We start from the raw sequence: 121,896 nt of genomic DNA on the forward strand, positions 1-121,896 counted from the left end.
CTGCACAGCTAAACTTTCACTGTGTTATAAAGTTGTAATGAGCCTCTCTGAGTCGGCCTCTCCCTTTCAGGAGCTTAGTGGGTGGAGTTGGGTCATCGGGGACATTCACCTGGTCTGGCTGCAGCTGGTGGCAGTCGCTGGTTCTTTCTCTCCCCTGCTCCACCCTGCTCGGTTATGTTGCATCTGGTTTAGCGTTACATTCATTTCCCTTTAGTGATGCAAATGTGTGGTTGCCCCTCCTTTGTCTGACCTTAAACGTTGATTCCTCTGTCACTGAATATGACAGGGAATACACTTTTCTACATTTTCTGTTCTGCCGGATATTGAAGGTTTTCTTATCAGGTACACAGGAGGTAAATATCTGCATGGCTTACTGTATAAATGTGTTCCCTCAAGCTATGTGTCTTCAAGTCATGTTGTTTTTAGTATTGCACAAGAAAATCTCCATAGACACACAAACACAAACACATTCACCCCCATGCGACTTTTGAAGGAACCCTTCAAAGCTATTTTCTGTGTGGAAAAGGTCTCATTTAATGTAAACTATTGACCTACTTCTTATTTGAAATCAACATTCAGAATGGGAAAAGCCTTTATAGGGTCTGTCCCCTACAATCCCTACAAGAGGGCCACTCATGTTTATTGTCTCTGTCATCTTTGCTTTTCAGGGAACAGCAGGTGGTCATTGAACATTGACCATTATCTCACAAACCCGATCATCTCAAAACAAATCAAATGTCAAAGATCACTGATGACCAGGTGAATTTAGAGGGAACAGACAGATGCCCAGATACTTATGACTTCCTGTTTTTCTGCTCTTCCTCTTTTATTTGGCACCATCACTGTGGATGTCCAACCTCTTTCAGAAAACAGACACGGCGTTTATATCAAGATTAAAAACAAACTTTATAATAGCACCGTAATATGTCGGGGGACATGTACACTGAGCCTGGCATCATCAATCATGTTTACTGCGATCCGGACGACAAAGTGAACATCTACGTCAGTGCAGAAAGCCTGAAAGTTTATGACAACCCCTGGGTGGAGGGCACGAATAGACCAGGACCTGCAGAGGCTCAGCACCCGGGTACAGACAAGAACAAGCTCACGTAGACATAAGATTTTATTTCCTTTCTTTTTTTTTATGTTTGAATTTCAATTTATGTTCAGTTTTCTGTGTTGACTCTGAAGAGGTGTTTGTGTCTGACTTTTATTTTCTTCTATCTTATCATTTGCAGCTTAAAATAATAGAGAAGCAAACAGTATTTCATTCATTGAATGTGTTTTTATTGATGGCAGTAATCTTAAAAACTCTAAACCTGATGTTGATGATTTATTTTTGTCAGTAATCCATGGAAACTCAGGAAAGAGGAAACATGTCAGAACCGATTCAGTGTTTCTGGGTGTGGTGTGTCTTCTCCTCCTGGCCGGGATCATTTACATCGGGGTTAAAAGTGAGTTTTTCCAAATTCAGTTTGCTGTTTAAAAACACTTCACATATTGTTGATTATATGATGATTGTACTGATATGGGAATACCCAGTTACTGTTTTGTTGTTCCTCTTGCGACAATAGTGAATAAAGACAAAACCAGCTGGACAAGAGAGAGAAACCAGTTACAGAAAGATTACGCCAGTCTCAAGAAAACAAGTGAAGAGTTAAAAGCCAATTACACGGATATCAGCAGAGAAAGAGATTTCTTCAGGGAGAAGTTTTGCAGTAAGTAAAAATACATTTCATCATCTTTGTTCATTGGTCAGGTATTTTGTACTGTAGATGTGTGTTAATTGTGATGCACCAGCTGCAAAAAACGCCACAGTTGATACTTGGCTGTTGTGATCTCAAGATGGTCTCGAGGTTTGTATTTGGCTTTAGTATAAAAACAGCATTTTGTGTTTAAAGGTAAAAAATGAAGCAAGTCGGTTTGCCTCTTTGAATTAGTGGTTAGGGAAATTGACGCATTGTTGTAGAGAGTGAGCCAAATGTATTAATTCAGAGAATGAATAGGGAAGATATTTGGGCTGATGCAAATGACCATCTCTTTGAAACACAGGACAGAAGCCTAAGAGATGTAAAAAGATCCTGGACGGCCTGGATAATCCCTGACAGAGAAAGGAACAATGGGACACTGCTGACCACAGAGAAGTATGTGCTGAAATGTTTATTCTAGAACAATTTAGAGTGATTTCTGGGTTGTATCATGAACAGAGTAGTTCTTTAACATCTTTAAGTTAAGCAAATGACTTTGGAAAGTAACCATTGCTAACATTTTCATTCCTGTCTCTGAATATAAATGTGATTCAACTTATTTTTAGGCTGCATTTTCTGTTCTGAATGCCTGGTACTTGAGGGTTTCAGGTGCACAGGAGGTACCGCCTTACTCTAACTCTGCATCTGCATGACTCAGTGTATAAACGTGTCCTCATTTTAGTCATGGTGTTTTTCTGGTATACAATTTGCAGAAAAAGGGGGGCTGTGAACAGCCAGAGAACATTGTAGGATTTTCAATGACATGATTATCACCTCATATGTGGCCATTTTATTAAAGTGTAATTTCCGGCGCAAAATCCTCCCATGGTCTTTTTGGGCACTTACATACATCAAATAAGCCATCAAGACAGTTTTTTTTCGTGTAACAACTGATAACGGAGAAATCTGAGAGAAAAGGACATGGCTTACATTGATTAGCTCAGGGCAGTACGTCGAAGGCATTAAACCGGCTTTTTTAACCAGTAATACTTCTTAAAATAACACCAACCCTCTGCAGTAGCATGATAAGCGTCCCTACACATAAAATGAAGCATCAACAACGTAGTTAGTGAACCCAGAGTTTATTAAAAGAGTGTTTTAAAGACTTACCAACTGGCCTCGGTACCAGCTCCTCTCGTAGTAAAGTTAATTCAAGTGAATTACTTAAGTCAATCTTAATCAGTGTTAGTGACTCTCTGGGTTTTTTCTGTTAACAGTTGTCACATGAAAAACGTCTCGATGGCTTATTTGATGCATGTAAGTGCCGAAAAAGACCATGGGATGTATTTTAGAAGTCCTTTATCCTGAAGTGCCATCGGTATTCTTAACTCAGCAAAGTAACTGATGATATTGAAGCCACATACATGAATGGTTTTAATGTTAAATATGACTTTATTGTGTTTGTTTTACTCACTTGTCTTCTTTTTTGTTGTTGACGTTTTCTTTCTTTTGTTTTGTGTGCCAGAGATAAATGTTTACATAATATTACAGTTTGTTACTACGATCACCTGACTGAACTTTGTCGTGTTGCTTTGTTCTTTCATCTCAGCAAATAGGTTTAATAACATTATTTGTGAGTATTCACAGTGCCTTATCTCCTACAAAGTATGTTTGTTAACTACAGATTTGTTTTGTCAGACAACATTTGCTGCCTGGGCTACATTCACTAGCAATGTTTTTTTTTCCCAGATCAAGGACGTCTGCTGTAGTTATACAAGTCATATTAAACACAGACGCCACAAAGGTTTCGATGCATACAGTATTTTCAGTTTGAATATAATGCAAATACCCCATGTTACATAAAATTAAACTAACACAAACTGTATTGTGATACATTAATACATTTGCCTTTTTCTCTCAGGACATCACATGAATCTTTTTTTTTCTAAATCATACTAATTTTTTTGTTGTCATTGTTAATGAATGTCTATCTTATCAATCATCTCATTTCACCAATAAAGAAAAAAATGTTTCTCCTCTCAATCTGGCTAATTGTCACAACATTATCTAGATCGATAATGTTCTGATGGTATTCAAAGACAAACTATTAAAAGGTTCATCGCACTCAGAAACCCACCGATGCAACACTATACTTTACTAATACACTTAAACTTTTGTTCAGGAAGACTGTGTTAAAAGGAACATTGCTGTGGCAAAACCCGACGGAAACAGGTCAAAAGGTTAAGAAATATTTAATATTTAATGGGATTTCAATGTTAAAGAATGTAAATGTTGAAGCCCTTGGTTTTTAAAGTGTGTTTTGTGTGAAAAGCCTCTGGATTGTAGCTCTCAGACTCTGGCAAACTGTGACAGTAACCACAAAAATAAATCAGCATGCAGCCGTGACTCATGTTTGCAAAATGCCAAATGTTTGGGACACAAAGGATAAAGACTAGTGGCCACTGTGGTATTCTCATGTTTCTTTTGAGACATCTGTGCACTGAATACCACAACATGTTGCAAGATTTCCCAGTGGTGATCTTTATTTGTTTTTTGTTTTTTTGGTGTTCACATCTAGAAGAATGTGTCATCCCCTTAGAGTAGAATATGAATATGTCAATGACTGTAATTTGAATGGCTTGGTTTGTATGCACTATAAAAAAAACTATGAGATATTAAATATTAAAAAACAAACAAAACAAATACTATTTTTTTCAGTCTTGTCCCTTTTATTTTGTTCCTTGGCTATGACCTAATTTTCCTTTAAATCACACTGTAATGTGTTCAGTAGGTTTTGAGATGTTCATCTGGAAACTGAGAAACAAGTGAACAAATGGGAACAAAATCATAACTTCAAAGAAGATGACTCAGTGACTGAGAAATAGCATCCCTTTGATGGCAAATAATAATAATAATAATATTAATATTATTAATAATAATAATAATAATAGTTATAATAATAGTAATAATAATAAAATGATGATTATAATAATAATAATAATAATAGCACAACATTAATAATAATAATATATTTATTAAGGATGTTAAAAACATTTAATACAACTATTGTAATATTAAGCCAACTGTATAGAGCTGACAGATAGGCATCTATTAAACTGTCTTATTTTAAATCACTTTTATTTCCATTCAAACATAAATAAGGAGGTTCAGGTGTATGGAGCTTAAATTGGATTTGACACTTTGGGGGCGGAGCCACTGGACTTTGATTGACCGCTCTCAGGGAGCCCGGGGCGCTTTGAATCTGTTGCGCATCTATTCCTGAACCTACGGTACGGGTGCCAGAAGTTACCAAAATGGTGTTGAAAGCAGTTTTTAGAGACAGTAAAGTAAAGAGTCACTCTTTATATCTATGGTTTTTATACCCTGTGCAAAGATTAAACATGAGGAAATTATAGTTTTTTTGTTTGTTTTTTTCAACTTTATTAACAAAATCATGTACATGGCTTACATCAGTTTGACATTCAAAGGGAGCAGGTGCAAAGAGGCACGCAGACTAAAGATTTTACATAAGAGCATAAAATATTCATGAAATAAAATAAAATAAAAATAAAAAACATAGCAGATCAGCTTGGGCTTTTCTTCCAGAGCATATTTTTCAAATGAACTGAAAAGTTTAATTGCATATTTACTTTTCATTCTGTTAAGGGCTTTGGTGAAAGAGAGAAGCTCGTTATGAAACACATTGAACTTAGGTTTCACTTTCATCCATTTACATTTGTGTATTTGAAACTTTCCCAGGATGAGTATATTGTTTACCAAAGAGTCCCATTCATTATTGTCCATAACAACTCCATAAATAATATTTTTTTGAGAAAAGGGTTCAAGTCGGATCTTTGTGTGCAGCCAGTCCAGAGTGATTCAGAAACAAAAAAATCTTTATAATGTGGCTGCTGCAGGCCGGAAAAGATCACCTGCATCTTAGCTGTGTAATGATAGTGCCTGGTGATAGGGACACAATATCTACAGCTAATTATATTAACATCAAAAAGTAGATGTAGATATAGAAAATAACCTAGCTTTAGTAGCATTAGTTAGTAGTAGTAGTATTTGTAGTATTATATTATGAAAGTCAACCTTTCATATAAAAGACATAACTCTAGGGTTTAAAAGCTGCTGGACACTCAGCATCAGTGTTTACTTAAGATGAACATGGTCTATAAACTGTGGCAGCTGAAAGAAGTAAATAGAGTAATACAGTAAATGATTTCTCTCTCAGTCAGCCTCTGTCTACAGCACCAATAATGCACTAATTAATGCTAGATAACACTGATAACAATCACATGCACATTTGTTTGTGTTATTGGTAAGTATTAAAACTCCTTTCTATGCTATTATTACAACAATATTTTATTTAATGCCTGCTGTAACGAGAATGTTTTGATAACGGCCAGTATCATATTTTCTTGCCGGTATCATAAGCGTGAAACTCACCAACCTGGCAACCCCGGGCTCCCTGACAGCTGTCAAAGTCCAGTGGCTCCGCCCCCAAAGTGTCAACATCTACTCCACTCGAGCTCCAAGCACTCCACGAGCGAGCGGAAGCGGCCTCTCCCGCGAGCGAGAGCAGGTCCTGTTGAGCTCAATGGAGTCAAATCTGCTCGCGATGGTTAATATCTTTGCGCGTGAAATCAAATACAACGCTCGTGAGTCATTGTTTCGTGCGCTGGAATTTTGAACCAACCTAAGCTCCAACAAAATAGTACCATAGGTGCGCCCGGGTGTGCCACTGTATGACGCGCATTGATACATAGTTGTCCGCCCCGTCTGACCTCACATCCGTCTCTCCCTCCAGACAGACTTTTATCTGCCGGCATTTTCTTTTTGTTTTGCCTGTGCCGACTCTAGCTCTTAGATTAAGCTTCTGTGTTGTGAACCGCGTAAAGGATTTCAAACGAAGTCTGCTTGTACCACTTTAGCCTGCTACACCATGCCTGGGTTTTCAGACAGAGACCGTGGCAGAGATAGAGGGTAAGTCAAGTGTTTCCTAACGTCAACTGTCAAGACGAACAGCTTTGGCCAACGGTTGCTAACGGCGCCGCTGTCATGGTTGTCTCCCCCAAAATAAGACACTTGTCAGTTGTGGTTTAATGTCTTGGCGCGTTGTTATTCAGCTATATTCATGTACTAAAATGTGAAGAACCGTTTTTGTATGAGGTTAAGCGTCCCCGCACCACCGTAGCTGTATGTTTTCTCAGTTTATCTGTCTTTTAAAGGTAAAATGGCAGCTAACGGCGGCTGACAGTCTGCCCGGCTCACTGTTATCATGTGACGCAGTGTTGTATCTCCCTGAAGATGCAGATGCGAGACGAACATTTGTGTCTCAAAGGTTCAATTAATTTTTTTAACGTTTTAATGGTGTCACCGAGAATTTATCCTATTTTAGGTAAAGTTGTTGACTTCGGTTATTCGGTGGATATAAGTCGCAATTCTGTAATCTTTAATTTGATTAATTGATTTGCACAGAATCAATCAAATACGTAACAATACACCATTAAACACAATACATATATATCTCACATGCAAAGGGTATAGCTTGTGTTGGAAAGGTCAGAAAACCGGGGAAGGGTTTATAGTGAAACCTCACCAGGTCGCTAAAATGTAATTATGATACAATTCTCATAATTAAATAATCTGACAGTGCTGTGTATTTATATAGGAGTACGGCAATTTCCAAGTGCTATTTTGTCTTATACTTTGTAGCATACTATTAAGCAACCATTGTTATGGAAAAACACCTGAGATGCTCAGTGTTTGGAAAGCATTCACACTAACGAATGATCTGCCAATTATTTTCTGCATGTCAGTAAACAGGAAAATCTCCAAATATTAGAGGCTGAAAACATTTTTTGCCATTTATGCAAAATTATCAAAATAGTTGGTGATTATTTTCCTGCCGATTGATGTTGACACAAATGTTGACCGAATCGTCTCGAAGCTGTTCACTACGTCAAAGCCCCTGTCCCTTAGTTTGTGTAATTTATGTATGTGGTGGTAGGAAACATAGCATAGTACGTCCATAAAATTGGGGATCCAAAAATAGCTTTGACATAAACGTTGCTTTCCTAACTTTTAAAAACAAAATGTAACAAATAAATACATTGATATCATTTCAAATTATTAAAACAAAGAATGGAATTGAATAGACCGGATCCAGCTATTTGAGTCAGTATCAGCCTGATACCAATAACGGTAGTTTTGCATCCCTACTTCTCTAAGAGCAGGCCACTCATATTCTTGTCTTCGAAACCATATTAAGGCCGCCAAGACGAGTTCAAAAACCCCTGATGATGCAAAATGATGATAAGGAGTCTTTGAACTTGACAACTGTTTTTACAGGCTGAGTAATAATAACCACAACTAGATAATTGACTTATCAATTTGTAGGAAGACCCTTTAATAAGCACCATGTCTGGCTGGGCTTAATGTTTCCCACTCTTTTACACAAGGTATGGTGGAGGACCCCCTCGTTTTGGTGGTGGTGGTGGTGGAGGAGGCAATAGGGGCGGACCTCCTCCAGGAAAATTTGGAAACCCAGGTGAGAGGCTGCGAAAGAAACACTGGAACCTCGACGAGCTTCCAAAGTTTCAGAAGAACTTCTACCAAGAACATCCAGATGCCACTCGCAGACCACTTGTAAGACCTGTTTTTAGCTGTTTCTCTGTTCTAAGTTTCAATGAATGTGGCTTGTGAGTATGTGCATTGACAGTGGTCGTTATTACATTTTCTCCCTGAAATTCCAGCAAGAGGTTGAACAGTACCGAAGAACTAAAGAAGTTACAGTCAAAGGCAGAGATTGCCCCAAACCAATTATAAAATTCCATGAAGCTGCATTTCCAAGTGAGTAGACGGTCAACCACACAAACAATCTTGAGTAGTTGTTTACCTGTTTTATGTGTCATTGTCAGAAGGTTTGATGCAATGAAATTTCATTGGATGGAAAGCGCATTGAGCCGTTTGCCGTGGTAATTCCAGTAGTACAAAATAAAATGCTGACTGTTAGTTTTCATGGTGACAACACACAGTGGGGCTGTAAAGTGTCTTGCTTGGAGGAGAGCGAACGGACGCAGCGTGGGAGTGAGGAGGAAGGACCCTTTGACCCAGCAGCACTGCATGACGTTTTATACGGAAGTTAGACTGTTGCTTGGCAACAGTACACATAGAAATGGCCGCCGCTCTGACCATTCTGCTGCATTGATTTAAATAGAGAAACCTGTTTGACATCAAACAACTTAACTTGCATATCTTACTTCTTCAGGCTACGTCATGGAAGTTATTGTCAAACAGAACTGGACTGATCCAACTCCGATTCAGTCTCAGGGGTGGCCAGTTGCCCTGAGTGGCAAAGACATGGTTGGCATCGCTCAAACTGGGTCTGGGAAAACCCTTGCAGTAAGTGACGTATTTTCCAATTATGTTTTTTCAGATCTTTTCTACCCAGTACCCATATGAGACTGTCACACAACAGTAGTTAAAACATAACATTTTTGCCCCAATGTTTAGACCCTTAAGAAAGAGTTTCTGTTTGCAGACCAGGTTCATTAGGCTGTTGCCAAGAGTGATTGTCTCATGATTGAACAGAATGATGAATAGCCGTATAAGATGAGATGTTGCAACTTGAAACAATGTTAACAATCGTCAGCTGAGGGAAGAAATATAACCTGCCATGTTTTGTAAGTTAATGATGAGGCAGCTGGCGTGCATAGGAACACTGATGCATGTGCACAACGAGTGATGAAGTATATTTAGAATTCAGTCCTGTTTTTTTGTTTCTTTAGTACCTTTTGCCTGCAATTGTGCACATCCAACATCAGCCATTCTTGGAGCATGGAGATGGACCAATTGTAAGTACACTTGAAAATATATTGCTTCAGTGTGTGTGATCTAACCTGTTGTCTCCATTAGCACAGGATGATTTTGACAGTCCTTTTTCTACTACTGCTGAAGAATGGGAAATTACTCTTATGTTATCACAATATTATAAGTGAAAGGCCCAGATGATGTCCAGTCTTCTTATTATACAGATCAATGTGTCACTGTGTATATCACTAAATAGCCACCCTTTGCTAAAATTCAATATGGTGTGCCAACAAAATGAGAAACCAGTGAAGCTGCTTTCTTTAAAAGGTTTGTGTTTGTCTTGTGCTTGAGCTGATTATTTCCATCTCTCTGTAGTGCTTGGTGCTGGCGCCAACCCGTGAGCTGGCTCAGCAGGTGCAACAAGTGGCTGCTGAATACGGCAGGGCCTCCCGTCTCAAGAGCACATGCATCTACGGTGGTGCACCCAAAGGGCCCCAAATCAGGGACCTTGAGAGGGGTAAGCGTACTTTGTTATTCTCACTATGTAAATAGTACAGTACAATTAACACATACAATTAATTTGACTCTTCTTTCCCAATAGGCATATGTTTTCAGGTTTTTACATTTTTGTGTGTGTGTTTTCAGGTGTGGAGATTTGCATCGCTACCCCAGGTCGTCTCATTGACTTCCTGGAGTGTGGTAAGACTAATTTGCGTCGTTGCACCTATCTGGTACTGGATGAAGCAGACCGCATGCTGGACATGGGATTTGAACCTCAGATCCGCAAAATAGTAGAGCAAATTCGGGTAAGTTAGGTTATTTTCTTTCACTTGGCAGACAATTGACAATATTATTGTTATTATTATTATTATTATTATTGAGACAATCTCAGAGTAAAGTACATAGTCACACAGCAACCATGACTACTGGTTGACCGAACAACCTGTGACTAATACTCATACTCCAGACGTCACACAGAATAACTGTTACTGGTACTAGATATTAGACTGTTGCATTCTTACATTTTTAAGGGTTAAATGTGAGAATTGCATTTACATTAAAGCTGCAAAATTGTGTTTAATGTCCTCCTTTTTGTCCTTACCAGCCAGATCGTCAGACACTGATGTGGAGTGCAACCTGGCCTAAGGAAGTTCGCCAGTTGGCTGAGGACTTCCTAAAGGACTATGTCCAGATCAACATTGGCGCACTGCAGCTCAGTGCCAACCACAACATCCTGCAGATAGTTGATGTTTGCAATGACATGGAGAAGGAGGACAAGTGAGTAGATGACTCCTACCTCTTTATAAGCATCAATCAGTCAACTGATGTAATAAGGGGAAACTATTGTTTTAGTCCTTGGCCATACGTACTCCAGTTATCCTCTCCTTTCAAAGCCTTGCTTAGATACGCAAGTGGTTAAAGAACAAATTAGTTTATGACTGTACTTGCATCAGTAGAAACAAAATGCCTGTTGCAGTGATAGGATACATTTTAGGGTTTTTTTCAACTAAGATTTATCTCAACTTCTTTTTTGTCCCTTCTCTGTTAGACTGATTCGTTTGCTGGAGGAGATAATGAGTGAAAAGGAAAACAAGACCATTATTTTTGTGGAGACCAAAAGGCGTTGTGATGAGCTCACCAGGAGGATGAGAAGAGATGGGTAAGGATCTCCTCGCCCCTCCCCTCAATATTTAGGATGGTCCAAATGGTAACTTTTCTTTCTCACTGCTTGCTACTACCTTTTGTTGCATTAGTGTAAACTGTTAAATCTGTCTGCCACAGATGGCCAGCAATGGGAATTCATGGAGATAAGAGCCAGCAGGAGAGGGACTGGGTCCTTAATGGTGAGATTAAAAAAAGAAAGAAGTGAGAATCCTTCTCTGACTGTTCTGTTATTGAATTAAAGGCTGTCCCTCTTTCTTCAGAGTTCAGATATGGCAAAGCTCCAATCCTCATCGCTACAGATGTGGCCTCCCGTGGCTTGGGTTAGTATGTCATTGAGTAGCACCACTTTCTTATCAGTGTTACACTTACTTTAAAGAAAGTGGTTTTGCTTTCTTTAACTTTTCTATGCATTTTCTGAGTTTTTCTCACCTTAAGGTGGAGTCTTTGTGGCAGGCACTAGGCATGACAGTCCCAGGCCTCGAGAGGGAGAAGGATGACATATTGGAAGTGCTCAACTGGCTTGCCACCCAGTGGGCCTAGAGAGGTGAAAGCTCTTGTGTGCCAGTGATCTTCAAAAGGCTGTGTGGCTAAGCCTTTCTCTCTGATATGTTGTTGAAATACACACATCTGTTCTCCCACCATGGATTTCACCTGACAAATGCCATCCAGCTGTTTCCAACTCAAACGTAGAAGGAAAAAAAGAAAAAAAAAAAGATATGCTTGATGTTGTGACTTTTGCCTTGCATGCTGTTGTGTTAGAGAGCGCTGTATTGCAAGTCACTTGTTTGAGATTTGGAACAATTGTTACCTTTCGGAGCTTGTATCACATAGCATGGGTGCTTGTCAGCCTGTCTAAGCTTTCAGTTTTTTTCTTTTCCCGTCAAAGTGCTGGATTTCTTGAAATGGAGAGAGCAAATCTTTTATTTGTCTCTGAAAATTGATGAGACCTGGCACATGTGTTTATGGGGTAGTGGGAACATCTAGTGAGAGGAGAAAGAGAGTGAGACAGCTCAAACCAAAGTTCCTCCCTCGCCTGCGTTTTTAAAGTCATGTCGAGACCTGCCAACGAGAGACATTTTCTCAAGTGAACACTGGCTTCTTGGAAGATCTTGCCTTGATGAGACTGATGAACGGGGTGGGGGGAATTGCTCCATGCTCGGTGAGGGGGTCCCACAGGGTTCAATGCTTGGGCCTTGTTCATTTTTTTTTAAGGGGCCCCTGTTCAAATTAGTACTTGGTCTATTTTGTCTTGGCAAGACATGCAGTGTGGCCTTTAATATCAAGCTTCTTTTGCGAGTGTACTGGGAAAAATGGACCTGCAAAAATGTACCCCTGAATGGTCCTATATTGGCACATGAGGAGGATCCCAGTGCATATCGTGGCCCAACTGCGTAGAAGCTCCTGGATGTCACTTGACAATTTGTGGGGGATTTCGCTGCATTGGGAAAGGACTAGTGAATGCATACTCCTTTATGGTAAGACTTAAATCCATTTTTTTTCTCCCTTGTTTAACAAAAGGGAGAGTGAATGTCTTTTTGATTATGGTAAGCAATTGGAGTGTGCATCGTTTCTCTCTTCCCACAGTAGTATTCCCTTGGAGTAGATGTATTCACAATCTTATGATGTTTTAACACCTTTCCTCCACAGCCTAATGACCGTTTTCTTCCCCCAGCCTCCACAGTTGCTAACTTCTCCTTTGATCTGGCTGTTGTGGTGTGCAAAATCCTGTGTGGCCTCCATGTTTTGTTTTGCCACACTGCAACACTTTCACAGATGTGGAGGATGTGAAATTTGTCATCAATTATGACTACCCTAACTCCTCCGAGGATTATATCCACCGCATTGGACGCACTGCCCGAAGTCAAAAAACGGGCACAGCCTACACCTTCTTCACCCCCAACAACATGAAACAAGCCAGTGACCTGATCTCTGTGCTCCGCGAGGCCAATCAGGCCATTAACCCCAAGCTGATCCAGATGGCAGAGGACAGAGGAGGTAAAATATGATACTTGTTTATAGAGATGGTTTGGATGAAATTCATTAAATTAATCTTTGGCTCTTCATAAAAGCTCAGCGATAACTTAATTATTTCTTACTCACAAACTGAATGAGCCAGTTATAAGTCGTTGAGATTCTTCTGATGTCAAATCAGTGAAAAGTGCTTTATTTATTTAATCTTATCAGTGTCTCTTAGTATTGTTGATGTAGGTTTAGTATGTTAATAGCCTGTACCCACTCTATGCTCTCCCATTTTGTCCCTCCTGTCTTCATCTCATGCAGGTCGTGGAAGGGGGGGAAGAGGTGGCTACAAGGATGACCGTCGGGATAGGTATTCCGGGGGTGGGAGGAGTAACTTTGGAGGTAGTAGCTACAGGGACAGGGACAGTGATAGGGGCTTTGGTAATGGGCCAAAGAGTGCCTTTGGTGGCAATAAGGCCCAAAATGGTGGCAGCTATGGAGGTAACAGTGGTAACTCTAGTGGTAGCTATGGCAACAACAATTATAACAACAGCAACGGACAGGGCAACTTTGGTGCTCCAGGAAACCAGGTGGGTGCTTTTGGTAACCAAAGCTTCCAGGGCCCTCCTCAGTTTGGGGCCATGCAGAGGGGTGCTCAGAATGGTATGAACCACCCACACCCACCATTCCCATTTAACTCTCAGCCACCACAGCAGGCCCAACAGCCACCACCCCCACCACCAATGGTGCCCTACCCCATGCCACCACCTTTCCCACAGTAGATATGATAAACGCACAATATTTGGAACCAATGTGATTTTGGTTTAGTCTTGAAATCTTACAGTATGATTATTATTGTTATTATTATTCTTTGTACTGTTTAACTTTGTTTTGCTTACAGCAGGGTTGGAAATATTCAGAAAAACCCAGAGCATTACGTGGAGTCATAGACCCGTCTCCTAGTGCAATTTTGATTGCTGCACTTTTCCTTGACTGTTTTTTGTTACATTCCTCAGTAATTTATTTTTACTAGGTAATGCAGTGTTTTTTTCAGTTTGTGTTGTTTTAAAGTGAAGTTATGAAGATCATATATAAAGGGTGTGTGTGACCCTTTTCAATAAAAATAAGAAAATGGGACTTGTGTGTTGTGTTGATTGTGAGGGAGGGTTGGGTTGGAAGAGTTAACTTATTAAACTGAACTTTACGGTGCGTGTTATCACTGTAGTTCAGTTAGTTACCATGGTCATGTCCTCAATTTAAAAAAAAATATAATTTTTACTACTTAATGGTATCAACCCTACTACTTTTAAGCAAACAAGTAACAAATTATGCATGCACTTGCATTTTATTCCAAACAATGGACATTTAAATTTAAGACTGGGATGGTGTACGTTAGTTCAGTATATTGGACTATTTTGTGTTCCTTTTTTATTAAAGTATGAACAGTAATGAAATTTGAGTAAAAAGAAAAATATTCACATTGGAAATAAAATAATATACAATTTAACGTCGACTGAATAAATAAAACATTTTTTAAAAGTATTTTTGCCAAAACAAAACACTGCGTCATCACCTCAGTGCCCTGCGTCACGTGACAGAGGCGTTCGTAACCCGGATGTAAATGTTGAAGCTATCACTTCCGGAGCATAACGCTACATGTGATCACATGTCCTTCCTTTTCATTTAAAACTTTGTCCAGCGGTTATCCCTGAACATTAACAACAGTCACGGGTTACTCTCAAAATAAACGTACATCTAACGTTTTAACGCGAATAGTTTCTTTTACATTTAATGTTTATTTGAAGTGTCAACGGTCGTTAATGAGGGGTCAGGTGGATGCATCACTGACCATCTTTGGATTTACCTCTCATCATGTTATCCCACTGTGTCAGAAATATCCTGGCAAGGCGCCTGTGCGTATTGGAAACCTCACCGTGCAGAATAACACTGGCTCTTCAACAAACCAGGAGACGCTGCTGCAGTACATCAAAGAGTGAGGATTTGGATCAGGTCAGGACTTTGCTGCAGCTCTGTGTGGACAGATACTTTGTCTCACCTGGTCAGACTAACACGGAGCTGCTTCAACGCGGGTTGAGCTGCAGTTATGGTCCTCTGGGCATGGAGCTGAGGAGGAACCTGCTGGAGCAGTGGTGGCGCTCTGTGACCAGGTCCACAGCTCAGGTGTTTGGGATAAACACTCTGAGCGGCAGCAGAGAAGACTCAGCGACAGATGCACGGGGGCAACTGAGGGTTGTTGAGTCTGAACATTTAAAACACATACTTGAACATAAAGAGCTGAGCAAGGAGCAGCTCATCCAGAAGGTAGAGACGCTTATTCAGAGGTCCCCATCCCTGAGGACAAACTTTCTTCAAGGTAGAGTGCTGCAGTGACGGATTAAGGTGGTCGGGGCCCCCTAGGCTACTGTTTGTGTGGGCCCCCCCACATTATTAATCATGATTTATCAGAAAAAAACAAGCTAGAACAGAAGAAGAGTCCACAACCTTGAAAAAATCCTGTCAATTTAGGAATTTTCTTTAGTAGATCTTGGTCCTTTTGTTCTTTCAGTCATGCTTTTCTTTTCTGTTCTCCACTATCACATTTCCTTTCTGACATTTTGCTGCTATACTGTCTAGTTACAGTGAGTGACGTATCATTTGAAAACAAAACTAAACTTATGAACCCGGCCACATGATGGCAGCTGATTGGGTAAATGTGTCCCATTCTATCCAATAGGTGACTTTTTTATGTTTCTAAGGGCATCAATAGGAGGAAAGGTTTTTCTTAAAGTACCAGTCAGGTACATTAAGAAATAAAATAGTCTGGCCAGTCAGGGGCCCCTGCACACCTGGGGCCCCTAGACCAGCCTGTGCATTAATCCGCCTCTGCATAAAGTATATATTCCACAGAGACTCACAATTTGATTATCACATTGGTGTGTTTTGGTAAGTAATAGTTGCACTATATATGCTTTATGATGGCATGAAGTTGGGTCTGTAAAGCAAGGTGATTGCAAGATAGACCATCCTTGGTTCAGCAAACCATCACAGCACTACAATAAAATGAGAAATAACTTGTAGTAATTTTTAGGGAATGGCCTCAGTTGAGTTTGTCCCATTTCAAGCTCCACCTGTCTAATATTATATTGAAGTTTAAGATCGGGGTTAGGACTTTAACAATCTGCAAAGAAGCTGGGATTTTCCACATGAAAGCCTAAGAATAAATTGTAGGGTCAGCAGGATCGCACATCACTGTTGGGAACGTAACTTAAAGCACCTATAAAAGCAAATCAAACCAAACAATGTTTTCCACCAAAACATCTTTTTAGTACTGAATATAAAAAAAATCTGTTTTATTGTCAGGTGCCTTGGAGCAGTTTGTCCCCTCGTTGAAGCTGGTGAACAGGAAGCTGCCCTTCGGCCTGGCTGAGACGGGGCTGTGTTTCCAGCCCTCGGGTGGCTCTGGTTGGTGAGGCTTCATCTCTTGTCTGTGTAGATCTATACTTGTGAAACTGTTTATTCTTGCTGTACAGATTCCCCAGATGAGATTTTGGAACAAGGGCAAATTAATTGTACTCCCTTTTACAGAATATTGATTGTTGAGTTGTGTTAATACCACCTTTATGTCATATGAAGAGTGTAAATCATTAAACATTTCCACCCACTCCTCTGACCATAGCAATATTTAGATCTCACTGACTGCTAATCCTGTGAAAGGTGCATCAATGACCCCCTTTTGAGATAATAGACATTTGTGCTTAAAAAAACTGCTCTATTTTGTAACAAAATGTCATTATTTAAATAAATAAACAGCTAAAAAGTGTAGTGATCCTGTAATTCCAGTGTAATGTGTTTTTTTTCTGCCAGCCCAGCTGAGGTGACGCAGACGTCTCTGGTCTGGTTCTGCTCTCCTCGTACGTCTTCCCAGTGGCTGGATCACTGGACACAACAGAGACTGAAGTGGTGGAGGAAAGTGAGTGTTGTTAAATATGATAAAGTATTTCAGAGCACTGCAGTTAAGCTAAACAGATACCCATCATTACTCAGATACACACACATTTTTCCATGTTGTAGGAAAGATGTATTGTTGTATTTTGCAGGTATAAACATCACCACAAGGTCATTTTGAGGTTTATTTTTTACCAATGTTGTGTAGCGCTAGCTGGGGCACAATTGGGTTTTGGTCCTTGTTTTCATGGGCTTCTTAAAATACTTTTTGTGTAACAACTATTAACGGAGAAATCCAGGAGAGTTTATTAAGAGTGTTTTGAAAGACTTACCAACTGGCCCCTGTACCAGCTCCTCTCGTACATTTAAGTCAATTACCAAATGCAATCTAAAAGGAAGGAGCCCAGTGGTGCTTCGTTTTATGTGTAGGGACTCCCATCATGCTACTGCAGAGGGTTGGTGTTATTTTGAGCAGTATTAGTGGTTAAAAAAGCAGTTCTAATGCCTTCACTCTATCTGATTTCTCCGTTAATAGTTGTTACACGAAAAAAACTGCCTCGATGGCTTATCTGATGCATGTAAGTGCCGAAAAAGACCATGAGATGATTTTGTGCTGGAATTACACTTTTAATCCAGTAACAAACACTAAAGATCTTATGACTTTCCAACGTTGACACTTATTATTATTAATTAAAGATACGCTCCCTGATCTTCCTGCAAGGCCCTTTAAACATAACATTTCCCCTCGTCCATTACTCAACTAAACGTTAGTTCTGGTCTTAGTTGACTAAGATTTTTATAGTCATTTAGTCAATTTTTCATGAATGACTTAAGCGGTTGAAGATGAGATGAGATGAGACTTATTTCTAAAAAATGTGTCAGCACATCTTTGGTAAACACAAGATTTAAAATGAAGCATTGACAAAATCGTATAAGAAGTTAGTCGACTAAGAATTTCTTAAATTGAGGACAGCTTTAAATGTTTTGAAATGTGAGACTCTTGACTTCAGACATCAACATTAAGATTGGACAACTTTATCGAATAGCTTTAGTTACTTTAAATCAAGACCACCTGTGTCTTTCTAGTTTGCCCTGTCTCCATCCGACTTCAGCAGTAGTGACGTACCGGAGGAGGAACTGGAAGAGGCGACGTCTCGTGGTGTGAGGATCATCTACAGCTTTCCATGGGGACAGGAGCCCCTGGAGACGCTGTGGGGCAGAGGAGACGCCGAGCTGCTGCAGACACACCATGGAGTCCGTTCCAAACTACAGGTCATTCCCTTTCTCTTTCTTGATTGGCTTCATGTGGACACTGTCTTTTTTTTTTTTGTCTGCTGTCAGTTTCTTACCTGTCAAGCTGTTGCAACATTGATGTAGAAGTCATGCTTCACGCACGAATGCATCATTGAGATATTGGCTGAGAAATAACTGTAAATAGCGGTTAAATATCACCTAGTCAGACGATTAGGGTGATGTTAATTACTGTAGGTTAATTCGGTGGTATTTAAACTATATATACTATGTAGTAAAACCATGTTCAGGCTCCAATTACAGTTTTTAACTTTGTGTACTATTTTGGTTTTAACAGTGAGCCAGGTCAAAGGTCATTTTATCACCTTGTGCAAAAATGTTTTTCAGATTCTTGTCATAAGGGGTCAACCCAAACTGCTGCCTTTCCCCAAATTATGTGGTTCCCAAAATGAAATCTGAAATTTCCCATTTAGGATTTTTTCAGAGAAGATATTTTGTAAATGAACAGGTGTCAATGATGAACGATGTCTTAATTCAATGTAGTTGCATACAGTCTCACATCTTAACTGTCTCTCCCGACATGATTCAGTGTCGAGATGGTCGTAAGTCAGTTCCTCACGTCGTCTCAGTAACAGGGAACATGGACCGCGGATTGATGGCCTTTCTATCCAACTCACTCCAGCAGTTCAAGAAAGAAGACGGCAAGCAGAAGCTGCTGCAGAGAAAGGTGATGACCCACAGCTGACCGCCGCTTAAAAAAACTCTTGTTCATTTTTTTCACTGTCTCATTTAAATGTTTCCCTCTTTTTATGATGTGATCATTTATCACTGATTTTTGGTTCACTGTTGATTTCAGGTTCTGAGGTTGCACCCAGTGTTGGCTCCAGTCAAAGTGGCTTTAGACATTGGCAGGGGAGCCACTGTGGAGCAGAGACAGGTAAGAAAAACATACAGAGGGTTCCCGCGGATCCTTAAAAAGACTTCTTAGAAGGCATTGAATTCCTTAATCTAAAAACAACAATTTCTACTATTTTTTATTTTTGTTTATTGTGAAATTTGTCTTAAATATCATTCCAGGTGGCATTAAAAAGCTGTAGAAACCCTGATATAGTAACAGTCGACATCGCTAAATCATTGATTTCTTTAAAAAAAACCTTGATTAAATCTGCGTGAATACACATCTAAAGAGAATTGTGCAATTGACGGAGATGGAATCGGCACTACAGTATTACATTTAACTTGTTTATTGTGTAGGCACCTGTGAAAGTAGATTAATAAGTATTTGATGATCTTTTAGGTTTGTGAGGGGCTGCAGCAGGAATTTATGGAGGCTGAGATCTCTGTGTGGCCGGGGTATCTCGAAACTCAGCAAACATCAATGGAGCAGCTGAACGCAAAGTAAAGTGCAATTCAGTGCTGTAATGGAAGCAAAATTGCTCATGAGGAGCAAATTATCAGTGTTTTTCTTGCTGCGGACTAATATGTGCCTCGATGTCGTCGCGTTCTTAGGTACGATGAGATGGGAGTGCTTTTCACTGTGGTGATCAGTGAGAACACGCTGGAGAACGGCCTCCTTCAAATACGCAGCAGAGACACCACCATCAAAGAGACCAAGCACATCTCTGAGATCAAGAACTTTCTCTCCAGATACATTTCTGCTGCAGACATCTGAACTAGAAGGAAAGACTGAACATTGTGCTGCCTCAGTTTTGCATCCGTCTCTGATACAAAACTACATCTACAAGTCAAGGTCTTCCTTGTGAGCCTCCTCTCAGTACCTCTGAGGCAAAGACGTGGATTACTGCTGCATGTTTCACTGTTTTTGAGGAGGATTGGAATAAACGTTTGGTGTGTTTATTTCTGCCTCACTTGCTATACAGAATGTCTCTTCAGTATTTGATTTTGTTGTTGTTGTTGTTGTTGTTGTGATGGTTCTCTCTCAGTTGTGGTGGATTAGTTTATTTCTAAAAACTCTCTTGAGGTTCAAATATCATTCTTGATCCTGGAAAGAAACAAAACCTTGACATTCTCAACTCATACCACAATATCTTCATTATATTTCACTCTAAATGGACTTTGAATTGGGGTTAAAACAATGAAATATCAATCAATCAAATTGTATTTCTATAGCAGATTGGCAGACGGTTGAGCCGCACCAAAGTGCTTCACAAGAAAGTTCTTAAGTGTAATAAATGTAGGAATGACCTAAGGCAAGAAGAGAAAGGGGGTAAAAGTAAATGAGTTAAAATAATGCAAAATAGTGAACATTAAAAGGTAACCGGGGACGCCAAGCACTGGCACTTAATAAGGAGACACTAATCAAAGGCAAGTGAGAAAATGTGAGTCTTTAAATGGGACTTAAAAATATTTAGACTGAGCTTTTTCCATATAGTCACACCCGAACCAGACAGATTGTTCCTCATGATGATGCATAGCGGGTTATTATGACATTGCACTGCTTTCTCCCTTGATTTGCTCTTGTGCTGTTTTCCCTTGTGACTTTCAGAACCGCCTCCGAATGTGGTTTGAGTGATTCGATCTCAACAAGCCCCATTCACACTTAAAGTTGTCCACTTGTGATCTGATCACTCAGGATGGATTTAGAAACAGGTCTGAATGGGGCCTTTGAGTTTCAGTTCATTTTCCAGTAGATGATATGTTGCTTATTAATATATTGTTTTATTGGGACTTGTTGTGTTATATTTCAGTTGCAGCTCTTAAAGTTAAACTTAGTAGGATAAATATTGTGCATAATAAAAAGCAAGCATGGATATACCCCATTGAAGCAGCCTACACACGTGATCCCCTAAATCTCGCGAGAGTTGGATGTAGCGTCGCCCCTCCCTGCCCCGTCATTGGTCCTTGGTTCTACTGACTGAGCATGTGCCGCTTTTAGCTGTTAGCATCTAGAGATGGCCGCAGACAAGCAAAACGACGCAAAAGTGTCCTCCATGGATGAAAACAAAGAAAATTCATCGGACGGGGGACTTGGACTGGAAAGTATCCTTCACAGAACCAGACGTGTAGCGACGGTTTTTGTCTTCTCCGGTGAATTTGTGTCAGAGCCCAGAAGCTAAAGGCTAGCTCGGTTAGAGGATACCGTGAGCGAGCGTTATAAGGCTACGTGTCACACTGAAGCTGACCAGAAAATCAGATGTAATTGGCTTGTCACAAACGTCTTATTCACGTCCTAAGGCGTTAAAATGAGTAAGAATGTTAGTTCATGTGTGCTACTGAAGACATGTTGGTTTGTTCCCTTGTGACGGTTGTAACGGTTGTAACCATAACTACTGGTTTTCAGGACGTCAACAGCCCCACAGTCAAGACTTTCTGGGTCTATATACAATTATTTATTGTCATTGTTTCTTAGGATAGCGAAACACAGTTTAATAGCTAAATAGCAAAAATATAAACTAGCAAAATAAAACAAGAATCATGATATATATGTATAGACACATGCTCAATGAGGTGTTATTATACAAAGGTGCAAAGTGAGTGGAGGGTGAGGGGGTTATGCACATTCAGTTCAGTTCTTAGAGAGGGTTTGTGTGTTTTACTGCTTGAGAGGGAAGAAACTGTTATTGTTCTGTATCTTAACATGATTGGCATGATCATACTTGCATATGAATGACAATCCTTGGTATACAGTGTGTGTGAGAGGATGTAGACAAGGTTCTACCTTAACATCGATTCGCAGTTTTGCAAATAATCAAGGAGTCTCAGCAGCAGCATGGCCTCAGGCACGGGGACTACCAGAGATACAGGTGAGCTGTGCCCGGTCATGCATGACACACAAACCTGCACTAACTTGACCATAGATGCAGGGAGGTCTGTGGTGGTGAACTGTCTAGTGCAGGGGTGTCAAACTGATCCAGTAAAGGGCCGTGTGGCTGCAGGTTTTCATTCCAACCAAGCAAGAACACACCTGACTCGACTTACTCAATCACCTGAACTGTCTTCACACAGTCGATTTGTTGGACCAGGTGTGTTTTGGGTTGATTGGAATGAAAACCTGCAGCCACACGGCCCTTTACTGGATCAGTTTGACACCCATGGTCTAGTGCAGTATGGCTGTTCACATAGAGGTGCACAGTTTTTCTTTGATCACAAGTCTTATCTGTTAACTTTCTGTTTAAATTGACCTATAACTTATATCTATGCCATTATATTTTTTCTACAAATCCCTGTGTAAATAATATATTTCTTTTTGGTAACCAAATTGTTGTTTTATGCATTGAGGGATGCTGTTTGCATGGAAAGTTCTGCTGCCATATGGTTCATATCAGACTGTGACTCTCATAATACCAACTGCACATATATCAAGTACAACAGAAAATTGGCCAAAATTTTGCATACATCATTGTCACAACATAAGCTTAGAGTGGCTCAAATAATTCACTTAAATTTTATCTGTGGTGCTAATTCATAACAAATGTTATCTCAAGACACTTTACATATAGAGTAGGTCTAGACCACTTATTTATGATTTACAGAGACCCAACAATTCCTCCATGAACAGCAGCAAGTCACATATATATTCTTCCAGCAATCTTGTGCTCAGTGGCAACGGAAACTTTCCTTTCAACAGGCAGGAACGTCAAACAGACCCAGCTCTGTGTCGGGTGGCCATCTGTCTTGCCTGGTGGGGGGAGGGAAGGCGAGTCAGACAGACAGATAGACAGACAGATAAATAAATAATCTAGAAGGATAACAACAAATCTTCCTTGTACAATTTAAGATAAAGGTATTTAAAAAAAAATCCCTGCAGTTGTACTGGTGTAAATTACTTGCTTATGCGGTTGGCATGTCTGTGCAAAACCAATACAACAAATGTGCATGTAAGCAATATTCATTTACTGTAATGTATCTTTGTGTAACTTTGTGCAGAGGTTACTGCTCCCGCAGACTGCGCCGCCTGCGCAAGACTCTTGGCTTCAGGATGGGGAACCGACACAAGTTCATTGGGAAGAAAATCACAGTTGAAATGCTCTCAGACAGCAGGTGAGAAATAGAAGGTCTGAGCCTGACATTCATGTGCAGTTAGCTGGCTGATGTTACGGAAGAGTCACGAATGCAATAAGTAACGGTTTGACATACAAACCCTGTGTTTGATGCAGGATAGTAAATGCACATCAGAGGAGTTTGGCCCGTTCATACCAAAATGTAGTTCCGTGTTGTTATCTACTAGAGTCAGACAGATATATCGGTTGGCTGATATTTGCCTCACAGACACATTGGTATTTATCAGACACAGTGTATATGTTTTCCATTCTAAAAACGTTTAAAATCAGTCTCAAAAATCGTATATTGGTTGGACTACATAAGACATGAGTCTGCAACTGGTTTGATACCTCACTGCTTAACCACAGAATTAATCGAAATCTTGTAATGAATTTATTTGCTGAAGATAAATTGCTGACTCTGTCGACTTTGCATATGAGTTTAATTATTGAATGTGTCTAGCATAATTGGTGTAAATATGCTACCAAACCAGCTGATGCAATGACCTTCCCCTCTTCAGATATCTGTTGCTGGTTTTGATGGAGGCAGAGCGTGCATGGAGTTACGCCATGCAGCTTAAGCAGGAGGCCAACACAGAGCCGCGTAAACGCTTTCATTTGCTGGCACGACTACGCAAGGCTGCGAAGCACAGCGAGAAGCTGGAGAAGCTCTGTGAGAGCCCCCGTTTTGACGCCAAGACCAAACTTGAGGCACAGGTATCCAGTTCAGAGTCCCTTTCAACCTGCTTTTAGAGAGGCCGTGCACGTGTATATATTAAGTGGTCTATACCATATGTGCTATGAGATTGCAGCCTCAAAGGTCCACATGTATTCTCAATCTTTGTAATCCTTCGACTACATACCGTTTTTTGATGGTGATGACATCTTACCGTTCCGCTGCGGCCATGAGATGCGTGGCACAACCAACCAAACAGACATGGCTAAGGGAGAAGGCTACCTGACTGCCACTGGAGTTAATACCTAAAAGTGTGGAAATATTTTGGTTTTAAAAGAGCAGATGTGGCTCAAACCACAGTCATGTGTTAGACTTGCTACCAGGCTGTGTCAACAAGAGATTTTTTTTTTTTAAATTTTTCCAGCCACCTGAAGAATAAAAACATTGTTCAATACCTAGAGTGCCAGGAGAGAGGAGAGCTCAGCAGTGGCAACAACATGTCCAAACAGCAAGTGAGCGTCAAACTATCGCATCGCGTTGACTCTCTCTGTCCACACTTAATAATGTGTGGAACAAGCGGTAAAATGTGCCCCTGGAAAACTGTTATTTTAGGAGTCCTGTTCACCAGCGGACTCCTAATGTGTTTTACAAGGAGCCAGCTTTGACTTCAGAGGCCGCTGTCTACCCAAAGCTGCCACACACACACATGCAGTGACACTCCTTTCCTCCTGGCCTTATCTGGCCTGTTTAGCTACAACACATTTATTCAGGTTTTGTAGTGAAGGACGTCTTGTTTACAAAATTCATTATTTCAACTGTTCTTCGTCCATCACGGCGTTTCAACGCGGTTGACAGGAATAAATAGAAACGTGGTGTCCAAAGTTCTGCTCCAAACAGTGCTGTAATATTTGATACAGAATGTTTTTCACTGGTTGAAGGCAAATAATTACATTCACAATGTCCTATTGAACTAGCATGTTCTTAAAATTTATTAAAAATAATTAGTAATAATAATGTATATCGTCAATAATATCGTTATCGTTAAAATTAGAAATATCGTGAATTTTGGGCCATATCGCCCGTCCCTTGTTGCAGGAAGTTCAAGTCATCTTATTAATACAACAGTCACTAATAATGCCTCCAATATTTTGTTCCAGGCTTACACTTCATATCTGACTGGTATGGTGGAGTTTGAACTGCAGCAGTGGAAGCTTGCCATGGAGAAATTCAACAAGTGCAAGTGAGTTTTACCATCCCTACAGTTTCTTAATACTTTGGCAGAATATGTGGCTGTGGGTTTGTCTTGTGACTGTTGTGAAATCTAGAACAACCGTATTTTTGTTTTGTCAGAACCATCTATGAGAAGCTGGCCAGTGCATTCACTGAGGAGATGGCAGTTTTGTATCGCCAGCGCGTGGACGAGATATCGCCCAACATCCGCTACTGTGCTTACAATATTGGTGAGTAACACAAACCGATCCCCCAAAACAGAATTTACAGCCATCTTAGGCTGCAATTCCACTGCATGTTACACATGGACTTTCTTTTTGTACCAGATTCTTTTCTCAATTTCGTTTTCCAGTGCGGATACGCCGTCAATGTAGGCGATCATCATAGCGATGCGGCATGAAATTGTAATGTCCTAATCTTCAACATGACACAAACAGTGTGTTCTCTAACTGGATCCTTTTATTGTCAACCAAACAGAGGAACATTCATACCTTACGATTGCGGTCTCCATTGATGGTACCTGGCAGTTTGAACATGGTGGTTTTCTGCAGGATGTTGATTCTAGTGACGTTTGCTCTCTGACCAAACAGCTGGTCTGCTGTGTTTTAACTCCACTACCACATATCGGCTCAGCTTGCTTGGAACATCGACCAAGGTGCTACCAAAAAAGTACCAGGTCCCATCCAAAACTTCTGCCCTTGGAAAACCAAAAAAATTACATTTCCAGGCGAGCATATCCATACCATACAGGGGATGCATTAGATCCATCTGGGAATCCTGAGACATTGATCACAAACTGAAACACAGACACACACACACACACACACACACACACACACACACACACACACACACACACACACACACACACACACACACACACACACACACACACACACACACACACACACACTGTGTAACTAGTATTCTTTTCTGCCTGATTGCAGGTGACCAGAACGCCATCAATGACTTGATGCAGATGAGACTGACTGGTGGAGGAGGAGGCATGATGGCTGAGAAACTAGAGGTAACCATAACAGAGTAGGATATTATTTTATTGGTAATGCCTAATATGTTAGGGTTAGAACCATAGCTGTTATAAAAAAGTTGGACATAGCTGCCAGGTCTGAAAAGTGAAGCCAATGCAAAAGTGCCTTTAACCTGCATTGTTTCTCACTTCCAGAAGGGGGTGACTCCACCGGTTGCAAAAATAAGTCAGTTTGTATTGAAGTCAATGGGAAAATTACCCTACGTCTCACTTGATTTATTACTACCTCAGTAAACATGTTACTAATGAGTTAGTTCAATGAACTCGTTGAAAGTTCATAGCTAGTTTCAAGTCTTCTTGAATACTGAACTATGTTCAGTTTGTAATTTATGGTCCCAATTACAGTAAAACACCATAAAGCGTGTGATGCTTAAGGACGTGGCTACCTTGTGATTGACAGGTTGACATGCTAGAGATTTACACTGGCAAGTTTCAACCGGTTCTGCGACACTGCAGTGAACGGCGCCAGCGACTGGGCCTCTCTGCTCACCTGGAGGCAATAGTCCGGAATTTGCTTACCTCCCCAGCACCGCCCTCTTGTCCAAAGAAAAAAAAAACAAGAAATAGACTTCCAAAATGTAAATTTCCTGTCTTCAAAACGGTAGTCCATAAACCAATGGGTGACGTCACGGCAGCCATGTCCATCTCTTATATGCAGTCTATGGGTGGAACATAAAGGCACTTCTTAACTTTGGTCTCATTAAAATATGAACAGCGCAAATCTTTCTGCAAATACGAATACAATTTTAAGCAAGATTAAATATTCATAGATAAAATCCAAAGCCGTCTTTGTTCTTGTGGATTAGAAAATCCATGTTTTAAAAACACTCATATGTTTGTTTTTGTTGTTTTTTCCCTCAGTCCCTGATCACTCAGGCAAGAACCAAGCAGGCAGCCACCATGAGTGAAGTGGAGTGGCGAGGGCGGACGGTGCCCGTCAAGATTGATAAGGCTCGCATCTTCCTATTGGGTCTAGGAGACAATGAGGCTGCTATTGCTCAGGTCAGTATATTCCGTTCCTGCCCTCAAGCCCTTGTTGTTAACAGGTCTTAATAGCATTGCATGCCATCACTGAAAAGGCACTTGAAAATAAAATGCATCCCTGTGGCGTAGTGGTCTAAAGCTCAAATGAAGCAAGGGTCCTTGTGAGTTAAATTCAGCACACATGCTGCCCAAAATGTATGCCTGCGTGGACCATACACTGCCAGAAAACATATCCTACAATTCCCCTTTCCCTCTCCTGACGTTTCCGGTCTCTCTACCATCAAATGATCCGTTAAAATATCTGCTTCACTGTTTACGTTTTATACACGTGTGTTCTGAACATGCTTCTTTCTTAGTCGTCTCAACAGCTTAGGCTGTATCAAAAGGAAACCAGTGCACCCATCACAAATTATAGATCAACCACTCGACACTAGGGATGGGCACTATGACTTGGGTACCCGAGTAATCGTTCTAGCGTCACTATTCGGGTAACAGTTTACTATTCGCGCTGCGTAGGCTAAAATAGAGGGAGGCCCCCCTTCAACACAATTCCATTGCTAGGCAACAGCCTTAGTCCTTGGTAACTTCATGTCAGCTGATGTGAAATCTGTATCTTCACAGAAATAGTGTTCTGATGGCAGTATTTTATTTATTGTGCTGAATCTGAAGATTATGTCTGTCCTGGGTGAAGCAATTGCCTATAACCTCTGCTTTGTTTTGGTGGTTTCTCATGCCTGCATGTGCTACCTCATGTCCTTAACTACTCTTCCAGTGCACATACCTTTCTGGAGTTAAGGTGTTACACTTGGCTTCAGTTTCCTTACAGCAGTTCCTAAAACTTTCAGTAGGTGGCCCTATCCTCTTTGCAGTCTCTCTCACATGTCCCCTCATTGTCACCGCCGCTCATTCCTCCTGGTTTCTTATGCCAGAAGACTCAGCACACCCTGCAGACACACCTGTCACACCCACAACCACTCAGGTCTCTGGCATGCAGGCTCTCTTATTGCACGACTGCATTCTGTGCATTTTAGCCCACACATGAATCCAGGGCCACACCCAGCAGGTCTCTGTGTATGGATTAGTATTATCATCTCAAAAAACTTTTCAGTTTCAAATGGGCCCTTTCATGTAACTGAATGCCTGGGCAGGCACTTTGAAGCTGAATTATCACAGTTGTTTTTTTCTAGATATCGTATGACTGCCATAATGAAATCTAACTATAAAATGAATGTTGTAAACTTAGCTAGCGTCGTGCCATAGCATTTTTCGCAGGCAAAAAGGCGCTGGCAGGGCGCTGTGGAGAGCCTGATCCCAGCTCTCGAAGAGCTGCCTGTGGGTTTTGTTTCTATGACAACATTAACATTAGCTAGGTAGCTAGCTTAACACTATGGTAACGGGGTTGACTAACAGGGTACACATGGGGTCATTAAGATACAATAATCTGAAATTTAGGCCTTAAATTGTCATACAAAGTCTTTAAATACAATTTTTCCAGTCTTAAATAAAAATTGCTGAACATTACATTTATAAAGTTATAAAATTTAGTCACTCTTTTTTTAAATTTAATTTTTGGGAAAAATTCAGATTAACGTCATTAGACGGTGGTGCCTAGATGGCAACGGACACAGCAGGACGCACAAGCCTGTTTTAAATGAGAGGTGTGTCAGAGTGCTTTCCTGCCCTGCGCGGTGTTACTGATACAGGCTGGCACCAGGGCAGAGGACGTTATAGTATTTACGTACGGGGAATATGAATTACCCGATTTCTCTGTGCTCAAGCAAGGCTATTGAAAGAGGCATGGACACCAGTCAAAGATGGCGGTGCTTTGGGGGAATGACACATGCGCAGTGGAACTGGAGCTGCACTGTTCTCTTTTTATGAACGTGCGTCACTTATTGAGCATCGTGGCAGTTGTAGACCAGATTTTACTGCGCATGTGTCATACCCCCAAAGCACCGCCATCTTTGATTAATGACTTAGCCTCTTTTTCTACTATTGTGCTCATGTTAACACCATATCATGAATATGATCATAACCAGGATAAGCCTCAAAAAGCCTTCATAGTCATGTCTATGTTAACGCAGTCATTTGTGAATATGCAAAGATCTCAACTCCTGAACATGTGCTGAGATTACTTAAAAACATGTCAATTACAAACTAGGAACACAGGACAAGCCTCAATTAGTTGTTTTGTTTTTTTATTCAAAAAATCTTGTGATGAACTCTGTATCATGAACTTGTTACATCCCTATTACAGTCACATGCGAAGTCTGAGAAACAGAAAGTAGCGATACAAAAATCCAGCAGCAACTACCAGCATACTTCAGGATGAGTTTTCTTTATGGTGTTTTTGATTAATTATAGCTATTTTAGTTAGATTAATCATTTTAAAGTGATTTCATAGTGTCAAAAGATTCTTTAATGTACCATTGCACGTGTCGTGTTAATATCTACTTTGCAAGTAATTTCAAGACTCAGATTTTCCTTTATATGCTTCATTATTTTTTGCCAGTATGGATGTGAACTAGGTCTTTTTGAGGGTTTTAAATTTAACTTGTTGAAGCCTGCCGAAACCCTGGACTAAACTTCAACTTTGAGACTTAGACTTCTCTTTATTGTTCCTTTGGGATGACTCCCGCAAGGAAACACAGGGGAGGTATAAAAGAAATGCAGTATAGGATAAACAATAAACTCGTAGCTAAATAAATACAGGAAGTATAAAAAAAAATAAATAGTAAGCAATAAACTCTTTTTCAAATATATAAGAGGTAAATTTACAAATACAGGTTAAAAAAATCACAGAAAATTAAATCAGATAAGTTAAAAGTAGAAGAAATGTATAAGATGAAATATGTATGACTGTTTACAACAACAGCCAACAACTAGCTCACGATGCGGACAGGAATTTCCGTATTGGGCCATACCTCACTCCTAGTAGAAGAGCTCCGTCCACTCCTCGCTCCTCTAATCGGTTTATCCATCCAGCCCTCCCTCTGAACAAGAGAGGATGCTCAACAGGTTGAGCCGGTCATGCTAGGCGTTGCCAGGGTGTTTGCATGAGTATGTGGTACTAAATAACATCAGCCTTCTGGGTGGATGAGAGCGGCCGTATGACCTGTCGATTATCAATTATCACTGAGGAATGTTCTCGTAACATTCTTCTGCTGTGTTGCTTCCTAAGGGTTTTTTGCCCTTTTTGAAGGTAAATATTTGACAGTGTCCGCCCATAAAGGTGTCGATTTTTACTTGAGTTCTTTCCTTTGGTCAGTAATCACTTGCATGTTCCCATTTACAGTAATCCAACATGGCCTCTTTCTTTAAGTGTGAACACGATTCGTTCTGTAGACATCTGAGATTATTGTAGTGTAACACAGGCCTATTGTAGTAGTGTGTCGATAAAAGAAAGGTATGAAGAACTGTCGTGTCATTCACAAAGATTTGAACCCTGAAACTCCAGAGTGTGAATGCTGATGAGTGGTGTGCAGGAATGTCTCAGGAGCCTGCCGGGCCACATACCTGTGCCTCTCACCTAGTTTGTCCCATCCCTGCCTAAACTGTTGCTCTTTTTGTGCAAGTGTCTATATCTTTGTTCCTTGAAGAGTTATTTTTGTTTATTATTTTTCATTTTTAAGATATTTTTGGTGCACCCAGAATAAAAGAGCTATCCTCAATTAAAGAAATTCTTTACTTCACAAAGAATCATTCAAAATAGGGATGCGCGATAAATCAGCAAGCTATCAGCCAATATAGACTTTAAAATGAATTATTGGATATCTGCTAACACGATATAATAAACCGATAAATAAATACACCGCTGCTTCCTTGATTGAATCCGATTAAATGCATATTAAATAATGACGTGCGCAACGTGACACGTTTTAAGTAGGATGCATCTTACTTGTTTTGTTTAAAAAGCAATTGTCCTTAACAAATATTGCATGTTTTACGTAATGTAAATTTAAGTGGGTTTTTTTTCTATTTTGAATGTGAATAACTATTTCTTAATTTAAGCTTTGTATTTTGATGTCTGCATTTGCCAGTGGGACAACACAATAAGTATAATCATAATCGTAAAATATCGGTAAAAAAAGCCAATATCATGCATCCTTAATTCAAAAGCACTATTTTAAATCTTGTGTTTACCAGAGATGTGTCATAAGTTTCCTTATAAGTCTCAGTGTTATAAAAGCAACAACTGTGTGTTCATAACTGTGACAGAAGTTCACATACATGCATTTTATTAAACTGTATATTTATAAGCAATGAACTAGTCTGATCAGTGGATACATGTTGCGTACTATTTTCTGTTCTACTTGGTTTGTTTGTTGTATTGAGCTGATGCTGGTCAGTTCTACTGATAGTACGACATAATTTTCATGCATGTGGGTCATAGTAAATACATTTTAATGTTAAGCATTATTATTCTTTTTCAATGAAACGGGAGACGTTGAATAGCCACTATATTTCACTGTAGATGTTAATTATTGTTTCTGTTGTGCAGACGGCTAACGAGGAGACCAAAGAGCATCTGTATGAGACCCTGCTGGCAGAGTGCAGAGACACCATCCAGGCCGTGAGAGAGGAACTCAAGAGTGAGGCGGTAAGATTCAACAACTCAAAAAGCTGAACACCTGAGTTAAGACGTGACATTAAAACAAGAATGAGAAAAACTTGTCCTTTTTTAAATGATTTGCTTGCCTTTGTAGAAGCAGCGAGAGAGGAGCTCTGATGGCGACGGCGGCAAAGTCTCCAACCTGCAGTTCCTGCACAGGTAAAAGAAACGTGTTCTTGAAAGATAGACTTCAGTTAACACGGTTTGTGTATTCATGCTGAACCTTCACAATAGAGGGGTCCGGTCTACGTAGAATACACAGCTTGTAGATTGATGCATGTAGCTAGAAGTTCAAAGTTCATTTGCATTAGTTCCAGCCAGAAACTTTAAGTTGCACACCATAAGCAACAGCTGCTTAGGTTAGTGCAACAAACTGATTGGTGTGAAATAAAACAGCAACTGAGAGAGAGTATAGTATTAGTAGTAAGTACATAGTAGTATGTATAAGACTGTGGAGGGTCTGTCTGCTGGACAGGCAAATTATGCGATCAACTTCTGTGGCTCTAACTATCAATTCTTTTTGTTATTGATTTATCTGCCAATTTTTTTCATATTCATTTATCTAGAAAATAGTGAAACATTCCCATTGTAATTTCCCAATTTCTACAGAGGGCTTGTTTTGTTCAATCAACAGTTAAAAAAAACCCAAAGATATCCAATTTATAATAGTATTATTGCAAAGAAAAGCACAGTAACTTATATAAAGGCCTAAGCATAGTCTTATTACCCTCTTGATATTTCTGTCTTACATTTATCTCCTTAATAAGTGAATAATAATTGTGCTGTTGGTGTCCCCCCACAGTTACCTGACCTACATCAAGCTGTGTACGTTGGTGAAGAGGAATGAGAGCATGGCCCATACTCTGCAGGCTAAATTGAAGGAACCCCAAGCCGACGAGGACAAGAGAGGGCCCCGTCCACAGGATCTCATCCGCCTCTACGACATCATCCTGCAGGTAAATGTCTGGAAATGTATGATATTGTGATCTCTTTCATCATAAGGTTACCTCACTAACCTTCCTCTGTTCTTCCCTCTCTCCAGAGTCTGGCTGAGCTCTCCACCCTGCAGGGCCTGGAGGATGACCACACCTTCCAGAAGGAAGTGTCCCTCAAGACGCTGGTCTACAAGGCCTACAGGTCAGACACTTCCCTTTAATTATAAAGCAGATCGAGGTGCTATGTAAATACTGTGACAGTATCAAAACACTCAATCAGCTGAGAAATGCACACAGCCCATATTCAGAAACTGTGCCTTTAGACGAACCGTCGAAAGTGCTGTTTTAGTCGTTCCCCAGCTGCAGTGATGGTGAAGAGATGCCGAGAGCACAGATGGAGAAAACCCAGAAACATTGATCAATATGAGCAGACTGGGCATTTTTGGGAGGGGGCTCAAAGAGACAGGTGCTTAAACAAAGCGTTTTAGACGGACGATAAAAAAAAACGGTATATTCTGACAGTATGAGAAAAATTGTGTTTTGTGAACTTTAAAGCCGAAGAATGAACCTGAAAAAGCATGACATCCATGAACCCACAAAAAACACTCGTAGCTGTCCTCTAGTAGTCATGTCTTTTTTGTTTTCTTTTTCTACCCATAAATGCAGTCACTCTTACGTTAACATGGTCTTTTCCTCTGTACACAGGTGTTTCTTCATAGCCCAGTCTTATGTGCTGGTGAAGAAGTGGAGCGAGGCGCTGGTGTTGTATGAGAGGGTGCTGAAATACGCGAAGGAGGTCCAGTCTAAGGCCAAGAACCTCAACAACAGCCTCAAGGTTGGTCATAATAAAAACAAGCAGTCTCTTAGTACCACACGATTTAATGTAATGTAAGATTTCTCAGGTTTTGCATCTTCACCCTGAATCATTTTGTGGTCCAATAAGTCACAGTGACAGTTTACTAACCAGAGACGTCATTGTTGTATCTGTTTCTGCAGGATCTCCCTGACGTTCAGGAGCTCATTGCTGAGGTCAACGCTGAAAAATACTCCCTTCAAGCTGCTGCTATCTTGGGTGAGAGCACTTTTTTAACTGACAGTTTTCCAGCCAACTCCTTTATTTTTACTACACATAACCCATTTAGTCTCATTCGTCTCTGTTTTGCCGTGTTCTGTGTAAAACCCTCAGGAAATGTTTGTGTTTCAGACACTGATGAGGCTTCTGAAGTTCCCTCTCAGCAGCAGGTCAAGGACAACACGGTAAGAGAACAAAATTAAGAGACATGCCGCACTTGTGTGAAATGAATTAAATTCTCTGACGGCTGTTTCCATCAGTTGGAGAAATGGTCAACTAATGATAGTTTAGTAGGTGGGATTAAGAATGTGGATGTCATCTTTCTCCATAGTTAGCTAGATGGCAACAAACAAAAATTGACCCCTCAGTTCGTCATCCTGCATTTTTTTTCAGTCAGTGTGCATTACTAGGTTACATTATATTTTTTAATTATAATAATAAATATATAAATGAGCATGCTTGCTAAGAAAATGGTGAACAGTGTTTCCCAACGGTAGCTGTAGGTTTTAGATATGATGGCGCAGCAGAGACGTCTCACCCTCAAAAAACAGTAAACGAAACATGATATGTTTCAAGACAAGTTGGTTGCGGTTCCCACATCACCGTAGATCCCTGACAGAGTGAGAACAGTACCTCCATTTGACGGTTGCGCCGGGAGCACGTTGGGCCCCATCTCTCCCTGCAGCGAGAGAGCCCATCAAGTACTAATTCTACGGCCACTGGAAGCGGGGAGGTCCGGGCAGAAGCTCAAGGCCGGAGCCGCAAGCCACCTTTACCCCAGGCTTTTCCAGGCCGACTTAGACACGTTCAAAGTGCACTGAGGAAATTCGCCACATCGAGCGGCCGTTCCTGACCCTCTGAGTTAAATCTCCCAGGTAGACAGTGCAGATCGCACCCGTTGAGAAGTGTAAAAATATTTTTGGCTCATTAATAAAAATGGCAGGCAGGATAATGTGATTGCTGAAACTGATGCCAAAGGATTTTATGACGTCAGATAGTCTACGTGTAAAAAAGGAACGAACAGTTGAATCTTTGTATTGAACAGCCAAATCCCAGTAGAATCAAAGAATTGTGTTTTGGGTTAACAGATCTAAAGAAATAACTCGGCCCCTCGGGCCAGCTCATATTGGATAAGACCCGCCCTCTTGAGATTGACAGCCTGTGACCATGACAAAACCGTTCAGCTGTTTGCATAGGATTTCTAAATCTCAGTTTTGGTACAAACTTGTAGTTCTCTGTGATTGTTTAATGCTCATGTTTTTACTTCCTCCATGCAGCCCCTCTGCAACCGCCTGGAGACCTTCCGCATCGACCCCGCCCTCGTAGGAAAGCAGCCCAATTTGGTCCAGTTCCCTCCCGACTTCCAGCCAATCCCCTGCAAGCCCCTGTTCTTTGACCTTGCTCTCAACCACGTGGCCTTCCCACCGCTGGATGACAAGGTGGAGCAGAAGGGCAAGGGCGGTCTCACCGGCTACATCAAGGGCATCTTTGGCTTTGGCAGCTAAATCAACCCTCCAGTTTTGGTCTCCACAGGGAGTGAGAGGCCCCGAATTCACCACAAACAACCAGACTTGGGTCAGTTGTTACGTAGAATAATTTAAATTACTTTTATGTTTGGTTTTTAGTGCCTAAGTGCAAGATGGGTGGAGTTTGCAGTTCTGAGGAAGGCAGAGTGGGGCTTATCTTCCAAGAAAGATAATAGAAAAGTGATCAAATTAATTTCAAGTAGCAATATGACTCAAGTTCACCTGCCACCTTTAATAATAACATCAGACTGCATGGGTTCCTACCATACAGGAAACATGTGAGGGCAGGTTTTACAGGATACCAGGGTCTTCGAGTACAGCCAAGTTGTTAATTTCACAATCAAAGTAAACCAAGACACTTGCTTTTTTGTTCTAAGTTGCCTTCATGTAATCATCTTGTTTTTTTTTCTTTGAGAGTTGTTTTCAGCTTCGTTTGTTAAACATCACATTTACAAAGTGCAGTTTTGTAACGGCAGCTACTTTATCTTAAGAAAAGAAAGTAGTGTTCCTCAAATGACAAATATCCTGTGACATGGAGTTGGACCACAGAAATAGAAAGAGTAGAACGGCCATTCTCATTCAAATCAGCACAGCAGGATCGTCAGTGGTCGCCATTTTTGTGCCGTTGCAAAGAACTGTGACCCTCGACCGGGCTAACTCATTCTATTTCTATGGTCAATGCACAGTGCTGAATGCCATTTCCTTGCTGTTGTATCACTGGTCACGGTTTTAGGAGACTTCAGTTGTGTCTCATTTCTGGTCTCTTGGTCTTTTGACTGTGTACATTAGGGCGCCGATTTGTGATCCAAAACTTCCCCTCATGTACTGACCGGTCAGTTCGGGAAGAATTTGGATAAAGCTTGAAAGTTTTAGGTGCATCAACAGGACAATGAAAGACAAAGCCATGAAAATGAAGTGTGAAATGTTGTTTTTCTTCCCAAAAATGCTGGGTGGTTCAGTGTTTTGTTAGTTCTGTATGAAGTTCATGTCAAAGGGTCCAACTGCTTCAGCCCATCGAGATAAAAGCGCAAACTGTAGCCACTCTCTCTTGTTTTCTACAGAAGGGTCTGCTTGCTGATGAACGCATGGTACCAGTGCAGCTCTTTGGACTGGAATTAATTCATATGTTTTATTTTTTTGACTTTTTTTTTTGCATTTCAGCAAAATCACTGTTGTAGGACAACAGTCAGCATTAAGGAATGGATTTTTTAGCAGCCTGTTATTCATCACACCACCACGGCTGTTTGTCCGTCATTAGTAGACTCAAAGGTTTTTTGTCAATGGAAATGCTGTAACTACAAACAAAGTTTATACCTTGTTTGCCAGTCATACTGTCCACATCAAGATCCTTAAGGGACCTGGTTTGCCTGTGATACCTGGTTAACAACTTGCTCGAGGATTGTTTGTGTCACTCTCCCACCAGAATATTTAACTGTTATGCTTACTAAATCTTTTCAATATCTTTGGTTTTAATCTTTGTTTTTCCCTCTTCAGTGTTTTATGTTAAATGATTAAGATGGACGTGCTGGACTAGTTCCAGCACTTTACCTCGATCGGCCTTGGAAAAAGTCTGGATCAATGATTGCTGAAATTAAATGAGAATGTATGATTTGATTTAACTGCCAGGCCTATGATTAAAATATATTTACACCAAACATTGATTTCTTGACATGTTTTTATTTGTGTAATGGAAAATTCAGCGACATGAATTCTAACTTAAAGGGATAGATCTGATTTTATGAAATGAGGTTGTATGAGGGACTCATCCATAGTCTGTGTTTTACCGTTAGTAGATGTTGGTTTGGAGAAGCAGGCAGGAGGACAATCACTGAAGCTAAGACATGGACCACTGCGGACGGGGGCAGTAGCCGTAGACGTATTTCAGATCACCCAAATAAAATCAGTGTAAGTGTGTGCTACGAGAATATTTTCACAGCTTCACCTTGCTGTCAGACAGTCCTGATTTAAGCTGACGCAGGGACTTTGGTATTTTAAAGGATTGGGATCAAACAGGCCGATCAATAGATCGGATTGATTATACAACCCTACTTCAAAGTCTGAACTTTACCTGTAAGTCCACGCGACTTTAAAATACGTAAAGGACTGTGATGGGAGAGCAAAGGCTTTTATTGTGGCATCATCTGTGATTCTGTATTTTCCTGGGTTACTATGAGATCGAAAACTTGCATGTTTACAAAGTAAAAGGTGATTTTCTGAAGGCGGTGAGGAGGTTTTTGACTGGTCTTATGAACTTCAGTCGTGGGTGTGTTGGTAGGAGTGTGTAGGATGCCTTAGAAGGGTGTGAATGTGTTAAGGGTTACTTTGTATGTTTGCATTTCTGAGAGAGTGAATAATTACATAGGTGTGTTTGTTACTTAAACAACCAACCATGCAAAAGGCTTTTCCTCTAAATTTAATATTAGTCATAAGTGTAATAAATTAATTAACTGTCCACACAGACATCACATGGCATCTCTACCTGATGTCTTACTGCTGCCTGTCACCACTTTGCTATACACACATACCTCTGTCACTCAAGAAACACACAGAAATGTGCTCTGCCTGGATGGACTGAAGATATTTGATGAGGTGGAGATAAATGCTTATCTGCAGGAAGAAGCCAGAGATCAGACACACTGTATAACTCAGTCTTCTTTGTGTTTTCACATTTATATTAATGAGTTAACTCGCACCATTATTTTGCGGTTGTGTACGGTGGGCCTGAAGGGCCAAGCACAACAGCAAAGCGTAAAACAAGAGCATTTCAGAAAATGTCATGTTTGTCTTTTGTTGTTGTGTTTTGCCCTTAAGGGCCACCATAGTTGTAGACAGGAAAAAGATAAGGTTTTTTTTCACACTTTATGCAGATTGTACAGTACTTGAGTGACAAAGTCCAAGGTACAGTACTAGCATCAAAGCTTTGTTAGATTGACTTTGTAATTCAGACAACCATGCCGTGTTTGTCTGCTGTGTAGTTGGGTGAAAGAGACTGACACACCCTCACTGTGCATCTCTCTGTTCAACTGTCAGGAATTTACAGGCATGTAGATAATTTCCTGCCATGTAAACTATCATTAACACTAAAGGAGCAGAGTTCAGCCTTACAGATTTAAAACTGTCTCTATATGATGGCTGTCACTTGTCGTGTCCTTCTGTGTAATGTTTTTCTTCCTCTCAATATTGGAAGAATGTATTTCATCTATTCATCACTTGGATGATGCTCAATGGATGATAATGTTGGTCGTCTAGACTGAAATGTCTAGACTGCAGTATTTGATGGATTTCCATGAAGTCTTGTACAGACATCCATGGTCCTGAGAGGATGTCTGCTAAGGACTGTTAGCTTTAGCTAAAGCCTCACAGAGCCACTACTGTAGCACGGCTCTAAGTTTCCCCTCATTTTGCTTATCATAACCAGGCTCCCTGATTCGGAAAACATTTATCTGGATCGGGAATCTCTCCAGGGGCAGTTAGGGGCTCAGTGAATTGGTTAAAGTTAGGTATAAGATATGAAACATCTACACACCACAGTCTGCTTCTAATAGCGTTTAATGCTATATCACAGCATGTTACGCTCCAGGCCCAGCCCTTCATCAGACATGGAAAAAAAGTGGGGAGACACACCTCCTAATGAACACCCATGACCTGTCATGAAACGTTACATGGGGTGACATAGCATTAAACGCTATTAGGAGCAGACTCACTGTTTTATATCTTGTACTGCTTTTCTGTCCAGCACCCAGTGCTTATCATTTTGGACGTGTTTGCTATTTTTACATACTTTTAAAGTCAGGTATAGGCCTTGAATGGTAAAGGTTAGGTTGGGTTGAGGGAGTTTTTGCAAATGCAGGGTTCCCACTAACTTTAGTACCACAACAGTAAACCAAGTGAATTTTTTGAGCTTGGATGTTCATTCTTGAGCTCAGAAACAGTAGTCAACAAACAAAAAAGCGGCTGCTCTTACTCAGCAGATTGGCCTGTATGGCCACTGCACCGTGTCAGTGCTGGAGGCATGTTAACATTCTGGTATAGGCGTGAAAAAATGCCTTGCTTCTTTGCATTTCTTTAAACTAATCACAATCGTCTTTGGCAGTGCTCCCTCCGATAGTGGAGATAGCAGAAGGCACTGGCGTGCAGGGGGGGTCAGGCAGGCGGTTGCCCCCCCCCCCTTCGTGGCCCAATTGTTGAAAACGCATGCTAAAGTGCCGTCTTGGAGCCAAAACGTGTGCTAAAGTGCCCTCTTGGAGCCAAAACGTGTGCTAAAGTGCCCTTTTGGAGCCAAAACATGTGCTAAAGTGCCCTCTTCAGTGGAAGCGCTATATGTGCCCTCTTTTTTCCTCTTCGCCCCTGCCCTTCTAAAAGTCTGTGCACGCCTCTGGCAGAACGGGGGGAGATTTCTGATATACTCGCTTTATACCAGCAATGTACAGTACATCTGGTAAGCCACATTAATGTTGATAAGGAGAATTACATTTTTCTCCTAGACAGTTTGGGTTAATGTCCAATCCTCGTTAGAATTTGTAGCGGGTTTCTGTTCTGATTATTTCTGTGTCAGTCCGGCTCGCTTCCAATCTGACTCTTCAGACTTAAAGGATAACACTCATCGTCACTTCCTTAAAGTCATGTTTATGGATTTTAGCAAATGAGATGTAAGCACATCTCAATGCTGTTTCAATCCACCTTCCTAGTAGAAGAATCTGGACTTTGCTGTTTGTCTTTACGCACTACTTTGTGTTGACGACGCTTCATGTTTAATGTTAAGTAATTAAACTTCTTCAGTATCAGACATACAGGACTCTTGCATTTTGCTTTCTTTTCTGGCATCATAATAAAGTCTTCCCTGAGGAATGTAATGGCAGATTTCCCAATTTTCATTTTTCTGAGCACTTTTTGTTAAAGTCGTCTTAAACGTTGAGATTGACAGTTTGTTTTTGAATTTGGAAAGTTGATAAAGTTGATGAAACAATCTCACCACAACGTCAGTTTAGTAGAGCCCTTCTGGAGCTTTCTTTTGCATATTTTTTTAATTGATTTAAAAAAAAAAAAATCTGCTGCGTGGTACGTTTCAGTACAGTAAACAATTTGTTGTGTTTTCATTATAAAGACGACCAAAACGACAGAACCGTACTGTACCGTACCATTTTCCTTTGGTACCTCTACAGAAGGGTGCCAGAAAATGGTACGGTGTGGATAGGGTGGAGCAAGCCCAGCTACACCCACTACAGCCTGTTGATTGGACGAAAGAAACTCACTCCTTGCGACAACAGCAGTCACCTTCTGTGTTCATCGCACCGTTATGATGTCATGCTACTTATCTTGCTAACGCAGCAGTCTGCATTTGGCCTCCATCCCGTTCATCCAGTGAGGGTGTGGTTGGCAATGGAAATGCTCATCCCCATCATGACCACTGCACCACGAAGTGAAAACAAAGCTGTAAAGACTCCTCCATTATTAAAACCGGATACATGTACAATAGCTCAAAATATTTTTTCATGAAAAGGAAAAATGAACTGTATATTATAACAGACTGTTTATGTTTAATTAGGAGCTGAACATGGATCCACATATCTTTAAGTTTTCCCAGACAGGTGGACACACCTAGAAAGAGAGAGGCTGTATGACCGGCCTGATCAAAAATGTGTGCTCTCTGTGCTGCAAAGAAAGCAGCCCAGTTGCATTCCTCGCCATGATTTCCTTCTGTTGATATGCTGCAGAGAGACGCCCTGATCGTGAACGACACGCGTCTGTAGAGGCTACACAGGGGACTTTGCAATGTATGGAGCCATCTTTATCATTAACTTTGTTGTTACATGTGTCTCTGTATGAAGGTGTTACATAATGCACTGCCTTTCTGTCACACAGGCTGTTAGACACTTTTCCATTGTTGACTGTATACACTGTGTGTCTGTGGTTGTAGCCTCGAGTTTATCTGTCAGGGTGAAGAGGGCGTTGGACAGAGCCAGTAACAAAAATGAGACACTTAAAATGTAAAGCCGTAAATAATAACAACAATAATAAAATGCCTCTCACAATCCAATTAGACCCGCTCCCAATTAGAACAAAATGGCAGTTTAGATCCTAAATTATACATTTACATTTACACACATTACATTTATTCATATATAAATTAAATGAAACGATAAATAGCCTACAAAAGCCCATTAAAGCCCATTTTTTTAATAATACATAAGCCTGCATTCAGAAACTGTGCCTTGGTATAAAGTGCCGCAGTGCTACAGTTGCTCTCAAACATTGTTGTCACAAAGCCTTTACATAATATTCTGTGTAAATCGTCATAAATAAGATTACTTTCAAGACAGTGTGCCATGACACACACTGCACTACAGTGCTGTTACAGTCAATGCACGGCTGCAATGACGGTGCAGAGACGCGGAAGACTTGGAAATGCTGACCAATCAGAGCTACTATTTTTTAGGGTGTCTTAAAGAAACAAGCGTTAAAATAGAGCATTTCTGACAGAGGGGGAATACAGGTTATTCAAACAGTGTGTTTTCTGAACATTAAAGCATGTAAACACGTTCTCCCAGAAACACAACATACAAGTATGAACCTGAAAACGAGCACAACACAGGACCTTTAAAAATCCATGTGACGTGACGTGCGAGGGGTGTTTGTTGTTACCACACCACACCCTTTCCTCTTCTTTTTGTATAATTTAATTGTACATGCAACAGGTCATTAGGGAGGGGAGAAAAATGAGGGGAAGAGGAAGGAAAAGGTTTGTCAAAATCTTCTGCTTTTATGCAGTTAAAAAAGGACGTAGGCATGTATGTTTCCCCCAAAAAGTGAGGAAGTGCTTTTGGCTGAGCAATTTTTCCTACAGAGCAACCAAAACCTGTAACTCTGTACCTAATGCAGGACGCGACCTACAGTACCCACTCTCACCTCATTTTCAGGACATCTTAAAAAAAGGCTTCTGGAAAATCAAACCTGTTGTCACTAGCTGTTTTTTTTTATTTTTCCACTGCTGCTGATCTGTTTTAGTCTGTTATTATCTATTATAATGTTTTACTCTGATTTGTTTTATTGTATTTATTTATTTATTTTTATTTATTTTAGGGACCATCTATGGACATTAGTCTTTGGTTATAATCCTGTATATTTACATCATCACGTTCATCATCATAATTTATCCCTTTGTGAAAATGGAAAAACATTATATGTTATACATACATTATATATATTTTATTTTTTATTTATTTTATCTATTTTCATGGATACATTGCTGACCTCCTCGCAGAAAGTAAAAAAAAGTTTTCCTCGACAGTAAAAAAGACAAGTATCATGTAATGTACCTGGGATTCAAATTGGATCTTAGGCCTTTATGACAGTAGAAAGATGACAGTGGACCCTGAGACCACCAGAGCACCCCGATAAAGTTTGTCACAACTTTGGAATCACTTAATTTATAACTTAATTTCTGTATTCAGTGGTCAGTCTGAATAAACCGTTTGTCATGAAAAAAAAATAGTGTTTTGTTCACACCTCCCTGCAGGAATCGTCCCTCCAGCCCCATGAACTGTGCATCCACGGTAAAAATCAAAGGGGCTGTGAGAGATCTGAGAATGTGTCCCGGTGAAAAGAGCAGGGCAGGACCGAGGAGGGGAGGAAGTGAGAGCAGGGAACAGGTCGGTCCGGTCTTCTCTCTACAAGGTGGATGTCTGGGCGGTGACACACCTGTTAACCTGCCTGGGAGGAGCTGCCAGCGTCAAACTCTGCGCTGACGTGAATGTCGTGTGTGAGTGTGTTTGAGAGCAACCAAAGGGAGAGGAGAGACAGAGTGGGAGCCACAGGGTGAGGAAGACACAGACGGAGAAGAAGAAGAAGAAGTAGAAGGAGAGAGAGAGAGGGTGATTTTTGTGTGCCTGACCCCCCCACGACCTCCAGGATGTTTAAGAAAAAGGAACCTAAGGACAGTACGCTCAAGTCTTCGGGCAAGAGCAGCAAGTGAGTTTTCCCATGAACGTAATGCACATATGAATGAATGAATGTATGTGTGTGGTGACACTGTATCTCGGTCATGTCCCCCCTCCTGCTGTTCTTCCCCAGCCGAGCACTGTGTCATGTTTCCTGTGCGTGCCGTTGTCCTCTTTTCTCTCTGACTGTTGTGGTTCCCCTCCTGTTACAGTATGGTCGGGGTGAAAGTTTTCTTCATTGATTTTATTTTGTCAAGGTTAATACTCAGTGATGGCAAAGGCAAACTGAGATGTCTGCAGGGCCCTGAGGCCAGGTTTACTTTGTAAACATGAGGTGCCTCAGAGTGCCTAAAAACAACAGGTGGAACTGGTGAAAATGTGTTTATGACGGAGATATGGTAGCCACAGAGGGATCAAACCTCATCAGTTCTTTTGAGTCTGCTTCTTTAGGTACACAAACACCAAACATATGACTTTCAGGGGCCAGTTTTCACTGAATCTGAACCGACATTTACACTAAAGATAAAAACAGTGTTGTTGTTGATCATATCTCAATGAGGAACTGAACTCGTCCTGTGTGTGTGTGTGTGTGTGTGTGTGTGTGTGTGTGTGTGTGTGTGTGTGTGTGTCACTAATCCAGTATATAACCTACATTTGGTGTGTGGAGGCTAGAATGCTGTGTCTAACTTGATTAAGAAAAGGTTTTTAAAAAGCTTCATTTGATGTGTAATATGTGAAATGATCCCATTCTGTTCATGCATTTGACAGACAATAAGGATCCAAATGATCGGTTCTGTCATTTATCAGAAAAAAAAGTTAGTGATCACACTGCAGGTGAACGTGGATGATGAGATGATTTCACTCTAAGTAAGGGCTTTAAATCCACATCCAGACACACAGTATGTGACAGAGAGGATCTGAGTGATAGTTTCCACCTTTCTGTCTCTGTCAGATGTCACAGCACTGACGTGGTTTCAGGCCGGTGATGACCAGGTGGTGTCACCTTGCCCCGGACATGTTGTGTGACTGCTGAGGTGTGATGAGGGCTGGGCAGTCTACACTGCTTAGCTGGTTTCTTTCTCTCATGTGGGCGTTGGTTCCCAACTGTATTTTACAGAGTGACACAAGGCGTCAGATTTTCCCATCGGAAAATAAATCAGTGAAGACTGTGTAAAGCAGGGCTGTAACTAATGATTATATTCCTTAATGAGTGATATTTGCATTTGTTTTTCCGATGACTGATTAATCATTAAGTTAATAAAATGTCAGCAGGTCCAGATCACACTCTCCCAAAGCCCAAGGTGGTGTTTCCTCTGTGACAGATGATGGCACGTTGCATTCAAGATCAATTGTTCTGTTAGTGGATACTCATTGAGCTTGAATGGAGCTTTAACGAACTTATTCACATTAAATGTGAAAGATGTTAAACCTGCTGAGCTCTGAGCTGCTTTCAACCTCTTTCAACCGCAACATTGAACCCAACTGAATTTCATAATATATACATACACTGTGAGCTAGGAGGAGATTTAAACATTATAACCAAATCAGGGAGTGTTTGTCGTACAAGTTTTGTGATCTTGCAACTGACTCAAAAAGGCAAGCCCTTCTAAATTATGCAGGTTTTCCAGTTATTCTACTTTCAAGTCAAATCAACCATAGATGCTAACTGTCTCCTGCTATGGCCATTCATAAATGCAACAAAACACTCATTGTTGAGTCATTTCCAAAAAAACTCATATATTGTATTTTAGTGCATTCTTTGCATTTGGGCGTTGCCATTTAGCTAACTAAACACAAAATACTCAACACACCAGAGAAGTCAGTGTACCCAAACAAGCAGCAGTTATTAACTCAACAAGTCCCTGCAGAATTCAATGAAAGCACACAGTTCACTTCCTCCATCAGCTGACAGAAGTGCAACAGATCACCTCACAAACGTCTCATACTCTCCTGACAAACACCTACTCTGCGCCATAGATCAGAGGAAACACATACACACACACACACACACACACACACACACACACACTCAACAGCCTCCCCTCCCTCACATCCAGATGTGACAGAAAGATGTAATGAAATTGAGTCGACCTCTTGTCACAAGTATCACCAAAAGAAGCTTCCTTTATTTGTAAAAAAAAAAAAAAAAAAGTGTTAGATAAAGAAGTCAAAAAAGTTAAGGTAGTCTTTTCAAAGTTTTTTTTTTATTGATGACACTCTTCTATACGTCTAAGAAGACAACATAATATATCAGACTTTGATTTTTCCATTGTTGTGACACAGTCCAGCAACTTTTATCAAGACAAAGGTGTTAAATGTCTGACATGAAGATATATTAGAAAATAAGAGACATAAGAACAGTTTGGCTGTCCTCGATTAAAGAACTAACACCCATGCAATATTGTCAACTAATATTTGATTTAATTGACGGATCTGAGCATCTTCACAAAGAATCATGCACCTCTCTAAAACTTGTGTTTACCAAAGATGGTTTCTTGGAAAAAAGTTGTGAGCAAAACATAAAAATTACTGATTGACTAAAGAAATCTTAGTGGACTAAGATCAAAAAGACCGAGCGCTCTTATTAACTAAGAGGGGACAGCCCAAAAGAACGTTTGATTTTTTAGGTAAAAAAAAAAACAATGTAATAAGGTAAAAAAAAAAGTATTGTAATGTATATAACCATACTGTCTGATTCTCATCAGCCAGCAGAGAGAGGCATGTCTCCTCACCTCCAGCAACTGATGAGGCTGTCAGAGGTGGTTTAAACAATAGCAGGTATTAGTGTCTGTGTGTGCGTGTGTGTGTGTGTGTGTGTGTGTGTGTGTGTGTGTGTGTGTGTGTGTGTGTGTGTGTGTGCGGCACATACCTGTCCCTCCTGCCGAGTGAGCAGGAATAGGGAGTCCATTGTCAGAGCGGCTGCAAAACCAGATCAGCTCGCAGCTCACTGAGTCAGCTCAGGAGGAAGAACACAACATTCCTCTGTGGCTCCATCATCACAGACGGAGCTGTTTGAAATTGTGTTCAGGCCGTCGTAAATCTAACTCATATATGACACTTTTCTCTCCAGAGAACTGTCCTCGTACAGCTTTGGTATGTGGTGTATTCACAAGCGAGGTCTTTGCCAACATTCTTTGGTTCGGTGTTATCAGCTCATCAAGTGCATGAATGAGGTTTGTAGTCAGTAACGTAAAACTCTCAGGGAGAAGAGGAGATCAACATGTTAATGTGGTTTTTAGAGTGTAAATGCTGCACATTGAGCGATGTTCCTCAGAGTTAAAGGGTGTTACAAAAGGAAAGATTAGGTCATTTTCCATCCTTGGTGTATCAGAGCTGTTTTCAGGTGAATTAACGTGGTAAAATACATGATGTGTAACACGACAGCCGCAGTAACATCTGGACTCATATTTGTAAGGAAGTTTTAATGACCTCACCTCAAAGTGAAGTCATTTGTTGTTTGGAGACACAAAGTATTAAATACAGTAAGGAAGTTTTCATCAGGCCACAAACTTCATGACAAAGCTCCTTTATTGTCCTCCCTTCTTTAAACTCTCACATGTTTGCAGGTGATTTGATGGAACTGCCACTGTAATTTAATTAACTCACCATTTATTCAAACGTAGAACAAGTCAATTACACAAATACCCTAACAACTTCATATTAAATTGTAACATCATCCTGTGTCATCTTTATTCAAATCCTCCACATAGACGTCTTATTTAGTTCTATGGGTGTAGTTAATCTCCAGCCAGCAGAATCTCCACCTCCCTTTGTCTGCCTGTGGCATCGCTTTACCTTTTCACCGACACAAACAGTGACAGCCACAGGCAGCCACCGTGGAATGGCGAGCATGTACGGAACGCTCCAGGGGCGACCCGCAAGGTGAAAATAAATGCCTTCGAGACACTTCATGTGTGATTTATTGGGTTGTGTTTGATAAAACAATACGGCAATAAACAGGCATCAGTCAGATAATACAAAAGATTCAGTGCAGAGTTTTTCTAGTGGAGATCTTAATATGTGTCCTTAATACCTTTTGGTAAAATGATAAAATGCCAGTGAAGATTTATTTCACATATAAACATAAGGAAGTATAATCAAAAGGAAGTACCCTTCTTCCTCCTGAACCACAAAATGTATCAAATCAAGAAACTTAGATACTCAGATACAAATTGTTCTGTGTCATCCCCGTCTTTTTGCTGTCTACCCGAAGTCCACAGTGATTTTGTTGTCAATATTTATCATCACTGAGATATCTGATTAGGAACGAAACATGTCAAACTAAAAGGCAAACTGAAAGAATCCTAGCCGCTTGTTCTGGTGAGGATTTGGGACTGTGAGAGGGATTGTTGGAGCATGAGATGATTCTCAAAAACGCGTAATCTGATCCATGCTTGTGGCTTCATCTCTGACATTTTCCGACTCCTTCTCGTCACGTTGCAGGGCCCAGACCAGCGACCTGGCCTTGCTGATTGCCAAGATGCAATCAAATGCCGACACGGTGGAGAAAGACATCCTCCGGTCTGAGGAGCTGCTGGCTTTGGTGAGAAAACAACACTGAAAGTTACATACAAACTACTGCATGAATCACTTTTATTGGACAGCCCTCACCCTGACTGTTGTCTTCTTGCACTAGGACGCTGAAAATGACAAGAAAGACCTGCCCTTCGAGCACCAGACAGAGGTATCAGACAAGCTGGGCGAGGCTGAGGATCTTCTGCCGACCCTCTTCCTGGACGTCGACAAAGCCAAGAAGGCCAAACACCCGCAGGCCAAAGAGATAGAGAGCGAGTGAGTTGTGACGCAATAAGTGCAACAAAGACAGATAATAACAAAGCTGCCCACTGGAGAGAAGCGTGCAGCCATTGCAAATGTAACCTGAAGAGGGAAAACTTGTGCTTATCTTCTTTGTGAAGCATCACGAATGGAGAAACATTTGTGCAATGGCGAACACGGCCAAAATAGTGTGTTTGCTGCTGCTTAACTGCTTCTAAACTTGCTGACAGGACTTTTTACATGTTTGCACATACATTTACAGTTTGTCTTCCACTATACTGAGTAACAGAGGTAAAGGTAATAATCTTAATCTTTGTTACAAGACTGGCCAACGTGGTGTTTGGGTTATATCGCCACCTGTTGGTTTGCCGTGCTCTTGACAGTGCTTTAATTTGTTGTTTTTTTTAGATAGTTCCTGTGAACTAGGACTAAGAGACTGACAGCATTCAAGATGGTTTACAATTGAAATAAGCTAAATTAACTGATATTAAAGCAGGCAGTTTCTTTTCATGATTATTTGTTGATTAACTGTGATTGTGAAAGAAGCAGGATTGTAAGAATTGTATTTACTTTTTGATTATTTCATAATTTCTTGGTGATATTATTAATTTTGCATTTATTCATATGATTATCATGCACCTCACATTTTGAGTCCCAATAAATACCTAAAGTCCTTTGTTTCTCTGCGTCTCTTCTACTCTCTGGTGACTCCTCCAGTCTCCTCGTCCTCCATGAGCGCTGGTTGAAGGACTGCGCCTTCTACCGAGACATCTACGAGCAGATTGACGACGTGTCGCTGATGCCCAGAATCGAATGGGGGCCTGTTTTTAACCAGAAGCAAGTACGTATGATCACACAGAACATTTGGATCAGGCATTGATGTCATTCTTTGATCTTAAAGAATAACGTTGGCAGTATTTTAGACGTTTCTTATTATCAACTAATCCCATAACAAGACCAAAACCAATGATGATGCTACGAACATGTAAAAGCCTGATGTGTCTTATTCATCTTTGCCACAGACCTCCTTTTTTCACTATGACATGTTCCTTCATTACCAGAAACTGTTGTTTCCCCTTACATGGTCCTGCTGCTGTAAATACTTATTGGCATATGTTTTGTGTATTTATCTATAACCTTTATTTAAACTCTGGAATATATTGAGGTGTAACCTCATTTGTAATCTAGCCGAGACAAAACATAAAACGTTTGAAAAATAATACACAAGCAAATCCAAAATATCAGAAAGTGACATAGAAGAAAGAAAACAGAGACATCTAGTTAGAAAACAGATGCAGTTATGGATTTAAATTGTCCGAATGATAAGAGCGCTGTAAGTTTCAGGGGGTTTGCAGATGATCCGTTGCTGAAAATAGAACAAACAAACAAATTCACTATTTACTCCTGTTTAGTCATGTTTGCTAAAAACTACAGTTCCCAGCTGTTTCTGAAAATGAGCCTTTTCTAAAAAAAATTGAACATATATTTTGGAAATATCTTCTAAGGATTTACATTTACATTCGGAACAAATGTCTCTCAGAGCAGACAGGGTACAAGGAAGTCCAACGCTGTTGAGAGACGTTGACTGGTTTATTTTGTTTTTGCTGTGGAAATAAGAAAACTATAGGAAAGAAAAGAAACATAACTTAACTTTCAAATTCTACTTCTGCTCTACATGCAGTTCATACCTGTTGCTTTCCTTCAAACAGGTTGGGCACGTTTTCAACCATGTTGCTTTACAGACTCTACCCACCCTGTGATGAACACATCAACCAAAAAAACAATTGATTAAAGAAAAGCTTTAACTGTATTCTTCTGGTGTCTGTGCTCTTAGAAAATGGTGAACACAGATGAATACGGCCCAACCATGGCAGACCTGGAGAAGCAGGTCGCCGCTCACAACATCATGCACAAAGAAGTCGAGGCCTACAACTCGCAGCTTTGCGTCAGCTCTGCAGGCAGCAAGGTGAACAAGAAAACACTTATTCTAAGTTCCTTCGCTTTCACTTTGAGCACTTTGCATTCTCCACAGCAACAGCTGTTCAACATGTAATGGCTGCCTACTTGCATTCTTTAATGTTAATGAGAACCCTATCTTGTCTTTTAGGAGAAATACGTAGAGCTGAAGAAGCAGTACAACAATCTACTGGTGAGTTGTGTTTAGTTTGGAGTTTTACGTTGAAAAGTCTTGACCATAAAGACAATGAGTGAACATCTATTGAGTCATGTCTCATTACTTTTTCTTTAAAGTAACAGCAAAATATTTCCTTTTCAACCTTTAAGTTTTATTTTCCTGTTGGGTAAAAATTGGTCAACAAAGATTGGACACCAAACGAGTTTTGGCTTTTTATTCTCAGAGCGTTTTCTGCAGAAAAGGACTGTGCTCCGTGCACACAAACACAGGCTGCTAGAGAGACAGACCCAGAGCTGAGGGCCGCTCGCTCTTTATACAAAACATGAACACATAGTCTGCGTTTAGCTGGGTGACATACAAGATAAGTCAGTAACATTAGTCACATTCATATCATAAACTTTGTCATACTTGTATCACAGGACAAAGGGAAGTATCTTCACAAGATACACAGAGCTGAACATTGTATGCACAGATAAAAACTTCTGCATCATGAGGAGATAAAGAATGTGATTTGTCCTGTGTTTTAAAACCTGATTCATGCAAATTGTAATTTCCGTCACATTCCTCTTGTCAGATTTAATTGTTTGTTACAGCATCTGTAAAAGAAGCAAATAACAAAACAAATGTTGAGCCTCTTCTCCCTAACTGATATGCCGTTTGTTTTATTTTGTATTTTCCACAACAAATACTATTGCATTTTTGACATAAAAGTTTATAATTTCAGAACTACTCAGGTCTTATTGAGTTTTATTTAATTCCACCCTCAGGACAACTCCAAGTGGCGTCGCCACTACCTGAATAGCCTGTATGAATACATGCACAGCTGCAACAAAGAACTGGTCTTCCTGGGAGAAGAACAGGACAAGATCAAAAAGCAGGACTGGAGTGACCGCATCGTGGACCCACCTGATGTCCGCCGGCAGTATGAGGTCAGGACTGACAGTGAAACATTATAAATCACAATAAATAAGAAGGATCCAAACAACTGAATGAATTAATCAAATCCAATCTAAATAAATTATCCCCAATTTGATCTGATCTTAATCAGAACTTCAAGAACAACAGCCTGCTGTCCCACGAGAGTGAAGTGAACAAACTCCAGGACGAAGGAGAAAGACTTGTTGGACTGAAGCACCCTGCCAGTGAAACAATACAGGTGAGTCTCATTACCAAGAAGACACTGCTGTCAACAGCAAAGGAAACTCTTTGATTCTTTAAGTCTTCAACTTTTAAACTCATCTGAATGCTTCTTAAAGCAATACTTACCTTTCTGGCATGTCTCAAAGCACTTGATTTAAAAATGAACAACTCCGCTTTCCTCCAAAGTCCCACCCTCTTCCCTCTGATGCTCCCTCCTCCCCAGAGCAAGCCCCCACCACAGCGACTTCCTGGTTGATCCAATAAGGAAGTGCCAAAAACTGCAGTTCTCCGAGTGTCCACTAGGAACATGTTTCATAACAGAGCAGTTTCTCGTTGATCCCCATGTTAAATAGGCTGTTTTCACAGAATAATTAAACCTATTTACGGCCTGGTGCAACAAACCATTCTAGTCTGTATGTAACACTGAGGGGGGTGAATTGTTTTGTACCAGGCTAGTTTTTATTTTATTGGAGGTTAAAGTTTATGAATAATTAGGGGCACAGCCTCTTGAGTGACAGTTAGCCCCTGGTCCTCACTTCTCCTCAGCTAGTTGTCAGGATTAGCATGCTAACTCCGTCATCCCGACCTCGACTGAGGTCATTTGTGTGGTGGTAAAGTGACAAGATGGTTTGCTCTCCGATCGTCTGTAAAAAAGATGGTACAGGAACACACCGTGTTAACTCTGTTATGTTAATTAAATAGTCGCACTTGCACCATGACTTGAATACAGCCTGCTATCTATGACACATACACTAGATGCTAATCTAGAGCACCGTGAGGATTCGGCCCGGGAGGGTCGTTGTTTTACAGTCTATGGGCATGGTACTGTGTTGGATATTCAACACAGTCTCACACCCAGCACGTCAAAGAGAGACACTTGGTCAGGGGCCCTTGGAACAACAGTTTAAATCATAAATCATAAATGCTGGCTGCCTGCACTTGACTCACAGAGCCTGTGTAATCTCCGCCAGAGACACAGGAAATTTTAAAAAATGACTCCCGTTCCCTCCCGGTCCCAGAAAAAAATCTCAACATTGACTCCCATTCCTGTTTATCTAGTAACATGTTGTGTTAGCCTAGCTCTCGGGCGGTGGTGCTAATGTTGCTAATTCAGTATACGTCAGCCAGATGGACGTATCTCCCTCCCCCCAACGTCACATCAATGCCCTTCTTTGGTAGGAGGAAATGAGTTAAAATCTGACAAGATGGCGACTCCCAGAGGCTAATATGATTGGATAAAGTTGGGAGAACGGGGCCCCGACGGAGAAGCTACGTCCATTTTTTTACAGTCTATGCCACCAACATGTGCGGTGCTCCCTCTCTCCCCACCTACCATCTTAAATATTGTGTCTGTTGTTGAGGATGGTGCTCTCTCTCTACGTGCACTGCTTTTTATATTATCTGGCGTTGGCACGCCTCTCATCATATTCATTTTTAAGAACTTAAAATGGGAGTGTCTAGCCCGAATTCACCAGTAGGAGGTTCCACTTTGACAGTGCACTTTGCCTAGCTGGTGGTCCGAAACTTCGAGCTTCCCATGGTACAAAGGATTGGTCAGACTTTTATCAGAAATACATGAGATTTTAATATTTTTGAGTTTCAACACCTTGTGGATTTATTTAAATTTTAGTGTGCCATACGCTTATTAGGAGCATTTTAAGATTACAAAAGAAAAGTGTAAAAATGTCAGAAAGGTAAGAATTGCTTTAAATCCAGGTAGAGCTAACTGCTAACTTTATGTTTCATCTCAAAAAATGTTTTGCTACATTTTACAAACGTATTCAAATGATACAACAGGGATGGACAGTTTACATGCACTTTAGTGTATATAACTTTACTTCTGTCTGGATTCAAACATACAGTAATATGCCGTATATGATTCCAGATGTTTTGTTTTTTTATCTAAAAGTCAATTAATATTGCAAGTTCATCTTTATTTCGTAGAATTTCAAAACATTTAAGACATGAAATGAAAAGTCCATGTCATCTCCAGGCGCAGAGAGACGCTGTTCGCAACGAGTGGCAGAAATTCCTCAATCTCTGCATTTGTCAAGAGACACACCTGGACAATGTGGAGGAATACAAAAGGGTAAATATGGGACGACACAATATGTCATTACAGCAATCTGCACTTGAGTCAAGTGTGTGTGAGTCAATGCACCTTTTGTCTCTTTGTCTGTAGGGTGACTCATGTTTAATGGTACACTTATATATATATGGGTTTTATATAAAAATTATGTTTTGTTTTATTTTCCAGTATCAAATGGAGACTGAGCAGCTGTCTGAGACACTGTCCAAACTCAACAACAGTCTGGACCCCAAGTCCATCAGCAAGAAGAGCAACTCAGAGACACTGCTGCAGCTCGAGGTACAGACAAACGTTTAAAGTGGAGTGGTAAAGCGTCAAGGGCATGAGAAATTCAGCTTGCACCTCCCTGTGGGAGAAAACGCTGTAGCACAAACTGCTCAAATAGTTATATGATGAAGTGACAAGTCGGTTCTTAGATTTAATATGGAATATGGTATAAAGTACACATTGGAAAATCTAAAGTGAGATTAAAATTATTATTTTATGTTGCATTTGTATCGCTATTCTTCTTGAAGGTATTTCTTTATATTGTTTTTCTTTTCTATTGTTATTTACCTAGTTTTTTTGACGAGCCGGGAAAAATAGATAAATAAATTAAAACACCATACACCACATAATATATATGCACAAAATACTAATTTCCTTATTAATTTTATTTTTTTGAAAGGTTTGCTTTTATTTAGCTGTGGATCTCACAGCCTCCCCTCATATTAAAAGAGGTTAATTATTTAAAAAAGAAGTCCAGATCAGTGGGTTTCTACCACAGTTTCCATTAACAAAACATTTACCAGCTATCCCGAAGTTTAAAAAACAGTAAAAGATACATTATGTAGGATATTTCAGTATGATTTTGGACACTCAAAGTGAAAAATGTGCATGCATGAGGATGCATTAGGATTGAGGGTTTGTTGCTTTCTACCATGAGATGAGTATTTCTAAGATGTCTTTTTTTGTGTGTGTGCGTGTTTCCCATCAGGCCGAGGAGAAGGCTGTACAGAACAGCGAGCAGCTGCTGGCAGACCTGAGGAGACGAAGCACCACTATCGCTCCTCTGAAGCTACGACGCAACGCCCCCAACAGACCCATCACAGTGGAGACCCTGTGTGACTGGGAGACGGATAAGGTGGAGTTTGATAACCTTTAATTGTCAGAGAACGCAAAAAAAGCAGAAACTGTCAAATATCCACAGCTGAGTGTTTCAATTCAGGCGTTCTTGTCCATAAAAACTTTTTTTGGTCATGTGTTTCATTTCTCATCATCTAGGATTCTGTGGAAAGAGGAGAGAAGTTCACTCTGAAATCTAACTCAGACGATAACTGGGACGTTACCTCCCCTAATGGGGCAACAAAAACCTTCCCGGGAGTTTGCTTCCAAATCCCTCCACCTGATCCAGAGGCCATTGACAAAGTGGACCTGTAAGTGACCCAAGGTTGTATTGTCATGCAGCTACAACGAAACAATGCAAGAACACGTCGATAAAACAGTTTTTAATTTATCAGGTTGGGTGGTGAACTGGCAGACATCAAGAAGAAAAGAGCTGCTCTGGCGGCGTCCCTGAAAAATCATAAATCCGATGTCTCCAGGTCCCTACAATCAGGTCTTTGTCCATGACTTACATCCTTAAATATCCTAATTATAAGGCATCATGATGATTATTTATAACCAGTGGCAAAATTTTTATCTTAAGGCCACAATCAATAAATGTCCCTGTTTTCCTTATTCAGCCCCAGTGTCTGCTGCCCCACTGGATCCTAGAGCAACAGCCCTGGCTCAGCAGCTGGACAAGCTGGACGGTGACCTGGATAGCGCTGAGGAGAGCCTGTTGAGCCGCCTGCGAGCCCCACTGAGCCGCACCGACCCGGCTGGAGATCTGGCCAAGAGGCTGAGGGAACAGGAGGTGAGAGGAATAAAGTCGCAGAGAACTGTGGCAGCTGTGTTGTTCATTTAATCTTTATTCACTGGAGCGAAGATTGTTCCTGTTATCATAATACCAGATAGCAATAATTTACCAAATATCATCAACCACTTGTCTTTTAAGGATCTGTGGATACCCTGGGTGATGATATTGTTGAGTTAACAGTTTGATCTAGGAAGGTGGAGGTGATTTGACGTCTGATATTTGACAAAGCCCTTGAGTTTATGGGTGTGAGTTTCTAAAACATCCACAATTGTCCTTTATAGGAAGCTGCCAGGGCTCTGAAGGCTCTGGAGCAGCAGAAGCTGGCAGCTCAGGCTGAGATGCAGCCCCTGCTGTCCAAAGATGGCAGCTCTTCTGCACTGCCACTCAAACTGAACGCTACCAACAACAAGCACAACAGCATCGCAGCTCTTTCTGACCTCTACAAGAAGAAGTAAGTGGATGTTTTGTTTGGGAAGTTGCATTTATGTGGAGACATGGTCGAGGGTTTTGTATTAAATGAAAATATGATTTCAGGGCTCGACAGTAACAGTTGCCAGGTTACTACTGGCAACCATTCTGAGAAATTGGCAACAGATTCCTTTGGTTGCCATCAGTGGGAACCACTTTTTCACAGATTCAAAATAGAGACAGCAAAAAGCAAAATTTGCACCCCAAAATAAATAACTGTTTAATATTTAAATATCGCTGTTACACTCACGGGATCAACGGGATCAAACAACGCTGCACATGCATTGTGTTTACTCGCAGCGAAGCAAATTAAGTTGCTTGACTGTGGAAACAACTTATAGAAAATCATTTTAGTTTGGTTACTGGAATAAAGCTTTTATTCTCTTATATCTCATTTTCATTATTAAGAGTGTTTACTCAAAATATCAGCTGACTAAAAATGGCAACCAAAAGCTGATGCCGGCCTGGTAACCACTAAAGGTTAGTGTTCAGGCCTGGCTTGTCCCTGTTCTAAAATGGCAAATTAAAACTTTTCCCTCAATTCTTAATGGACATAAAAACACCTGTAAATACTCACAATACACCTAACTTTACATTTATCTTTCTTATCAGAGCGAATGCATCTCTCAACCTGGAGGGTCAGATTAAGAAGGTGGACGGCCTCGTCTCTGGGTTTGAGAAAAGGCTCAGTGATGATGGTCCAATCCCTGATGTGCCAAATGCAATCCAAGCCCGTGCCGAGGACATTCGGGTGAGGAAATCTGCATTTAAAATCTTACCTTTAGCAGATAAAAGGTGTTTCTATCTCTCATAGATTTAACTTAGCGTTAACAGATTTTAAATGGCATGTTTCCTTTGCTGTATTCAGTACCAGCGACAATCTGTGGCAGCGGCTCAGGATGACATGAAGAAGCTGAGTCAGGATCTGGAGACCACAGAGCAGCTGTGCAGCTCTCTGCAGCAGGGCTACCAGGAGTACTGCCCTGACATCCGACGCCAGAGAGCAGAGGTCAAGCAGCTGCAGACCCGCTACGTGAACGTGGACAACCAGCTGAAGCAGAGGTGATTATCAGACTGTGAACGAATCAGATCGATTCAGCTCGATATCCCAAATGAGTCACAAGATAAATGATGAATAAAACGATAGGAAAGAAGAAGAAAAGAACAAATTACAAACATATTTTTTGCTACTTTTTTTTTCTTTCATTTTTTAAAATCCAGAGATTTATGCCTCTTCACCCCTGTAAACATTATCAAATCATACAACAGGGATGGACAGTTTACATGCACTTTAGTGTATATAACTGTACTTCTGTCTGGATTCAAACATACAGTATTATACATGATTCCAGATGTTTTGTTTTTTTATCTAAAAAGTCAATTAATATTGCAAGTTCTTCTTTATTTCATAGAATTTCAATACATTTAAGACATGAAATGAAAAGTGTTTAATTTTCTGTCATATTGATGAATTCTCTCAGAGAAAACCTTTTGCAAGAAGCTGCAACCAAGAACCAGGAGTTCCAGAGTACGTCCAAATCCCTGAAGTCCTTCCTGGATAACCTGCCACAAAACCAAATTAGCTACAATGATGATCTGTCTCAGGTCACCGCCAGGCAGAGCTCCCAAGAGGTAAGGCTGTGATTTATGTATGCTCTGCTCTAAGCAAATCTGTAAAAAAAAGAAAATAAAAAGAAAATAACTGATGATAATAACTAATGATAGATGATATTTATAACTCACAGTGACATCTGTTAAACTTTTCCCCACAGAGGGTGATGGATGACCTGAAGCGAAAGGGAGATGACATCGACAGAGTGACTGACCTGTCTCAAGACCTGCAGGGTGTACTCAGTGTAAGCTTATAACGGCATCAAATATTATAATATACAATATACACAAGAGAGTATATTGGTGATTCTAGGCGTTACAATGTGTAAAAGGAAAATATCTCATCAGTTATGACATAATACCTTTACAAGTCATGCTTATTCAATTCCAAAAAAATGTTCGCAAATAGTCCATAAATGGGAAAACCAGTGTACTTGATTAACGGAATATATCTGATTTTGTGCTCAAAGCCTAATTCTTTAACTTCTTTACAGGATTACGAGACCAACGTTGACAAATACAACAGCACACTTGAGGATGCTGGAGCCACTGTTGCCAAGAAGCCTAATATGCTCACACTGGCCGATACTGTTCAGAAAGAGGTAACATTTAAATTCCTGTGTCTTTAACATTAAATAACGTTGTTACATTTATTAAAAGATCAAGGTGGGCTGATGGTTCTTGTCTATTACAGGAAAAGGATCTGGTCAATCGTTACGCTGAAGCAACAGCTGAAAATACCCAACGCCAAAAACAGATGGAATTGGCTAAGAATCTCATTGCACAAGTAAGAAAACAAGTCTTGAATAAAAACAAATCTCCTTTGTGTGACCTCTTTACTATAAAATGAGTTTTTTTCCCATAAAACCGCCTAAATCTATGTCACAAAACCAATCACTTAACATCATATGGTCATTCAATTAATTTGCTTTTCCTGCTGCAGAATGAAGAGAAGGTCCAACTGGTGGCACAACACCAAGTACAGGTTGAAAGCCAACAAAGGAGTGCTTTCGAGCTAGACAGTCTGGCAAAAGAGCTGGAGGAAGAGAGGGAGAGGAAAACTCATGCCGAAACAGACCTGAGGAGCTTTAAAGATAGGTTGATATCGCTGAAGAGTCGCAGAGGAGTGGAGCGAGTTGAGGAAAAAGAAGTACTGCATTACTACCGCGACCCAAAACTGGAGAGTGATTTATCTGATCTGCAGAAAACACTGCACGACGAGTCCCTGAGACGTAGCACTATCCACACTGAGGTCGAGGTGTTTAACAAGAAAATCACCATCCTGGAGGAAACCATCAAAAACACTCCACCCAGACTGGTGACCAGAGAGGTGACAGAGTATGAAAGAGATCCTCAGCTGGACATAGAGGCGGCTAAGATCAGAGACGAGATAGAGAGGATGAGAGACGAAATTAGAGTGAAAGATGGGGAACATATACAGATGACGACAGAAGTCACGATTCTCCAGCAGAAGAGACCAACTATCAAAGAGAGGATAGTTAAGAAGGAAGTGGTGAAAGTAGAACAGGACCCGCAGATGTTAAGAGCCGTGCATACGTTTGACACAGAAATTTCTGATGAGAACAGCAAGATCAAACTCATCAATGATGAAATCTTCCAGACAAGGAGCCAGATTAATGCACTTGAGAGAGTGATTCCTAACATTAAGCCTAGGATCATCACTAAGGAAGTGAAAAAGATCGAACAAGACCCTGACCTAATCAATGAATCAAAGAGGATTCGAACCATCATGGAGGAAGAGAGGATTGAAAACAACTCTTTGTACAAAGAGGTGATGGAGCTCCACAATCGCTACAGAGAAGTTCAAGACTGGAGGCCAAAAGTTGAGGTGAAGGAAGTCGTTAATGAGATCTACCGGATAGACCCGAGCACAGAGGTGGAGATAATGCGCATCAGGAACGAATTACAAGACTCCAATAAGCAGCGCTCTGATGTGGAGAGGGAGATCACCCTGGTCACGTCTGATGTGAATGTCCTTCGTTCTGAGAAGCCCAAGGTGGAGGTTAAGGAAGTTCTCCAAGAGGTGGTTAGGGAGGAAAGAAGCCCTGAGAATGAGAAAGAGATTCAGAGGCTAAATAGTCAGGTAAACCATTTGCACACCAGTTACAACTCGCTCCTAAACCAGGTGAGCATGCTCAAGAGAGATAGAGATGGGTGGAAGACTGAAAAGTCCAAGATAGAGACAAAAGTCCTTAACCGAGAAGTCATCAAGTATGAACCTGATCCTCTGTTGGAGAAAGAAGCTGATCGCTTGAGAAGAGTTGTGCGGGAGGAGGCACAAGTGCGCCGCAACACTGAAGAGATGGTGTTTGATCTGCAGAACAAATACATCCTGTTGGAGAGACAGAAGCCTGAGGAGAAAGTGGTTGTGCAGGAGGTTGTGCGTTTACAGAAGGACCCAAGGCAGGTGGTCGAGCATGACAGGCTCGGCAGGAACCTGGATGAAGAAGTTACGTCCCGCCGTCAGCTAGACCTAGAGTTTCAGCAGCTTAGAACAAAGGTGGAAGAGAAAGAAAGGATTTTCAGAGAGAGTGATGAGCGCCAAAAGAGGATTCAAGCTGAGTCTGAACTCAGAGAGATCCGATTGCGCATCAGACAGCTGGAAAATGCCCCTCCTCCTGTTGAGGAATGTATTGTTGTCGAGGAGGTGCTGAAGGTTGAAAGAGATCCAAAACTGGAGAGAGCAACAAACGGCCTTCGGTCAGACTTTGACAAGGAAACCAGCAACATCCTGCGTCTCCAGAGAGAAATCCGTAATATCACCCTAAAGCTTGAAATCCTGCAGAGGGAGAAGTCTGGTGAGAAAACGGTGTACAAAGAGATTGTCCGCGTAGAGAAAGATCAGGCCGTCGAAGCCGAGAGGGAGCGCCTGAGGGAACAGGTGTCTCAGCATAAATTTTCCAGACAGGACCTGGAAGAGGAAATCCGACGTCTCAATGATAAAATCAACCTTCTGACGAGCGGTAAATCCAGCTCTTCAAGAGAGGAGTCTACCCTCATTTCGAACAGAGATGCCTTACAGAGGGAGAGGGACAACCTCACTCGGGAGCTCAGGACCCTCGAGGCCTCAAGACATGACATCAGCCTGTCTTTCCAGCAGCAGAGCAGGCTAATGAGTGAGAGAACACAGATGAGCAAGCAGAAGAGCCTTAAGATGGGGTCGGACACTCAGCGTCTGGAGAGGGAAATCCTGGCCGAAAAAGACAAGATCCATCAGCGAGACACGACCATCCGGGAGCTTCTGAAGAATATGCAGAAAGAGGAGCATGCAGAGACAAGGACCAAAGAGACCAACGTCTCCACCAAAATCACTATTTTGGATCCAGATACAGGCAAAGACATGTCCCCTTATGATGCCTACCTGCAGGGCCTGATAGATCGTCAACAGTACATCCATCTGCAGGAGCTGGAGTGTGACTGGGAGGAGATTACTTCCTTGGGACCTGATGGGGAGACATCTGTACTGCAGGATCGCAAGAGTGGAAAGCAGTACTCCATCAAAGATGCCCTGAAGGCAGGCCGCCTGACAGAGAATGATGTTCAACAGTACAAAAATGGCAAGATTCCCATCTCAGAGTTTGCGTTGATGGTTGCCGGGGAGAATGAGAAGCAACCCCAGTTCAACTCTATCACACACAGGTCCATCACAACAGTGAAATCAGCCCCCTCCGGCCTCCCCACTGCTAAAGAAATATACCCAGTTGCAGGAATAATGGATACAAACACTGACACCTGCTTTACAATACGCAGCGCCACCATGCGTAAACTGATCGACCCCACCACCGCGCAGAAGCTTCTGGAGGCTCAGGCGGCAACAGGCGGGATCATCGACATCAGCAACAATCAGAAATACACAGTTCACAAGGCAGCGTCCAGAGGCCTCATTGAGGACAGTCAACTCCAGAGAATACTCAATGCACAAAAGGCCTTCGCTGGTGTTGAAGACCCCGTGACCAGAGAGTGTTTGTCTGTGGGAGAAGCTGTTCAGAAAGGTTGGATGCCGAAGGACACTGCCATTCGCTACATGGAGGCACAGCACCTGACGGGAGGGTTGGTCAACCCTTCCACCGGCGGCAGAATGAGCATCTTTGACGCCCTTGGGTCCAAAATGATCGACAGCACAATGATGAGGGAGCTGCAGGCCGAGACGACCTACATTAAGGATATTGTGGACCCAATCACAAAGGAGAAGATCAGCTACAAACAAGCTCTGGATCGCTGTAAGAGAGACCCAGTATCAGGCTTACCAATGCTGCCTGCGTCCTCCAAAGAGTCTGGTTACAACTCCACCAGATATGCAAGATTCTAGATATGTTTACAACATAGTTGGAGTTATCTGGTCTGTGGAGCAATTTGGTAAAGATTAGTTTATGGTAAATCCATACTTTAATTATAATGTACATTTTGACTCAGGAAAAGTCCTCTACTGCAATGCTTTCTGTCTAGCTGAAACTATTGCTGCTGTTTTTGCCTTTTGTTTACCAAACATGTCTGATGTGGGCAGATGTTTTTTTGATTTAATTTAAAAACAGAGAATATAAATGTGGTTAATCTCTGATATTATTGTCTTATTAGGGACACTGGGACAAGGTGCAATGCTACTTACCAAGATTGATTTGATTATGTATTACTCGTGGGCTATCATTGACACTTTTGACCTTTAACTCAATCTTGTTTGATACTTTATGAAGAAACAAATATCAATAAATTTAAATTATAATGGTTGAAGACTATGGACTCCATCATTTTAGAACTGTGAGGTTTTTAAAAAAAAAAATAAAATACATGTACAATAGACGGTTTTTCAAATGTACTTCCAAGAACATCATACCAGATTCAATCTTATTTTAAGAACGCGTTAAAATCCGGTGACTTTTACCACAGCTTCCCATTGTATGCACCTGTCCGGCACCACAGGTATCAGGAGGAAGAAGGTATGTTTGTCAATTGATATCAAATCAAAACTGGGTACCACTGGTTGTAAATATAAACCATTAACTATTAGATATAATTTAAAGAATGCATATATTCTTTAATGAAGGGGTTTCCAACCATGGGGTCGGGACCTCCAAAGAGATGCCAGGATAACTCTGAAGGGATGATTACACCGATGTCTTTTGAGATACTGGATACTTTCACCTCTTTAAGCATCTAAAACTCCTTCACAAGAAAATGTAAAAGAGAGGGAAATTATGGTCATGACCTATAACCACATTAGGGCTGCAGTTGTTTGTATTATCATCTACCAACAGGTCTATGAAAATATCACAATTGAAAAATGGCCACCACAATACCTCAAATTGCACAAAACCAGAAAAGTATTACAGCATCTATCAGAGCTGTTCCTTGTTGATGGACTAGTGGATTACAGTAAATGTAGTTAATTTAACTGAGGTTCAGGAACAAGACCATACCCCTCTCCCTTCACTAATTCCACCACTCACTCACTAACTTAACTACCTGTGCAACCATATATATTCCTGTGTTACCCACTCTCTCTCTCGCGTTCGTCTCAGTTTTCACAACCCTCCCCCTGGAAACCCTGTTCTTCTCCTCTCTTCCCCCTTTTTTAAGACAGCAGCTCAGTAGGCCACACTACAATGAGATGCTTCTGGACATGAACCCGGGGGGTCGATGAATCTGCACACATCAAGGTGTAACCCCACTCTGAGCCACGCTCCCCGGGCAGGTGTGACGTCCATACACTCCTCAACCCACTTCGCACCATTCATCTCAGACGATCGACTCCGTTCTTCATCCTTGTTGATCGACCCTCTCATCATTCCCTCGACCCCTCACTTCATCCCACCTAAACGCACCCTCACCCCACTTTCTTGCATTCCCCGGCTATTCAATTAAATTTCTCCAATATCGTACAATGGTGTGGTCTTGTTAGTGAATAGATAAATAATTTCAAACATAATCTAGTGACACAAAATCCATCCGCCATCCGTTAGGAACTAGGAGTGGGGCGCTGCTCCTTTGTGTTGAAAGGAGCCAGTTGAGGTGGTTTGGGCATCTAGTAAGGATGCCCCCTGGGTACCTCCCTAGAGAGGTGTTCCAGGCACGTCCAGCTGGGAGGAGGCCTCGGGGAAGACCAAGGACTAGGTGGAGAGATTATATCTTCCCACTGGCCTGGGAAAGCCTCAGGATCCCCCAGTTAGAGCTGATTAATGTGGCCCGGGAAAGGGAAGCTTGGGGTCCCCTGCTAAAGCTGCTGCCCCAGCGACCCCGCGTAAGCGATAAAGATGAAGATGAAAAAGGTGAAGGTTACAACATGAATTCACTAATCAGTTTCAATAATATAAATGTTGCCAGTGGTGCTTCAGTGCAAGTCCTAATCTATGTACTCAATAGGTTCAGACTATACGGAGCCAAAATGCATCTAATAAATGACCTTATAGATATTATTTTATTATCTTTTCTTGTCTTATCAGTACAAAGTACGCATTTATACTTCAGAGTACAATGTTAAACATTTTCCATTTAAATATTACAGTTCAGTTTTCATCTTTATTACACAATAATATAAGATAACATATCTGTTGTAACCCTTTTAAAGCATTTTTTAAAGATATCAGACCACAAAGTTACATCAAAAAGGTTAAGACTGGTAAATCCCACCATACACTGAGAGACATGGCTAAAGAAATATGCACCACATTCATAATCAATGGACCCAAAACATCTGCCATTAATTCTTCATTGGCCAAACATGAAACCCTGATGTCAGTCAATTACATTTGGGGCTTTAATTGTAAAATAGAAAACCCCAGAACTGGGATGGTCAGAAGTAGATGTAAACCTGTCTTTGTAACAAAAACGGTCTTAACGGCCTTGGCAAACAGCTTCAGAGGCAGCGATGTCGGCCTGATGGTCAAAGAGCAGGCTGGGAAACCCGATGAACGGAGACCCTGATCAGGTTGCATGTGCAGCCTCGGCCTGTTTGCGCTCCCTCTCCCTGAAGAAGCTTCTTTGCTCATTGATGGCTTTTTGTAGAAGGGCAACGTTTACACCGTCAACGCAGTTCAGCACGCGGGCACGGACCACCACACAACCCCCTGTAACACCAGGAGATGCAGATAAAGGCAGGTGATAGAGGGTAGGGATGGGAAAATATATTTTTTAATCATGGGCCTCTATAAAAAACGCTCAATATAAGTTCATCGTGCTGAATTTCCATTATCGGGTTAATCGTTTATATTGAGAATATTCTCACGAGTGGCTTCAGTTCAAATTAAGTAAAACTGATTTTGTCGATCATCTTCTCATTTGATGTAGTCTATTAAAAGAAGTAGAACATTAAAGCGCTGCATGTACAATTTGCACTGTGTATATATTTATGAACAACAACAAATGTGAGTCTGATCATTTCAATTGAGGAAGACAATATAATAATATTTAAAGGGTTAAAATAGTTGTGACTTCCAAGTTCTATAACAACCACAAGTTGATAACCAGACAGCTGTTTAACACAATGTTTGATGTCTTTACACTTGTCTGGCCTAACGGATGTATAATGTTGGTATAAAGTTGCTTCTACAAGATCAATAGAAGTCTCACATTTAAATTTGATGTGCATAACAACATAACATATTGTTATGCACATATATACGTTCAGATAACTGATGACAGACTGATATTAGGATCAACAACACAGAAGGTCTTTCCTTACCCTCAGCATTTTCAATCTCACCCAGAACTATGTACTGGGCACCAATTATTGGGTGAAAAGGCTCCACAAACAAGGTGTGGACAGCGACGTGGTGCTCTTTTGAAGCATGCTGAGCTGACAGCGTAGCTCTGGACTCCTCAGGCTGATAGCAGACGAGTCTGGAAAAGTGAACAGGAAGGTTTAATGTCCAAGTCATCCCGGATGATAGAATTTAATCTTTTTTTTTTAAGGTGTATTCTTATTTATTTATCTGACGGTTAGCTATATTTAGTAGTTAAAAAACCCATTTAGTCTATGAGCATTCATTCTAATACATTACACATTAAATCATGATATCAGACAGCCTTACCAACTTTATTTTTTTTGTTCCCTTTGCTAAAAAAATCTATTCCATGTTTAAGACCCCAGCAGACGTTACCAGCTAATAGCAGGTCTATTTCATCACTGCATCTTTTGAAGGGGACCTTGTCTTCTCTCTTTGTGATGACCTGCTCCTGTGTTCAATTAATTATTGTATCGTCCAATATGTTTTGTTAAATAGACTCAATTTATACCTTTGCTGTGGATTTAATGTTATTGTGGCCCTCTTTCAGTTGTAATAACCCTGTTTTACATGATGCTTTTGTTTGTTTGCTTGTGTCGGTTGATTATTTGTTGTGTGGTGCATCTCAAGGGGCCAAATAGATACATTTGAATTTATTAATAAATGGTGGCAGGAATAAGTACTTTAAACCAGCCTTTATTCAGCAAGACATTTTTACCTGGCTATACCAAATGTTTAGACCCTTTGTGGTATATTTTCCCTATTTTGGCTTAAAATGACTGGACTATAAAGACACACACTGTGACTTATTCATGATTTACAGAGATCCAACAATTCCCCCATGAGCAGCAACAAGTCACATTTTGAATGCAGGACTTTTCCGTGTAACAGAGTATTTCTGCAGTGTGGTATTATTACTTTAGCTTTAGTAAAAGCTCTGAGTGCTTCTCCCACCCCTGAAAGCTGACGCACCTCCCGGGGACTCTCACGGCCTGTCCCTCCTGCACCGCTCCAGAGTTCAGCTCCAAGGGGAAGTGAAAGACTGCGGCTGCTGGAAGCATCGTGGACACACAGAGCTGACACACATGGATGAAAACAACTGGATAACGCGGGTAAAGTGTTGAGGAAGTCTGGCAAATACAGTGGAGTGAGAATCACGTGACTTTCTCCTCCTCCCCACACCACTGCGCATGCGTCAGGGGGAGGCTCTGTCAGCAGCAGCGTCAGGTTGAGTTTGCAGGAGGCTGCCTCGATACAATTCCTGTTTGTTATACTTGCGTTTCACTATAAGTATCGTTTTTTAGTCGGATTTGAAATCATGAATCCTGATATTGTGAAAGAGCGGAAAAACGCCACGTTTGACGTCGAGAAATTGACCTTCATTTTGGACGGTGGCCCTGAAAAGACAAAAAGGAGACGAGAAATTGGTGAGTTTTAAATGACTTCCTCTGCAGACATCGTCGGAACTTATTGTCTTCGTGCACCTTAAACTTCACATGATGATGGTAGTGATGGTATTTGCGATTTAAAGAGGATTGTTGAAGTGAAATGGAGCTAATGCTTTCATGGACTGTATGAAGCTTCCCTGTCTGCGGCCGCCTCTGAGCAATGTTTACGTTATTATAAAACACCCCCCCCCCATAAAATGTTTAAACTGTTTGTCTTCCAAAGTCAAGTAGGCCCGTTTGATATGTTCAAAAGGTAAATTCGGTTCCCATGTCCTGTAGTAGACATCCTTACAGTTGTTGTTGTTGTTGTTGTTATTATTTATGTTGTTGTTGTAGTCAACACATACAAATACAATTTCGGAAAGCAGAATAAATCACATAAAGTATATATACAGAAGACATATACAAACACACGTTGACAAATTGCAATAAGACACGCAGTAAATCACACCACACAAAAGGGGTGAATTCATTGTACAATGAGGATAAATAGAGAATAAAGTAAATTAACCGGTATGACTTCAAGGAAGTTCATCAAATACATTCATGTAACAGTCTATAAATCTGTTGCTATTGTTATTATTCATCACAGAAAGGGGTTTGAGAAGGGATTTATTCATTTCCACGTCACACAGAGGGAATAACTGCTGAGAAACTAAGAATCTTTGCTTGTGAATAAAACATAAAAAAGTTAACCACATGAACTAGTGACTTATCCCCACTTTTGTCATGATCTAACTCATTTAGTTTCCAATGCTGTAATAATTGTTTTATACATGTGTACCCAAGTGTCCCAGTGTGTGTATTATTTAAAAATGTGTCATGAGAAGCATGTTTTATGCAGCCATATCTCACCGTCCACATCTGTAAACATTCTTCAATCTGCAGTCATGTTTTTTGTTGAACCAAAAGTTGCAGGTATTTGATCTGAGACGTACAAGGGCCTCATATAATGATTTGCATTATTAATCTATTTTCTAAATTAGTCTATCTGTCTATTACATGCCAAAAATGTGTTAAAAAGGTCCATTTTCCAAGCTGACATCTGCAACAGTTCAAACCAACAAAAAGCACATTGTAGAAGCTGGAACCGGAGAATTTCTTAAAAAATGACTCTTGACGAAATATACATTTTCAAAATGGTTTCTAATTAAGTTTCTGTTCATTGACTTATTTATTAATATGAGAACACTCCCCTGAACGTGCCTGATGTTCAGTAGATCACAGGATGTTGAAGGCAGATAAACTGGTTGTGTCCTCCGACAAAAGAAGGCTTCCTTTCTCCAACCAGGGCTCGCGGGCCGTTTTGATGCGTTTGGTTTCTAAATGTGGACTTTGCAGGCTCCATCGTCTCCATGGTGACACATCAGTTAATCGAAGTAGTGCTGCCTTGATCACAAATCGAGATACTTTACGTGCCAGTAATGTTGTGCCGACCCATTCAGCTTCTGGAAAAGAAACGACACTGTGCAGAACCTTTTTGCATTTGACCAAGAAGCTATATTTCAAACATTTTATTATGTTAATTTCATTGTATTTATTTCAGTTCAAAGTTAAGGGGCTCATGGCTTGTTTGGCCAAAAGGCTGTGATCGTTGCCAGCCTGGAAATGTTAACCAGGGGGAAGCTGTGGAAATTAAACTATAAGCCACTGGGAATATAAAGAGATGGTCAATCTTTCTCATTTCTAATCTAATTTGTCTAACAAACCCCTGAACATACTTATTTTCCTAAAGACATTTTCAGATCTTGATACACATTCACAAATTTAAGTACACATTCTCACATGTGACATTTTCAGGGGTGGTTAGCACTGTCGCCTCACAGCAAGAGGGTTTCTGGTTCGAACCCAGGCTGGGGCCCTTCTGTGTGGAGTTTGCATGTTCTCCCTGTGTCTGCGTGGGTTCTCTCAGGTTTCTCTGGCTTCCTCCCACAGTCCAAAGACATGGACATGTTCGGTTAATTGATGTCTCTAAATTGCCGGCAGGTGTGAATGTGAGTTTGTGTGACCTGCGAAAGACTGGCGACCTGTCTAGCCCCCCGTGACCCAGATATGGAGAAGCGGTTGAAGATGGATTGATGGATTTTCAGATGTATCAGATGTTGCTGGGCTGGAACTTGGGTTCCCGTCTTACTCGCTCAAGTGATTTACTTCTGCTAAAAATCCAGCGAGTATTTTTCAATCTTGGAAATCTTGGAAAAATCTGCTTTCTGTTACAGTGCTCCTAGCTCATGGAACGACTTAATTTACTGCTCAAAGATTGTTGTCCTTCCAAGTTTTTCACAGTTCAAATCCGTGGTTACTAGCCACTGCACCTCTGTCTGTTATTGTTTTATCTGATTCCAAATGTTTAACTTTCTTTTTCTGTTTTAACTGATTTCCTGTTTATCTTTTAATCAGATTTTACCTTTATTTTTATTACATCCTGTATTTTATCTCATCTTTTACCATTTGTGGTACTCATATTTAATTGTCTGTTATCGCATGTTTCTTTGTTGCTTTAAACTCGTTGTCACTTTAAATGAGGGAAACCGCAAGTGTCCTACGAGTATAAATAAAAGGTTGATTGGTTGATTGATTGATTGGTTACACATTTACGCATTTTAAAAGACTTTTGGAAGTGTTCACTTAAACTTTAATGTATGTATTGTATAGACTACAGCAGCTGTGTAGACTAACATATACATTTCTGATTTAATTTCCCCCATCCACTGTAGAGTCCATGGTTATCAGCGACCCAGACTTTAAGGAGGAGGACCCAAACTTCCTTTCCCGCAGTGAGCGCTATGACCAGGCTGTTAGAAAAAGCGCCCAAATGATCCTGAAGCTCAGAGAGTATGGCATCGCAGACCCAGAGGAGATCTACTGCTATAAGAAGTATGTGGTAAACGAATCGACATGTGAAGCCAACAGTCAAGTCAACTGACTCACGCACTGTAGATACGGATAGAATATATATGAATTGAATATTGATGAGTTTAACACCTGGTGGATTTCTTTCACATTTTAGTGTGCCATACGCTTATTATGAGCATTTTAAGATTACAAACGAAAAGTGTAGAATGCCAAAGGTAAGAATTGCTTTAAGTCCCTTTCGCACTGCCTGTCCTTTGCGAGGCTGTTGCGCCTTCATTACGCCCCCCGCTGAATTGACAATTGTGAATGTGAAACCCGGCACGGCAGAATGACACAGTAGCGATGAGAGTCGCCACACGGTAGGGTCAAAAAGTGACAGAGTGCCCTAAGTTATTAACTTAAAGAGACACTGCATCAAATTAGTCAATTGTCTCTTTGCCTCTCTCAAACACATCAACATCTCCGTCCTTCTCTCTGCTGAGAGACAAATTATACATTACATATTGTGTTTGTGTTTGACATGTTGCACAATATTCTGTACAATGACTGTAATACCACCACACCCTGACTGTACTTTATGATAGGATTAAATTGATATCCCTGCGTAGTTCATTAACTGACGTGCAATATACAAACTGATGTTACCAATGTTTGGTGTAATAAGGTAGCTTGAGCACCATGTTGTGTGGTGCACCATTTTATCACGTTTATGGCACCAGTTCCACAACCGCCCTGTAACTGTATCAAACAACAAGATGGTTTAGACTTTCCCTGCTGATAGTACAAAATAAAAAACTTAAGTTTGCCCCTGGGGAAAATGTGTAATATAAATTGAAGCTTTAACAGTCTATGTAGCTGTGTGTGGCCTCAAGACAAATAAATGCAGTGGGAACAAAGTTCAACAGAAGATTAAAACTGTGTCAGAGTTCATGCAAGCTCCAGGCTTTGAACAGCGGTAAAAATGTAATGCAACGTCATAGATAATCAGTATTTATATTGCAGGACGTTATAGAGATTTTGATCCAACTTTAAGTGTACATTGTTGCTGCGTCCCTAAAGCTTTCTGTCAGCCTATTTGATGAATATGCGATTGGTATTGTCACCATGTTAGTTGTTGCTGCTTGTGAAAAGCATAGTTGTGGCTCACATCAATACCTCTTGTACTTTGCTTGCCCTCTTGAAGAGCAAATGATTTTAGGAAGGGTAGTCAATGGAAAACCTGCAAAAGCAATGCAAATTAAAGTAGCTCAACATGAGACTTTTTATTTCATCTGAAAGCCTCAGTTACTTATTGGAAGAAACTGTTCAGATGACCGAGTTGCATGTTCAAACTAACTACGTATATGTTGTATGTGTGAGATAAACTTGATTCTCTCAGCCATAAAAATCACAATCTGTCAGTGCTTCCATAACATAGTGAGTCAGCAGATCCATCAGTTACACAACGTTTGAATAACAGCAGGTCTGAACTTAAGTTGTGTATCCTATACCTTCCCTTCACCCAGTATGATTAAAGGCAACCAGCATGAGGCCATGGGGCTGCACTTTGTCATGTTCCTCCCGACCCTGTACAGCCAGTGTGACCCTCAGCAATCCAGGAAGTGGTTACCTCTGGCAGAGTCCTACCAGGCCGTGGGCACATATGCCCAAACTGAGATGGGTCACGGTCAGTCCTGGACTTAGCCCTTAACCACTTATTTGCTTGCTTGTTGTTGATGGCCCTCAGACACAACTGAATTGAATTGAATGAATGCTTTTTGGGGCTTCACAGGAGCCCTGTTTCAGCCGGTCTGGAGAACCGTTCAAACCCAGGAGCAGTTCTAGTGATTTCTTGTATGTGTTTGACAGATCCAAATCATGTAGAAAATTCAAAATTAGCTGCATGTGTGTCCTGACAGTGTTAATACCTAACACTTAGTTTTAACAAGAGATGGTGTTTGTTGCTATTAAGTACGATTAGCTGCGTTACTAACACTTCTTCACAAGTGGTTGTCCCTTACACTTTCAGAGTTAGTAGTATGTTAAAATGAAATTTATTAGTTTGGTCTCGTCTAAAGCGTATTTCCATCTACATTTAGTTGATCTACTGCTCTCCTACTCACTACTGTCTCCTCTTTACGTCATGATAACTCACTGATGGTGACGCTTGTGTGCATTTTGATTGATGTTTCTTGATTGTTTTCCATGTCTGTGCAAATGATGAACTCAGTTTCTAATTAATTCTTAATCAGTCATTTTGTCTTAATTATCTGTTCTGTCTTTGGTTTGGCTGTTGAGTGACCAGAAATGGAGAGGAGGTTGTTCTGGTGGGTGTAGTTAGTGTCGACCGGAAATTGTCTTTGTCCTTTTCATGACATCAAAAACAAGAGCTATACAGTATTGTGCTGCACAAATGTGGTCTGGGATCCCGTAATGAGGCTGAGTCCGAGCTTCTGAACGTCTCTTTGTAATTTGAGAGAATGTAGGCCAAGCCAGCTATTGTCTGTTTCCTTGCTGTAACAAAGTCAAGTGGATCTTATTATGAATGAGTATCTTATTCAAACCTGCACCGAAAGTTTAGAATCGATGGCTCTTGAACCGTCTTTAATGATCTTTTTGTCCATCTGTGTATTGGCAGGTTGAACCAAAACTGGGCCAAAATATAAGAGTATAATTCATGTTGTGACCTGCTGATTATTTCCGCGATTAATCGTTTGGTCTATAAAACGTCACAAAACACAATCGCAACAGCCTAGATACATTATGAAATATCCCCGAATCTTTAATTTGATATAACAACAGGAAAAGTGGTGAAATCTCATGTTATTAATAGATGAGCAGGTCCAATTTTCCAGTATGTCTTGAAATGAGAAGTTAACCAAGACATTTTTGGTGGCTTTCAAACTTTTGTTAGAATAATTTGAACAGATAGTGAAAAACAAGAAGTTTACAACCCACTTGGTGTAAAGCCATGTAAGAGGCAGCTTAATAGGGAGTTTGTTTGATGCAGAACCTTTTATGCTTTGATGTGATCAGTTTACGGTCAGAAACTGTTCAAGCTAAACTGACTAAACTGGCTCAGGCTACAGGGCTGTACATAACTGAGGTATCCAAACTTACACTTGGCAGGTGAACGTTATCAATGCAGCTAGATCTGAAGACAGATTTAAATGAGTGGAGCCAAATGATGATGACCATATGATCAAAACAATATGCATGATATGCTCACAAGCTGTTTTAAATTGTCTTCAGTCAATTGTCTTTATCTCTTTCCTTGCTTCTTCTTCTTTTGAACCATGTCAATTCTTACCCCTAATCCCTGCTGTGTATTTCCAAAATCCTCTCCTCATTCATCTGCATTCACATGGTTCAAACTTTCCACATTGCTTCCATCAAAAATTCTCTCTGCGTCACCCTCCTTTGCCCTTCCCACATTACCACCTGCTTCTCTTTTCCGTTTGCTCCTGCCCTGCTTGGCCTAGCTGCGTGCACCCAGATAGGCCAGAGCCCTTGGATCTCCATCTGGGGATGTTCCTGCCCACACTGCTCAACCAGGCCACCCCAGAGCAAATGGACCGTTTCTTCATGCCCGCCTGGAACCTAGAGATCATCGGCACCTACGCTCAGACTGAGATGGGCCACGGTAAAATGAACAGTGCAGTCTAAAATGTCAGGCCTGTCAATAAACAGGGATTGTTTGGTTGCCTTATCATTGCTAATAGACTTGGAAACTTGTGTAGCAATGATAATGTTGTAATTGCACGTACTTTCCTGCAAAAACGCAACATTTTTAATATTATGATTGTTCTCCTGCTTTAGTTAAACTAATTTTCACCTTATGGGCACATTCATACTAAATGTCTGTTAATAATTATCTGAGAAATTTGGTTTGTCTGACTTCAGTCTTTTTTAACATCCTGTCCGTCATATTTTGCCCATCTTTTGTACAAGATACAAGTAAATTCAGTCAAGTAGAGAAAGCTACATGAGTGCACGGACATGTTGTAAATAAATTGTTTAACTTAATTTTCTAACCTGCTTCAAGTTATAGTAGGCATAGCATTACAAAAACAACAATGTGTTTTTGAACATTAAAGTAGGTAACATGTTCTAGTAGAAACCCAATAGTATATAGTATACCCAAGTATTAACCTGAGCATGATGAGCGTCTCCTTTAACATTATGAATGCAACCAAATATCAATTGTAATCATCAATTGTGTTAAAACTGTGTGTGAGCACCACTTCTATAAAGACAGAAGTTATTATAAACTTTTTTACAACCTGTCTGGGCACTTGTCTCATTTAACCCTCAGAAAAAGTTTAAAGTTATCATTTTTTCTTTGAACCTCTGGAATAGTGTGTGTCACTAGGTGTTATGCTCCTTGACCACCAGGCAGAGAACCCTCTTAGTCAAACTTCCTGTCTTGCGCTCTTATCAGCCCCTTTCATGTGTTTTTGACAATATGGTTTCCTTTACTAACAATCTTAGATGGCTTGTTTGTTGTTGTTTGTAGCATGGGCTGAGATATGTCTTTGGTTGCAACCCAGTACAGCACCACACATTCCAGTTTGAATAGGCCATCCAGACCTGTTTTGTTTTGTGTTAGATGCAAATTCTGAGGTCATCAAGCAAATGGCATGATGTGCGATACAGCATGAATCGAATTATCTTAAAATATTACATGTGTTTTTAGATCTGTCAAACACCTACAAAGTTCACTGCTTTGCTCCTTTATGTTGGCTTCATTCATTTTCGTTAAAATAAGTTCAGATACCTATAAATACATATTTCAAAGTGTCAAAGGGCTAAACATGTTTTTTATCCATTTTCCATTTTGATGTTTTGAGTTATCTTTTCTTTGCTTGTATGCGTGATGCCAAAATATGATTATGTTCTGTATGATTCATTGAATTTATCATTCACGTGTTCATGTCTCATCAATTTATTTTTGCTTTGTGTAGTCTGTATCTGTTTGGTGGGCTTTGACGTGTTGTCTCTCTCTAGGCACTCACCTCAGGGGGCTGGAGACCACAGCCACATATGACCCGGCTACGCAGGAGTTTGTTTTGAACAGTCCCACGATCAGCTCCATCAAATGGTGGCCTGGAGGACGTAAGTGCATTCACATTGTCAGAGTTATTGTGCAGCCTGGAATTGGCATTGTATCAGAATCCGTGTGATCATAAGGAAAACTGTGTTGACATTCAGAACAAACCAGTTTTAAACCTCTCACACTCTCTCCTTCTAGTTGGAAAAACCTCAAACCATGCCATAGTCCTAGCCCAGCTTTATACTCAGGGGAATTGCCACGGTCTTCATGCTTTCATCGTACCCATCCGCGACATGACCACACACGTACCCCTGCCAGGTAACCCCCTTCTGTGATGTTTCTCTGGATGAGGTGTTTGTGGTTAAGTCAGTCCTCATTTACCTTACGTTTTCTGTCTGTAGGTATTGTGGTTGGAGACATCGGCCCCAAGTTTGGCTTTAATGAAGTAGACAACGGCTTCCTGAAACTAGAAAATGTACGACTCCCACGGGAGAACATGCTGATGAAATACGCCAAGGTGATGTAACATTATTTGAGTTGACAGTTTCCCTGAGGTCAGATCGGTTTGACATACTAGAAACAGTCCTGCGGTAAATCTGGCCTTCATGAAGGTTCTTCTAAACTGAGAAGCACCTGATTTAGCTGCATACCACTGGAAAATGCATGAAGGGTAATATAAATACCTGTCAGTTAACACAGCAAAGTTGAATTATAATCTCTCTTGAAGAGTCTCAACAAAAACAACCATTACAACCATCATGAAGGTAGCATCTATTCCAGGGCTGTTGTATTAGACTGCACTACTTTTATTTAAGTGTGCAGAATAAACTGGTGTAGTAATAAACTGAGTTACTTAAGTTATAGCATTTACAGTTGGACTTTTAGAATGACTCTGTCTCTCCACTAGGTGGAGCCAGATGGAACCTATGTGAAGCCACCAAGTGCTAAGCTCACCTACGGCACCATGGTGTTCATCCGCTCCATGATCGTGGGCGAGTCAGCTCGGGCCCTCTCCAAGGCCTGCACCATTGCCATTCGCTACAGTTCTGTTCGACACCAGTCTGAAATCCGACCGGGGTCAGTTAATACGAAAGGATGCTTAAATGCACCTCTGCAAACGGCTGTACAAACATTGCATAACTTAAAAAATAGACACATACTTAAGGCCATGCTCAAAATTAGAGTTTACTTTATGGCACTGGAAAATTCAGAATGGTCTCTCTAGTGTTAGACATTCAGAAATTACTACATAATTACAACAGGAAATGGAAATACAGCTTGTTTTTTTTCATCATGATTTGATCTTCCACCACATCCTCACTTATCAAAGGGGAGTGCAACCTTTATATGCAGTTCTGAAAACTCAAACCTGAGTGTTTGTGTCCCACAGAGAGCCGGAGCCTCAGATCCTCGATTACCAGACGCAGCAGTACAAGCTGTTCCCTCTGCTTGCTATGGCCTATGCCTTCACTTTTGTAGGCCAGTATATGAGACAGACCTACCACCGCATCAGTGGAGACATCAACGAGGGGGACTTCAGTGAACTGCCCGAGGTACTGGCTGGACATGCACATGTAGCATGTGATCTAGGTTTAACAATGACAGCGCTGTGTCAGTATCGTCTGGCTACACTGGCTTATCATTCTGGGATAGGGGAGAAAAAAACCTCTTTGGCTTGTTTGTAATTCTTTAAAACAATAACACTCGCTAAGTGCTAAGCCAACAGTCCTCTTGCAAAGAGTGTGAACCAGACTAAATGATGACTGACTGGGCTGTGGATTAGCCTCAGTCTTTGTAGCTGTATCTGTAATGAGTGTGTAGTACAAACAAAAACCAGTTTGTCATTTAAACCCAAAACAGGTTTGTTTACTGACATCAATGCCAGCTTGTTCAGTCAGTATGAGAGCAGATGTAGCTTGCAACTTCCTCAAATGAAGTACATATATATATATCTATATCTATCTATATATATATAGATATAGATATAGATAGATAGATAGATAGATAGATAGATAGATAGATATATGGTGACTATACAAGCTTCAATCCCTCTGTCTGTGTGGCTGTCAGTCTTAATACTGTATATAAACAATAATAATATATAAAAACTACTTTATTCATCAGCAAGCTACATACTCCGTTCATACCCTATAGCCATCACTCACTGTTTCCTATTTATTTATTATACATCCATGGCAAATTTTTGAACACACATTGACATAAATCGATGTAGGCTGTTGTTTACGTTATTCGATATTTACAAAATTATTTAAATAGATATAAAAATGTCACCCAATGTTTAGGTTGCATTAAGTTATTGCCACCGCCTTTGCTCTCCAATCCACAGCTCCATGCCCTGTCTGCGGGTCTGAAGGCTTTTACCACGTGGGCAACCAACTCTGCCATCGAGGTGTGCCGCATGTCATGTGGCGGCCACGGCTACTCTCGCAGCAGTGCCTTGCCGGACATTTACGTTGAGTTCACCCCTACTTGCACCTACGAGGGCGAAAACACAGTCATGATGCTGCAGACTGCAAGGTAACTCATCGCACAGAATCGTATAACCGCAAATGTGAAACTCACCAGGGCCAAGTTCTCCACCCAATTCTGACTCAAACACACAAGTTTGTTTTGGTTTTAGTTTAAGTTGTAAAACTAAAATGTATAGAAGCATCTGTTTTAATCCTAAATTGCATAGTTTGTAGTACAGGTTCTCAAACAGCAACACACCAGCACACGTGCACACAGCTAGCTTTTTCACCCATCCTTTCCATCACACACTTAAATAGAAAGAGAGCAAGACAGAGTTAAATACAGACACATACAGACGTAAACATATTCCCACTCAGCAGCGCTATCATACCACAAATGCAGGGGACACACCCGCACTCCTCCTACAGCAAAACAAACAGGTGACATTTTCATTCCCTGAATGATATAATCATAATAATACATGTATTTACAGTATGTAGCACTTTTCAAAACAAATGTTACAAAGTGCTTCACAAAACAGTTAAAACAATGAGATGAGGCAAAAGTTTAAAAAAAGAATGATTGTTGTTTTGGTTTCATATCACCAGTACTATAAAGGTCAGCTGTGCACTCAGTTGTGATGTGTGAACAACAGTTACTAAAATGACATGATTGAGCTTATGACTGAACACCAAGTACACAAACTAAGGCTAAAGATGTTGTGAATAGGAACTAATTAAGATATTATGATGTGTGAATAATATGACCTATTGGAAAAGAAAGAGATGCCAATTGTTTTATTTATATTACCAGAAGAAATACTTTATTTGGGTGCAGCTTACTTGGTAAATTGTCTTCTACTTATATAGCGCCTTTCTAGTCTTCTGACTACTCAAGGCACTTACTTCAGCTTGTGCACTCGTGTTCAATTGTTTAACCCTCACCTGTGGGCCTCAACTCTTGTCTATGCAGATACCTGGTGAAGAGCTACCGGCAGGCTAAGTCAGGACAGCAGCTGAGCGGCATTGTGTCATATCTGAATGAGGCAAAGCATCACAGGGTCCAGCCCCAGCCCGTTGCTGCCAGACCGACCGTGGTCGACATAAATGACCTAGCTAGCCTGGTGGAGGTCTACAAACAACGAGCTGCCATGTAAGAGACAAGAGTAGAGAAAATGATCTATTTGCTTGAGCTAGGTCAGGGGTCGGCAACCTTTCCATCAAGCCCCAAACACAGCGATTTCCTGGTTGATCCAATACGGAAGTGCCAACAATTGCAATTGAGTGTCCACTATGGGCAGGTTTCATAATAGTGCAATTTCTCATTGACCCCCATGTTAAACAGGCAGTTTTCACGGCATAATTACACCTGTTTAAGACCTGGTACAAAAAAACATTCTGGTCTGTATGTTTAGGTCATATCTCTATGACAACACTGAGGGGGACGAATGTTTTTGTACCATTGGAGGTTAAAGTTTAGAATAATGAGGGGTGCGGCCTCGAGTGACAGCTAGCCGTTGGCCCTCACTTAGCCTCAGAGGTGTACGTCAGCCAGATGGATGTATCTCCATCGCCCCAACGCCCTTCAATGCCCTTTTTTGAAAAGAGGAAATGATGCAGAACCTGTTGCGAGAGCGGACCTCGGCGGAAAGGTTACGTCCATTTTTTTATACAGTCTATGCCTTCCATATGAAGTGCGAGTTAATCAGTGTGACTTGTCAACATCAATCCTGCCATCGTCTGCTGAGCCTGCCCGGGCATTCAGGCAATGTTATTTTTCCCCACCCGCACCGCATTCTGTGAGAAAGACAACAAGTGCTAGTCAATCAGAGGCACAGAAGGATTGCAGATGGGAAGGTCATTTGGTATGCGGATGAGAGGGCTTCAACTCTCTAGCACACTTGCTGGTGAGCCATTGGTAAGCTACCCTGAGCCATGGATGACAAGCATGCCTGAGGTTGCTTACCCCTGAGCTAGAGTCTGTGTTTTTATTTCTGGTTTCAGTTATGAAATGCCTCTTTTCCACATTGTCATTAGACAAACTTTTTATTTATGCTGTGACAGTTACTTTAATGTCTTTTGGTGAAGCCGTTTTATTTATTTTACTTAGTCAAGGTATTGCTGCTTTGACCTCTCAACTCATGGCTAATCAGTTTTTCCCAAAACTATCTGCTCAAATCTGCTGTTCTCTGCTGTCAACTGTATTTCTGCCTTTGTCCTTTCTACTGGCATGATACGCTGCCCTGATCCCATCCCTGCATTCTGTCAGCCTTACTCACATCTAAATTCATTTGGCAGTCAGTGTCAGCTGTGTGGTGAGCGCAAACAGCCAGTCTGTTGGAGGGTGACAGAATGTGGCCTGCCAGTTCAGACTTTAGAGGGATAAAGGACAGTTGCACTCTAGTAATCATTTCTTCTGTGTTTCAGCTAATGTTCAGCATATCCCCTTATATCCAATTTGTGAAAAGACAATCTTATTCCATAAGAACAGTTCCAGATTTCAGGGTAAACTAATTGGCAAAATTGTGTTTTCACATGCTGTACTTTGAAAACCGCAGTCAAAGATAAATATGTGTCACCATGTTGTAAAAGCTGGAGCGGGATAAAGTGTGTTATTTATACTAATGGCATCTTTGGTAAATGCAGATGATATGTGTGTTTGTGTGTGTGTGTGTAGTCTAGTTGATCTTGCAGCTAAGAGTATCCAGCAGGAGTTACAGCGCAGGAAGAGCCAGGAGGACGCCTGGAACAACAGCGCTATCGACCTGGTCAGAGCATCAGATGTAAGTTCATTTCTGTGTGTGTTTGATCAGAGCTGGGACTCGATTATGTTCTGATTTACAAGGTCCTAACTTGGTTCAATTTAACGTCGATTTTTGCTCAGATATAAAAGAGATTATCAGAGAACTAATACTGTAAATCGTACAAGGAACCCTCACCTTACGTTAACAATTGACCCCAAGGCAGTTACATTAATGTACTTTTTATTTATCATGAACAGACTACACAGTAGACAACACAATAAAGTGGAACTCTGCAGACTTTACAGTCAGTGACCAGAAAATGTGATTTCTTCAGTGATATAAGCCATATATATAAGCCCCCTTTCCCGATAAGCTAGCATGATTGGTTGGTACAAATGGATTCCTCAGATGGTCTAATTTCGTATGATACCAATATTCTAACTCTAGCTTTTCAGAGCCCACTACATCTGCAAAATCAATCTGGGAAAACTTGCAGTCTTGATACAGTGCATAGTACTACTGAACATGAAATAAAGACATTGTTCAAAACAAGAAAAGACAAAAAAGATAAATATCTGTGATTTTATGAATCCATCTTGTACCATTCAAATGGAAATCGCTTTGAATCGGGGAATATATGTTTTAAACCCAGCCCTATGTGTGATCATAATCGTTACGTAATTTAAAGCTTAACATAGCTTGCGATACACAGATCTGCCGTGAACTGGGTAAGCGTAGACATTGATGCTGAGCCCCAGCCCATGTCGTTCCGACGCTGTTTGAAGCCAAACTCAAGTCCTGCACATGTTCATCTCATTTCTTCTTTTTCTGTCCCTTCCGTTCTTATATCCTTAAGTATCTTTCATTGATGTACCTGTCCCCCTGTTTTGTCTCCAGGCCCACTGTCACTATGTTGTAGTGAAGCTCTTTACTGACAAGCTGGGGGAAATCAGTGACACAGCGATACACTCAGTGCTGACCAACCTGGCTCTGCTGTATGCCCTGCATGGCATCACAAACAACTCTGGAGACTTCCTACAGGTCAGAGAAACATAAAATAGAAAAACAATGCGGTCCACTGTCAGTGGGTAATCTTATTGCAAGTGTTACATACATATTGTGCAAAGCTGCTTCAGTTATTTGCATATCCCCTGTGCTGTTAGTCAGTCTCTACTGTCTGCCTCCATATGAGAAACCAGCCTCAATTGCCTCTTTGTCTCTGAGCTCACAAAATGGGGTCTTTGTGTCTAGTATTTGTACGCTTGGGTGGCTGGTGGCCTTTTTGCTGATTAAAAAAGGCCCATTAGATTTTGTTTGGAACATCCCACTGTCTCTACTGTCGTTTTTTTCTCACTGTTAGAGCAGCTGATGGAGTTCCAGCTATTTTTAATTCACATCTCCATCTGTTTTATTTCAGGCTGGACTGCTGAATGTGCCCCAGGTGCACCAGATTTCTGTCCGTATAAAGGAGCTGCTGTCTCAGCTGAGGCTTAACGCTGTCGCACTGGTAGATGCCTTCGACATTCACGACAGGAAGCTCAAATCGGTCCTGGGACGATACGATGGGAACGTCTATGAGAACATGTTCGAATGGGCTCGCCGCTCACCCCTGAACGCCACAGAGGTCAGTCAGGGTACCAGGGGAGGAATAATAATGGTGTCAAGGTACAGTTGGTAGTGATAAAATGTTTCGATGTTAGGTCTGAGGGATTTAGGCAAGGTAAGGCAACTTTATTTGTATAGCACTTTTCATACACAAGGCAGACTCAAAGTGCTTCACAGCACAACACGTCATGAATTAAAATGCACTACAGAAAGACAAAGAGAGACAATAATAAAAACAGTGCGGACGTTAAAAGTGCAAAGGTTTAGCAGAAAGCTAATGTGAACATAAAAGTTTTCAGTCTAGTTTTAAAAGTGGTCAGAGTGGGTGAAAGTCTTACATCTTCAGGAAGTTTATTCCAGCTGTTTGTTGCATAGTGAGTGAAAGATGCTTTTCCTTGATTTGAGTTTACTCTGCGAACCACTAACAGATTGGCCTCAGAGGATCTTAGTGATCTAGAAGGCTTATGTAGTGGAAGATTGAGAATTTAACTCCCTCCAGCAACAAGAAAGGGATGCAGGCCTTACCTGAACCCAGTTAGTTCAGCCAGCTTCCAGCAGTCACTGCACTGGTAACCCCACAGCGGTGCTTGCTTGACTGTTTGGGCCGGACCAGTCCTCTTCTCCTGTCACCAACCCGTGCACTGAGCTTGTTGTTCGTTTTAGTTCATTTGGTTTATAAGAAAACCACAGAAATAAACTGAAAGTAAATACTTCAGGGATGAGGGTGATCGTTCATTGTCCATCACAGTCTCAATGAAATGCTGCTCTTTCCATGCGTCCCCAGCACGCAACTCTCATTCGTTCATGTCTTCTCTCCTTGCCGTCTGCTCTCAGACAGGCTCATGGTGGGCAACCAATCAAAAATAACAAATGGCAACTTGTGACCACAACAGTAGTGGCAGATAATTCTCAATCTGAGGGGATAATGGAAATGTGACATTATGAAGCATTATCATTATTTACAGTTACATTTAGATGGATGTATATAGTATATAGGATGTATATGAAGTGAAATTGCTTTCATTGACTTTCTAAACTTAACAAATGCACCATTCCTTCTTCCTTCCCCAGGTCCATGAATCCTTCCACAAGTACCTGAAGCCCCTGCGGTCCAAACTGTGAGCCCTCCCCTTGAACCTTGATTCCTGGTTGCAACCCGTCAACACTGCGTATAGCCTTCCCTACTCTACTCTCTCTATATGTGGTCAAGATGAACACTGTAATTATCCCCTCTAAAGGCCATGCTATACTGTAATAATTTGGAGCATTGCTCATTCTCTTCAGTGATGGGAGATGATGGGGGAAAATCACAATGGGCTGTAAACAGGTGGTAGACAACCTAAAATAATCTGAAGACTACGTATGTAATTATGGAGGAGAATAGATGCAACACCAGGAATGAAAATTCTATCTAAAAAATCTTGAATTAAGTAATTATTTTGAGCCAAAAATATAGATTTAATACTGAATAACAATCAAGAATCCTCAGTTTAGATGATCCTCTTTTTTTGTGGAAAAAATTCCATTGTGAAATTTCTTAGTATTTCACTTTCTCCATCTTTTCTTCACTTTCTTCTGCGTGCCTGATGGCTCCTCTTTGTGAGACAGCCAAGTTGGAAATGCCATCTCTCTTTTCTTTCTAACAAGAACAGAATGTTATGAATGTTACATAATATGAGTGTTTTATGTTAGGAACAAATCAACAGCATAATCAGTTCGGGTTGTTTCCCCTGACGACGAGGACCAACATGTTATTTGAAAAGACGCTGTGTTTTTTTTCACAATTGTTATAATAAAGATGTTTATTTATCTATGACCTTTATCAGTTGCTGTAGGCATCAAGAAGGAGATGCACAAATCTGTGGCAACGCCTTTGCCCTTCCATACTCGTAAATGATCGTCCGTTATGATGTAGTTTGTTCTGAATAAACAGCTGAGTTCACACAGAAATTACATGTCAAGATAAGCAAAAGTTCCCCTATAAAATACTTTGAAAATACCTGTGCTTCAGAGCAGTGAGAATCTTAGTTACTATGCCTTAAAAGTCACTGTCCTACACTGTATCGAACTGTTCCTCACAGCCTTAAAGGTCCCGTATGGTGACGTGACTTTTCCATGTTTTTTCTTTTTTTAATAATAGGGCAGGTTGAGGTGCTATATAAATTTTGGGAAAGTATCGAAACACTCAATCCACAGAGAAATGCACACAGTTCATATTCAGAAACTGTCTTTAAACGAGCCGTTAAGACTTCTGTACGGTTGTGATTTCACAACTTGTAATGATCAACCAACTGGGCTTTTTGGTGCGAGGGGTCTTAAAGTGACAGGTTTACTGGCAGACGGTATGAGAATAATGTTTATGGACATTTAAGCATGTAAACATGGCAGCAACCCAAAATACAAGTTTGAAACTGAAAATGGGCATAATATAGGACCTTTAAGTTTATACTTCACCCAGTGTATGTTTTTAGTATCAAACAGTCTCCATGTAGGTTTCCTCCTTTGCAGAGAACAATGGCTTTGGTTCAGCTTCAGTTCACGTCAGTCACAGTGGTCTCTAATGCTAACACGTTTTTACAAGAGAGAAAAACACTTAATATCTTCCAGCTGTTGTATATTAAGGTAAAACAGTCTTGCTTTTACTCCACCACCCGTGTATTGTTGTGTGATGAATAGCATTGTCATACTGTAATGATCCACAGATACTAGTGTGTAGGTACTCAATAGATAGAAGAGAGGCCCACCGAGAGACAGTGGAATGATTTACAAAGACTTCCTGTAGATGAAATAAGAACTTTCGCATAATTTGTTTTAAAGTCCTCATCTTCTGAGCTGTGGCGGTTCTCTGTCCTGCTCTGTGTTCGATTCCTAGAATGAGTAATGTCAGTATTTTGTGGGTCCACATGCTTCTGAATGGTGAAGGTACAATGTGCAACAGGCACCTGAGGACAGGTAGTATGAATTTCTAACAATGATTTAGTGTTCAGTGAGTTCACATATGCACTGTAATGCATATGTGAGTGAGCATTCTTCCTCCCTGCTGTGTGGGGTTGATTATATTATAAAGAAGGGTTCAGACCCCAGCCTACATACAGAATATGTTGATGCTTTTCCTAGTTTTTAATCAAGCACATTTCAAACTAAACACTTTAAAATAAATCATTTGATATGCTGCGATGTTCAAATCCTGCTGATTTTACAGTTTATTTTTTAGATGAATGCTTCTCTATCTCTATCTTTTAAAAAAGCTATAATTAACTGAATTTGCAAGCAGAAAAGTGCAACTGGTGCATTTGTTCTCTTGATTTATCTCCTGCAGTAGTTTTGTCACGGAGCAACCAAATCTAACAGAAAATGGTAGATACGTAGGCAGGACACCGAACGACTAAAATCAAATTGAAAGAGATGTTTCTGTGACTGTAAAGACACGATGATGAAAGCAGAGCTTTGATCTAAAAGCTCACTGTGAACTGTAAAGACGATCTGTTGGATAAAAATGTGCCTCAAGAGGTTTCGTAATTAATAAAGAATGTTCTCATAAGGCTCATAGTATTTAATTTTGGTATTTGTATGACTTTTAATCCGTTAAGTTCTGCCATGAGGGCACAATTATCAATATGTACTGACTAAGCTCTTTGTTAAGCATATTTGTGATAATGTTTTATTGAATAATAATGATTTTAAGCAACATGGTTTAAATGTTTAGTGAATAATTTTACCTTTTAAAAATAAAAAAACTACATAATCAATGTGTATTGTGTTTATCTGTCTTGATCCTGTAGTTACCCAACTTTCCACCTTGGAGAACACTGCTTTAATAACATGCATTTCCACTTTCATTAGAAACGCACTGGAGAAACGTATTATACCCCTGTACTATAGGTCAAAATCTAAGCAACATAGTATAAAACCACTTTTATAAAACCACCTTTCAGCATAAGAAGAATTCCTTTATTAGTCCCGCGGATGGGGAAATTCAATTTTCACTCTATTTTTTTTTACACACACACACGCACAGGACCTATATACATGCAACCAATGGAGAGATGTAAGAGCGAGTGGGCTGCCAGTGACTGGCGCCCCGAGCAGTTGGGGGTTCGGTGCCTTGCTCAACAGCACTGAGGCAGTGCCCAGGAGATGAACTGGCACCTCTCCAGCCACCAGTCCACACTCCATTCATGGTCCACACAGGGACTCAAATCAGCAACCCTCCCCAGCCCAGTCACCTACGGACTGAGCTACTACCGCTCCAAGATGACACTGGATTCTTGCTGCAGAAGTGTACAGTAAAAGGATACAGTAAATCGTAATGCATAAAAATGACAAATTCCTGTGCTGCATTAAAGCAATCTTTAAATTTTACACATGATCACAGATCAGTTTTCTAGTCATGGTTACTTTTCAGGTTGTGAACACAATTGTTGAAGTCGAGAGGAGCTTTCTTAAGTCTGAGTCCCAATGATGTTGGAGGGGTTGTCTTGGACTGGACTTGACAATCAAAAATCTTGCGTTACCACCTAGTGGTCTGGAGTTTTAAAGACATGAACATTTTCCCAGATGCTATTAAGCTGCATTATTGGAAGTGTAGGATCCTCACTAGGGTCAGGTAGGGCTGGAGGATATGGCCAAAATCTTCTAACCCCGGAGGTAATTTCGATAACAATATACAATATAGCACGTTCTCTGGTCATTCTATAAATAAATAGTCTATATGAAATAAACACATAGTAATGCCTATTTTTGTATGCTCCTGTTTAAAATAATGCATAAACAAATAAAAACACTAAGTATTTTCTCATTTTATTAGGAACATAAATGCATAATATAAACTTTGAAAATATTTCACATTACATTTTCTGAATTTTTTAAAGCTTGTATGTGGTTATTATGGATTCATATGACGCCTTTTTGTTGACAAAAATGAAACTGACCAAAATAAACTTAAACTTCTGTAGTGGATAGATTTCACAATGATTCAGTTGCTTATAATTTAAAATGATTATGGCCTTTCTTGGCTGCCATACTTTATGAGACAAGTCACAAGTGCATACTGTAATAGGCTACTGTAACCTCCATACAAGGGCATTTCTTTTCAGACAATTGCTTTAAACAAATAAAACAATTAAACGGCGGGTATCAGCTAATGGTATTTTAAGATGTAAACCTCAAATTTATCATCTGCATGAACTAAACAAAAGCGTGCTGTGAAGTACTGTAAGTCAGTGTAGAAGTTACTCCCTGTAGGCCTCTGTAGTTTCTGTGGAGGACTAAACATGACTTAAGTCTTAATAAGCAAATACAAGAATATAGGAATATATAAATGCATAAATAAATAAATGGATGAATAACTTGGGCCTCCTATCTCATTAACATATGGACACAGAAATAAATAAATAAATGAAGGTGAACAAAAATGTAGAAATAAATGCAATGCATTTATTTATTTAAGTATTTATTTGTTATTTATACATCCATACATGCATTTATTCATTTATCTCTGCATTTATTTATTTATTTATCACCATATTTATTTTTACATTTATTCATTTATTCCTGTATTTATTCATTTATTTCTGCATTAATTGATTTATTTCTGTATTTATTTATACATTTATTAATGTATTTATATATATAATCTTGTATTTATTTATTTTATTTTATTATTTCATTACCGTATTTATTTATTTATTTATACATTTATTCCTGTATTTATTCATTTATTTCTGCATTAATTGATTTATTTCTGTATTTATTTATACATTTATTCATGTATTTATATATATAATCTTGTATTTATTTATTTTATTTTATTATTTCATTACCGTATTTATTTATTTATTTATACATTTATTCCTGTATTTATTAATTTATTTATTTATTCCTGTATTTATTAATACATTTGTTTATGTATTTATGCCTGTATTTATTTATACGTTTGTTTGTTTATGTATGTATTCATTATTTTTGCAATTATTTATTACTGTATTTATTAATACATTTGTTTATGTATTTATGTCTGTATTTATTTATACGTTTGTTTGTTTTTATATGTATTCATTATTTCCGCATTTATTTATTACTGTGTTTATTTATACATTTGTTTATGTATGTATTCATTATTCCTGCACTTATTTATTACTGTGTTTATCTATACATTTATACATGTATTTGTTCATTATTTCTTCATTTATTTATACACGTGTTTATGTATTTATGCCTGTATTTATTTATACATGTGTTTATGTATTTATGCCTGTATTTATTTATACATGTGTTTATGTATTTATTTATACATGTGTTTATGTATTTATGCCTGTATTTATTTATACATGTGTTTATATATTTATTTATACATGTGTTTATGTATTTATGCCTGTATTTATTTATACACGTGTTTATGTATTTATTTATACATGTGTTTATGTATTTATCCCTGTATTTATTTATACATGTGTTTATGTATTTATGCCTGTATTTATTTATACACGTGTTTATGTATTTATTTATACATGTGTTTATGTATTTATGCCTGTATTTATTTATACATGTGTTTATGTATTTATCCCTGTATTTATTTATACATGTGTTTATGTATTTATGCCTGTATTTATTTATACACGTGTTTATGTATTTATTTATACATTTGTTTATGTATTTATGCCTGTATTTATTTATACATGTGTTTATGTATTTATCCCTGTATTTATTTATACATGTGTTTATGTATTTATTAATACATGTGTTTATGTATTTATGCCTGTATTTATTTATACATGTGTTTATGTATTTATTTATACATTTGTTTATGTATGTATTCATTGAGGCTTGAGTCATGTTTAGACCTCCATAAGTTGGACGCGGCCGCTGTTGGAGGGTTGGACCGGGCCCAGCTCGTCTACACTGTGGATACATAACGTCGTAACTCCGCCCCCTGCTCCTCCGTGGAGTCAAGGATGTGGGAAGAGAGAAAGAGGGAAGTAGTAACTGTCTGGTGGACGGTCGCTCTCAGTGTCGCCTGGACATGTATCCCCTCTGCTAATGAATAATAACCCGGTCTTTTCTTCTTGGAGGTGAGTGGAACCGGACTCCTCCGGCCGTACGTGTGTGTTTGAAACGTTAAACCCGTTAAAAGTTTGAGCCAACGGCCATTATCGAGTTTTTGAAATGAAAAAACATATTAAACATATGAAATATATCAAAATGACCGCTTATAAGTGTTCGGATAAAAAGAGTTTCAATATGAAATGTGAACCAAAGTTGTTTTTAAGGGATAAAAACACAGTTAGTGACATCTCGGCTAAATGGTCGTTTTCATGTAACGTTAGACGAGCCGCTGGAAGCATGCCTCAACAAGCCCTTTGTTACTCTGCCCGCCTGTGCAAATATACAAAATACCATGATCGTCAAATATCCTTCTCCCTGTGAAGGTAATTATAGTCGCCATGTGCCGACAAATCCATTTGTTGTTGCACCCCTCCCATTTGTTTTCAAAGAATGCAGGAGGGAGTGTTCACGCCAGTACACGGTAACGAGGAATGACCGTTGCTGAAACTGACGTTTTCAGCGAAACTATGACAACGCGTTTTGTACTGTAACGGACAGAAGGGAAACGTCGTTCAGTAAACACTTAAGCCTGTATTTTCCATGTAACATGACAGTGGTGACTACATAAATGTAACATTTTATTGAATTACTGCTTAAAAGTTAACTGTAGATACATAACAGGGCCTGACTGATGTGGGATTTTTGCTGTTTATACCGATTTTAGAGAGACAATTTGACAGATTACCAATATATGGCCTATAGTGATTTTTTTTTAAAATTTTTAATAAAAATATAGTGTGAAAGCTTTATTTCAGACTAAAAGTCCATCTATAGCACAGGACTAGCACAATACAAAAATATAAAAAGTCAGCTTTTATAACAAACATTTCAGCCAGTGCATCCTCAGGTTGGACGTAAAGCGATAACTCAGAGTGTGTGTGTCTGATACTATTCCCACAGTCCTCCAATCGTTTCATGAATTTAAACACAAGATTTCTTAAAAGTGCATTTAATGTGCTCACTCCTGCAGTGACAAACATCTGTCTGGCACTGCCCTCATGGGTATTTGTAAAAGGATGTGCATAGCATCATTGTACACATATCGCAGCCTCTGCATGCTAGATGTTTTGTAGCGTGACCATAAATGGGCGTTGTAAAGAGGTGTATAATATGCTACCTTCACCCGTGCTGAACAGAAGCTGAACTACATAGACCCTTTCTTTGTAGATTGTGCAAATATGACTCTACAAAGGTCCTCAGAAGGCGTTTTTACAAAATAATATTTAACATTGTTATACATTATTGGTACAAAGTATTACATTGTCAACCAATTCTAGAAATTACCATGAAGGAAATTAAATAAATACCTTAATAAAGATCAGTACTGTATGGTCAGTGTCAGTCAACTGGACAAACTACGTAATGATGACACCATTTCTAAATCACCTGATGCATCGTTTTCTGCATTATAGGTTCTGTAAAAATGAATTTTCATATAAGGGCATATCGGACCACATATATGCCGTTACCGATGTGTTTGTCGACCAATATATCGGTCTAGCTCTAATACGTAATGTAGAAATAGCTGTTGTGTTCATATAGTGTCACGGTTCTCAGTTGCCTCTCTACCTCCTCCCGATAATTACATAATTCTGTACCAGTTCTTGTCTACTAGCAGGTCTCAGTAGCCCTGAAACCAGAGGAATGTGCCAAACTCATGTTTTATTTATTCCCGCAGATAGGTCTGGCCCCTCTCCTATAGAAGAGAGTATCCCTATGTCACGTACAAGGCCGCGCCCCCTCGCCAGTGAAAACAAAGGAGAAGAACTCAGTGTTCTGTAGGCGCTAATACGAAAAACAGGACTCAATTTATGAAAATAAATTAAATAACATTTGAGTAAATGCAAGTAATATTTACATATTTATTGATAGAAAGATCAGTGACTGTGTGTCTCAGAGAGAGAAAGTCAGTACATTTTCGCCCTCATTTAACCTTAGGTGGACAAAGCCTTGGCTGTTTTGTTTCACATCCCATACTTAAACGACAGTATATTAACAACAGAGAGAGGGATCGTTGTCATAGGCCTGCATTACCTGGGGATTTAATAAGGTAGGAATAAATGTGTGGGTATGTCACCTCTGGCCACTGAATGGGCTCGCACTTCTCCGGTAAATTGTATAGACAAACATTCCCTAACTCTTTGATTTTTTTTCCATATAATGCCTATCATGGCTCCACAATGGCATAATATAACGGTCTGCCTGACTAATGTTAGTCATTGCTGAAGGTTTACAGGGCAGTTAACGTAAAATAGGCGAAATCAGGACAGATTACGGCAGGGTTTGTATTTACCGGCAGTCAAAGCCTGCAGTTTGATTTCCCCGGAATGGAGTGTAATGGGGTTAAAGCAATACTTACCTTTCTGGCATGTCACGCAGCACTTAGTAAAATTTGAACTTGAACAACTCCGCGGCCTCCAAAGTCCTACCCTGTTCCTCTCTGCATGACCTCTGAAGCAATCTCATTAGTTTATTGGCAGTTCATTTATAAACATTGTAAAATGGGTAAAGTGTTGGTTTGTGTTTGTGAGTTACTTAGGTGTGGTTGGTTACAGTGGAGTACAGTAAGGTGCAAGTGTAGTAATTTCCGTTTTCCACCACCACTAACACGTAGATGCTTGCTTAACAGCATATGATTAATTCCAAAATCATTAGGGCCTCTAGGGAGGTGGGTGGTGTGACACAATTATCATCGCAATAATCATCACAGCATCACTGCACTGTTTGTCTTGTCATGTTATTTTTTTTATTATTATGATTTGCAACCGTATCAGTCTTTCATTTGAGTTACTTGCGACACATTCGCTGAGGGGAAGACTGAAGGTGCTAGTCACACATTACCGTTGAATACGGATATGTTTTGTAAGAAAACATGAAGACCATGAATGGCAGTGTTGCTGAATACAGATCAGTTTCAACATTACAATTCTCTTTTAGGTAACGTTAATAGAATAGTTTTAACACAATATTTAACGATTAAGGAGCATCTTTAATGACACATATATTTATACTTGGCAGCCATGAACCCAATTGTTTCTAGTGACCATTTTACTTATATATTCAAGTATGTCAGAAGCACGCACTCTCAGTTTTCCCATTTATATGTGCACTTTACCGTGGTGTTCATGAAAAATGTGCATTTAACGAACAACCAAATAACAGACTAAATATTTTTGCTTGAAGCAGCAGTAGTCTTCATGTTACCTTTACTTGTGGACCATGTAAACCTATTTCATTGTTACTATAGATCAATTCACAACTTGATTACATCATCCAATAGTACATGCAGTGCGCTGTTAAAATGAACCCCCTATATAATCTATCGTGTGCACACATCCACGTACAAGAGTGAGCGTTGACTAATGAATTACTATTGCATGGTGTTTTTTTTGCAGCCTTCATTAGCACATCGTACTAACTTTTCTTCAGCTGTGAAGGCATTGCAGAAAAAGAGGAAATACATTGTATAAGCTTGGTGTATGTTGTACAACAGCTGCATCTGCATCTGCATGGTTAAACTGGCACATTGTTTGCACCACCTGTCACCGAGTTAACAGACTGCGACCATAAGGAAAAAACACGAGTTCAGCCAAAAGTTCACAGGTTTCATCGGAATCAGCAAAGAAGGTCTGTATTAATTTTAAACAAGCCATGTAAAATAGATATATTTGTCCTTTTTTGACTTTTTTTGACTGAACATGTTCATGTTCAGTCAAAACAGAAATGAGATTTTGTGTGTCGTTAAATCTGGTTTCTAACAGGTCTACTGTAGTATATTTCTGTAGTGGTTTACAAATGTGGCATGCTGATCTTCATACAGGCCATTTTATCTAACAAGAATGTGGTGCCTAAAGAATGTATATCAAATGTCACTGCTTTTATAATGGTGTTTGAAAATCCCTTGGTGTTTCCGCTTGCTTTTCCAGTCTGTCACAGTGTCACAATCAAACGCTGTCATCAGTTCCCCCTAGGGGCTTTGGTTCCATGATCTTATCTTTTTGCCACGCCATGATACACCCAGAAAACACCGCCTTCTTCCTTTTATAATAACAACACAGTTAAGTAACAGGGGTATCTGGCTAGTCTGTTGGAATATTTTTCCTGCGCTGCACTCCCATGCCAACCTTCATTCCTCAGTGCATGAGCACATTATCTCAACATATTGAAAAATTGAAAATGCTTTGAAACCCAAAGACTCGAGGATTTCAACTGTAAAGCTCTCAGTGGTGCAGAGAGTGGTGCCACTGCTTATTTTCCTCATGTTTCTTCCACAAGGAGACAAAATGTCTAAATGTTCTGTCTGGCATCGCAGCTAATATGCGAGAGTGAGTGCACTACTTTGTGTTTCTTAGTTTAAACAGCATGGCTTGTTCAATTGATGAGACTCTGACTGACAGAAGCTACCTTTTTTTAGTGACATACTGTATTACAACCTACACATATATAAGCATCTGAGCACCTGGAAAAGCGCTATATATGTTTGATGTATTTATATTCATGTGCTTGTTGCACCAATGACATAGAGAAATAACATGATAGCGTGGCAATGCCTTGTTTTATGTGTACACATGCTGTATGAACCCAAGTTATGTAGGTTGCATTTTGAGAATTGTGAGAAACCTTTGGACTAGGAACAAGGCCATGAGGTATTGCATAGTAGCATGCTGTTATGCAAATTTGGGCATGCAGATGCATGCAGAAAATGGTGCAATGTTTTAAACGGTCTCTGGAATGTTAGGTTGAAGCCATGGGGTCCTTTTCAAACTATGTCTTGATTTTACTGTCTTCTAATAGCTTTGAAATGGAACTATTGATTTGTTTGAGACACCAAAGTGCTATTATCAGCCAATGATGGGTAATGGGATATGATCAGGTTAAAGAACCAAGGTTTTGTTTAGAGTCTCACCATCATGATATATTGTGGTTCAAAGTGAAGAATTGGGGGGCAGTTTTGATTGTTGCTCTGACTTTGACGGACACAAACAAACAAACAAACAGACAGACACCACTGAAACACACACTCTCCTACACCTTCAGGAGCATTGAGCTGATTAATCTCCTGCCTGCATTATGACTGTCTGCTCAGTCATGATCAGTTTGAACCCAAACCATACATGATGTCCACTAAACGTTAGTATCAAGCTTATCAGGATGCCTTTCAATTGCTGCCATCAAAGGTTTTGACTGTCTTAAAAATGGTCTTGTCAAAGCAGAGCATTCCTCTACATTTTCAAGGCATTCTGCCAGCTGACTGCTGGCCTATGTAGATATTAATCTCTTTCACACTAAGTCCTTTCTGGTCTTCCCCTTACGGCACTAGGACAGCTAAGCTCACTTTGTCAACCATGGAAACAGAAAAGTAAATGAGTGATGTGTGCTGTTTGCATGGATTAATATTTGAAAACAGGAAACATTTGGGACTTTAATGAAATGAGAGATTGCTATTTTGGGGGTCAAACCCCATAGACACTATAGCTGATTGTTTGTTTGTTTGGTTGTTTATTTGTTTATTTATTTATTTATTGCAGACCTGCACTGGTCACATGAAATGAAACAGTTTTACATACATACTAGTCAAAATAATTTGACCATTTAATGTTGTGGCTTTTTGGACTGTTGTAAATGTTGTGAATCTCATTGGAAATGTATAAGATCTTATGTTCAGAAACCTATAGCTGAGGTGGCAATCACTAAAGATAATTACCATAATAAGCTGAATGCAAAAATAACTAAAAGCTGACATCAGATTGTAAACCACAAATTGGAAATGAGAATTTAAATTTTGTTATGGTGCCACAAAAAAATGTCAGTGAGTCAACAATATATAATAATTCATCCTAACTGAGGTGTCAATCTAGTGAACAACTTTGACCCGACAGTAGCGTAGGAGGACTGACCAGGGGATCACCAAAATCATCTTAAATCTTCCCCTGAAGATATGTATCCATACCGAACTTCAGCCTGGCCAGTGTTTGGTCACAAGACAAAATGTCTCAACAAAACAGCATCTCTATAGCACATAAAAAAATGACAAATAATAATAGTAACCTGCATTTTTATATTGCCTTTCAAGTGACCCAAGGATACTTTACATGAAGCCAGAAGACATAACTAACACTCAAGCAGAACAAACAAAAAATAAATGGATGGAATAGTGTTGGCAGTGTTTGCCTGGAATAATGACTGAAGTGAACAGGTGGGCTTTGAAGAGTATTTTGAACATGTCCATGGCAGCATGGATTTCTGCCAGGAGAGACTTCAAGAGAGTAGGGGCTGCCACGCCAAAGGCTCTGTCCCTGAAAGTCCACAGGTTTGTGTAGGCAGTTTCGAGCAGACCCTTGTCCGAGGACAGGAGTTTCCAGGACGGGTGTGAGGGTGGAGGTGGGCCATGTCTACATGTTTGCAGAATGGTTAAGGTTATGCATTGATCTTGAATGGTTAAGGTTACTATAGGTTTTGGTAAACAAGTCTCGTACAGGGTTTTGCAAATCCAGGGTTATGATCTAGACACAACTGTTGAGGAAGACTGACTACTGGATGACGAGTGCATGAAGTGATCTGTCGGTGAGGAGGAGGATTTTCGATGAGATGCAGGACTTGACATGGAGCCAGTGGAGCCAGTTCTGTACATACTGCAACTTATGAGCCAGGGCTACCCGAACAGGACTCTGTTGCAATAATCCAGACAGGAGGTGATGAAGGCGTGGATGAGGGTCTCAGCAACACAGTATGCGAGTGATAGCCGGAGTCAAAAAATGGGAAAAATGTGATGATTGCACAATATCTTTGGCAGCATATAAATGTTAGATTGTGCCATCAATAATAGAACCAAGACATGTTGTATTCTACAAGTGTCTAATCAGATGAACCAACATCCAGTCCAAATCGTTTCGAGATGGTTGTGTTTTAGGGAAACTGACTGAAAGTGTCTGTACACAATATCTCATCATGTTACTATTCTAGCTCACACTGCGGTGGTGGTCAAGTCCCACATACAAATAAGCACTTGATGTAGTACGCACACTTACTGACTGTGAGAAATGACATCTGTGACGATGCAAACGTTCACTTCATCACTGATTATGCCCGCAGTCTTAATAGTGAAACAGTTACAACTCCTACTAATGTTAATCCCCCACTTCTGGTTGCACTGATGCTCGATGATTTTAATCACACTTGTTCAGTAAGCCTCTGAGTAATTGCATGTGTGAAGTTATTTTTATTTGGATTGCTGTGTCCATGAATACCTGTGCTTTTGTGTTTTCAGAGACATTTATTGGTAAACTTTAACAACAATTGCATTTGAAAAGCTTTACATTAATGGATGCAGTTTAAAGTTAATGGTACACATGTTTAAATAGCTTAAACACTTACTGTAAACAAACAGTTACACATACTTTTGTAGGCGTATTTATGCTTGCCAAGATCGACAGTACAAGGGAAACTTGGTGGATGTTAAATAGAAAAAAGAGTGATGAGGCATTTTTCTAAAGATCAGTTCCTCGATTAGCCTGCAAAAGTTTCCAAGAAAATCCAATAATAGCACCGGCCCCAACATTTATTTCCACCAGGGACTGTAAGATGATAGATTTGTTCATAATGCTAATGTGAAAATGACCCATTCAGTGTTGAATTGTATCAGTGTATAGGACACAGTTATTTTGAGGTAGATTTCCATGATTACTGTAGTTGAAAGAAGCGTGAACAAGCAAAGTCACTGACAAAAAAGGAAGGATGTTGTGCAATGTTGTCTGTAGCCCAAGCTCGATCATCACACATTCTCAGCACCACGATGTGACATGTAAATCGAGCGCTGCCTTTTGAAAAGTCATTTTTACTTTTAGAATATTTGATGATAATGGAAGTCTGTTCTGTAAGTGGTACTGTAACACATTAGTTAGCCTTGCTTACTTCCCCCCATGAAGTAGATTTGAAGCTTTCTGGACAACCTCAGGTTACTCTGGCGAGTGAAGTACTGCAAATGCTTAAAATGGAAATGTAGAAAAAAGGCTGAGCTTGGCACGCAGAACACTTTAGTTCAGTGAGACTCACTCTTTTCTCCACACAGTAAGCAACATCAACAAGCTTTGTTTTGCTGTGGAGGCGCAGTGTAGTTTCTCAACAATTCCCTTGGCTGAAATGTGAGGATACCAAAAATATACAGCGAGTGAAGCAGTTTAGTTTCTTTCTATGCTCAGCATAGTTGATGTTTTAATGGTCGACAAAGTATGAGTATATACGTAGCTCTAACTACTGATTATATCATGGTGTTTTACAGTCAGCAAGTGTTTCTACAGTATCATAACTTTGTTAATTGTCAAACAATACAACTGCATGTAAGCTCATGTTAATAAGCATGTAGCCAAGCCTGGAAAAGCCAACTTTTGCCAAGCCTACCCGTAACGTAAGTGTGCCTGGGTCATGTGGAATGGGTCAGCTGCTGTGTAGAGTGAGTGTGACAGAAAATGAAACATGATATCATCCCTACACCCCTGCATGAGGGTTATGTATGGGGTTTAAAAGATGGGGACAATTTGTCCTGACAACATATACAGCTCTGGGTGAACGGCACAGTCCAGCCTGTCTCCAGATTCACAGAGGATAGCACTACTTTGAGCATCAGTCAAATGGGAATACTCGCAAACAAACACACTGATCGTGCTCATGGCAGGCCTCTCTCAGAGGGGAAGAGACTTAACCATGGTAACACACTCTCAGGAGCATGTGATTTCCCCAAACACAAGGGGGTGGACAAACAGTATTAGTCTCACTTATTAATGGTCAAGTGATGAACTGTTTAGATGAACCGGTTGATTGTTGGATGCTTAAGATGCAAACACATTTGTTGAAATGGTGCTTTCCATGTCATGTGATGACATCAGCGATGGATGATGTCATTGTGGACATGCTCCTTGCTTGCTCTGTCACATGACTCTCTGTGATCTTAGACCACAGTGAGTGAGTTGACAGGTTCACCCAACTCATCTGAGGACGGGGAATTTTTTTTGTAGCTTTTCTTTGTTGCTTAGCACCCTTAAACTTGATAAACTTTATAGAAACACGTATGTAATTTGTTTGCATTTAATTGTAAATCAACCATCCCATTTAGCTGTGTACATAAGGGAGACTGCACGGAGGGTTAATGATTAGAAAGAAATGGTCCGTGTTCATTGAGCAAACATGCCCTTATGGTGCTGCTGCCGGCTGACGTATTAGGCTACCTTTCCCAGGCACAGCTGGGGGAAATCATGGTCATGGATTTAGTAAAAATAACTGAACTCCTTTAAATAATTTTTCTTGTTGGTGATATAAACAGTCTGTCACAACAGGCTTTCTTCTTAACACCAGAGCTTGTTTTCAGTTTTCTGCCTGTGCTGTGGAGCATATATCAACACTATTGTGGTCATTATTGAGCAAATAAGAATATGAATTTACTCAACAAGAACGGCATATAAAAGTAGATACTATTTATACACACATGATGGAATTGGATGCTGTTTATTGAATTAATCTCCATACTCAACAGGGTTTCACACAGACTCTCTAGATTAAGTCAGTGCTAAATGCTGACTGGAGTCTTTAAAATAGGAGTAGGTCTTACTACTTTTCAACCAAGCTGCCCCACTGTAACTTTAGTTTAAAAATAACCCAGATGCCACCGGGCTTGAAATTAACAGGAGAACCCTGCTCTTTATCAGGGGTCTCAAACTCATATTCCTGTGTTCTTCCACATTGTTCTCTCCTTGGGGGGGATCCCTTGAACTGTTTGTGTCTTTCAACAACACATTTTGGCAATATACACTGACTGAACAACTCATCTTCACGTATCTCCTCCCTCATACCTAGCTCTGTATGTACAGTATATTAGTAGAGTAGTCTGTGTGTTTCCACTATGGTCGGTTACCCTGAATGAGGCGGGTCTATCTCGCCAAAAACGCCCTTAATTTGCCTGTGAGTCGCTCAGGAGGCTGTTTAACCGGGTAGAAAGAGGCCCTGTAGGAGAGCAGGGCCTCTTTTCTCCCCTGAGATTTATGATTGCTGATTGGATGTAGCTCCCCGTGGGATGTGACGTGTGGTAGTACAGACGCCACAACACTTTTATCCAGTGGTGTAGAAGAACACAGCGCAGAAAAAATGAGCTGTGCATGGATTCTGGATTGAATTTCCGACCTGTGGTGGCTGCATGCTCCATACCTCTGTCTCTCTCCCATTTACACACACACACACACACACACACACACACACACACACACACACACACACACACACACACACACACACACACACACACACACACACACACACACACACACACACACACACACACACACACACACACAGTACTGCAGCGGGGTGACAGCCTGTCTGTAAACAAATAATTTTAACAGCGCCTCGCATCTTTAAGGTGGAGCGTTTTCTTTCATGTTACTTGTACATAAGTTGACGTTGTGAATCATACGAGCCACCTGAAATCAAACAACTATTCTGTATTTCTCTTGAGGAAGAATGCGCCGCTGTATCACCGATCAGCTGATCACCGGCGATACGTCACCTCCGGAGTCTCGTAAATCCCTCTTGGGCCTTTTTTTGTAATGGAAGCATGGCGAGTGAAAGGCCATTTGAGAGGGCGTGTCCTGCAACTTTCCGGGAGGCCACTCTATAGGGCTAATGGAAACACGCCTAGTGTCACTCCAATTGTATTCCTACAGAATGAGAGCGTTCTCCTTGCACATGACAGGATGCAGGCACGTTAAACTTGATGAAAAAAAATTAGTAATTGTCCACCTCTCTTAAAACTGTCTTTAATGTCACACAACTAAGTGACCTGATTATTTTTCCAATATACAAATAAAAAGCAAAATGGCATGCTTAAATTTTTCTAGTCTTCCGTGAAAAATATGGAAAATTTCAAATTACAGACTGAAACGGGGGCTGACTGAGGAATTCTGAGCAATGAAATTGGGAAGAAATGAGTGGGGCGCCTCTCTTGCATGGAGGATCTCGGTCTGGTAGTTTTGACCTATTCTCTATATTATTGTTGTTAAGGTTGCCATTGTGATATTGTTTCAAAATATACATAACTTTTAATGGGCCGAGTACCAATATATTTAGCTTTATGTGTTAAAATCGTCACAAAAAATATAATGGTAAAATGTTTCCTGGCTGGTGCATCATATTCTGTCGGTTTCTATCTCTGTATTCTTTTCTCTGGAGAATACAATTTATTGTCCATTCCCACTGGTTATGTGGATCCTAACAACTGCCTGTCTACATTGATGGGCTTTGGTCAGCAGCAGTGTCTCCACCGCTTGAGCACTTTGTCCATTATCTAAATTCCAAGCTATTTCATTATCTAAGTGGGTGGGTTCCAGCCCCTACACACTGCTCCACTAAACCACAGGCTAGATTGCCAGTAGCCTCCTCTCTGTCTCAAGAGGATTGAAGCTTGAAATATTTATTGCACATAATTGAAAACATTGTTGGCAGAATTGAAATATACACCCTATTAGCATAAAGGTATTATAGAAATGCTGTTTTTCCGGGAGGTGGGAGTCAAAGTAAGTGACATTAACAATATGTAAAGCCCTGTCTAACTGTGTCTTGGCTCTGTACTGGAAACTAGCCGATTGACTGAGCAGGTGTCAGATTTCCCTGCTGTTGCCATTCCTGCCGCAGACACGAAGGGCTTCGCATTGATTTTATAAATCCCAACTCCAGGACAACTTCAAGGCTTTCAAGACCATGATGCCGTAATGGACACGTTGGCCAAGGCTTGTGACATTATAGCTTTATGTCTGCAATTCCTTTGGTTTCTCTGGAAATGGTCAATGTAATGCTACGAGACATTCTGAGCTCCAGGAATAGACGGGCTGGTTGTTTCGCTGTTGACTGTGATTGGTAAAGACTGGAAGACGAAGATAAGTAAGTCTAACAATATTGTTTAGTCGCTGAGCAGACAAAAAAACTCATAATGAATCTTATTACATCAATTTAGCTGACAAGACTGCAGATGTGATGTATGTGTTATTTGTGTAGTCCAAAGCGTGCAGCATTTGCACACGTGTGATGTAGTTCAGTAAATATGAGGTTTTGTTTGTAAACACAGCGATCTTAATAAGAGTCATCCCGCAGGTACTGTCATAAGTCGTTTTTTAAATAATTGGATGTAAAATGTATTTGGGACATGAACTGATTATCTGATCAGAGCAACTTCTAATGTATATAGAAGTAGAAGAAGTTTTAAAGAGATACTTTACCCATTTGAATCCTCCGCCGCAGAGACAGGCCAAACACGTTCATCTGAACACAATGCCCACATTAGCATGACACAGACCTAGATTAAAAGTATCTCTTTAACTACTAGATCACCATTATTATATGCAAATGCAATCAATAAAATGGATTGCCCAGCTTTTTTTTAGTTCAGGCAGAGGAAGAGGATATGGATTACCAACCACCTGGAAGACGCATGATGATTTGAGAGCACTATTGATTGCTGTCATCGGGTGTCACACGCAACAGCTTAACAGCTGGTGTATCAGTTGCTTTTTCATTAGTGGTCCAAGTATGTACATTAGGTGCTACAAAATCAATTTCTGATTTATTTAGTTGGCTACTAATTAATTTTGAATCTGAAATTGAATTTATTTATTGTTAGGTGTCTGGCTGTATGACATTAGACAGTATATTGTGATCAGTGAGTCAGATTTATCTGAAAATACCTTATAAACTTATCCTCTTTATATGGCTGCAGAGTAGACTCGGGCTTCACAGAGACAGAAACAAAAACTTCCCGGTCCGTTCTCTGGTAAAGTGATGGTTTTCTGTGTCAACCTTTCTTTTTTACAGAGTAGAAAAAGACATTGATGTGGTAATTTAACCACGGATTTGACCAGACAGAAACAATTGAGAACAACAACAGAGCGGAACTTAGCGAGCTGTTGCCAAGGGGATTCAAAAAATCCACGTAGAAGAGTGTAGCAAAAGCGTGAACGTGCGTAGCATTGTGGCCGGGTTTGCGGGACGCGCAAAGTCACCCGAGAATTGTGGCACATTCAGCCTGCCATACATGCTGGGATTTAACGTGCTGAGACTTAGCACTGAGATGGATTCGAGAAAGGACAGTGTTCATGAAGGCTTACGCTACGTTGCACCTCATAAACCGAACGCTACACATACCGAACCGTGACAAGCGTACCGAACGGGACGGATTTTTTTTTAAAAACCGTTCCACCCCTACAATTAAGTCATTATGGGAGTCACTTTAAAATTAAATACATTTATTAAAGGTAATTAACTAAATCCGTCCATCCATCCATCCATCCATCACCGCTTATCCCAGTCGCGGTCACAGGTGCTGGAGCCTGTCCCAGCTGACAGTAGGCGTGAGGCAGGGTACACCCTGGACAGGATTCCAGTCCACCACAGGACGACCACAAAGACGGACAACCATTCACACAATTTTACCAGGAACCCTCTTGCTGTGAGGGGGTAGTGCCAACCATTACTCCACTGTGCCGCCCTAATTAACTCAATCTTAAAGTAAATTACATGTAAATACATTTGAATTGATCAAACTGAATTTTTAACCATGTTTGCACTCTGGTTACCACTTACACTTCCTTATCAGAGGGTTATTGGCCATAACAGAACTATAATATTGTCTAATTATGTTTGTACCTTTGTTTGTTTATTCAGTTTTTAGGGCACATATTCACAGTGAAACACTCCGGCAGAGTAGACCCATCTCCTTTCTTTCCTCCTGCCTCTTCTTTTATAGTTACATTTAACTTAAATCAATTACCAAAGCACTGTGCAGCAAGACACAGTCGCTATCCTTGATATAACACCATTTCTCATCTACTGAAAGTGAATGCAGAGCTTTTTAATGACCACTTAAGAAATTGCCTCTGTTCAAGGGAATGTGGCGATGATTTTTGAGCAGAATGAACTGCAGGAGAGCCAGCTGCTGCTGAATAGACTTTGCTTTGATAGAATAATAATTCCCCCTTTGAGCTGTAGGACCACTAAAGTAAAGGGCTGGATCCTCTTTAATGCACATATTTGCCACAAGAAATACTTGATACAGAAATATTTAAGTTTCTAAAGCTGAACATTTTCTGCTTTTTTTGCTTGTATTTCTTGTTTGATGAGAATTGAGCCTAAATATTAAATAAATATCTTAAATATCTTCTCCCTGTCCCACTACTTCTGTTGTTTTTTTGTTTGGTGGTTGTTTGTGAATATATTTTGTTTATACATTTTTCAATTATGTTTTAAAATTACATCCATTATGATTTTCTCATCTCCAGCACGCTGACAGGATGGCATCGCAGGGGGGGGAGGAGCATCCTCCAAGCGGAGGTCAACCAGATAGCCGCCTAAAGAGCAAGAAGCCGCCCAGCCTTGTAATAGCCATCCCTCCACCCGAGGAGATGATGTCTCATGACCCTTCAAAACAGGTAGACTGACCGTTTTGACCTGACACTCTCTTTCACTGCCCGCTCTCTTAGTAGTTTGTCATTTACAAGATATATTATCACAAAGACTAATCTCTTCATCGTATCTTGCTGGTGTTAAGCACTTTCCAATGCTTGTTGAACTAAAGAAACATTTTTAAAAACGACCCTGGCTGCAATTTTTATTAAACTACACTGTTCCCTGTAAAGTTGGAATGTTTGATGTTTGGAAGAGATTGATCAATAAAGTTTTGAGAAGATATACACTTTATCTAAAAAGAATAAATCACATTATTACAATCATTTCATGAGAAGAGGTACAAATATTTTATTCAAACTTTAAAGGCAAAAGTGTAGATACTATTTACTCAAACAATAATAAATTACTAGCCGACAGGGACAAGCGGTTTAAGATGAATGAATGAATGAATGAATGAATGAATGAAATTAATTTACCTAAAGAGCAGAAAAATATCTTGATGCTGACCATGAATGCGGTGAACTTCACTAGTGGACATTTAATCTGACCAAACCCTTTTGTTGAAAGAGTAATTTTTGGAAAGAATGAAGAAGGCATCAATTAAGAAATGAAGTAATAATCAAAAATAATCTGCATGCTTTCCCTTTCTCTTTCATACGGAGCCCCCCTGGTGTCAGTCAAGAAAAAAAGTCAAGTACTAAACTGACAGCACGGATTGCTAAACCATGCGCACGGTTTACTAAATCAATTAAATAAATAAAGTGAAATAGTGAAATAAATGAACCGCAATCGGGGGACACAACCATTGCTAACAAAACCACACTTTAACACCATTGAAATTTTAACAATTTATTCGGGATTTTACATTAGAATTAACATCAACGTCAATTCAACCTTTGACTGTCCTCCTGAGAGCAGGTTTGTATCATAAACAAACTGTAGAACAGGATTACAGCACAGATTGTTTGGTTTGTTTACATGATGCTGGACGCACCCTCTTCTGTCACACATATAACCGGCGCATAACTGACACAATGATTTGTTTTCCAGTGTTGTGTCCGAAATCTCGTTTGGTCATTACCTATAGTGCACACAAATAGGTTATAATACTACTACTATGTAGGAAAAAAGTGAGTGAGCGAGTGAATGAGGGCATGATTTCGAACACAGCATCAATATTTAGGAGTAGCCTTACAGCTAATGCTATATTGTGATTAGCGTTGTAAATTGAATGCTTTCGTAACATTGCATTTATTGTTGTTGTCACGTCAAACGCATCTTTCATTAAAGTGCGGTGTGAACTCAATGTTGGAAAGAAGTAGTGGACGTCATATCCTAGGCGCGGGTTGAAAGTTGAAAGCAGGTTGCCAAGTTTAATAATCAATGCCCTCAGTTTAGTACATGGCTTCTTTTTTTTTCTTGACTGACACCAGGGGGGCTCCGTACTTTCACATCCACCAGGCTGTTTAAATGGCTTTGATTTAGTGGTTAATGTAGTGCTGTTGTTCAACAAGTAGTTCTCAAACTATTAACCAATTGATCAATTAGTCAATTTTAGATTAAAAACATGCACAGCAGTGATTATGTGATCTTCAGTTTTATTGGAGACTAATCGCAAAAAAAGCTTTTGATATTCCCTCACACCCTTACTGCTGTGCATGATGCCTTGCCTACTAATCGTTTGACTCAGAGTGTGCCAGAGTGTGCATATACGTGATGAGGGCAAAAATGACCCGCTGCACTATATTTTTAAAAGTTCAAAAGGACAAAAACATGTAAATAGGAGCATGCACACAGGCATTTTGGACAGCTGTCTTGCTGTTTCCGGGCACAAGGCCATACATTTCCCCCCTGTGAGCCCCATGCCTAGAACACAAATAATGGCATTTCAACAAAAGTCAGAGTTTAATTGAGCATGATACAGTTAACACTGTCCCTTAACAGCAACTTGTGTCATAAACATGCAAATGAAGTGTGAACTCGGGCATTTACTGTAACTTTATTGTTACGAGAGAGAAAAGAAGAAGCCGAAAGGGGCCCCTCAGCCAGACTACTAACTGAGGTGTTTCCATTACTAAGACACATTTGAATAATACTAAATTTGAAAATACTTTGCATCATTATGGACTACATGTACACTTAAAACTTAAAACTAAACTTCTCTTATTTCTTGAGGTCTTCTTAGGTATATCACTTTTGCACTGCACCAGCTTCCAGGACTATTTGGTCGTAGAAAATCATCAAGTAAACACTTAGTATATTCCCAATCTATGTTCCAGACTAGTGGAACAATCTTCAGAAGTGTGTAAAATGAGACAAGCTTTTCCCTTTTAGTGGGATTTAACGTTAGTGTGCATGTGTTTTCTCTTTTCTTGTATAATTTTCTGATGTGGGCTGTAACTTTGGTGTTCTTGTTATTTCATTTCGTATGTACGGTTATCAGGGTTTCCTGGTAAAAGAGAGCTTGCTCTCAATTAGCCTCCCTTGTTAAATAAAGGTGTCAATCAGTCCATTAAATGATTAATGCATCTGTAAAACAAAAGAGTAAGGTAAGGAAATGTGCAAGGTCTTATTGTATGTGTCCTGGTATTGTCTCTTAGTGCTTACAATAAATATCTACAAAAATTCAGTCTACCACACCATTTACTAATATCAATAATCTAAGGCCACTCTACAGAGAGATTTAGTGTTCAAGATGGCATCATTTATAAAGTTATAGGCAGAAACTGTGTATCCCTTGTATCTCGACAAGCTGAGCGACAACCTGAACGTGTGGTCCGCTTACAGCTTGCTTTGAGCCCCATTAACTCTCAGAATAACAACACCATTAGCCTCACCTTCTCTAAAGTCACTGCTGGTTACGATAATGGACTCTCACAGGAATCACTGCATCCCACATAATTGAAGAACGCTATAAACAGCATACACAAGTAGGTATTTAAGAGAGCAGGGGCCTTTTAGCAATACTAGACCAAACAAAATATTGACTCGACACAACTGTGGCTGCATTAAAAGTGCACTTAATCCAAACATCTCAATACTGGGATTTAGTCTCGCTATTGATGCTCAGTATCGTAGTCATTACAATCATTACTTAATTACTTTCTTTGTCTTATTATTTAATAATAATTTAATCTGAGGTGTTCCCTGCAGTCATGCAATAATTAATTGTGTTTTATTCCGCTAATTGGCCAGTAATGTACAGTAGACCTTCACAACTATTTATGCTACTCTTGTAGCTGCGGCGGCTTTGTTTGGTTATTTTAATATTCCTTCAACTGTAATTGTAACACTAATTGATATCTCACTTTCCACTCTGAGTAGGCACTCTCCATATTCCTTATACCATAACACCAATTACTGTATTTCAATACTGTAACCTTTTCCCCATTCCTCTGTTCAGCCTCTACGACCGTCCCTGAAAAAAAGCGCAAGTGGTCAAGCAACTGCTTCTATGTCCGAGAGCATCAATGGAGCCAGAGATGGTGCAGGAGATGGAGGTTTCTCATTTAGAGACAGACGGGCAAAGTTTGGAAGACAAACGTCGCTCTCACAAAGCATCAAGAGGTAAGATAACAAGTTTGTTGTTTGAGTCACATTAATTATTTTTGTTCAAGTTGCTCAACATTCCGGTTGATAGTCAGAGTAAAGTCTGATCATTCAACCTAAAGAAGTCATTCACCCTAAAGAGTCAAAAAAGCCCATGTTCTCGTCCCCACAGTTTATTCATCAAAAAGATGTCTCTTCAGGATCCCTCTAGTCAATTATTTTGTCAGCATTCATCAGCAACATATCTCAAAAGTCTCACGGTTGAGCTCTAATTGTATTCTGTGATACTGAGGCCACCCTCCTTTTCTGTACCTGTAGGAATACAGCCCAGTGGTTTGGGGTGGGGGAAGACTGTGAGACCAAGCAGCAGGTGTGGCACAGAAAGAGCCTGCGCCACTGCAGCCAGCGCTATGGCAAGCTGAAGGCCCAGTATAGAGAGCCTGAGACGGCCACCAGCATGGACCAGGGCCTGGAGTCACCAGCTGCACACAAGATGCCCAAGGTATTCTACTGTGAAGAGAGACATTATGCATGTGACTTAATCTACTCACAGCCTGATTAAGGTTTTATTCAACGTTATTTGTTTAGAAACGTCTTTAAGATCCTGATCCTGTTGCATAAAGAGACCAAAATATGGCACCAAATATGAACACAAGTTACACCAACTGAAAAGAGAAACAGGATGAGACGCAACAGGCTTCTGAGTCATGTGGTCTTACCACTGAGAATATCTGTTTCCATTTCATAAGCAGCCAAGAAGGGACACCGTATTAGATTAATAATTCCCCCACCTGTATGATTTCACACTATAAGACAGAGAGGCTTCTCTGGAAAGACGGGAGGAAAAATCTGGTTAGAGTAAGAGATTGTGAGGAGAGAGGAAATATGTGTCTTGCTTTCATAAAGAAACGTGCTGTGCGCAGACAGTCGTGGGCCATCTGTGTCCCAGATGAACCCTGTCACTCCCTTCAGTCAGTGTCACACAGCTCTACTCACCATCTCATCATTCAGTTTTTTTCTTTTTCTTTTGTTCCTGACCAGCGATAAGAATTTCAATCTTTTTTTCCTTTTACTTTGCACACATAAACTCAAGAGAGATCAACTCTTTCTCAACGTGTCATTCTCAGATGTTTTGCAGGTTTTGGCCAAGTAAATGTCACGGTAGATGGTTGACCCTGTTCTCTGTTTTTTTGGTAGATTGTGGATCCCCTGGCCCGCGGGCGAGCCTTCCGTTGTCCAGATGAGATGGATGGTCGCTCCCCCAGAACGCCCCACACTGTTCAGGGAGGTCCTATCACCCCGGGTGTCACCTCACTCACCTCCTTAACCAGCCAGCGCTCCGGGTACAGCCGCTTCCCCAAGCGTAAGAGGGAGTCTGTCGCCCGCATGAGCATCCGGGCTGCATCTAACCTGCTGAGGGTGGGTGGGGTACCAGAAAAACGTGTGTGCGTGCGTGCGTGCGTGCGTGCGTGCGTGCGCGCGTGTGTGTGTCTGTGTGTAGAGCAGAACTGATCTGAGAAACATTATACATGTGTAAAATAACTGATGCATGTTTGTCGTTCAGGGTCGTAACGGCTTGGCAGACTCCCAGACAGGTCGCAGTTTCCCAAAGAGGAGCTTTGCCTGGATGGACGAGGACACCGTGGACTCTGCAGACGCGTCAGAGTCACTCTTCTTCAGCAAGGTCAGCAGCCACTCTTCTCTGTCCTTGTCAGGGTCTTGGCGGCACAGTCTTCGACATTTTTTTTTAATCTAACTTCCTTTCCCTTCCAGTGAAAGTCAGCGTTCACACTATCCCACCACTTTCACTGCATCAGCCTCTTTTCTTTAGCAACCACTGTCTTCTTTTTAGCCTTAATTTCTTCCTTTTATACATCCACTACATCTAAGTAAATATTTGTATTTAACTTATATCACCCTCTATGACCTTCTATATGTCAAACCTATTAAAAAATATGATGTTTGACAGCTATAACTCTTGATCATTATGTCCTTGATGTCTGCTGCAGCAGGCATGATCCTGTTGTCTTATACATGAGACCTGGCTGCTAATTAATTACTGCTCTCTATTTTTGTCTTCCTGCACTTCCTCTTCTGTGACCTCCATTACCTTTCCTGCGTAGGTTGATGCCCATGATGAGTTGTACTCCATGGCTGATGACGTATTTGAATCACCTCCCATGTCTGCAGCATTTGCTCCCTGCGAGCAGCCTGACCAGAAGTTCCCTAGCCTGTGAGTAAATAAATAACCAAAAAACATTGGGACACTTTAAGGACGTCACTGAACTGGTGTCACTGACCCTCCTGCGGTCCTAGGTGCCAGAATATTCAATAATCCTCATTTTGCCACACATAAAAGTCAGGTTCCAGCCAGTCAGTTCCATTAATCATCAAAACTACTAAGTGAAATATTAAGTTTAAGGTCTGCCAAATCTGTTGGCTGTTAGAAGTCATTACAACTTCTATATGTACACTGTAACAAAAGCAAAACTGACAAGTTATGCTCATATTGCCTTTATTTTCTTACATTTATTTATCACATTTCATATGCAATTGAATAATTTGTTAACCTTATTTTTTTTTATTCTGCTTTATCTGTCTCACCCCACCTTTGTGCTCCCTCCTCCACTCTTGCCTTTTAACGTTTCTTTAATGCCTATCTCCCAACCCCAGTAAAGACGTATCTCGAACGCCCAGGACACCAACGGTAGCACCCGAAAAGAGACATCCTCGTCGGGGTGGTCGCATCGCTTCCCAAGTTAAGCACTTTGCATTTGACAAACACAAGCGACAGTATGGCATGGGCGTCGTGGGGAAGTGGCTGAACCGGCACTACCGACGCAGCCTCAGCAGCAACATCCAGAAGCAGCTGGATGATTTCCACAGCCACAGGTCAGGACTGAGTAGATGCTTGTGTACAGATATACTTGTGGGTTATTCACTAACTTGATTAACTTGTAGACCTCAGTCAGTGTGAGAAAACTAACAGTGAACAGCTACTTTGCTTGTACTTTTAACAGTATAAAATGACATGAAACCTTTAGAAAGAAGATGGGGTTTATATACAAGTTAGTAGGTGCAAAGTAGAGCAGTTTTAGGCAGCTTAATTTGATGAAAGACATTGTCTCCCCTGTAATGTGATGTTTGACACCAAAACTGACAGTATGTATATGATTTGTATGATATTCACCTGATTAACGGTGGTTCTCTGCTTTGTATTTTAGGCCCTACTTTGCCTACTGGATCACGTTTGTCCATATAGTGATCACTTTGCTAGCCTGTTGTACATATGGTTTTGCCCCTGTGGGGTTTGCACAACATTCTGCATCTGAACTGGTGAGTGAAGCTCAAAACGTAAAGGTTTGACTTGAAATACTGACTTAATTTGACATTTTCTGATGTGATTGGTTGCATTTTAAAACCAAAAGGACATAAATATCCTGCTTTTGAATGAACAAATGGAAATTATGTTTTCTTGGTCATGAGATTATCCAGGTACATTGACTTACCATAAACCAAACATTACGGCATGTTATCCCACTAACAGCACAATACGCGAACACGACCTAAACATAGACATTATCCAAATATATACCTAAAAAAAATACAATAAACAAATCCAAACAAGACAAATTACATACATTAGTGCATTAGTAACACTATATTTTATCCAGTTCATAAACCTATAGTCCATCATTATGTTACTTTTGTCCTGCTTTCTAAAGATATTCAGAAAATGTAAAAACATCAAAAAGATAGCTCTCTTCCCAAAAGCTATCAAATTTAAATCAGGAACCTCTATAAATATAAGATGCTGGTTATTGATTGATTTAATCCCTGTAAGAAATGGACATTTTTTTTAATGATCCTTCACTTTGAAGTCATAAATGAACTTTGAATATTTTGGTTCTGACATGTATTTCACAGATCATTCATTTGCCATCTGTCACTCTGTCGCCCTCTGTAGGTGCTAAAGAACAAAGGCATTTATGAGAGCGTCAAGTATATCCAACAGGAGAACTTCTGGATTGGTCCTAGCTCTGTGAGTCTCACTTTAACTACACTAGTAGTATGTACAGTATAGTATGCTAACTTTTTTTACACGATCTACCTGGACACTTGCATTAGATATTTGTCCACGCGGACTGTTGCCAATCAGTGTAATAGTTGTGGGATATTCACTTTTATCAAATATTTCACAGTCTGGTGTATTATTGGGTGGCACCGGACACTTTTTGCCTAGCCTGATGCAGGGTTACGCCCTCATTAGTTTGTGACTTTATCAGCTACTGCATTTCCTGTCACATACTGTTGCTTTCATCAAGCTCTAACTTTCCTTTGCCCTGCACTGTTTTATTTTGTCACTTTAGCAAGTTACTTCCCTAAAAAACAGGATATTTTTGTTTCCCACATTCAGCAAGTGCAGTTTCACTTTACAAAGTTTCAGGTAGTCAGCAAATATAGTCTACATCCAGAAGTAAAACATGTAAGGAATGGACAGTTCCGACCACTACGTGTGGGTTGCCAGCATTGTGTCTCTTTTAATCTCTTATTTTCCTCCTGTTTGAAGGATGATCTGATCCACTTAGGGGCCAAGTTCTCACCCTGCATCCGTAAGGACACACAGATAGTCAGTCTAATCCAGAAGGCCAGAGACCTGGAGAGAGAGTCTGGCTGCTGCGTCCAAAACGACAACTCTGGATGCGTGCAGACCCTCAGTTCCGACTGCTCCGTGAGTGTTTTATCCTGCACCTCCATGCTTAGTTTATAAGTTTAATTCAAAAGAGACCCTGATTATTTGATTGAGAAAGAAGACACATTCAGTGAGAAAGCAACAAGTAATTGAATATGCTGAAGCTACACACAAACATAAACACACACACACACACACACACATACACATACACACACACTAACATACACACACACCAGAAACAGCATTCACTCCTTAACATGAGAGGTTAAACTTACATAATCCACATGTGTAGAGTCTTTGTTATTACAGTAATTACAGAGTTTAAAAAGTACGTGCAACAAGATTTAAATATAAGAAATCACTTTTTTCCCAATACAAGATTTCTAAGTTCAGGGCTCCAGACTGACTAAATTTTACATCTAGTCGCGCATGTGAGACCAGATGTCTTGCCATATTAATCTGTAAGTGGCTAAACAGCAAGAGTGAGTGAGTGATAAGTCAAGAACAATATGTAAGCAGCTTCTTTAACATCAGGCTACAAGTTATAGTCACAGTGTCGGCACCTGACGGACCCGAAGCCTCCATATGTGACGCACCGCTGACAGGCCTTAATATGACTTTACATGAGAGTTGCTATTCTGCTGATTATTTAATTCCCTTGTTCTATGAAATAAAGCATACATTATAATACAAAATTCGCTGTTTATGCAGGAGACGCTGGCAACCTTTATTAAATGGAAGAATGAACCCGTGGACATAAACAGGTCCTCTGGTTCTGTCTGTCACCAGGATCCCAGGTGAATATATTTCACTGATCATTGAGCCACATGATGTGTAGAACATCACCTTACAACGTGTACGTTAATCAATTAGTGTTTTGTCATTTCAAATATCCTTTTGTCCATTTTTTGTGTTGCATGTTGTGTCCAGAGTGTGTGAAGTGCCTGCCTCCACAGCGACTCATAGATGGCCCGATGACATCACCCAGTGGCCGGTAAGGGGAATTAAATTTTCAGCACTAATTTCTCCACATCTTCATTTAAACAATATATTTTTACTATGCTGCTCTCTTTGTCTGAGCTCTACAACAGGAAATGAGATAAAGACAAAGATTATACTACAGGATGTCTTTAATGGCTCTGTGCTTGTCCTTCTCCAGGTGTGTACCTTTCCAAGGAAGTTCAACCACACAGGTTACAGACACATGGACTGTAACATCAAGGGGCGGCCTTGCTGCATAGGAACTAAGGGCAGGTGAGACGTGTGTTGTTTACTGACCTCAAGGCCAGCAGATATCTAGAAAGCTTGTTCTACTTCCCCACTTCTTAATCATCTGCATTGCCAGGTCATCTGGAGTAAACTTGAACTTTAGTATTCTTGTCCTTCCTGTAGATGTGAGATCACGACCAGAGAGTATTGCTCTTTCATGCATGGTTACTTCCACGAGGAGGCCACACTCTGCTCACAGGTAGTGTGTGTGTGTGCATGTGTTATATGCGTGAATGTGTGTCTTTCAGTGTGCTGGTACGTTTCTGAACCCATACACCACTCTTGCGCAGGTCCACTGTCTGGATGATGTGTGCGGCTTGTTGCCCTTCCTCAACCCTGATGTTCCTGATCAGTTCTACCGTCTTTGGCTCTCTCTCTTCCTCCATGCTGGGTACGCACCGCACCTCTCACAAACCACCTTGGACAAAGATTTAATTTTTCTTCAAGTAAACCTTCTTAAACACATTTAGATGGGGCTCTTACATTGTCTTATTTTATTTATTTATTTATTTGCTGGTTTTCTGGCTTTCAGCCAAACCAGCCATTCGAGCATTGATGTAGCCTAGGGATGGACGTGAGTGATCGATTCCTTGAGTAATCCTCGTTTCAAATTACCTTGAATGGTATACAAAACCACTCAAGTTTCTTTTGTGTGCGTGTGCGCTTGACTGGAGAACCGGCTATTCGTCTCATCGTCCAAGAGAAGTTGTGTCGGGGGGTGGGGGGTGGGGTGGGGGGTGGTGGGGGGGGGGTTACATTGCAAGGCCCAGGTGATATGGAGGTGCAGTGATGTTTGGGGCAGCACGTCGCAAGCACAGAGGCACTGGACACCCCCTTCAGGGAGGAATAGTCTGAAAATATGAATGTCAACAAGCTAGAAGCTTGTTTCAGTGAGCAATGGCTTCAGCCTCAGAAAAACACACTGAAGTGGTGGAAGTCCAACAGGCACCGGTGCAAAAAAACCTGAGCGTTCTGGCAAAGCAGAACCTGCTGATACCTGCAACCTCTGTGCCAGTGTAGCACCTGTTCCCCACAGCATGACTGATCATTAACAGAATGCAAACGTAAATTCAATTACATTTTTGTAAGGAAACAATGTTTTGAAGTTGTGGTTGTGAAAAAACAAGTCCTTAAAAGGGTAACTGGGACTGTTTTGATTTAGAATAATCATTAGGTGTTGGGTAGGCTGATTTGCTGTGCATCATTATTCCTGCAGGAAGATGCGTCAAGTTCTAAAACTAGATTTAGAAAAAAACGAGTACTCGATTAGCCCTTTGATGCGATCCCTCGATCTTGGAATGGAACTACTCGTGCCCATCCCTAATGTAGCCACTGCGAATATAGCACTTCACACGTGCTGAATGGAATTAAGAAAACGTTTATTTGCTTTTAAAAAGTGTTAAGCCTATTACGCTGAGTAAATGAGCCGTTTCAGTTTTTTGCATGAGTGATTACTAAGTGTGATTTCACTGTTAGCATGCTTCAGGATTCAAACTTAATGAAATATTTCTCAATGAGGCCTCAGTTCTTGTGAGCAGCTCACTCACATGAGAAAATACTGTTACTTAGTGCTAATACCAGGCACATGGAAAATCCCCCAGGTCTGCTTTTAAAACAAGCAAAGAAACGAGCCACTTCAGTGAAATGCAAAACATGGAGATGTTTGCAGTTTGCATAAAAATGCACATATGCGAATATTTGATGTTGTGCACTGGTTGAAATACCAGCAGACTGTACAGATGTGATTGATTCTCTGACTGATGTGTGTGTGTGTAGGCTGTTACACTGCTTGGTGTCGGTGGTGTTCCAGATGACCATACTGAGAGACCTAGAGAAGCTGGCAGGTTGGATCCGCATCTCCATCATTTATATCCTCAGTGGTATCACTGGAAACCTCGCCTCCGCCCTGTTCCTGCCCTACAGAGCTGAGGTGAGTTCTTCACATGAGTTCATGCATGCACAGACTTAAATGCACCAAAAAATGTTGTCATCAAATGTGTGCACTCTGGATACCACAGCGTAGATTATTATTATTTTCATTATTTCAGTTTGAAAGGTAACTTAGTTGCCAGTGTGGTTACAAGAGTTTCTGTATCAAAGTGTAAAAAGTGTAAAGTTAATGTTACAAGTGTGAACGTTGCGTTTGCAAACACAGATGAGTGGAACCACATCGGACAGTTAAACAGAACTGAACAAGTTGGACGTGTTGGCTCCCTTGGTCTGTATCAGTTTAAAGCATTGTGCACTACTGTAGTTTGCAGGGTTCGAACTTTATCAACTTGAAGTCCAAATTGCAAATTTCCCCTTTGTGGTATAAGTTATGAGCTGAACATATGAACTGAACACGTTAAGTTGAAATATTTTTCTTATGACTTTTTAAGTTGAAGTTTCTTAATAAATTAAAAGAAAGAAATAATTTCAAGTTCCACGTTCTGTCATCTAATATTTTATTCCATTACTTTTGAGGTTTTAGTTTTCTGCCGTGGTATTGTTTCAGTATCGGTATTGAGACATTTTAGGCAGGTACCAAAGTCATAATTTTGGTTTTGTGATAACACCAATTTGATGTGTGATGCATCGTTCTCTTCCCCTCCTCCAGGTCACCTCTTTAGTTACATTTAAGAGTTGCTAAATCTGGTCTGAATGAGCTCATGAACCAAGACAGCCTTTACCGCTCATCTTGCAGCAGGTTTTCAGGATGTTACAAAATCTTATAAAAAAGCCCATTTATAGTGTAGCTACCGTTTCTTTGCCTGCTGTTCCCACTCAGCGGCTTAGTTCAGCTTACCATGGCTCACTTACTGGAAGTGAGTTTGTCATACTGGGGATTATCAGAGCAGACCTAACTGCCCCCATGTAGAGTGGTCTGGAGGGACACGGGAAAACACCTCATGGGGTTAACTGTGCAAGTGCCTGGAGAAGCTGAGCTAAAGTGGATAACACATTATCAGACTGCTTTACTGTAGCTGAGTTATTCCCAAGAAGAGAGCTGTGCCAGGGCGAATTATCCAGGCGTCACACTTGTTTTATTTAGATGTTGTTACCTTAATTAATCCACTCTGTAGTGTCCTGTCCCTTTGGCACACACAATTAAGTCAAGTTAGGGAGAGAGGGAGAGAGAGTAGTCATTACTGTTTTCCTTTCTGTCATCTTCTTCTTTTTGTGATCGACTCACAGTAGATACATGTTTTTATGCCATAGAAGGCAGAAAAATATAGGAATACCAGGTGATCCATGATATTTTAAACACATGGATATTTATTAACCATCATTTACAAAAGCAACACAAGCCTCAAACTGTAACAATGCCTCTGTTGTTTTTATAGACGTTTCTAAATCAAATTGTAATCTTGCTAATTACTCAGTCTGGATTACCTACTTTTTACTGGCACATGTGTTTTCTTCAGTGTGTCTGTAAAGCCCACTTTCCCCTTGTGTGATTAGCCTAATGCCATTGTGTGGATGAACAGAGGCCAGTGCTACGATACTTAATGAATGGGATTACATTTTTTCAACAATAATTGCTGCATAGACGTGACTTGTTTTTGGTCTGTACACTTTTATGAACAAAATGTTCCTCCTGGCACACGTCTGAAAGATAAAATGGACAATTGTAGTGGATGAGAAAAAAGAGACATCTGTCATCTTCTTCATGAGCCCACAGCCGTTGATGTCCTCTGATATTTGCGTGGTGTGAAATGAGGTGGCTCTCAGTATGACGTACCTTGACGTGAGAGCCAGAAATCCCACTATCCAGCTCTGCTTAGCACCGACCAGCTCACAGGTCTTCACACACCAGGAATAACCAGAGGAAGCACATGCAAGGCACAACAGAGGGCGCCGTGTCATGGCGCTTAAGGAGGCAATTTAAGTGGATTATCCTTTAAGTGCTGAGTTAAGGAGACCCTGTGGCAGCTGCGACTGAAATAATGATAATTCTCAGTAGTAAAGACGATCTATAGAAATTGTAAAAGTCCAGCAACTTCCATTACTACTCTGTAAAATTCTGCAGAGATGAGCAACTGCCATCATCTGTGTCATTGGCTCATTTAAAGAAATGATAAATGAAGTCGGAAATCTGTATTTCATTGAAATATTATTATTAGATTAAATGAATCGAATGTCTCTTTACTAGATACAGATGTGAAGTGTTTTTGTTAGAAGAATAGGACGTCCGCATTTAACAACAGATATCAAAACATTTGTTTACATATTCTCACACAAGTCGTTCAATATATTCCAAGTCTCGCTTATACAGTCGTATGCTCAGTACTTCCCAACTACATGCATATTCGTTAAAACCTTACTATTTACAAAACTTTCACTTGGTTAGGTTAGCAGAAGTGTCCTCCCTGCCCCATCCTTTAACATCTGTTCCAGTACGTTCTATCTCAGCCAATGGTGAGTGACCATGGCGCGTGTTAAGAACGTGTCAGCCTGCGTGTGTTGGATGTGTGGGTTCAGTGCTGTGCCATGCTCCTTTTCTGGTGGAGTTTAACGTCTTCACAGATTAGCCACCTGCCTCTGACCAGGCCAAGCCTCCAAACTCAGCCCCGACGTCACTCTAATCTGCTCACCTTTACTGTCTGACCCAGGACTCGTAGTGTAATTACAAATGCTGGCTGCACAAATTTATATACATTACTTTATTTACATTTTAATTATTTGGGCCCTGAAATTCCACTCTGCTATTATGTCTTAGATTAAGGGCTTGGCAATATGAATGAATCGTATTGCGACTAAATCATATATTCAATTATCATGAGTATATAAAATTAGGCTTTACATTGTGGCTATTTCATATAGACTATTTCTTTATTGAATTACCAGAGAGCATTCAGTATCGTGATATATATCGTTCTCGAGTTATGCAATTATCTATATCAGCATAGAAGGTTTTGGCCATATCGTCCAGCCCTACTTTGATTCTCATTTTGCTTTTACTTGAGATATTTGTTTTTAACACATATTTAATGAGCTTTGTTGGAGGGAGTCTGAGATCCAAGTTTTTCATTGCCTACCACAGCTTCTTGTAATTGTTGTCAATAAAAAATAAAAATAGTTATTTGACAGAATTAGATCTAAAACTAAGAGAGTGTATGCAGCTAAACCTTTCTGGAGATGGTCAGTTTAAATAATAAAAATACTGTCTTCGTTCTGGGTGCGTACATGTGTTGCTTATACTATGATTATTCCCTATGCAGCAGTGCGCAAACAACATAAGCAGACATATTACTATTATATAGTATTTAACATCAAAAACATGATAAATTATTGCCAACTCAAGGAACAAAACAACTTAGATCTATACGACCTACTTATATGATTCTGTGCCATCTCTTATCTAATGAATGGAGTAGGTACTCACTGTTCAGAAGACAAATTGCTGTTATTTGAAGCAAATATAAATGAACATCAATGCAGCCAACTAACGTCAAGGTCACCTAAAAGCCCCTTTGTCACCAGTAAGCAGGATGTATGCATTTTATCTCCGGTACGCATCAGAGATGAATGCTCGGTCCAGTGCTCAGTCTTACATGTGTCATATGTCTTTAGCATACGCTTTGTGGGTGTTTTTTTCTATGTAAATGTGAATGTAGGAGAACTCTTAAAGGGGACATGCGCTCATTTTGAGGTCCAGACTTATGGTTCATTGTAGTGAGACCAATGTGGACCTCACTGTATAAAATGACCTGTTGTGATCTCTAGGATCATCCCAGCCTCATGAGCGTTTATAGAGACCTTTGGCATTCAGATGGTGTTTGGCTTTGAGAACAGAAATTTGATACCAACTTTTTTCTATGGTGTTTCTCGCAGGTGTCTTAATGTTTAATTTCGAAGGGATTTTTGACAATTTAAATCTATTCTATGTTAAAATGAGCACCAAATCTGTGTAACAAATGATATATCCACTTATTTTAACTTAGTTAACTTATGAGACATAAGTGAGCATGGTTTGGGCATCATTATATTCTGAGCCATAACTCTAAACTTTCAACATTTCAACAATAGTCCCCTAACAAAATATAATATTTATTACAGATTTATGACACAGTGCTGAGCTGCTTCTCAAATTAATCTTTAGGTCCCCAGCTTTTGATGTATACCACATATACATGTGTATATATTAATAGATATAGTTGTGACGTCACAACGGTATGGAAACGTTGTTTAAAGACTCCATTTCTGAATACGGGATTTGTGCTTTTCTGCATTCAGATACCACCTCAGCCTGCTTTATGATTAAAAAAAAGACATGGAAGTCCACTTTTTATAATATAGGACCTTTTAAATTTTTTCTACTACAATCCCTCCTTTAAGTTGCTTTTAACTGAATTCTGCGTTAGTCTGTAACTTGTCTTCTCTTCTCTACCTCCAGGTGGGTCCAGCAGGGTCTCAGTTTGGACTGCTTGCCTGCCTGTTTGTTGAGCTGTTTCAAGGTTGGCAGATGCTGGAGAAGCCATGGAAGGCCTTTCTCAAGCTGCTGGGCATCGTCCTCTTCCTATTCCTGTGCGGCCTCCTGCCGTGGATCGACAACATTGCCCATATCTTTGGTTTCCTCAGCGGCTTGCTGCTCTCCTTCGCCATCCTGCCCTACGTCACCTTCGGGACCTTTGACAAGTACCGAAAACGAATCCTCATCGCTGTCTCAATGTTGGCCTACATCGGGCTGTTCTCTTCCCTAATCGTTTGGTTTTATATTTACCCGATTAACTGGCACTGGCTGGAGCACCTCACCTGCCTGCCGTTCACGAGCAAGTTCTGTGAAAAGTACGACATAGACCATGACATTGACCATGTGGTGCACTAGCCTCCGGGCTACTGATGATGTGACTGTACTACTGATCCTCTGTCTTCTAGCCCATGGCCGAGTGGGCTGTTTTCAGGTCGGTGGCCTATTAAGAATGTGGCAATCATGATTTTTAGTATTCGCTCATCAAAGGACCCGATCAGAGTTCATGTGAATGGAACTGCAGCAGCCTCTTCTTCTCAGCTTGCTGACTTGTTCTCTACCCTTAACTTTAATCAATCTTTTTAATCCTCAATCAAGTCTGGCACTACCGAGTGTGTTAATTTGCTAATGGGTCAGCAGATCCCCTGAACTGGAGGACAGAAAAAGAAACTCAAGACGTCAAAACTGCATAGAGATCTACAGCGCGTCAGACTGTCCGCTTCCTTCAGTTCAAAAGAAGCCAAATGAATCACCTCTGGCCTACAATCTCTGTTCCCTTTAACTCCATGGGCGACAAACAGCTGAGCTAAAAAGCAGGACTGATGTCGTGGTGGGTCGTCAGGGTTTTTTTGGGCCCAGGGAACTGAGTCTAACACTGCTGAACACTACGAACGCTGTCATTCAATTCTGCTGTTTTTTTTATGTTTTAAGAGTCATGAAATGCTTTCAGAGTTAAAAAAAAAAAATGTTGTTTATCATTGCTCTTTTATATGTATGCACTTGTATGGCATGTCAATATTCTTTGCATCAGTGAAATGTTACGCTAAAGGTGTTCCGAGTATTAAGCGTGCAGCTGGAGTAGTTAAAGTGAAATATCAGTGGTCAACTCGTTGCCTTAAACAGACTATGCCATTTTACAAAGACGCCTCATTCTACTTTTGCATTCTGCTCGTGATCAACTCACTGAATGCCGATAAAAAACATTTCCGACCTGCAACCTACCAAAGCAACTACAGGTGCTGCTTATATATGCATGTTGTTCTCCACGATCACTTTGTTTTCTGTATGTCACTGCCACAAACGCAGTCAAGCTCTGCAGCTAACATAGTGGTGCCTAAACCATTTTATAGATTTACTATGAAAAGAATATTTATTCCAGGAGTAATTAACTAAACCGTCATTTTTGTTAGATCAGAGTAAGTTTTGTACTGTATTTTTTGACTTGGTGAAAACAAACATTGACATTTATGTTTCACCTGAGCCTTAATATGTTTGCAAAATATACCGTGAAAAGGCTTTGATGTTACTTTTTACATTTCAGAAACAATGCAAGAAAGATACTTTTAAACAGTAGCGTTGCAGCAGACAGGATTTTCCTCAGACAGACACATTCAGAGTAAACGTTAACACTTTTTTCACACTTCTGTTTTCTTTTTGTCCGGACGCTGGCAGCTGATTGCTCAGGTTGTGGTCCATGACTCACAGTAGATTGTTAATATTCTGGTGGATCCCTGACAACGGGATGAGTGTTTTTTGTTTTTTTAAGGAGCTCTGAAGTGAAAGATTTCTCCCATGGGTTTCCGGCTTTTGTCCTGGATGGAGTTTGTGGTTGTTGGTGATTCTGGCATGTGTTGATCCTGGCTGTTAGGAAAGCCACGGTCATGACTGTTGTTCAGAGGATTAGGTGAATTACTAATTGAGTTTATGAGATTACGTGAGTTTGTCTGTGGGGCTGACTCACTGATCATCTGGTGTTGTTGAAAACAGGAGTTGTTAAATGCAGGTTGAATGTTGGACAATTTAAAAGGTTGAATCAGTTTCAACACCACTGTATTAAAACCGTTTAAAGCATAGGACTCTGCCCTCATATAGTAAGTGTGAACAATGACATCCACTTCTTTTTAGGAAACCTCTTTACTGTGCCTTTTGACGTGTGAGTTTTTGATCTGATCTGCAACAACCCGCTCTTCAGTCACAACTATATGCAGCAGTGGGCATTGGGACCAAATACTTTCAGCCTTTTTATTTATTGGAATAAAAAGGGAAAGTTTAAAATGAATTTCAGGTCACGGACAAGGTACCGTTCTGTTTTGCTTCAGTTTTTTTAATGTGAAAATATGTGTGTTCACGCAGTCATGTCAAAATAAAAGCCACTAATAATGAGGTTGTGTGTGTCTGAGAGAAGTTTAATCTCTTGATAGTACCATGCACCAGTTACCCACTGAACACTGAGACTGGAACTTGTTTTCCATCATGAACACGTTTGTAGAAAACCCTACATAAAGTTATGCACAGGCATTCGTAAGAAAATATGCTGAGGGACCAAACTGGAAATCAAAAGACGCAAAACCAGAAGTGCAGCAACGCACAAAAAAACATTACGTGACTGATTTTAGACCACAAAAGGTGACGTTAGGGTTAGGCATGAAAAACACTCCATTAGAAAAAAAGTCTAATGGACCGGAAGTTGACCGTGAAAAATCGCTAACTCATCTGGTGTTAGTCAACTCGTTTTGTCTGTCATCGATTTCTCCTGCTTTTCTGTACTTTAGGTACACCAGTGAGAGCTTTGACCCTGAAAAATAACTTGAACTAACTTGAATATTTACATTACAGTGGGAATAAATGACATTTTTGTGAATCTAAATTAATGTTGTACATTCGAATCATGAGGCGTGATTTAAAGCTCCAGAAACGCTACTTAAATGACCTTGCCGTGATATTGTTTTCTCAACAACTACTTAAATGAAAAGACCTCAAAGCAAACATGCTAAAAAAATATAACCTTTATTATTTCAAGAACTAAA

General features: G+C 40.3%; 8 protein-coding genes across 11 annotated transcripts in view; 7 read left to right on the forward strand and 1 right to left on the reverse strand.

The window, feature by feature from the left end:
* Positions 1-689, forward strand: part of LOC310964009 (uncharacterized protein) — a gene marked incomplete at both ends in the record, with an annotated part of 4,380 nt that extends 3,691 nt beyond the window's left edge. The window contains one exon of the mRNA XM_083936973.1: positions 669-689. Within this exon, the coding sequence (XP_083793099.1) occupies positions 669-689 (21 nt within the window). The remainder of the gene's footprint in view (positions 1-668) is intronic.
* Positions 690-6,244: 5,555 nt separating this feature from the next.
* Positions 6,245-14,267, forward strand: LOC310955662 (putative ATP-dependent RNA helicase DDX5). Its single transcript, XM_083925625.1, has 13 exons — positions 6,245-6,677; positions 8,156-8,342; positions 8,450-8,546; positions 8,965-9,098; positions 9,485-9,550; positions 9,882-10,023; positions 10,152-10,312; positions 10,612-10,784; positions 11,056-11,166; positions 11,289-11,350; positions 11,432-11,491; positions 12,945-13,166; positions 13,452-14,267. Exons 1-13 carry the CDS (start codon positions 6,637-6,639, stop codon positions 13,910-13,912), a joined length of 1,917 nt encoding a protein of 638 aa, XP_083781751.1. The 5' UTR covers positions 6,245-6,636; the 3' UTR covers positions 13,913-14,267.
* Positions 14,268-14,821: 554 nt separating this feature from the next.
* polg2 (polymerase (DNA directed), gamma 2, accessory subunit) lies at positions 14,822-19,998 on the forward strand (the record flags this gene model as incomplete). Its single annotated transcript, XM_083936987.1, has 8 exons — positions 14,822-15,504; positions 16,491-16,596; positions 16,995-17,100; positions 18,162-18,347; positions 18,916-19,053; positions 19,183-19,263; positions 19,624-19,724; positions 19,836-19,998. Exons 1-8 carry the CDS (start codon positions 15,003-15,005, stop codon positions 19,996-19,998), a joined length of 1,383 nt encoding a protein of 460 aa, XP_083793113.1. The 5' UTR covers positions 14,822-15,002.
* Positions 19,999-21,189: 1,191 nt separating this feature from the next.
* On the forward strand, positions 21,190-36,986 carry srp68 (signal recognition particle 68). The gene is made up of 16 exons (XM_083927248.1): positions 21,190-21,326; positions 22,024-22,090; positions 23,214-23,327; positions 23,848-24,043; positions 25,160-25,242; positions 25,353-25,462; positions 26,180-26,259; positions 27,142-27,282; positions 31,766-31,864; positions 31,971-32,035; positions 32,679-32,832; positions 32,919-33,013; positions 33,517-33,646; positions 33,808-33,883; positions 34,016-34,068; positions 35,161-36,986. Exons 1-16 carry the CDS (start codon positions 21,239-21,241, stop codon positions 35,386-35,388), a joined length of 1,779 nt encoding a protein of 592 aa, XP_083783374.1. The 5' UTR covers positions 21,190-21,238; the 3' UTR covers positions 35,389-36,986.
* Positions 36,987-43,174: 6,188 nt separating this feature from the next.
* evpla (envoplakin a) lies at positions 43,175-62,203 on the forward strand. Its single transcript, XM_083922399.1, has 22 exons — positions 43,175-43,377; positions 47,790-47,889; positions 47,983-48,137; positions 48,840-48,963; positions 49,957-50,088; positions 50,230-50,271; positions 51,024-51,185; positions 51,305-51,412; positions 53,390-53,485; positions 53,654-53,764; positions 54,462-54,608; positions 54,749-54,900; positions 54,985-55,082; positions 55,210-55,382; positions 55,667-55,836; positions 56,466-56,604; positions 56,722-56,915; positions 57,335-57,485; positions 57,626-57,709; positions 57,959-58,066; positions 58,159-58,251; positions 58,408-62,203. Exons 1-22 carry the CDS (start codon positions 43,319-43,321, stop codon positions 61,792-61,794), a joined length of 5,985 nt encoding a protein of 1,994 aa, XP_083778525.1. The 5' UTR covers positions 43,175-43,318; the 3' UTR covers positions 61,795-62,203.
* A 1,687-nt stretch (positions 62,204-63,890) lies between these two features.
* Positions 63,891-66,332, reverse strand: ten1 (TEN1 subunit of CST complex). 2 transcript variants are annotated; one of them, XM_083925543.1, is made up of 3 exons: positions 66,176-66,332; positions 65,161-65,318; positions 63,891-64,546 (listed from the first exon to the last, which is right to left on the reverse strand). In XM_083925543.1, exons 1-3 carry the CDS (start codon positions 66,262-66,264, stop codon positions 64,404-64,406), a joined length of 390 nt encoding a protein of 129 aa, XP_083781669.1. In that variant the 5' UTR covers positions 66,265-66,332; the 3' UTR covers positions 63,891-64,403. The 2 variants fall into 2 exon arrangements, with proteins under 2 accessions (XP_083781669.1, XP_083781668.1); XM_083925542.1 differs by having other exon boundaries at positions 66,158-66,332.
* Positions 66,333-66,416: 84 nt separating this feature from the next.
* acox1 (acyl-CoA oxidase 1, palmitoyl) lies at positions 66,417-85,091 on the forward strand. Of its 3 annotated transcripts, none has more exons than XM_083930350.1 (14): positions 66,417-66,630; positions 69,369-69,528; positions 71,013-71,173; positions 74,494-74,601; positions 74,738-74,857; positions 74,941-75,056; positions 75,447-75,616; positions 75,930-76,092; positions 76,887-77,077; positions 77,984-78,163; positions 79,688-79,793; positions 80,652-80,795; positions 81,172-81,378; positions 82,431-85,091. In XM_083930350.1, the coding sequence occupies exons 1-14, from the start codon at positions 66,522-66,524 to the stop codon at positions 82,479-82,481; spliced, it is 1,986 nt and encodes a 661-aa protein (XP_083786476.1). In that variant the 5' UTR covers positions 66,417-66,521; the 3' UTR covers positions 82,482-85,091. The 3 variants fall into 3 exon arrangements, with proteins under 3 accessions (XP_083786476.1, XP_083786475.1, XP_083786474.1); XM_083930349.1 differs by lacking the exon at positions 71,013-71,173 and adding an exon at positions 72,969-73,129; XM_083930348.1 differs by lacking the exons at positions 66,417-66,630; positions 69,369-69,528; positions 71,013-71,173 and adding an exon at positions 71,180-73,129.
* A 3,231-nt stretch (positions 85,092-88,322) lies between these two features.
* LOC310960071 (inactive rhomboid protein 2-like) lies at positions 88,323-121,161 on the forward strand. The gene is made up of 18 exons (XM_083931673.1): positions 88,323-88,429; positions 102,776-102,925; positions 106,306-106,469; positions 106,770-106,953; positions 107,649-107,870; positions 108,016-108,135; positions 108,575-108,684; positions 109,125-109,343; positions 109,676-109,787; positions 110,419-110,493; positions 111,022-111,183; positions 111,859-111,944; positions 112,078-112,141; positions 112,307-112,401; positions 112,540-112,615; positions 112,707-112,807; positions 114,193-114,346; positions 118,796-121,161. Exons 2-18 carry the CDS (start codon positions 102,788-102,790, stop codon positions 119,225-119,227), a joined length of 2,514 nt encoding a protein of 837 aa, XP_083787799.1. The 5' UTR covers positions 88,323-88,429; positions 102,776-102,787; the 3' UTR covers positions 119,228-121,161.
* Positions 121,162-121,896: the final 735 nt, after the last annotated feature.

This window comes from Echiichthys vipera, assembly GCF_963691815.1.
Source record: "Echiichthys vipera genome assembly, chromosome: 2".
NCBI classification, from domain to species: domain Eukaryota; kingdom Metazoa; phylum Chordata; class Actinopteri; order Perciformes; family Trachinidae; genus Echiichthys; species Echiichthys vipera.

What these genes read in the sequence shown, in the direction of transcription:
- ten1 (XM_083925542.1), bottom strand. Translation starts at nt 66,264, where the DNA reads ATGCTTCCAGCAGCCGCAGTCTTTCACTTCCCCTTGGAGCTGAACTCT. An exon ending in AGGTGCGTCAGCTTTCAGGG is followed by an intron (nt 65,319 to 66,157) that starts GTGGGAGAAGCA and finishes TCACTTTTCCAG; the next exon opens with ACTCGTCTGCTATCAGCCTG. An exon ending in TGAGATTGAAAATGCTGAGG is followed by an intron (nt 64,547 to 65,160) that starts GTAAGGAAAGAC and finishes CTGGTGTTACAG; the next exon opens with GGGGTTGTGTGGTGGTCCGT.
- LOC310960071 (XM_083931673.1), top strand. Translation starts at nt 102,788, where the DNA reads ATGGCATCGCAGGGGGGGGAGGAGCATCCTCCAAGCGGAGGTCAACCA. An exon ending in CCCTCAGTTCCGACTGCTCC is followed by an intron (nt 111,184 to 111,858) that starts GTGAGTGTTTTA and finishes CTGTTTATGCAG; the next exon opens with GAGACGCTGGCAACCTTTAT. An exon ending in GTCTGTCACCAGGATCCCAG is followed by an intron (nt 111,945 to 112,077) that starts GTGAATATATTT and finishes TGTTGTGTCCAG; the next exon opens with AGTGTGTGAAGTGCCTGCCT.
- LOC310955662 (XM_083925625.1), top strand. Translation starts at nt 6,637, where the DNA reads ATGCCTGGGTTTTCAGACAGAGACCGTGGCAGAGATAGAGG. An exon ending in CCATGAAGCTGCATTTCCAA is followed by an intron (nt 8,547 to 8,964) that starts GTGAGTAGACGG and finishes TTACTTCTTCAG; the next exon opens with GCTACGTCATGGAAGTTATT. An exon ending in AGCATGGAGATGGACCAATT is followed by an intron (nt 9,551 to 9,881) that starts GTAAGTACACTT and finishes ATCTCTCTGTAG; the next exon opens with TGCTTGGTGCTGGCGCCAAC.
- srp68 (XM_083927248.1), top strand. Translation starts at nt 21,239, where the DNA reads ATGGCCGCAGACAAGCAAAACGACGCAAAAGTGTCCTCCATGGATGAA. An exon ending in CTACTGTGCTTACAATATTG is followed by an intron (nt 25,463 to 26,179) that starts GTGAGTAACACA and finishes GCCTGATTGCAG; the next exon opens with GTGACCAGAACGCCATCAAT. An exon ending in AACCTGCAGTTCCTGCACAG is followed by an intron (nt 32,036 to 32,678) that starts GTAAAAGAAACG and finishes GTCCCCCCACAG; the next exon opens with TTACCTGACCTACATCAAGC.
- acox1 (XM_083930348.1), top strand. Translation starts at nt 72,685, where the DNA reads ATGATCAAAACAATATGCATGATATGCTCACAAGCTGTTTTAAATTGT. An exon ending in CACACACGTACCCCTGCCAG is followed by an intron (nt 74,858 to 74,940) that starts GTAACCCCCTTC and finishes TTCTGTCTGTAG; the next exon opens with GTATTGTGGTTGGAGACATC. An exon ending in ACCTGGTCAGAGCATCAGAT is followed by an intron (nt 79,794 to 80,651) that starts GTAAGTTCATTT and finishes TTTTGTCTCCAG; the next exon opens with GCCCACTGTCACTATGTTGT.
- evpla (XM_083922399.1), top strand. Translation starts at nt 43,319, where the DNA reads ATGTTTAAGAAAAAGGAACCTAAGGACAGTACGCTCAAGTCTTCGGGC. An exon ending in ATGTGGAGGAATACAAAAGG is followed by an intron (nt 53,486 to 53,653) that starts GTAAATATGGGA and finishes TTTATTTTCCAG; the next exon opens with TATCAAATGGAGACTGAGCA. An exon ending in CTAAGAATCTCATTGCACAA is followed by an intron (nt 58,252 to 58,407) that starts GTAAGAAAACAA and finishes TTCCTGCTGCAG; the next exon opens with AATGAAGAGAAGGTCCAACT.